Source organism: Chiloscyllium plagiosum, unplaced genomic scaffold, assembly GCF_037043375.1.
Source record: "Chiloscyllium plagiosum isolate Xiang-an unplaced genomic scaffold, Cpla_swu_hap1 HiC_scaffold_20, whole genome shotgun sequence".
NCBI classification, from domain to species: Eukaryota; Metazoa; Chordata; class Chondrichthyes; order Orectolobiformes; family Hemiscylliidae; genus Chiloscyllium; species Chiloscyllium plagiosum.
This window is the reverse complement of record NW_028270158.1, coordinates 53,465,331-53,609,509: the sequence shown is the minus strand read 5'-3', so window position 1 is coordinate 53,609,509 and position 144,179 is coordinate 53,465,331. Positions and strand designations below refer to the sequence as shown.

Sequence of the window (144,179 nt, the reverse complement as noted above, 5' to 3'; positions counted from 1 at the left end):
CCCTCAGGATTCCCTCCAACAACTTGCCCAACAGCGACATCAGGCTCACTGGTCTATAGTTCCCTGGCTTGAACAGTGGGACCACGTTAGTGAACCTCCAGTCTTACAGCACCTCACCTGTGACTATCAATTATACAACTATCTTAGCAAGAGGCCCAGCAATCATTTCCCTCGTTTTCCACAGAGTTCTAGGGTACACCTGATCAGGTCCTGAGGATTTATCCACTTTCAGAGATGTTATTACACACCTCTGGAGCAGGTGGGACTTGAACCCAGGCCTCCTGGTCCAGGAATAGGGACACTATACTGCGTCACACCAAGGCTATAAAAATAATTGTGGTTGGGGTTTTCCTCGTCAGAGATCCTTGTGCAATGACCTATAGACCAAATAGGCAACTGCCAGGCAGACCAGCAGCCCTGTTCTAAACCTGATAGTAAGGGCTCTCCTCAGCATTCAAACTAAACAGAAGAAATCCAACTACGGAAGCAGTAGATTTGAAATGAACAGCAAAGGAGAAGTGGAGGAACTCAGCACTCAGCCATCTGAGGAAAGGCAAATTTTGTTAACATTTCTGAATTCAATACGACTCTTCTTTGGGAGAGTTTCAGTGGGTGTCTGGAGAGTCATAATAGATTCAAAATTCTGATGTTTTCAGCAGCTGAGCTCGACTTTATATATGTCTTTCGGGGGCTGAGCAGATCCTGTGCTTAGAATTCAAGAATACTAGCATAACATAGTGTTCAAATCTACCTTCTAATGTTCGAAGCATTCGAAACTATACTAGAATCTGTGGGATTGAATACCATCTTAATGTTTAATGTTTGTTGTAGAGTTCACAGTTCCACTTGTGTCTGTTACCGAAATAAAGATGAAATTTAGCAAGAAAAGTGTATTAGATATAGTGGCATTACTCTTTCCAATATCTTCCTCTTGAATTTGTTGAAACATTTGCATGATATTATAAACCAGAAAAGAAAACAAAGAACCGTGGATGCTGAAGATCTGAAACAAAAACAGTGCTGGAGAAAGTCAACAGGTCTGCAAGGATCCCCAGACTGGAACTGTGTCTTTCTCCGCAGATACTGCCAGACCTGTAGAAAACAGCGCGCTCTGTTTTTGTTACATAGTGTTGTAGTGTCTTCAAATGATTCAGTCAGACTTACACAACTGTAGTGTGTGGTGTGATATTACAGAGAACAAATCTATACTCTAGAAGAAGGGTTTACACAGTGACCTCCATCACCGTTGATGATGTTCAATTTTAAAGTAGAGTCATAGAGATGTACAACACAAAAACAGACCCTTCTGTCCAACTCGTCCATGCTGACCAGATATCCCAACCTAATCTAGCCCCACTTGCCAGCACTTGACCCATATCCCTCCAAACCCTTCCTATTCATATGCCCATCCAAATGCCTCTTAAATGTTGCAATTGTACCAGCCTCCACCACTTCCTCTGGCAGCTCATTCCAGACACACAACACCCTCTGCGTGAAAAAGGTGCTTCTTAGGTCTCTTTTATATCTTTCGCCCCTCACCCTAAACCTATGCCCTCTAGTTCTGGACTCCTCCATCCCAGGGAAAAGTCTTTGTCTATTTACCCTCTCCATGTCCCTCATGATTTTGTAAACCTCTATAGGTCACCCCTCAGCCTCCGATGCTCCAGGGCGAACAGCTCAGCTTATTTAACCTCTTATATAGCTCAAATCCTCGAACCCTGCAGCATCCTTGTAAATGTTTTCTGAATCCTTTCAAGTTTCACAACATTCTTCCAATAGGGAGGAGACCAGAATTGCATGTAATATTCCACTCCTCAGCCTATTGGCCCATCTGATCAAGTTCCTGTTGTACTCTGAGGTAAAATTCTTCACTGTCCACTATGCCTCCAATTTTGGGGTCATCTACAAATTTACTAACTATACCTCCTACATTCATATTCAAATCATTTATGTAAATAACGAAAGGTAGTGGACCCAGCACGGATTCTTGTGGCACTCCACTGGTCACAGGCCTGCAGTCTGAAAAACAACCCTCCACCACCACCATCTGTCTTCTACCTTTGAGCCAATTCTGTATCCAAATAATTAGTTCTCCCTGTATTCCATGAGATCTAACCTTGCTAACCAGTCTCCCTTGGGGAACCTTGTCGAACGTCTTACTGAAGTCCATATAGATCATGTCCACCACTCTGCCTTCATCAATCCTCTTTGTTACTTCTTCAAAAAACCTCAATCAAGTTGATGAGATATGATTTCCCATGCACAAAGCCATGCTGACTATCCCTAATCAATCCTTTCCTTTACATGTAAATCCTATCCCTCAGGATTCCCTCCAACAACTTGCTACCAATAGACAATAGACAATAGGTGCAGGAGTAGACCATTCAGCCCTTTGAGCTAGCACCAGCATTCATTATGATCATGGCTGATCATCCACAATCAGTATCCTGTTTCTGCCTTATCCCCATAACCCTTGATTCCACTATGTTTAAGAGCTCTATTCATTTCTTTCTTGAAAGTATCAAGAGACTTGGCCTCCACTGGCTTCTGGGGCAGAGCATTCCACATATCCACCACTCTCTGGGTGAAAAAGTTTCTCCTCAAATCTGTTCTAAATGGCCTACGCCTTATTTTTAAACTGTGCCCTCTGGTTCTGGACTCACCCATCAGCGGAAACGTGTTTCCTGCCTCCAAAGTGTCCAATCCTTTAATAATCTTATACATCTCAACTAGATCCCCTCTCATCCTTCTAAACTCAACTGTGTACAAGCCCAGTCGCTCCAATGATAGTCCCGTCATTCTGGGAATTGAACCTACGCTGCATTCCGTCAATAGTCAGAATATCCTTCCTCAAATTTGGAGACCAAAACTGCACACAATACTCCACGTACGGTCTCACCAGGGCCCTGTACAGCTGCAGAAGGACCTCTTTGCTCCTATATTCAATTCCTCTTGTGAAGGCTAGCATGCCATTAGCTTTCTTTACTGCCTGCTGTACCTGCATGCTTGCTTTCATTGACTGATGTACAAGAACACCTAGATATCGTTGTACTTCTCCTTTACCTAACCTGGCTCCATTTATATAGTAAACTGCCTTCCTGTTCTTGCCACCAAAGTGTTTAACCACACATTTTTCCACATTAAACTGCATCTGCCATGCATCCATCCACTCACCTAGCCTGACCAAGTCACTCTGTATTCTCATAACATCATTCTCTCATTTCACCCCACCACCCAGCTTTGTGTCATCAGCAAATTTGCTAATATTACTTTTAATACCTTTATCTATATCATTAATATATATTGTAAACAGCTGCGGTCCCTGCACCGAACCTTGGGTACCGCATTGGTCACCGCCTTCCAATTCCAAAAGGACCTGATTAACACTACTCTTTGCTTCCTGTCAGCCAGCCAATTTTCAATCCAAATCAGTATTTTGTCCCCAATACCATGTGCCCTAACTTTGCTCACTAATCTCCTATGCGAGACTTTATCAAAGGCTTTCTGAAAGTCGAGGTACACTATGTCCACTGGCTCTCCCTTGTCTATCTTCAGAGTTACATCTTCAAAACATTCCAGAAGATTAGTCAAGCATGATTTCCCCTTTGTAAATCCATGCTGACTCTGACCTATCCTGTTATTGCTACCCAAATGAGTCATAATTTCATCTTTTATAATTGACTCTAGCATCTTTCCCACCATTGACATCAGGATAACCGGTCTATAATTCCATGTTTTCTCTCTCCCTCTTTTCTTGAAAAATGGGACAACATTAGCCACCCTCCAATCCACAAGAACTGATCCTGAATCTATAGAACATTGGAAAATGATTACCTCTGCGTCCATGATTTCTAGAGACACCCCCTTAAGTACCCTGGAATGTAGACCATCAGGTCCCGGGGACTTATCAGCCTTCAGACCTAACAGGCTATCCAACACTATTTCCTGCCTAATATAAATTCCCTTCAGTTCATCCATTACCCTAGGTCCTTCAGCCATTATTACATCTGGGAGATTGTCTGTGTCTTCCCCAGTGAAAACAGATCCAAAGTACCTATTCAACTCTTCTGCCATTTCCTTGTTCCCCATAATAAATTCACCTAAGAAATTCATATAATAAATGGCTTTTCCTTACCACCTTTCTTAAATAGTGGTACCACGTTAGCAAACCTCCACTCTTCCAGCACCCCACCTGTACTTGTGTAATCAGCTGTATTATCTCAAGGAAAGATCTTTCGATGTCCCTTATAACCATGCTTTCTACAAGTTGTTAAGATGTATGCTTAAGTACCAAGATATGAGTTGTATATATTTTAGTCAGCAGTTAATTTGTGGAACTTACCTTTCAACACTTCAGTCTGAAATTTTCTTTCAGGTTTCCTTCTGACCATTTGGAATGCTGAGTCGGTGAGAGAAATTTAATATCTTCCCCTCCATGTCTTGGGTAAATCGTTGAACATATAATTTAGCAGTAATTTCAAAATCAGGCTGATTCAATTTACTGCACAATAATCAATGGAAAATTTAATAAGTGCAATGGAAGGCAAAGAAAGAATGTGAAGACATTGGTCTCTGTGTTCTGGTGCGTGTATATATAATGACACAGTGGTTATAAAAACAACAAAACTCATTTAGTAGCATCAAGTTGACATTATGGTTTACATTTGCTGACAGTGTATTACTTTTTAAATAATGTTAATATAGTGGAAAAAAAACACTATTGAATTAATTGTTCAGTTAAATAGTATCACATAAGGAATCGTAACAATTTGAATATTATATTCCATTCTACAGGCTCTTGGTGACAAAGAATCAAAAACCCTCAGGCACCTATTTCAAAAACGAATGAAACGTGCCACTAGTAAGTAAGGAGCAAAGTATTTATTGATTTAGACTTTCGTCTTTGTGCATTGTCCGATTCCACACTTGCCTTAACTCATCTGCTGACAAAACCTCACCCATGCTTGTGTTACCTCTAGGCTTGACTATGGCAGTGTCGTCCTCACCAGACTCTCACATTCACCTTCCACAAAATTATGCACATCCAAGTTGTACACATCCTAATTTGTACCACCTCCTGTTCACCCGTCAGCTCCTTCTTCACTGATGTAGATTGGCTATTTGTTGCATAATGCCTCAAATTAACAATACTCAACTTTGTTTTCCAATCTCTTTCGGGCATGTTTCTTTGTAGTCACCTCTAGCCTACAACTTCTGTAGATATTTGCACCTCTCTAATTCTGATTTTTTGTAGGTCCCCAATTTTTATCACTCCATAATTAGCAGTCATGCCTTCAGCTTCCTTCCCTAAATCTCTGTCTCTCTACCTCTCTTTCCTCCTTTGATATTATTTAATTATGACATATTTAACAAAACATTTGATCATTTACCTCCACATCATTATCTGTTGTTCAGCATCATATTTCATTTCTTAATGCTCTGTTGAAATGCCTTGTGGTGAATTGCTACAATAAGAGTGTGATATAATTGCAAGTTGTTTTATGGACCAGTTTGACTGTGTATGTTAAGCTCCTTTAACTGTTTGAATATCATAAGCCATCTCTTGAGCTGTCCACTAGGCAGTTCTAAAAGTTCAGATCTCCTCTGTTTTACATCAGTTTCTTTCTATATTCTTTAAAAAAAATGCCTGCAAAGATTCTTACACAGCAAATATATTTTATATTCACAGATTGTGACAGAGAATTCATTATAAAAGAAATGACCAGCAATACTATGTTGCCTGTGCTTTATACTGCTGCCCAGTTAGATACATGTTTGAACAATAGTGTGTTGATGACAAACCTCACTGAACTGGGACATATAGCTTTTAACAGCAATCAGCTGCTTATTCTAAAAAAGAAATTGGGAGAGGTAAGTCTTCAAGATTTTACAAGCTAGTATTGCTTACAGTACCCTCATGCAACTCTGAGGGTGCAGCTTGGATGTGCATAACTTTGTGGAAGGTGAATGTGAGAGTCTAGTCATAACTAGGAGACATCCATACATTACTGACAGCTCATTGTATAAAGCTTAATGGTACCAAAGTAAAAACTGTCTTGAAAGTCTTGGTGCATTTTGAGAAAATTAGACTGCAGCTTTAGTAGTATCTTAATGGCTGCATTCAATTTCACACCAAGCTGCTGTTTTAGTTGTTTTTCCATTGGTAGACATGGTGGCATCTGCCAGATTCTCTGCTTTTGAGACATTCAAACAAGAATCAATGAGAGACAATGAAGGGTTTGAATAGAGTGAAAGGAGCCAATAACTCATCATCTGTAAGGCTCCCTTTGGTAATGTGCAACCTTGAGCAGTTCCACCGCTAAGTTTTGTTCTGGATATGACAAAAGAAAGAGAAATCTCACAGCTATTTAAGAGGACCGGAAATTGCAAGGAATTGTTGAAAATATAGTTTTGGCAATTTGTGCACTTCTTAAGCCGTCTGAACATCCATTTTTTAATATTTTGGCATAGATATTTGGACGTTCCCCGTGTGACCTCCGGGGGTGGGTGGGGGACAATTGGCCTTGCGGTGAGCCCGGGAAGGAGAAGAAGGTGGAGGAGGGGAGGACATCCTCCATTTCCCCTCCCTCCGTCTCTCACCGACTCCGAGGAAATTATATTTTTAGGGCAAGAGTTATAGCTGGGGTCAGGGAAATTATGATGCGGTGAGGCATGACTTAGGATGTGTGGCTTGGAAAAGTAGACTCCAAGGCAAGAGTGTAAATGATATGTGGAGCTTGTTCAAGGAGCAACTATTGAGTGTCCTTGATAATTATGTACCTGTCAGGCAGGGAGGAAAGGGTCGTGCGAGGGAGCCGTGGTTTAATAAGGAATTGGAATCCCTTGTTAAATGGAAGAGGGCGGCCTATCTCAAGATGAGACGTGAAGGTTCAATTGGGGCGATTGAGAGTTATAGGGTAGCCAGGAAGGACCTGAAGAGAGAGCTAAGAGCAGCAAGGAGGGGACATGAAAGGTCCTTAGTCGGTAGGATTAGGGAAAACCCTAAGGCTTTCTATAGGTATGTTAGGAATAAAAGAATGACTAGGGTAGGAATAGGGCCTGAAGAAGGGCCTGTGCCCGAAACGTCGAATCTCCTGTTCCCTGGATGCTGCCTGACCTGCTGTGCTGTTCCAGCAATAAAGTTTCAACTTTGATCTCCAGCATCTGCAGACCTCACTTTCTCCCCTAGGAATAGGTCCAGTCAAGGATAGTAGTGGGAAGTTGCGTGTGGAGGCGGAAGAGATTGGGGAGACACTGAATGAATACTTTTCTTCAGTATTTACTCAGGAACAGGGCATTGTCGTCGATGTGAATACTGAGTCACAAATAAGTAGAATGGATGGCTTTGAGGTATGTAGAGAAGAGGTGTTGGAAATCCTGGAAAAGGTGAAAATAGATAAGTCCCCTGGGCCTGATGGCATTTATCCTAGGATTCTCTGGGAAGCAAAGGGGGAGATTGCAGAGCCATTGGCCTTGATTTTTATGTCCTCTTTGTCTACAGGAGTAGTGCCAGAAGACTGGAGGATAGCAAATGTGGTTCCCTTGTTCAAAAAGGGGAGTAGGGATAACCCTAGTAACTATAGGCCGGTGAGTCTCACTTCTGTTGTGGGCAAAGTCTTAGAGAGAATTGTAAGGGATAGGATTTATGCACATCTGGATAGGAATAATGTGATCAAGGATAGTCAGCATGGTTTTGTGAAGGGCAGGTCGTGCCTCACAAACCTTATTGAATTCTTTGAAAAGGTGACGAAGGAGGTTGATGAGGGGAAAGCGGTAGATGTGGTATATATGGATTTTAGTAAGGCATTTGATAAGGTTCCCCATGGTAGGCTACTGCAGAAAATACTGAGATATGGCATTGAGGGTGAGTTGGAGGTTTGGATTAGGAATTGGCTGGATGGAAGAAGACAGAGGGTAGTAGTTGATGGCAAAGTTTCTTCATGGAGTGCCGTCACTAGCGGTGTTCCGCAAGGATCTGTTTTGGGACCATTGCTGTTTGTCATTTTTATAAATGACCTGGAAGAGGGGTTAGAAGGTTGGGTGAGCAAGTTTGCGGATGATACGAAAGTCGGAGGAGTTGTTGACAGTGAGGAAGGATGTGGCAGGTTACAGCAGGATATAGAGAAGCTGCAGAGCTGGGCAGAAAGGTGGCAAATGGAATTCAATGTAGCTAAATGTGAGGTGATTCACTTTGGGAAGAATAACAAAAAGATGGGGTACTGGGCTAATGGTCGGATACTTGGTAGTGTGGATGAGCAGAGGGATCTTGGTGTCCATGTACACAGATCTCTGAAAGTTGCCACCCAGGTAAATAGTGCGGTGAGGAAGGCATATGGCGTACTGGCTTTTATTGGTAGAGGAATTGAGTTCCGGAGTCCTGAGGTCATGATGCAGTTGTATAAAACTCTGGTGCGGCCGCATCTGGAATATTGTGTGCAGTTTTGGTCGCCATACTATAGGAAGGATGTGGAGGCACTGGAACGGGTGCAGAGGAGGTTTACCAGGATGTTGCCTGGTATGGAAGGAAGATCGTATGAGGATAGACTGAGACACTTGGGGCTGTTTTCATTAGAGAAAAGAAGGTTTAGGGGTGACTTGATTGAGGTGTACAAGATGATTAGGGGGTTAGATAGGGTTGACAGTGTGAACCTTTTCCCGCGTATGGAGTCGGGTATTACAAGGGGGCATAGCTTTAAATTAAGGGGGGGTAGATATAGGACTGAAGTTAGGGGTAGGTTCTTCACTCAGCGAGTCGTAAGTTCATGGAATGCCCTGCCAGCAGCAGTGGTGGACTCTCCCTCTTTATGGGCATTTAAGCGGGCATTGGATAGGTATATGGAGGATAGTGGGTTAGTATAGGTTAGGTGGGCTTGGATCGGCGCAACATCGAGGGCCAAAGGGCCTGTACTGCGCTGTATTCTTCTATGTTCTATATACACAAGTGGACTGCCAGAGGAACGGATACGACAGCTGGGATTCATTATTACTGTGTACGGCCCCGACGAGATCAGCATGTGGAACATAACGAATGTGGACACCCTTGCATTTGTACTAAGGAATAGCCCAAATCTGGACACGGTATGGATTAGTGGCAAGTTTCTGACTGTATGACCCTCTTAAACAGTTTGACTGAATTCCTAATTTTAATTTTTGTTTGCGCTATGTTGCCTGATGTCAAGAGCTACAAATGTAATAAACTCTATTTCTTCCAAAGTACTTGGTAAAATATTCATATTCAGATACTTTAACATCTTTGAATGCTGTCACAGCAAGATTGGTCACAGGGCTGAGATAGAATCACAGAGTTATAGAGATGTACAGCACGGAAACAGATCCTTCAGTCTAACTCATCCATGCTGATCAGATATCCTAAATTAATCTAGTCCCATTTGCCAGCACTTGGCCCACATCCCTCGAAACCCTTCCTATTCATATACCCATCCAGATGCCTTTTAAATGTTGTTTTGTACCACCCTCTACCACTTCCGCTGGTGGCTCATTCCATGCGCACACTACCCTTTGTATGAAAAAGTAACCCCTTAGGTCCCTTTTAAATCTTTCCCCTCTCATCATAAACTTATGCCCTCTCGTTCTGGACTCCACCATCCCAGGGAGTCTGTTTACCCTATCCATGCCCCTCATGATTTTATAAACTTCGAAAAGAATCATAGAATCCCTACAGTGTGGAAACTGGCCATTTGGCCCAACAAATCTGCACCAACCCTCCGAAGAGTATCCTATCCAGACTCATTCCCCTACCCAATTACTCTACATTTCCCTTGACCAATTCACCTAAAGCACACATCCCTGAATGCTATGGATAATTTAGCATGGCCAATCCACCTTTCCTGCACATCTTTGGACTGTGGGAGGAAACCAGAGCACCCAGTGGAAACCCATGTAGACACAGGGCAAATGTGCAAACTCCACACACAGAGTTGCCCGAGGCTGGAATCAAAACCGGATCCCTGGCATTGTGAGGCAGCAGTGATAACTACTGAGCCACAGGATCTTGGTCAGATGAGCCAATGGGCCAAGCAGTGACAGATGCAGTTTAGATAAATGTTAGATGCTGCATTTTTGAAGGCAAATCAGGCACTTATTGGTAAGGTCCTGGGGAGTGTTCCTGAACAAAGAGACCTTGGAGTGCAGGTTCGTAGTTTCTTGAAAGTGGAGTTTCAGGATAGTGAAGAAGGCATTTGGGAAAATAGTCCCAGCCTATTCAGCTCCACCCTAGAGCTCAAACCCTCCAACCCTGGCAACATCCTTGTAAATCTTTTCTGAACCCTTTCAAGTTCCACAACATCCTTCTGATAGGAGGAAGATCAGAGTTGCACACAATATTCCAAAAGTGACCTAACCAAAGTACTGTACAGCCAGAATGTGACCTCTCAACTTCTATATTCAATGTTTTGACCAATAAAGGAAAGCATACTAAATGCCTTCTTCACTATCCTATCTACCTGAGACTCCATTTTCAAGGAACTATGAACCTGCACTCCAAGGTCTCTTTGTTCAGCAACACTCCCCAGGACCTTACCATTAAATGTATAAGCCCTGCCCTGATTTGCCATTCCAAAATGCAGCACCTCACATTTATCTAAACAGCACCTGCCACTCCTTGGCCCACTGGCCCATCTGATCAAGATCCTATGGTACTCTGTGGTAACCTTCTTTGCTTGTCCATTACAGTTCCAATTTTGGTATCATCTGCACACTTACTAACTATACCTCCTATGTTCACATCCAAATTAGATGATAGAAGGTTTTTACATAGTTGAAATTCAATTCCATCAAAGACCTGATTCTGACAAAAGAATTTTGCTGATAGTGACAAGGTAAAATACAGAGCAGCTCAATTAATGTTTGAAGAAATTTACATCCAGCTATGATCCTTTCCAGACTTTATTTTTAGTAAGTTCACTTCATCATGTTGTAATTTCTACTATTCCAGCAGTTAGGCCTTCATATATATTTATCAGTGCAAACATTTGAATGGAACAAATAGTAATTGGAAAAAAATGTGTTTATACTATGCAGGGAATGAACAAAATGAACTGTATTTTCATTATTTCTTTTCATTTCAGACCAAAGTAGTTGTTCGAAATTATGTGCAGGGATCTGGGCCGCTAAATGCTGTTGCATTGGATGCGATTGGTGGTCCATTATTGTGCACTCTGCATGAAAAGAACCTCATGACCATTCAACCCACTGAACTGAAGTGAGTGGCAGATTTCCTGACGCTGTTGTTCCTCAGCAGTGAACCTGTAAAAATCCCAAGGAACATTTCATTTTCTGTTTAAATGAAGCAAAGTTAAATGTTGAAATAAAGGCAGAAAATGGTTTAATTACACAGCAGATATGGAACTAGATGTGGAGAGAGAACTGAGTACATAAGATCATAAGACATAGGAGCAGAAATTAGGCCATTTGGCCCATTGAATCTGCTGCCACCTTCCATAACCTTTGATCCCCTTGGCAATCAAGAACTTATCTATCTCTGTTTTAAACATACTCAATGACCTGGCCTCCACAGCATTCTGTGGCAATGAATCCACAGATCTACCACTCTCTGACTAAAGACGCTTCTTCTTATCTCTGTTCTAAGGGTCTTCCCTTTTCTCTAAGGCTGTGCCCTTGGTTCCTTGTCTCTCCTGCTAATAGAAACATCTTGCCAAAGTCCACTCTGTCCAGGCCATTCAGTATTCTGTAAGTTTCAATCAGATCCCCCCTCAACCTTCTAAACTCCATCAAGTATAGTCCCAAGTCCTCAAATGTCCTTTATATGTTAAGCCTTTCATTCCTGGGTTAATTCTCGTTAACTTCCTCTGGACCCGCTCCAGGGCCAATATATCCATCGAGAGGTTTGGGGTCCAAAATTGCTCACAATACTCTAAATGTGGTCTGACCAGAGCCTTATAGAAGTACATCCTGCTTTTACATTCTAGTCCTCTCGAGATGAATGCCAACATTGTATTTGCCTTCCTAACTACAAACTCAATCTGCTAGTTTACTTTAAGAGAAACCTGGACTAGGAGTCCCCAGTCTCTTTGCACTTCAGATTTCTGAATTTTCTCACCATTTAGAAAGTAGTCCATGCCTCTATTCTTCCTGCCAAAGTGCATGACCTCATACTTTCTCATGTTGTATTTCATCTGCCGCTCTTTTTCCCACTCTCCTGACCTGTCTGCAGCCTCCCTGCCTCTTCAATACTACCTGCCCATCATCTTTTCAGCTTGATGGTCATCGACTTGGAGTGTTTATTCTATTTTTTTGCTCCACAGATGCTGTTACATCTGCAGAGTCCATTATTTTCTGTTTTAATTTTGGATTTCCAACATTGTACATAGAATATAGAACATAAAACATAGAACATTACAGCGCAGTACTGGCCCTTCAGCCCTCAATGTTGCACCAACCTGTCATACCAATCTGAAGCCCATCTAACCTACACTATTCCATGTACGTCCATATGCTTGTCCAATGACAACTTAAATGTACTTAAAGTTGGCGAATCTACTACTGTTGTAGGCAAAGTATCCCATACCCTTACTACTCTCTGAGTAAAGAAGCTACCTCTGACATCTGTCCTATATCTATCACCCCTCAATTTAAAGCTATGCCCCCTCGTGCTTGGCGTCACCATACTTGGAAAAAGGCTCTCCCTGTCCACCCTATCTAACCCTCTGATTATCTTATATGTCTCTATTAAGTCACCTCTCAACCTTCTCTCTAACGAAAACAGCCTCAAGTCCCTTAGCCTTTCCTCATAAGACCTTCCCTCCATACCAGGCAACATCCTAGTAAATCTCCTCTACACCCTTTCCAAAGCTTCCACATCCTTCTTATAATACAGTGACCAGAACTGTACACAATACTCTAGATTTTTGTACAGCTGCACCATAACCTCAGGTTCCAGAACTCGATCCCTCTATTAATAAAAGCTAAAACACTGTATGCCTTCTTTACAGCACTGTCAACCTGGGTGGCAACTTTCAAGGATCTGTGTACATGGACACCAAGATCTCTCTGCTCATCTACACGACCAAGAATCTTACCATTAGCCCAGTACTTTGCATTCCAGTTACTCCAACCAAAGTGAATCACCTTACACTTGTCCGCATTAAACTCCATTTGCCATCTCTCAGCCCAGCTCTGCAGTTTATCAATGTCTGTCTGTAACCTACAACATCCTTCGTCACTATCCACAACTCCACTGACCTTAGTGTCATCTGCAAATTTACTAACCCACCCTTCTACGCCCTCATCCAGATCGTTTATAAAAATGACGAACCGCAGTGGACCCAACACCGACCCTTGCAGTACACCAATAGTAACTGGACTCCAGGATGAACATTTCCCATCAACCACCACCCTCTGTCTTCTTTCAGCAAACCAATTACTGATCCAAACTGCTATATCTTCCACAATCCCATTCCTCTGCATTTTGTACAATAGCCTACTGTGGGGAACCTTATTGAACGCCTTGCTGAAATCCATATACACCACATCAACCAGTTTACTCTCATCTACCTGTTTGGTCACCTTCTCAAAGAACTCAATAAGGTTTGTGAGGCACAACCTACCCTTCACAAAACCGTGCTGACTATCTCTAATCAAATTATCATTTTCTAGATGATTATAAATCCTATCTCTTACAACCTTTTCTAACACTTTACCAACAACTGAAGTAAGGCTCACTGGTCTGTAATTACCAGGGTTGTCTCTATTCCCCTTCTTGAACAGGGGAACCACATTTGCTATCCTCCAATCTTCTGGCACTATTCCTATAGACAATGACGATTTAAAGATCAATGCCAAAGGCTTGGCAATCTCCTCCCTGGCTTCCCAGAGGATCCTAGGATAAATCCCATCCGGCCCAGGGGACCTATCTATTTTCCCACTCTGCAGGATTTCCAATACCTCTTCCTTGTGAACCTCAATCCCACCTAGTCCAGTAGCCTGTATCTCAGTATTCTCCTTGGCAATATTGTTGTTTTCTAGAGTGAATACTGTCGAAAAATATTCATTCAGTGCTTCCCCTATCTCCTCTGACTCCACACAAAACTTCCCACCACTATCCTTGATTGGCCCTAATCTTACTCTTGTCATTCTTTTATTCCTTAAATACCGAAAGAAAGCCTTAGGGTTTACCCTGATCGTATCCGCCAACCACTTCTCATGTCTCCTCCTGGCTCTTCTGAACTCTCTCTTTAGGTCTTTCCTGGCTACCTTGTAACCTTCAAGTGCCCTGACTGAGCCTTCACATCTCATCCTAACATAAGCCTTCTTCTTCCTCTTGACCAGAGATTCCACTTCCTTTGTAAACCACAGCTCCCGCGCTCTACAGCTTCCTCCCTGCCTGACAGGTACATACTTACCTAGGATACACAGGAGCTTTTCCTTGAATAAGCTCCACATTTCTAATGTGCCCATCCCCTGCAGTTTCCTTCCCCATCATATGCTTCCAAAATCTTGTCTAATTGCATGATAATTGCCTTTCCCCCAGCTGTAACTCTTGCCCAGTGGTATACACCTATCCCTTTCTATCACTATCTACTGTAGTCTTCTCCCCTTCAAAAAGTGAACTGACGAGCCTCTCAATGATCACACACCTCTAAATTCCTCAAAGTGTTCATGTTAACCAAAATATAACAGCATTACCATTTTGTTGCAGGAAAGCCAGGCCACTGAATATTTTCACATGTACCCAGGCGAAGAAAGACATACTCTTCGGGATCGCTAAAGTTGCATTCCAGGATTTTGCTGGTGATCTCAAAGCCTATTTTAACCAACTCAAGCCATATATTGGTAAGCTACATTACAATCTGCTTTGATGATAATTTGAAGAATTACACAAATCAATTAATTTGCAGTTCTTTGCAATTTACACTTGTAAAGTTTACCAAGTAAATACAAATCTTCCATTTTACTCTATTTTATGAAGAGTTCATGTTCATAATTATAAAGCTGACAGTTCTTTCTGTTCTCTAAAAGGTGGTGCATGAGCTTCTGATTTATAAAGATTAGCTCCTGGCGATATCAACATGGACTTCCAGACATTCAGCAGGCTCAATCCAGTGGAAGTGGAAGTAGGTATCATTGGGGCCTGCAACAACATCCAGCTCTTTAACACATCACACAAGAACCAGAGCTTAGACACAGTGCCCATCAACAGGAATTCATTCACTCCATCCCATGTTCATCACCACAGGCCACCTCCTTGCTGCACAATTGCTATAGTTATGAGATCTTGCCTAAACTAGAAACAACAACTGAATATCATGATCTCAGCTGTGAAGAAAAGGGAACCAGGAAGTTCATTACATTTCAACCAGATTTAAAATGGGACTGGGCTATACTCAGGCTGGGTTGTACTCTGATTGCCTGACCATTTTTAAGCAAAGAGTGTCATAATAAACATTTCAGTTGTCAGTCATTTTCATATGAAAATGAAATGAAAACCATAGACAGCTCGTTCACCAGTTGAATCATAGAATCCCTACAGTGTGGAAACAGGCCATTTGGCCCAACAAGTCCACACCAACCCTCTGAAGAGTATCCCACCAGACCCATTTCCCTATCCTATTACTCTACATTTCCCCTAACTAATTCCCCTAACCTACACATCCCTGAACACTATGGGCAATTTAGCATGACCAATTCACCTGACCTGCACATCTTTGGACTGTGGGAGGAAACGAGAGCACCCGGAGGAAACCCATGCAGACACAGGGAGAATGTGCAATCTCGACATAGACAGTTGCCCAAGGCTGGAATCAAACCCAGGTCCCTGTTGCTGTGAGCTTCCGTGCTGCACACAATTTTAGTTTTGAAGAACAATTCCACTCCAGATGTCTAAGATTAAAGAGACAATTTATAGCACCACTCGGTTAGAGCTACACAATCAGGTCGCTTTGAGTGAGTCATATCAGGAGTGGATTTAAATCCATCAGAACAGTATGATTGGCAGATATGAAAGAATGAAATGGTTAGGACAAAGTCTATGCTAACATTGAAAATCAGAGTGGATAGGTAGGTGAAGGCGATGGGAACAGGCTGGTAAATATGTGAGTTGAGAGTGTGATGATGGAAAACACAACAGGTCAGACAGCATCCGAGGAGCAGGAGAATCGACGTTTTGGGCATTAGTCCTTCATCAGGAATGATGAAGGGCTTATGCCCGAAAAATCGATTCTACTGCTTCTCGGATGCTGCCTGACCTGCTGTGTTTTCCAGCACCACACTCCTGACTCTGATCTCCAGCATCTGCAGTCCTCACTTTCTCCTGGTAAATCTATGATTAAGATTTATTCACTTACATCGATTGTAAAGAATAACATGAGCATGTGGGATTTTTTTTTTCATTCATAGGATGTCTAGGCCAGCATTTATTTTCCAGCATCAGCCACACTGCTGTGGATCTCTGAATTAACAGATCAGCAATTATAACACTATGCAGTTACTTCCCAAGTTAAACACCTTGTTTCTATATTGTTTCTGTGTCTTTCAACATACATTATTGTTTCAATGTCAACTTCCTCCTTCTGACATTATTGAAATACTACATGAAAATACACTGTTGTAACGTTATGACCAATTTATCTTTCAGAAACTCACTGCCCAGAACATTCAAGATCTTCTTGTCACTAACCTGAATTCCCTCAAAGTAAATGAAGATCATGAAATAGTGCAGCGCTGGGTTAATTCACACAAAGTGACTGAGGTGATGAATCTGGGAATTGGCCTAAGAGGTGGAATATCACCAGCTGGACTTGGAAACTTTTCCTTCCGGGAATGTAAGTGGTATTTGATATTGTTACTATTCACACTGACTAGAGCTTTGGCTATAATATAGGATTGATCAATGTCATCATGGGAGCAAATTAGGAAGTTGTGCAGTTCTTGAATATACAGATACTTGTTTATATAAAGACTCAAAACTAACAAGGCAGTTAATCTACACAAAGTCACTATCATTTCATCCATAAATGATCACTAGAATGGTTTATAGAACCTGTGACATATGTCATTGTGCACAACTAAAATCATTTAACAAAATCCAAAAAAACGTGAACATCCTGTTCTTCAATGTGAAATTATATTTGTGGTAGGTACAATTTTACACATATTCCAGCAAAAAGGGGGCATAAAGAATGGTGTAGAGAATAATTATTCACAATATTTCTTTATTTCATGTTATTTTCTAGTGATGACTGGTTCTGCTTCGCTTAAGAGCTGCAGTCACCTGCTTTCCTTCGGCATTACTGTGATTGGAATCACACTGCAATCTTCCTTATAAATTAGGATTCATTCTGCTATAATATGTAGAAAGAGTCAGAGGTTCCATTATCAAATAGAAGTGATGGATCTTAAAGAATGTTTAACAATTTCAGCATGTGCAGACTGAAATCAACTTACGAAAAACCACTTTGGATTGACATTAAGTTCATGAAGTGTTGAACATAATAATTTAGAATCAACATTGCACTGTCCTCTGAATGTTGCCACCCAGCAGCTGTCAGTAAATTATTCTTTTTTTGCTCCACAACTTAATTTTTATTTCACCGACTTGCTTTGGAATGAAGATGTGAATAGAATCTAATTTCTTTTCATAGACACTATTTGCAACTTAACTGTTGTTATAACAGGAGTCTGGTAATGATATTGATTTGGATACCATTGACTGAGTAAAATTCACATCCATAAGCTAAAGGAAGGAGAGGGTCATGATTTCTGTCCCTGATTTTGGTCAAGAATTGAGCACTGGACATTTTAAAAATCACAGTTGGACTTATCAATTTTGTTCCCTACTTCTGGTCCATCAGTTGACACCTTTTTGCAGAGATGATGCTTATCTCTTTCAAGTGAGAATCTTATTTGCAATAAGCATATGAGGATCCTCCTCCAGTTTCAGAAACCCAATCTAATTTTGTTTTGCCAATGTTTGGAGTGTGTATTGCCTTTGCAATTATCAAATGAAAAGTTGGCCATTTTGTGTGTACTATGTTGTGGAATACAAAGGAAATATAGATAATTCTGCACAGTCTAAATAGAAGATTTAACTCCTAATAAATATAAACTGTCCTATAATAGTTTGCTTTTTGAAAGGTTATGGGTTTTATACATACATATGAATCTTACAAAATTGCAGATTATTGGTAAATGTTGTGCTTCCCTTGGGGTCATTATAAGGGCCTTAGACTTCAAAGCAGTTAACAGTACTGACTTGAATGTCAATGTTAACTTTGCTCAACTCAGCGGAACCGAAGTGATGGTGCAACAGTGTATTTCAGATTTAAATATTCCCGTTACTTATATATTCACAATGTTTAACATTATTCAGTGCCGTTATTATATTAGATGGTTACATAATTTACGATATTATCTTTAAGTTTATGAATGTATTTATTTTATGATATATCTATTGGTTGATCTTCTCTTTGCCTTACTGTGTTTTCAAATATTATATTTATATTTTCAATAAAAAAACAAATGAATTGTTCCTGAGTTTATTAATCCTGACATTTGGAAGTACACACTCTGGAACAAGTCAGCTTTGAGATGCGAATGCTAAATTCTATTCTCTATTTTGTGACTATGATAAACAAGAATAATTCATAATTCTCAGAAGTGCATTTCTTTCAGGATGTACAGTAAATAGTATTGTCTAGACTACATTTCTTATTCAAGAAGGTTGTGAACTTTTAAGTAGAAACTATTCATAAATCTGACCACTTCAGAGGCATCCATACATTTTGATAGTCTCACAGTCACTGTGTAAGGTTGATAAGTTTCCATTTTTAAAGGATTTTGACAAACTAGAAGGCTTTACATGGCCATAGTTTTTTTTTCTGATCACAACTTAGCAAATTCATTGATTCATTAAATTCATTTATTCAACTTGCTTTTTAGCATTGAATTCTGTGCTATGATTTCAGAACCAAAAACTTGATATGACTATATCCTTCAATATATGATTTTGCAAGAACTTGAACAATTGAGAAAGATGTTTATTCCAGTTTGTTGCAACAATAAAGTTAATTTCCAATCAAATTGAAAAATATGCATATTATTGACAAATTAATTAGGCAAGAAAAATAAAACGCTTGGTTAATAAGATTCTAAAATGAAGCGATGGAACAGTGGATGTTGGAAGTGCAAATATATGAGTCACTGACGACATGAGTGCATAAGTGAATAAGGTAATTACAGAAAACATACCTGGAACTAGGATTTATTTCTAGAGGGATAGAATCATTAACAAACATTTTTTATTAGACCAAACTTGGAGTAATATGTACAGTCACTATTTTATATTTTAAAAAATAGAGGCATAATTGGAGAGGATGTAAATTTGATGTAGAGAGTGATACCAGTAATATAAGGTTGTGTCTATCTAGAATGGAAGAATTGCTTGGGTTTCCCTCCTGAAAATAGAAGGCTGTCAGGTGAACCAGTAGGGGTTTTTAAAATTGTGAAAGCTTTTATTAGTTCAGACATAGCCAAGGTTTTTGTGTGGTCGAAATCTAGTTGCACTACGTTGAAATCAGGCCCAAGGAAAAGAGCAAAACTAGGGACCATCAAGATCCAATAGTCACCATAAAGCAAGCAGCACTTTGGAAACAAAAGTTGGGGGGGGATGTGAAATTCACCATTGTGGAGAGGGTGAGGTGAATAGTGTAGATAGGTTTAAGGGAAAGTTATGTAGCCAAATATTAGATTTATATTTTTAATAAAAAAAGCAAATGAATTGTTCCTGAGTTTATTAGAATCATAGAGATGTACAGCAAATCCTGATATTAGGAAGTATACAATCTGGAACAAGTCAGCTTTGAGATGAGAATGCTAAATTCTATTCTCTGTTATGTGTCTATGATAAATAAGAATAATTCATACTTCTCAGAAATACATTTTGGGATGCAGGGGAATTGGATGTTATTTTGATAGAGTTAGATGGGAAAGAGCTGAAAGGAGGTGGAATATTCATAAAGGCAAGAACTGATTAAACTGGATGATCTATTTCTATGCTGTGTATTCTACATAAAGTTCCATAAAAACAACTTTGCTTTGTGGTACTTATCACTAATTGGCTACTGAGATTCCCTGGCATTAGGCTGTAGGAATAGCATAAGATAAACTTAATGATATTTCCCGCATTGCATGATTTTTTTTTCCAAATTCCCAACTACAAAAGAATGCTCCTTGCATACAGAAAGTATTTACATCCATGTATGGAGCATAAATATCAGTGAGACTGTACTGGAAGGAAATACCAGAGCAAATGAGATACCAGAGCAAATCTTTTGTAACAAAGATCTAATTAAGATCTTCTTCATAGGTGAGATAATACAAGTTGGAGCTATTTCAATGCTTAATTGCCATAAACATGATGTAGACCTTCTTTATTAAGACACCTCATTTTATTTTGTACAAACAATATGTTGAGTGTACTACAGCAATCCAGTGTCCAAGATTCATCTATATGATCTGACGGGGCAAAAAACACATAAATATGGGACTTAATATTGTCATTCACAATTACTGTGATGGCAGGATGGTAGGGGGGCATGTTAGTTAGTTCATGACCTGATACATTAATCCTCACAATAGTTATTTCTGTATTAGAATGGCTTATAGAGCACCACATGTACTGTAATCTCTGGTGTTGAAGGTTCTGAATTAAAATTCCAAGGAAGTTACCCCAGTGTTGGATTTACTGAATAAAATCCCAATATAGTAAAATCTAGTATGTGGGTTTTAGCTTTAATGCCCCAAACAAGAATCCCGAAATCAAATTAGCATAGGTTAACACAATTATATTACGTTTTAGCATAAATTAATTAAATCCCCCCTCAAATTATGCGATCCTTGCCTTTAGAAAATAAATAATTGGGTGGAACTCTGTCGGGGTTTTTAAGACAATGGAAGAGATTCCATTGGTGTTATTGTGTGCCAAGGGACATGTAGAGCATAGATGTTGACATGACAACTTGTTAGAATGGCATGTTTTTGTGCTGTTAATTCAATGTGTCTGAATATTATAGAAGTAAAGTAAATCAGTTGAGGACCTGACAAGTGTTTTCAGAAGTGTTCTTGTTTACCTTTTGAAGAATTAGCTGCTGAACCTGATTCCGAAAGAGGAGAGCAGCTATCAAAGAAAAGGTGACTATGGAGTACAGAATGTGGAGAATGTATGCTTGCATTCTTTGAATTGATTTGATGTATCCCAATGTTAGACATGAAATATAACAAACAGCCTCAAAACATGAACCAGCCCTTTAGATGACAATGTACGCATCACTGGTGTGTCTGAGTGCTTTCAAACACATGTGATGGATTACAGTGTCAGCCCTTCTTGGAATCATCCTAATCAGGTGATCACCCTCAATTTAACATTAGGAAAGACAAATCCTGAAGAAACTGAATGAATCAAAAGGACTGATCTAACTTTACTCCAGGTAGTCTTTTCCACAAACTTCAGACAGGTTATAAAAACCTTCATATTACCAGAGTCTGAGTCATTCTACTCAATTGAGCATTCAGACGTCTGTTCATGAGCTGGTGATGCAAATGTTTTTGAGCCTAGTCCACAGCTGTTTCCTTTGTTCTTTCACAAAATTCTCTCACTGTAAACAAAAACTATTATCTCCAGGAAGTTTTCCTCTTGAAGAAATCTCCATGGTTACAAGTTAATCAATAAGTCCCTTCATTGCACAGAAAACCACGAGTCCAAATTCAAAAATCCAAACATGTTTTTAAAATATGTGTAAATCACACATCTTACAGCACATTGCATTGGTGATAATGGGGGAGCAGTGCAGCACAGAACAGCACAGCACAATGAATCTTACTGCTTTGGTTGGCCAGTGTGGTCTGTTCATCTCTACATGAGCAATCACACTGTTCTCTGGCCGAATGCACAATCTCATCCTCGAATGTTGTAAGGAACCTGCTGTCTGTCATTGGTCATGAATCTCTTGGCTTAGTTATGGGCTAACCTTTCCTATAAGGTGAAAAAGGGAGAGATTGAAATTGGTGGAAGGGGATGTATGAGCAGGAGAGGTAGTAAGGTGTCCCCAGTGTGTCAAAACCTCAGAGAGCTGCCAGGGTTAGTAATGTGGGAAGGTGAGGTTGGTTGGAAATGGATATGATGAATGCAATACTGAATGTTGTAGCATGGACAGGCTAAACAAAGCAGTAAATTTCATGAACCTTGGGGAAGGGTGTGTGCAGTGTCAGAGTTAAAGTGAGCAGTAGGTCTGTGAGGTAGCGGAGAGAAGATGATAGTGCTTATCGTTGCGAAACGTGGAAGACCTTCTTCCTGCACGGTGGGACATCTTGTTTCACCTGTGACATAGCACTGACCCCGGCTGCTGTCTGTGTTCGGAATGGTTGGACCTGGTGGCTATGCCTTCTGTGAGGACTGTTTGGAAAAGGGACTTCCCTCTTTTCCACCATTTCATCCATCAGTAACTCCACGTCCCTGCCTGTGATTAGCAGGGGAGGGAGATTTCCTTCACCTCAGAGTCTGAGGTGCAGAGTCTGAGGTGCAAGTCTAGTTGGGCTTCAATTAGGGGCCCAGAGGAATGAAAGTCCTGGCATTGGGAAGCACTTCTGCCTCTCCAGCCATGAGAAAAGTGTCAAAGGTCGCCATGAGGTGAAAAACAGAAGACTGCATGTGAAAGGTCACTCTGAATCCTGGTGGGCTAAGCGCCTTGAAGATCACGTTACAAAACACTTGAACTGAAATCAGGAAAATTTTGGCTGAAGTTATGAATATATTACCATTTCCAGAGGTTGTGGCATAGGAGATACCCTTATGGATTTAAAATGTGGTAAGGCATTCCACACAGAGGCCCAGCACCATTCAGTAACAGAGATAGGAAAAAAAAATACTTTGTTAACCTTTTATAAAATGATTCTCTTTCAATTTCTAACTCACCATTTAAAGGATAAAAAGCTCCTTCAAACTTACACACCCATATTTTTCGTGAATTTGTTCACATGCCAATTACATGAATGATCTTTTATTCTTCTGTGGAATGTGGGTGTTGTTGGTGAGGCCACTGCTGCTGCCCATCCCTAACTGGAAAGGCGGTGGTGAGCCATCTTGTGGAACTGCTGAGATCTGTCTGGTGCCTGTACTCTCACAGAACAGCAGGGGGAAGAACAGTCAGGAGGTTGATCCCCTAGTAACCAGAGAAGGAAGGAAAAAGACCAAGGTTCACATCTGGACTTTGATTTCACAACTGAGTAGTGATCAAAAGAAAAAATCTGCTCCTCAGTCAGGGAACCGTTAACATTTGTGATTAATAATGGCAAGTGCAGCAAAGCCCTGATAACAGTTACTCGCAAGGTTTTATTTTGCTCATTATCAGCAACTTCAAACATGAAATGAAGAATAATTTATTGAAAACAAATCCTAGCAGGATTTGTGTATTTTGAGTCAAATGTTGCTGTATATGGCATTTGCAGCTTTATAATGTATTTAATTTACAATGGATTCATACAGTCATAGAGTCATACAGCACAGAAATAGACCCTTTGCCAAACATAATCTCAAATTAAACTAGTCCCACCTGCCTGCTCCTGGCCCATATCTCTCCAAACCTATCCTAATTATGTACTTATTTAAGTGTTTTGTAAACATTGTAATTGTACCCACGTCCTCAGGAAATTCATTCCACATGCGAACCCACCCTCTGTGTAAAATATCTGTCCCTCATATATTTTTTAAATCTCTCTCCTCTCACCTTAAAAAATATGCCCTAGTCTTGAAATCCTCCATCCTAGGAAAATGACACCTACCATATTTTGTTCTGTTTGCCCTCTTGTGTTGTAAAAGGTATAGGTCGGAATCCTGTAGCTATCTGAGCGCCATGGATATGGTGAGCTGTGTCACAGAATCAGATGAGAAGTCTGGTGAAGCCCATCTTGACATCAGAAGCATTGCGTAGTTTGCTTTTCACAAGTGGCAAGGCAGGTTTCTCTCGAGGCGGCAGCAAGACACCACTTGAGGAGGATTATATCACGTGTTAAACATCGTGTTAAACAGCCCAACTCACCTCATTAATATTCCACTTCCCACCTCAGTAAACAAGCTAGACGTCATGGAAACCCAAAATGGAGTGGGTCTCTGGTGAAGAAGGGCCTGTGCCCGAAACGTCGAATCTCCTGTTCCTGGATGCTGCCTGACCTGCTGTGCTGTTCCAGCAATAAAGTTTCAACTCTGGTGAATTCAGCTCACACCTTGCTCTGAATGACCTCCATCCTGGACACTGGGGCCACAAACATCTTGGGGCATTCTCCATGGGCACCAGCCACAAGCGAATGTAGGTGACATAGTCATTACTGTAGGTGCAAGTGGAGAGGTGTCCCAAGTGAGTAAGTAGGTGGTACTACAGGGCAGCTATTTGACTAGTGATACCCAGAGTGGGACATGAAGGGTCAGAGGTTACAAGCATAAAATAACAGCAGTACGCTGGGTCAAAGCAGGAAAAAAATTATTAAAAGGAAGGTTACACTGTCATTGGAGGCAGTTCAGATAAGGATCTCTTGGTTGATCCCAGGTAGGAAGAACTGCCTTTTGACAGGGGCCTTTGGACAGGGTAGATGAGGAAAGATTGTTTCCCCTTGTAGGAGAGGCTAGGACCAGAGGGCATATCCTCAGAAAAGGGGGTCACATTTAGGACAGAAATGAGGAGGTTTTTTTTCTCTGAGAATTAGTGATATTCTTTACCACAGAGGGCTGCAGAGATCATTAAGTACACTCAAGTTTGAAACAGACAGATTTTGAATCAGTAAGGAAAACAGGGAATATGGAGGAAGACCAGAAATGTGGACGTGAGGATTATCAGATTAACCATGTTCTAAATGAATAGGCTGAATGTACGTCATGGTTTTATGGTCTTGTGGTTAAGTAGTATATCACCCATGACTATGATCCACAGTGGTGGGGTTTGCACATTACTGCTAAGAAAGATTTAAAGAATATGGGGCCTTCTCCTTAGAAACTTGATAGAAGTCTCCAAAATGGGGTCAATGGTCTGGGTGAAGGCACACTTCAGCAGAAATGTCAGAAAAGGCCTCCTGATCCAAACGGACTGTTTCTGTGTTGTCAACTCAATATAACCTACTGTACATGGAGAAGCTTGAGTAAGTGATGAGTACTTTCTGGTGTGTTCTGGTAGAAAGCCACTGATACCTAGGCATGAGGTGTGAGTTTATCGTCATGGGAAATAGAGAGGAGAACAAAATAATGACAGCAGAGAATAGAATGTAGAGAATGCCTGTTTGCGTTAACCAAATTAAGTTATTCGTTGTTCTGTGGACACTCAAATCATCAAAATAGCTTCAATGCATGAACCACCCCTTCAAATGTCATTGTTTGCATCATTGATGTACGTGAACACTTTAGAAAGCAGGTAATGTTCTTTAAAGACGTCAGGACCCCACCCAGATTTTCATACGAAGAATAGCTATAAGAGGATGGCTTTGGATATAGGATCCCAGAGGCTTGCTCAATCATTCAGTACAGTGCTCAGCAGTTTTCACAGAAGGCAGGAGACACATTTTCAAGGTTTGATATAGCCTTTATTTAAGATGGATAATTTTGAATGTGAAGGATGAGAATTTACTTTAAGAAAATATTTTAAGATAAATTGAAAGATTTATATTGTATATTGATGTTTTGCAGTGCAGTATTATTTTAGTTTAATGCAAGCGTTACTATGACTGTAGTTCTGTACTATGGGTGAGTGAAATTGGTCTGTGCCAACAGAATATAATAGATTTGTAAAGAATCAGCAACTAAGATATTGTTGCAACGGTTTTTTTTGTTTTCCATTGATTTGGAAAAGAATGCCAAGGATATTTGATTTTAATCTATGTTAAACCAATGAGAAGAAAAGGAAATGAAACTCTAAAAAGAGTTTGAATGATTGTTTTCTGAATTTCAGTGAAATAACTGTGAAAAATCATTTTTTGATTCATTTCAAGCCTGTTTTGATATGTTGGCATTGACTTTATTCATACCCTGAAACTTTTTAGCTGGTCTAAATGCACACTAATTCGACCTTGTCTGACTACAGTGTGACTATTGTACATGATGGACATCAGGCGTTTTTTTTTGGCAGAATGCAGAGAGAATAATCTGCCAGGGAGCTGGACATTAGCCTTTCTTTCTGGCACTTAGTTCAGCCAGAGCTCAATGTATAAAACAAGAAAGACATCTTTAAAACTTGCTTATTCTCTTGAGATGGGATGTTGGGGTCATCAGCAAAGACTATATTTGTTGCCCATCAGTGATTGCCCTGGGTCTGAGTGGATTACTGGGTCATTTCCCAGAGCAGCTAAGGGTCAGCACATTGATGTGGATCTGGAGACACATTCAGATTAGACCGGGCAAAGATTCCTTCTCTAAAGGTCATCGTGCTTTTACCGGCTTTTAATGATAGTTGTCTCGGTCACCATCACGGAAACCAAATTTACATTCCAGATTTATTGATTGAATATGAATTCCACCAGCTGCTGTGGTGGGATTTGAACCCATTGTCTCCAGAAGATTGGCTTCTCTGTGACATTGAAACTGTTTCCACGGCAAAGAACGTCTTTGTTCTTTATGGGATTGTCCATCCCGAATTTCCCTGGAGGAGGTGATGGCTCACTGCTTTCTTTGAACTGCCACAAACTTTGTAGTATAAATACACTGTCAAGGAAGGAATTCCAGGATTTTGATCCCTTTCCAGTGGAGACAGAGTGATTGAACTCCAAGGTGGGAGGGTGTGTGGCTAGGAGGGGAGTTTGTAGTTTGCACACAGCTGCTGTCCTTGTCCTACCAGGCAGTACAGTTTGTGGGTTTGGAAGGTGCTCTCGCAGGAGACTTGGTGAGTTTACTCCCAGGGTGTTTATCCTTTTTTCAACATCAAAGGTTCATTCAAAAAAGATCATTTTAAGATCACCTCCTCTCAGATGTTGACTGCCCTATTCTGTGGTTCATGTAGTGTTGTAAATTTTCCTCTCGCGTTTGCAGGTTTCTTCTTGTTGAACAACAATGTTGAATTAAAGGTCAACTGATTTGTTCAGGTGTTAAAAATTAGCCTCACCCTGTAAGTGAGGTTGAAATAGAAGAATCTTTTTGCTTATTCATTAGGTGTGGGCATCACTGGCCAGGCCGGTGTTTATTGCCCATCCCTAATTGACCAGAGGGTTTTAGGGGTTGACCACATTGATGTGGGTGTGGAGTCATACGTAGGTGACTCCTAATTGCTCCTTGGATGTTGCCTGACCTGCTATGCCTTTCCAGCAAAGCATGTTTTAACTCTGATCTCAAGTCCTCACTTTCTCCTAGTCACATGTGGGTCAGGCCATAGAATATCACAGAATCCCCACAGTGTGGAAACAGGCCCTTTGGCCCAACAAGTCCACACTGACCCTCCAAAGAGTATCCCATCTAGACCCATCCTGTACCCTATTATTCTACAATTAACCTTGACTAATGCACCTAACCGATACATCCCTGAACACTATGGGCAATTTAGCATGGCCAGTTCAACTAACCTGTACATCTTTGGACTGTGCGAGGAAACCGGTGCACCCGGAGGAAACCCACGCAGACATGGGGAGAATGTGTAAACTCGACACAGACAGTCACCCGAGGCTGGAATCGAACCCAAGTTCCTGGCACTGTGAGGCAGCAGTGCTAACCATTGAGCTCCATGAAGGAGGTTGTGTCCTTGCGCTGAACTGGGTGGCATTTTCCTGACAGATGTTCATGGTCATCAGTAAACTCTGAATTCCAGAGTGCACCTTTTCTCAACATAGTGTGGGAGCTCAGCACTGACAGTACCTTTTGTCAATGTAGTGTGGGAGCTCAGCACTGACAGTACCTTTTGTCAATGTAGTGTGGGAGCTCAGCACTGACTGCACCTTGTCTCAATATAGTGCGGGAGCTCAGCACTGACTGCACCTTGTCTCAATATAGTGCGGGAGCTCAGCACTGACTGCACCTTGTCTTAATGTAATGCGGGAGCTCAGCACTGACTGCACCTTGTCTTAATGTAGTGTGGGAGCTCAGCACTGACTGCACCTTGTCTCAATATAGTGCGGGAGCTCAGCACTGACTGCACCTTGTCTTAATGTAATGCGGGAGCTCAGCACTGACTGCACCTTGTCTTAATGTAGTCTGGGAGCTCAGCACTGACTGCACCTTGTCTTAATATAGTGCGGGAGCTCAGCACTGACTGCACCTTGTCTTAATATAGTGCGGGAGCTCAGCACTGACTGCACCTTGTCTCAATATAGTGTGGGAGCTCAGCACTGACTGCACCTTGTCTCAATGTAGTGTGGGAGCTCAGCACTGACTGCACCTTGTCTCAATATAGTGTGGGAGCTCAGCACTGACTGCACCTTTGATAACTCAACGGCCCCATTTAAAGGAAACAGGAAGTATAGCAAACATTCAAGCTCGGGGTGCACTTGCTTCGTGAAAAATGTGGCCACTGCTACTTGCCCTGTGTATGCTAATCATGACTTTATTCCCTTTTTACAGGAAAATCCAACTGGTTTCTGGTTCTAAAAAGTGTTACATTTGACCAGATATGATGGCAAATACACCAGTGTCCAATTGCCTCCTTCCAATGAAGCTCATAACTCTCATTGTCATTGGTAGGTTAATGCCTTTAATTGCTATTTTTCAATTTTGGGATCTATCTGTGGCCTAATACAGGCCACAATTGTGACATGCCAGGGAAATGAAAGCAATGCATCTTTGACCTGTTCTGGCTTTACAGAGCAGGGATCCTGAACTGTACAGTCAGCTGCAGATGAAATGCCCTGTTACTCGAAATGATTGAACTATATTTTGTGTTCAGCTGACTGAAGTCTTGAACTTTGGATTTGGTATCACGAACAAAAGCCTATAATCAGAATTCAAGTCTATCTTCAGAACAATTTAATTTGTGGAACTCTATACCACAGAGTTCCTGAATATATTGGAGTGCAGGATTCTTTCATTAATCTCTTAATGCCTCACAGTGGAAAATTTGTTAAATAAAAAGTAGCACTATGCATCTAGTTGTTTCGGAGGTTATTGAAGCATTCTGTTCCTTTGTAATATCCTCACTTTGTAATGATTCATTTTGGATATTACAATGGTACTGCTCCATACAGTAGCAGGTATATTTTAATTTAATTTAGTTTCATTTATTATTTTCACACATACTGTGATAAGATTTGCTTTGCATATTAACCAGAGAAATCATACCTTATAAAAATACTCTCCTTGAGTAAGCAGTTGATCCACACAGTGACCTTCTCCATCAAATCAGTGATAATTATTATTCAATTGCTCATGTCTTGAGTTAGGGGATCTGAAACAGTTTCTCTTGTTCTTTGATTTGTTCATTCATGAGCTGTGAGATGTTGCACTGAGGTATGAAGTGTGTACGTTTTGATGAACAAATGATTTGCGGAACTCTCCTTTAACAGATTATTCTGATATTTCCTTTCAGGTTTCTTTCTGACCATTTTGAATGCTCAGTCGGTAAGAGGAATTTGATATCATCTCTTGCATATCATTGAAAATTTAATTAGAGAGCGCACAATCATTCCAAGATCAGTCTGATGTAAAATATTGTATAATAATTAAGGCAAAGTTTGAGAAGTGCAGATTTGATAAGGGCAGTGAGTCAATGTGAGAAGTTGACCTGTGCTCTGTTATATTAATATTTAAAAAATAGCAGTAACCAATCAATAAGAGCAAAGGTACTTCAAGTGACACATTCCTCGTTGTGGAACATAGTCATGGAATCTCTACAGTGTGGAAGCAGGCCAGTTGGCCCATTGAGTCCACACCAACCCTCCAGACCCAACCCCATCCCTGTAACCCTGTATTTCCCATGGCCAATCCTCCTAAACTGGACATCTTTGGACTGTGGGAGAAAACTGGAGCATCTGGAGGAAACGTGCGGACACGGGGAGAATGTGCAAACTCCACATAGACCGTCATTTAGAATGGAACCAAACTTAGGTCCCTGGTGCTGTGAGGCAGCAATGCTAACCACTGTGCCACCCATTAGTCAATCAGTCTTTAAAACAAGCTATATGGCTATTGAGTTAATTATGTGTTTAAAATGTATGATATAAATGAATACAAGAGTGAGTAGCTTGTTTGACCCTCTGCAGGCTGTTGGTGAGAAAGGATCACAACGACTCAGACCGATCTTGTTTAGAAGACGTGTGAAACGTGCCACTGGTAAGTAATGAGCAATGAGGCAAACTGTTTATTGATGTAGGCCTATGTGACATCATCTAGCTCCGACCCACCCCAGCTCATTGGCCGCTGAAATCCTCATCCATGCCTTTACTTTCTCCTGCCTTCATTACTGCAATGCACTGCTGGTCAGCTTCCCATTTTCCACTCACTGTTAACTTCTGCCTATCCAAAACTCTGCTATCTGCATCCAAATTGGCAGCATGTCCTGTTTATGCATTGACCTCGTACTCATTGCCCAAACACATTTTTGAGGTGGGAGCCACCTCTGTTTCTTTATTTAAACACCTCCCCATTGTCTTACACCTCCTTATCGTTATAGCCACTTCTAGACCACAAGCCCATCTATGTGTTTCCAATGCCGATCTCTTCAGCTTTTCCGATTTTAATCACTTGACCATAGGCAACCATGTTATCAAGGCTCCAAAATCTGGACTCGCCTTCTTAAACATTTCTGCCCGTGTACTTTTCTGTCCTTTTAAGATAGTCTTTACAACCCTATTCTATGACCAAACCTTTGGTCATCATTTTTAATGTCACCTCATGTGGCTCAGTGTCAGAGTATCTTGTGAACCTGTAGCATGATTAGGTCCTACACTTCAGGCTCCATTCCCAGCCAAGTCTGGCTGTATGTTACGTGTCTATATACTGACATCTGCATGTGTCGAATGCAAATGTGTTTGTGTGCTTGCAGATTGTACCAATGGCTTCATTGCAAAAGATATGACCAGCAATACATTATTGCCTGCACTGTATCCTACTGAACAGTTAGACGCTTGCTTGAACAACAGTGTGCTCCTTGCAAATCTCACCGAACTGGGACATATCGCTTTTAGTAGAAATCAGCTTCTTGTTCTAAAAAGGAAACTGGGAGAGGTAAGGTTGCATCATTTGGAAATATATTCTTCCCTTGATGTATACTTCTAGTATCCAACATAGTTAATCCCTAAGAACCATCCATGCATAGGGTGGCATAGAAACTGGATACAAACAGGCCAGTTAGCCCCATCAGACCACCCTGTTGTTTATGCTCCATTCAAGCCTTTCTTGCATTTTTCCTCATCTAAATCCGTCATTGCCACCCTCTAATGTGTTCTGCCACATATGTTTGTTCAACTTCCCGTCATAGTACTTGCTTCAACATGTAGCTCATTTTGTAAAGTCTTAGGATGCCCAAATAAATGCATCTTGGTGACCCTCAAGAAAGATCAGATTGTAGTTTTAGTGAAGTGTGAACTGCATGATTCAACTACACACCCAGGCTGCAGAGATAGGTGGCTGGATTTCAAGTGAATTTAACCTGTGAGATTCCCAACCTTGAGACACTCATGGAAGAATGTGTAACAGGAGTTGAAGGGTATGAACTGAGCAATTGGACAAGACATCGGGACACCAATATAAAACTGACTCGAAGAGTGTGACCCACTGCAAGGGCCCCATTGGTGTTGCACAGTCCCATCATTTGCTTTCCATTGCTGTGTAGCCATGAGAAAGAAAGAGATAGCCATGACCACTACGCAATCTATAAGAGAACTAAAGTTTACAAGTGTAGTTTTGACATCTTGCGCACTTTAATCTGGCTGAATGTACACTTTTTGATATTTTGGAACAGATATTCACAAGTGGACTGCCAGAAGAACGGATACGACAGCTGGGATTCATTATTACTGTGTACGGCCCTGAAGAGATCAGCATGTGGAACATAACAAGTGCAGATACCCTTGCACTTGTTCTAAACAACAGCCCAAATCTGAACACGGTATGGATTAGCACCGAGCTTCTGATTGTATGACCCTGATAAAAAGCACGCGTTATGCCCAGAATTCAAATGTTGTTTGGGCTGCAATGAGTGATGAGAAAAACTAAGGCAAAAATGGAACCTTATTGCTACCTGTGATGTGCTAATACATTAGTCATCAGCTAGTTTAGAAATGTTCTTTGAGCTAAAACAAACCTATGGTGCATGAAGAGAATTCGATCTATACAGACCTGATTCTGACAAAAAAAAACTTTGGTAGCGACATTACTGAATGCTGCAAGTATAGAGCGACTCAATCAATACAGAAAGGCACTTTGCTTGTTAGTTTCTGTTACATTTCAGTGAGAAACATAGAATAAGAGAATTATCACAGTGCAGAAGGAGACCATTTGACCCATTGTGTCAGTGTCAGGGCCTCTGCAGGAGCAAATCAGCTAGTCTCACTCATCACCATTAGGCTGTAGTTGCAAATTCTTTCTCTTCTGATGACACATCCATTCTGTTTTGAAAGCTTTAGTTGATTCTGTTTCCACTGCATTCTCAGACAGTGAATTCTTGATCCCTAAATAAAATGATGAACTGCGGATGCTGGAAATCTGAAACAAAAACTGAAATTGCTGGCGAAACTCAGTAGGTCTGGCAGCATCTGTGAGGAGAAAGCAGAGTTAATGTTTCCTGGCTGGTGACTCTTCAGCAGAACTGTTTTGCCAGCAATTTCTGCTTTTGAATTCTTGATTCGCTTATTTTGTAGAATATTTTTCCCTGTGCTGCCTTTCGGTTTTTTTAACTGGTCAATCACTTTAACTTGATGTCACTTGGTTCTTGACCATTCCACCACAGGAAGCAGTTCCTCCCTAGCTGCTCTATCCAGACTTTGAACACCTCAGTCTAATCAGCCTTCGATCTTTTCTAAGGAGATTTGTTCTGGCTTCAGCAACCTGCCCATGGAACTAAAATTCCTCATTGCTGTGACCTCCTCATAAATCTTTCCTCTGCCTCTCTAACCATGTTGTTAATACTGATGTGGATACCTACTATTTTCCCCATACTGATATGGATTTCTACTATTTTCCCCTATATTGATATGAATTCCTAATATTTTCCCCTGTACAAATGGATAAGCTCTCACATATTTTACAAAGTAGTGCAAAGAAGTGAAAAGGACGAATGCGTAATCCAACAATATTCTGGGTTTATAGAATGTATGGGGCACAAAGATAATAAACTGAGCTTTTCTCTTTCATTTCAGAGCAAGGTAATTATTGGAAATTACCTGCAGAGATCTGGGCAACTAAACGCTGTTGCTTTGGATGCGATTGGTGGTCCACTACTGTGTACTCTGAGCGAAGAGAACCTTAGGACCATCCTTCCCAGTGAACTGAAGTAAGTGTCAGATTCTCTAAAGCTACTCTGCAAATCTGCTCTCTGACTCTCTATTTGACTGAGCTGTGACAAAACAAACCTGCAGAAGTCCAAAGGAGCATTTTGTGAATAACTGAGGGCAAACGTCAATGAATGCAGACTACCTAAGTTGCTTAAGTGTCAATGATTACAAAATGCATTACTCTTTTGTTGCAGAAAAGCCAGGCCACTGAATATTTTCACATGTACCCAAGCGAAGAAAGACATACTCTTCGGGATCGCTAAAGTTGCATTCCAGGATCTTGCTGGTGATCCCAAAGCCTATTTTAACCAACTCAAGCCATATATTGGTAAGCTACATTACAATCTGCTTTGATGATAATTTGAAGAGTTATACAAATTTTTTTGAGAAGATTTGTAGCTCAGGTTGAGGTTCTGGATGTAGATTTGCTTGCTGGACCTTCCAGCTCAGCGAGCAAACCTATACCCAGTTATACAAATCAATTAATTTGCAGTTCATTGCAAGCTTTAACCAGGAAAGCTTGTTATTAATACCAAATGAATTAAATCTTCCATTTTTCTCTATTTTTATGAAGAGTTCATGTTCATAATTATAAAGCTGACAGTTCCTTCTGTTCTCTAAAAGGTGGTGCACGAGCTTCTGATTTACAAAGATTAGCTCCTGGCAACATCAGCATGGACTTCCAGACATTCAGCAGCCTCAATCCAGTGGAAGTGGAAGTAGGTATCATTGAGGCCTGCAACAACATCCAGCTCTTTAACACATCACACAAGAACCAGATCTTAGACACAGTGCCCATCAACAGGAATTCATTCACTCCATCCCATGTTCATCACCACAGGCCACCTCCTTGCTGCACAACTGCTATAGTTATGAGATCTTGCCTAAACTAGAAACAACAACTGAATATCATGATCTCAGCTGTGAAGAAAAGGGAACCAGGAAGTTCATTACATTTCAACCAGATTTAAAGTGGGACTGGGCTGTACTCAGGCTGGGGTGTACTCAGACTGGGGATTACTCAGAATGGGGTGTACTCAGACCGGTGTGTACTCAGACCAATGTGTACTCAGACCAGGCTGTACTCACACCGAGTAAACTCTGATTGCTTGACCATTATTAAGTAAACTATGTAACAATAAATATGTCAGTTGTCAATAGTGATGGAAGTGGAGTGTTATAAGATCAATCACCAACAAGTGCGTCATTACCGCCCAGATGTGTTAGTTCTGAAGAGCAATTTCACCCCCAATGTCTCAAATTAAAAAGACAATTCATGGAACCATTCAGTTAAAGCTGCACAGTTCAGAATGTTTGGAGGGAATCATTTCAGAAGTGGAATTAAATCCATCAGAACAGTACGATTGGCAGACATGAAAGAATGAAGACATTGAGATAGGCACCATGCTAGGGCTGAGGATCAGATTAAATAGGTAGATGAGATTGAAGGGGAACAGGGTTGGTAAATATATGATTAAGATTTTATACTTATCTAGATTGTAAATGATAACGTGATCATGTCGGGTTAAACACCCTGTTTGCATATTGTTTCCTTCAATGTACATTGTTATTTTAATTGCGCCTTCCACCTTCTGATGTCATTAAAGAACAACATGAAGTCAGGAATGAGAATATCCTGTTGTAACATTATGACCAATTTATCTTTCAGAAACTCACTGCCCAGAACGTTCGAGATCTGCTTGGAATTAACCTGAATTCCCTTAAAGAGAATGAAAACCATGAAATAGTGCGGCGTTGGGTTAACACACATTCAGTGGCTGAGGTGATGAGTCTGGGAATTGGCCTTACAGGTGGAATATCACCGGCTGGACTTGGGAATCTTTCCATTCTGCCATGTAAGTGGCAATTTATTTATTAAGCACTGACAAGAGCATTGGCTATGATAAGAAACATCATCATGGGAACAAATTGGAAATCTTTTGTTTGACAGCTGTGCTGCCCTTGAGAGCACTGTGTGTGCTTAGGCATTTAATCTACACAGAGTCACTACGAATTCCATAATGGTATCCCCAAACCAGTTAACTGCGTGTGTTATTGAGTTTAACAGGAAGAATTTCTAACTGTGGTGTTAAAGAAAATGCCAATTTGAAAAGAATAACTGCAGCCTCTTTGCATGAAGTAATATTTGTGAAAGATGTCCACTTGTGAAAGGCTAAGGAATATTTTATAGGATAATTATTAACAGTATATTTCTTATCGTTTCATTTTATTTTCCAGTGCCTGGTTCTGCTTCAGTCAACAGCTACAGTCTCCTGCTCTCCATCTGCGTTGCTGTGTTGGGAATCACTTTGCAATGCCTTTCATAAATAGTGTTTCATCCCATTATGCTACCTACTGTGTTAAATGGAAAGAATCATGAAGGATATTGAAGAAGGTTTAAAAAGCTCAGCACAAGTAGATTGAACTCTGTTTATAACGTTGAAATGACTGTAAACTAGCTTTCTAGGCATTGTGCTGATCAATTGTAAAACAAATAATTTAGGGCAACTCTGGGCTGTCATTAGAATGATGACAATCCAAAAGCATTCAATAAAGGTTTATCTTATTACTGCCTACCAAATCTCATACAGAAATATTTATGAATTTTCTTATCATGGACTCTTTGTAGAGTGAAAGGTGGTAGAAGTTTGGAATTCTCTTCGGCAAACAGCATTGAATGCCATATCAATAGTTCATTTTATAGCAGATGTTAAGAGCTAAGGGACAAAGGCAGGAATATGGAGTTATATTGCAGATTGAATAGAACCTCATTCAACGACTGACCAGACTCCCAAGTGTTTACTCCGATACTCCTGATGAAGTTGCTGCTTAAAATTCAAATTATCTTTCTAATTTAATACATGTTTTCATAACGAAGCCCCTGTATTGGTTGGCTTGATTATAATGTAGCCAATAGCTAAGCAAAAGTCACATTATATGGGTAAAAGCCAACGAGGGCTTGGGAATGGGCAGAGGTGAGAGGTATGGTTTCTGTCTGTTTTTGGGTGAGAACCGAACGTGAAGACTCTCAGGCTCAAGTCGCCATTGTCTCCCAGTTCGAATCCACCAGTTGACACCTTCTTTGGAACTGGGACATGTGCAGAGCTGACACTGCCTTGTTTCAGCTGATTGCCTTACCTTTTTGAGATTCTGCCTCCGTTCTAGATTGCCAGCTTGTTTTTGAGGAATCAGTGGGTGGAGTACGCACTGTCCGCCCAGTATCCGGTTATTTATATAAGGGCCACAGCTCATCTTTCAGTAACACTGCAACCCCCTTCCCTAGCCCCGGGCTCTGGAACTGATAACAGAATGGCAAGCAGAGAAAAGTGCCGACAGACGTTCTTGCCTGTGTTGCATTTAACTCTAAGTCAGCAAGAACTAAGGTAATAAATTTGGGAAAGAGCAGGTTGGAAACTGCCATATGACTTTTGTCTTCTATGTTAAACAATAGTTACTGCCTTCATATGTTAAACGATAGTTACTGCCTTAACCATTACATATTTATATAAATTGCTGTTTAACCCAGTATGTATGTAATACACATTTGTTCTTTTAGTCTTAATATATTTGGAAATTAACTTTTGTATGTATTTTCAATAAAAAAAATTGAATTGTATATGGGGTTTTGTCAATTCTGTTATATAAGTTGACTAGCTGGAAATGGTCAGCACTGAGAACAAAGACCATGAATTTTCTTTTGTAATTATAGAAAACAGCAACACACTTTTTCTTGGGAGGTAACGTGTGCTGACATTGTGTTCTTTATTATCTCGAGGTTGGTGAGCTTTGACATAGCAATATTTTGCACAGCTCACCACTTCAGGGCATTAGAAGATATCCAGGTTGAGTTAACTCAGAGACACTGTAGTGCAGAGTGTAAAGGGACCTTAAGCTTCTCCAACAGAGGATGCTGGATCAGCTGATAATTTTAAAGCTGAGAAGGTAAATGTTTGTTAAGCAAAGGTTTGAATGGATGTGGCTGTAGTGGTTGGAATCTGGTGAGATCCTTTATTGGGCTTGTTGACCTGGGCCAATCAGGGAGCCCTGGCTGACTGATATAGAGTCATAAATCTGGCTTTGCTGCTCCTCTCCCTTGTAAATTGCTGTTTCTTTGTATACAGCTATTAATGTCAATTGTTTTATAAACTGTATTATTTAATAAAATTTTTAAAAAGTCATAGATTAGCTTTGTTGCCCTTTCCCCCTGTAAATTGCTGTTTCTTGTGAACGGCTGATCATATTAACATTGTTAGTAACTTGTATTGTTTAATGAAATAAAAAAAGAGTCATTGAGTCATAGAGAGGTACAGCACAGAAACACCCTCACCCTCACCCTCACCTATCACCCTCACCTATCACCCTCACCTTAACCTTCTTCCACCTATCGCATTTCCAATGTCCCTCCCCCATGTCCCTCCTCCCTACCTTTTATCTTAGCCTGCTTGGCACACTTTCCTCATTCCTGAAGAAGGGCTCATGCCCGAAACGTCGATTCTCCTGCTCCTTGGATGCTGCCTGACCTGCTGCGCTTTTCCAGCAACACATTCACAGCACAGAAACAGACCATTTGGTCCAACTCATCCATGTCGACCAGATATCCTAACCTAATCTAGTCCCATTTGCCAACAGTTGGCCCATATCCAAAAAGCCCTTCCTTTTCATATACCCACCTAGAGGCTTTTTAAAAATGCTGTCATTGTACCAGCCTCCACCGCTTCCTCTGGCAGCTCATTCCATACATGCACCACCCGCTGTGTGAAAAAGTTGCCCCTTAGGACCTTCTTAAATTTTTACCCTCTCACCCTCTGGTGCTGGACTTCCCTACCACAGGGAAAGACCTTGTCTATTTACCCTATTCACACCCCTCATGATTTGAAAACCTTTATAAGGTCACCCCTCAGCCTCCGACACTCCAGGGAAAACAGCCCCAGCCTACTCAGCCTCTTTCTGTAGCTCAAATCCTCCAACCCTGGCAACACCCTTTTCTGAAATCTTTTCAAGTTTCACAACATCCTTCCGATAGGTGCGAGAGCAGAATTGCCCACAATATTTCAAAAGTGGCCTAATCATTGCCCTGTACAGACATAGCATGACCTCCCAACTCCTATACTCAATGCTCTGACCAATAAAGGAAAGCATACTGAACGCTTTCTTCACTATCCTACCTACCTGAGACTCCACTTTCAAGGAACCAGAAACCTACACTCCAAGATCTCTTTGCTCCGCAACACACCCCAGGACCTTATCATTAAATGTATAAGTCCTGCTCCGATTTGCCTTTCCAAAATGCAGCACCTCACATTAAACTCCATCAGCCCATTGGCCCATCTGATCAAGACCCTGTTGTAATCTAAGGTAACCTTCTTCGCTGTCCACTACTCCTCCAATTTTGGTGTCATTTGCAAACTTGTTAACTATACCTCCTATGTTCACATCCAAATCATTTATATAAATGACAAAAAGCAGTGGACCCAGCACTGATCCTTGTGGCACACCAGTGGTCACAGGCCTTCAGTCTGAAAGGCAACCTTCCACCACTACCTTCTGTCTTCTACTTTTGAGCCAGTTCTGTATCCAAATGGCTAGTTTTCCCTGTACTCTATGAGATCTAACCTTGCTAACCAGTCTACCATGGGAACCTTGTTGAATGCCTTACTGAAGTCCATATAGATCACGTCTACCACTCTGGCCTCATCAACCCTTTTTGTTGCTTCTTCAAAAAGCTCAATCAAGTTTGTGAGACATGGTCTCCCTCACATAAAGCCATGTTGACTATCCCTAATCAGTCCTTGCCTTTCCAAATACATGTACACCCTGTCCCTCAGGATTCCCTCCAACACCTTGCACACTACCAATGTCAGGCTCACTGGTCTGGAGTTCCCTGGCTTGTCCTTACCACCTTTCTTAAACAGTGACACCACATTAGTCAACCTCCAGTCTTCGGGCACTTCACCTATGGCTATCAATGAAACAAAAACCTCAGCAACGGGCCCAGCAATCACTACCCTAGCTTCCCACAGAGTTCTAGGTTACACCTGATTAAGTCCTCAGGATTTATCCACTTTTTGCATTTCAAGACATCCAGCACCTCCTCCTCTGTAACTTGGCGTGGGCGGCACGGTGGCACAGTGGTTAGCACTGTTGCCTCGCAGCGCCAGAGACCCGGGTTCAATTCCCGCCTCAGGTGACTGACTGTGTGGAGTTTGCACGTTCTCCCCGTGTCTGCGTGGGTTTCCTCCGGGTGCTCCGGTTTCCTCCCACCGTCACAAAGATGTGCAGGGTCAGCTAAATTGGCCATACTAAATTGCCCATAGTGTTAGGTAAGGGGTAAATGTAGGGGTAGGGGTATGGGTGGGTTCGCTTCGGCGGGTCGGTGTGGACTTGTTGGGCCGAAGGGCCTGTTTCCACACTGCAATGTAATCTAATCTAATCTAAACCTGGACATTTTTCAAATTGTCACCATCTATTTCCCCACATTCTATATCTTCCATGTCCTTTTCCACAGTCAATACTGATGTAAACTACTCATTTAGTATTTCCTCCATCTCCTGCAGCTCCACATATAAGCTGCCTTGCTGATCTTTGAGTGGCCCCATTCTCTCCCTAGTTGCCCTTTTGTCCTTAATGTATTCATCAAATACCTTTGCATTCTCCTTAAACCTATTTGCCAAAGGTATCTCATGTCCCCTTTTCCCCCTCCTGATTATGCTCTGAAGTATCCTCCTACTGACTTTATACTCTTCTAAGGATTCACTCAATCTCTGCTGTCTATACCTGATATATGCATCCTTCTTTTTCTTGACCAAAACCTCAATTTCTCTACTTACCCAGCATTCCCTACACCTCCAGCCTTGCAGTTCACCCTAACAGGAACATACTGTCTCTGGACTCACGTTATCTCATTTTTGAAGGCTTCCCATTTTCCAGCCGTCCCTTTACCATCTGCCCTCAACCAACTTTTGAAAGTTCTTGCCTCATACCATCAAAATTGGCCTTCCTTCAATTTAGAACTTTTAGATCCTTTTCCATCACTACTTTAAACCTAATAGAATTATGGCTGCTGGCCCCAAAGTGCCCCCCCACTGACACCTCAGTCACCTACCCTACCTTATTTCCCAAGAGTAGATCAAGGTTTGCACTTTCTCTCATAGGAATATCCACATACTGAATTAGAAACTTTTCTTTGCACGCTTAATAAATTCCTCTCCGTCTAAACTCTTAACACTATGGCAGTGTAAAATGTCCTACCATAACCGCCCTATTATTCTTACAGATAACTGATATCTCCTTACAAATTTGTTTCTGAATTTCCCTCTGACTATTAGGGGGTTTATAATAGAATCCCAATAAGATGATCATTCTTTTCGTATTTCTCAGTTCCACCCGAATAACTTTCCTGGATGTATTCCCAGGAATATCCTCTCTAAGTACAACAGTAATGCTGTCCCTTATCAGAAAACGCCACTCCCCCTCCTCTCTTACACCCTTTCTATCCTTCCTGTAGCATTTGTATCCTTGAACATTAAGCTGCCAGTCCTGTCCATCCTTGAACCATGTCTTTGGGATTGCTATGATATCCCAGTCCCATGTTCTTCACGATGCCCTGAGTTCATCTGCCTTCCCTGTTAGGCCTCTTGCATTGAAATGAATGCAGTTTAATTTATCTGTCCTACTTTGTTTTTTGCTTTGTTCCTGCCTGCCCTGCCTGTTTGATTCGCTCCTTTTCCCAACTGCACCAGTCTCAGATTGATCTCTTTCCTTACTATTTCCCTGGATCCCACCACCCCCACCCCCCCACTCCCCCCCACCTTACTAGTTTATTCCAGTGCAGCTCTAGCAAATCTCCCTGCCAGAATATTAGTCACCTTGGCATTTCTGGCATCGTGCCATTATTTGGGAAGCTTGACTCGTTTGATCCTGCCATCTAAGACTGGGCCCAGTATGTGGAGAAAATGCAAAATTTATCCAGATAAGTCACATTGTGGGAGACGAAAAGCAATGAGTAATCCTTTTGATGGCTTTTGGATCCGTAGCATTTTCGGTTATAAGTGGCTTGACTTTCAAGAGATACTAGACACTAAAGCCTTCTAAGAGTTCATGGAGTTAGTTACGGATATTACAGCCCCAAACCTCCTCTAATTCTGAGAGATTATCAGCTTCAGCCGGCCGTTCGAGGACCAGGGGAATCTATATTGGGATTTTTGACAAGACTAAGATAACTGGCAGAGGCATAGGATTTCGGTTTAACCCTAAGTGAGATGCTGAGAGGCTGTTAAGTGTGTGGGCTTTATGATAAAACAATGCAGAAGCACCTACTAGCTGAAACCCAACTCACCATCAAACAGGCACTTCAACTGGCATAGTCATTAGAAATTCTGAAAAGTGGAGCATAGGAACTACAGGGCATCCCAATGGTAATGGAAACCCTCACTTGTCTGACTGAGCTTTGGGAACACCACTTAGGTGTAGGCATGGTGTAGGGAGGATGAGGCAACCGTGGATGACCAGGGAAGTCAGGGACAGCATAAACCCTCAGGAGAAAGCATATAATGTGGCAAAGGACAATGGAAAACCAGAGGATTGGGAAGCTTACAAAGACCAACAGAGGGCAACCAAAAAATAAATAAAGAGGGAGAAGATTTAATATGAGGGTAAGCTAGCCAGTAATATAAAGAATGACTGTAAGAGTTTCTTCAGATACATAATAGGCAAAAGAGAGGCAAAAGTGGACAATAGACTGCTTGAAAATGACACTGGGGAGATAGTAATGGGGAACAAGGAAACGGCTGAGGAACTGAATAATTACTTTGTGTCAGTCCTTGTGGTAGAAGACACGAGTAATTTCCCAAGAATTCAAGACAGTGAGGGCGCAGATCTGTGTATGGTGGCCATCACCAAGGAGAAGGTGCAAGAAAAACTGAATGGCCTGAAGGTGGATAAGTCACCTGGACCAGAAGGACTACACACCAGAGTTCTAAGGGAGATAGCTGAAGAAATAGCAGAGGTGTTAGTGGTGATGTTCTAGGAATGGCTACAATCAGGGAGGGTCCCAGGGGACTGGAAAGTCACTAATATAACACCCTTGTTTAAAATGAGAGCAAGGCAAAAGATGGCAAATTACAGACCGATTCGCCTAAATTCGGTCATGTGTAAGGTCCTGGAATCCATTGTGAAGGATGAGATTTCTGAATATTTGGAAGTGTATGGTAAAAGAGGGCAAAGTTAACATGGTTTCATCAAGGGGAGGTCATGCCTGACAAATCTACTAGAATTCTTTGAGGAAGTAACAAGCAGATTAGACCAAACAGAATCATTGGATGTTATCTATCTGGACTCCAAGAAGGCCTTTGACAAAATATTGCACTGGAGGCTACTGAGTAAGGTAAGGGCCCATGGTGTTAGAGGCAAGGTGCTAGCTTGGATAGAAGCTTGGCTGTCTGGCAGAAAGCATATGATGGGGATTAGAGGGTCTTTCACAGGATGGCAGCCAGTGACAAGTGGTGTTCCACAAGGCTCAGTGTTGGGGCCACAACTTTTCACTTTATACATTAACGATCTGGATGAAGGAACTGAGGGCATTCTGGCTACGCTTGCAGACAGTACAAAGATAGGTAGAGGGACAGGTAGCATTGAGGAGGCAGGGAGGGTGTGGAAGGATTTAGACAGGTTAGGAAAATGGGCAAAGAAATGGCAGATGGAGTACAATGTGGAAAATGTGTGAGGTCATGCATTTTGGTAGGAAGAGTAGAGGCATGGACTATTTTCTAAATGGGGAGAAAATTCAGAAATCTAAAGTGCAAAGGGACTTGGGAGTTGTTGTCCATGATTGTCTCAAGGTAAACTTGCAGGTTGAGTCAATGGTTAGGAAGGCAGATGCAATGATGGCATTTATTTTGACAGGACTTGAATATAAAAGCAGGGATGTACTTCTGAGACTCTATAAGGCTCTGGTCAGACCATATTTGCAGTATTATGCATATAGTTTTGGGCCCCATATCTTAGGAAGAATGTACTGGTCCTGGAGCATGTTCAGAGGAGGTTCGTGAGAATGCTCCCGGGAGTGCAAAGCTTAACATATGAGGAATGTTTGAGGACTCTGCATGGAGCTTATGAGGATGAGGGGGGATCTAATTGAAACATACAAAATACTGAATAGCCTGAACAAAGTAGATGTTGGGAAGATGTTTCTATTGGTAGGAGAGACTAGGACCCGAGGGCACAGCCTTAGAGTAAAGGGAAGACCTTTTAGAACAGAGATAAGGAGAAACTTCTTCAGCCAGAGAGTGGTGAATCTATGGAATTCATTGCTACAGGGGGCTTAGATGCCAGGTCATTGAGTGCATTTAAGACTGGGTTGGATAGTTCTTGATTGTCAAGGGGAACAAGGGTTACGGGGAGAAAGTGGGAGAATGGGGTTGAGAAACGTATCAGCCATGATTGAATGGTGGAGCAGACCCGATGGGCTGAATGGCCTAACTTCTGCTCCTATGTCTTATGTTCTAATTGCAGAGCTTAAGGTAGGACATATCCTGAGCAGAGGGACCCTAGACCAATATATAGTGAAACCCCACAACAAAGTTGAGCTTTGGCCAAATGGCAAAAATGTTCATCAGGATCTGGGCCAGCAAAGGAGTCCTACAAGGCCTGACCTGACTAAGAAAACTTGTAGGCTAGTATCCAGGAGAATGCACACCCTGGAAATGACATGTGGGTTGGCACACCGTCCTGAAGGCCAAATGGCTAATGCAGGTGCCTTGACCTGCCTCCCACTGGCAGATGCTTCACCAGTGGTGCTTGCCCTGGAAGAGTCCATTCTGGTTTTAAACTTTCTGGACACCCTTCCAGTCACCGCTGAAAATATCTGACTGTGGACACAGAAAAAATCCCGTCTTGGCAAAACTAAAACAGTTGGTAGTAATGGGGGAGACAGAAGGGCCATCACAACCAGGACTGAAACCTTTCTGGACCAGGCCAGACCAGATCACTGTAGAAGACAGCATACCACGATGGGGAGCAAGAGTGATTGTCCCAAGTAAAGGTCATAGCCAGTTACTTACTGAACTCCACCAGAGTCATCCAAAGGTTTCCAAAATGAAGATTGGTGAAGAAAAGGTTAGTGAGAAGTTATGCCTGGTGGCCAGGATTGGATGTTGACATAGCTGCATTGATGCCTTGAGTGCCAACAAGGACATGAATTGTTGCCCACAGTGCCCCACATTCATGGGAATGGATGGGTAAACCCTGCACTCGGCTGCATGTTGACTATGCATGTCATTCCAGGGCTCAATGTTCCTGCTCATTGTGGACGCCCACTCAAAGTGGTTGGATGTACATAAAGGTCATTTAGCAAACTCAGGGATGCCAACTGAGAAGAGGCAAGTATCCATCATCCAATGGTGTGATGGAAAGAGCATTCCAAATGTTGAAGGCTGGCTTAAAAAAGCAGCCAACAGCTTCACTCTATACTGAACTGTCCTGGTTCCTGATCGATTATGGGACCACCCCTCATACAACTACATGGATAGCTCCAGCAGAGATGTTGATGGCGAGATATCTCTGCACCTGGTTAAACCTGATATTCCCACACCTGTCGGAGAGGGTGAAACAGCAGTAGGAATGCCAATAGCCACATGCTTCCTCCAAGGGATTCAGGGGACAAACTTTGATGCTGGAATCACGGGGAATGGTCCTGCTTGGGTACGAGGCAAGCTTGACACGAGGTCAGGTCCTGTGTGACCTACAAAGTTCGGGTAGGTGAGGTGGTCCTGAACAAACATGTGGATCGCCTGAAAGCTGTTACCTTGCAAACGGGGCAGGCACAAAACATACCTGCTCCCCTTCCCTGCCAGAACAGCCAGAAGGCCTGTCAGAAACTTTAGGTTCTCCCCCTCCATCTAGCACTGAGGAAACCTCAGAGTCCAAGATGGATGCAGCCTCAATAATGTTACTGCCAGAAGAAGAGGAGAAACTCACCCGAAATGAAAGAGATGGGCTATAGTCCTGTAAATGCCACCTGTACGCAGGTCTGAGTCAGAGGAGCCAGACCTGGGGTGAAGATGTAGGTGAGGCTACCAGAGAAAGACCATCCCCAGACTTAGGGGGATAAGGGATCTAGTGATTGGAAGCTGGAGGATCTTGAGAACCTGTGAGATCCTTTACTGGGGCTGTCAATCTGGGCCAATCAGAGAGCCCTGGCTGACAGGTATAAACAGGCGATTCCGAGAGTCTCTTGACTTCGGGGACTGACTCTGAGCTGGCTGGTCACAGCCAGTGCACTGTGCATGTATAAATAAAGGGGACTTGGTGACAGGGTACCAGCCTCATGGACCAAAAGAGGCCACAGATGAGGCATGATTTCATAGAATGTCAGGACAGGCTCAAGAGGCTGAATGGCCTCCTCTGGTTCCAATGTTTCCTATGTTGCCACAATGCCTGAGAAATTATTTTTTAGAGCCATTTATCAAAACATCACTTCACAAATTTGCAGATGCATTGAACTCCGTTTTACAGCCCTTTCTCCTGAATCCTGGGAAATGATTCTACGATCATAACCTAAACACTACTTTAGGCTTCTATGCATGACTTTAGGCTGAACACTGGGGAAGGTTATTCTCTCTTTATTGTAGGTATACACATTGACTGGGCATTTACAGTGTTCCCGGATGGAGAATTCCAGCCCTCCAAATAAAGCAAGTTCTACTGATCTCCTCCTAAATATCTGATTCCATATCCTGAGGTTATGATCTTGAATTCTAGACTCTCCAAACATGGGAAACAAGCTTTGAAACTTGGTCAAGTTCTCTAAGAATTTTATACATTTCAATTATATCACCTTTTCTTCCTTTAAACTTTTGAGAATCTAGGCCCATTCTAATCATTCTGTCCTCATAGGATATCTGTCTCTTATCTCAGGAATCAATCTGGTGAACTTTGTTGCATCTCATCTATAGGAAGCTTAGGTAAGTGCGCCAGCTCTATTTATTTCTTTAAATATTTCCTTACATTGGAAATGTAAGGAATTTTTTTTCCATAAACACACCCCCTGGGCAAAAAGGCAAATTCAGAAATCAGGTTTTCTCACATGCAATGCCCCACAGTAGGAAGAGAACCCCTACCTTATTTTCCAAATCCCTTGTAAGACAAACATCATTTCGGCCTATTAGTTCATTGTGTACCTTTGCACTTTGCAAATTCATATTAAAGGACCCCCAAAACTGTTGGATTACCATCATTTTTGAAAACATCTGCGCCAATTAACTGGTCAACATCAGACAAATGTAAAACACTGCAGATGCCAGAAGTCTGAAACAAACTCAGAGTGCTAGAGAAACTCAGCAACGTCTGTGGAGAGAGGGACAGAATTAACGTTTTGAGTCTGGTATGACTCTACTTTCAAATCCATTACTTTGCAGTCTCTTAGCGTCCTCATCAGCTTCTCACTCGCTTTTGTGTCAGCAGCTTTGTTGGATATATACACTCAGTCCCCTCATCTAAACCATTGGCATTGATTAGAAAATGGATTCTTGCAATATCCCAAACACGTCTCCCATCTTGTCATTGTTATGGACTAGACCAGATCCCCTCAAGATATTTTAAGAGGGTAGCCTATACCCTAACTTTTACTTATTTTAAAGGCAAACATAATGTACTGTGTTTCAGATGCAAATCAATTAGTCTAACTATTCTACATGAAACAAAATACAATTTACTTATAACACTGTAGTTAAAATACAACCAAAGAATGAGGAACTTTAGAATAACTTAACACTATTGGAACACATAACAGAAAAATTATTACTAGTTAACTGCTCCAATATAGTAACATCCCATAACCACACCCCCAGGGCAAAAAGTCAAATTCAGAAATCAGATTTTCTCATATGCAATGCCCTGGAATAAGAAGAGAAACCTCAGTTTCTGGCTGTAACTGAGAGAAAGGAAGAATAGCTTCTACTTCTCCAAAGCTCCAGTTGCTTCTGCTAAACCTAAATGCTAAAAAAATCCTAAAAGTCCTGGTCTATGAGACCTGGCCACACCCATCCAGGCTGCTTCTATTGTTCCAACTTTAAAAAAAAATGCCAAGGCCTCAGAAGCTGTATATGTTATCACAGCGGTGGGCTCTAATACTCAGTGCATATAATTACAAGTTGGAACACTGTCTGGGCGGCCATGTAGCAAATACGGATGCATTGAGTCACCTCCCACTGGGGGATACACCCACCACTGGAAGGGTGCTTAATGGTTTTAAATCCTCTGGGCACGTGTCCTGACAAATCTGACAATATCAGACTTTGGACACGGAAAGATCCGATCCTGACAAAATTGAAACAGCTGGTGTTGATGGGGGGAAACCAAAGGGCCCTTACAACCCAAACTGAAACCTTTCTGGACTTGGAGAAACCGGGTCACTGTAGAGGATGGCATATTATTACAGGGATTGTCTTGAGCTAAAGTCACCACCGGATATTGGCTGGACTCCACCAGGGCCATCCAAGGGTTTCCAAAATGAAGATGTTGACGAGAGGTTATGTCTGATGGCCAGGACCGGATGCAGACATAGCAGCATTAATGGGGCAGTGCCCAGAGTACCAACAAGGACAACAATTATCATCAGCAGTGCCCATACATTTGTGGGAGTGACTGGATAAACCCTGAACTTGGGTACACATCGACCATGTAGGTCACTTCATGGGCTCAATGTTCTTAGTGATTGTGGACACCTACTCAAAGTGGTTGGAAGTTGCATAGAGTTCTTTTATCAAACAGCCAGGTGGACCTCATAGGAAAGCTGCACACATTTTTTGCTCCTGGAAGTGTTGGCCACAAATAATGGGCCATCATTGAGTATTTCCTAAAGTTGAGTGGTATCCATCATCTAAACACAGCTCCATACCACCCATCATCCAATGGTCTGGCAGAAAGAGGAGTCCAAACTTTGAAGGCCGACTTAAAGAAACAGCTTCACTTGATACCAAACTGCCCCAGTTCCTATTTGATTATGGGACCAACCCTCATGCAACTACAGGGATAGCTCCAGCAGAGTTGCTAATGGGGGGTAAGAGTCTGTACCAGGTTAAATCTGATCTTCCTGGATCTGGGGGAAGGAGGGGTGCGAAACGGCAGTGGGAACGCCAGTGCCAGATATAGGACTCCACCAGACAAGAGAGGCAGGAGAAGATGTTTGGTGTAGGAACCACAGGAATGGCCCTGCATGTGTTGATGTGAGGTCGGGTCCCGTGGCGAGCAGGTGAGACGGTCCTGAAAAAGCACATGGGCCATATGGAAGCTGCAAACTTGCAAACGGTGCAGGAACAAACCATGCCCTGCTGCTCAGAACAGTCAGAAAGGCTGGCGGAGCCCGTAGGTTCTCTCTGTCCATCCAGCGTTGAAGAGATTTTAGCATCTGAGAAGGACACAGTCCTTCGCCTCACCTTGATGCCTTTAGAACATAGAACATAGAATATTGCAGTGCAGTATAGGTCCTTCAGCCCTCAATGTTGCACCAACCTGTGAAACCAATCTGAAGCCCATCTATCCTACACTATTCCATTATCATCCATATGTTTATCCAATGAACATTTAAATGCCCTTAAACTTGGCAAGTCTACTACTGTTGCAGGCAGGTCAGTCCACACCCTACAACTGTTAGTAAAGAAACTACCTCTGACATCTGCCCTATATCTATTACCCCTCAATTTAAAGCTATGTCCCCTCGTGCTAGCCATCACCATCTGAGGAAAAAGAGTCTCGCTGTCCACCCTATCTAACCTTCTGATTATCTTATATGTCTCTAAGTCAACTCTCAACCTTCTTCTCTCTAATGAAAACAACCTCAAGTCTCTCAGTCTTTCCTCAGTAGATCTTCTCTCCATACCAGGCAACATCCTAGTAAATCTCCTCTGAACCCTTTCCAAAGCTTCAACATCTTTCCTATAATGCGGTGACCAGAACTGTATGTGATACTCCAAGTGCGGCCGCACCAGAGTTTTGTATAGTTGTAGCACAACCTTCTGTCTCTGAAACTCAATCCCTCTACCAATAAAAGCTAACACACCGAATGCCTTCTTAACAACCTTTGCTGCCTGAAGGGGACAATGAATTTCTTCCAAGGAGCTCCGGCCTCAGGCGGCGGGTTACTGTGGGTTACACACTGTAACCTGAACCCAGGAGGAGCTCATGCCCTCAGATTCAGAGGAGGGAAGGATGTTGTGACTGTAATGGGATCAGCAAGGGGACCTCATAGAATAGGAGTTCCCTGACTGCGGCTGTTAACCTGGTCCAATCATGGAGCCTTGGCTGACAGATATAAACAGGAGTGTCAGGGGTTTTGCTCACTCTGAGAGCTGGCTCTGTGGGAACTGGATCAGTGCCAAGGACTCTCCGTGTGTAAATAAAGGGGATCTGATGACGAGATGCCGGCCTCTGTGGTGTTACTTCAGTCAGCAATGACATTAACATGTACAGCACACACAAGGAGTATTAAGTTTGTCACGGATTAGGGAGCCCAAAGGGCTGTGTGCTGTACAATGCAAGGGATGGTATGAAATGTTCTTGCCCTCTAAAAGGGCCTCAAATTGGTAGGTCTTGCAGATCCCTGCCTTCACAGCTCAAGACATATAGCCCGCCCACTCTGGATGTGGTCACAGCTGGTTTCTTTGCCATTGTGTGGTTTTGATTTCCAGAATGATGAAAGATGACAGAGAGCTGTCATCAGGAAGAAGTTTCCAGCCTTGTCCTTTATGTGAAGGTGAGACCCTGAATTCTGAGCCCGTAGGCTCCACATCTCACAGATGCCCACATAATCCATCTATATGAGCCAACACCTTATGCCCCCAGCCACTGGCATCCGAGCTGCCAACTCTAGGTCACGCATTGTTCCCGATGACCCCACAAGCCAGGGAACATGGTCGATACCCCTCTTGCATTTCCCCATTCCCATCCATCTTTTATTGTACAAAAGCGAAATACTACAGAGCTTGGAAATCAGAAACAAACAGGGAATGCTGGAGAAACTCAGCAGGTCTGGCAGCAGCTGTGGAGAGAGAAGCTGAGTTAACATTTTGACTCTGGTGTGCTTAGAAAAGGACAGACCAGGTCTAAAAGTTAAAGTTCTAAATTGGAGAAAGGCCGATTTTGACGCTATTAGGCAAGAACGTTCGAAAGCTGATTGGAGGCAGATGTTCGCAGGTAAAGCGAAGGTTGGAAAATGGGAAACCTTCAGAAATGAGATAACAAGAATCCAGAGAAAGTGTATTCCAGTCAGGGTGAAAGGGAATGCTAGTAGGTAGAGGGAATGCTGGTTGACTAAAGAAATTGAGGGTTTGGTTGCGAAAAAGAAGGAAGCATGTGTCAGGTATAGACAGGATAGATCGAGTGAATCCTTAGAAGAGTATAAAGAAAGTAGGAGTATACTTAAGAGGGAAATCAGGAGGGCAAAATGGGGACATGAGATAGCTTTGGCAAAGAGAATTAAGGAGAATCCAAAAGGTTTTTACAAATATATTAAGGGCAAAAGGGTAACTAGGGAGAGAATAGGGCCCCTCAAAGATCAGCAAGGCGGCCTTTGTGTGGAGCCACAGAAAATGGGGGAGATACTAAATGAATATTTTGCATTAGTATTTACTGAGGAAAAGGATATGGAAGATATAGACTGTAGGGAAATACATGGTGACAACTTGCAAAATGTCCAGATTACAGAGGAGGAAGTGCTGGAAGTCCTGAAACGCATGAAGGTGGATAAATCCCCAGGGCCTGATCAGGTGTACCCTAGAACTCTGTGGGAAGCTAGAGAAGTGATTACTGGGCCTCTTGCAGAGATATGTTGTCATCGATAGTCACAGGTGAGGTGCCGGAAGACTGGAGGTTGGCTAACTTGGTCCCACTGTTCAAGAAGGGTGGTAAGGATAAGCCAGGGAACTATAGACCAGTGAGCCTGATGTCGGTGGTGAGCAAGTTGTCGGAGTGAATCCTGAGGGACAGGATGTACATGTATTTGGAAAGGCAAGGACTGATTAGGGATAGTCAACATGGCTTTGTGCGTGGGAAACCATGTCTCACAAACTTGATTGAGTTTTTTGAAGAAGTAACAAAGAGGATTGATGAGGGCACAGTGGTAGACGTGATCTATATGGACTTCAATAAGGGGTTCGACAAGGTTCCCCATGGGAGACTGGTTAGCAAGGTTATATCTCATGGAATACAGGGAGAACTAGCCATTTGGATACAGAACTGGCTCAAAGGTAGAAGACAGAGGGTGGTGGTGGAGCGTTGTTTTTCAGATTGGAGGCCTGTGACCAGTGGACCACAAGGATTGGTGCTGTGCCCTCTACTTTTTGTCATTTACATAAATGATTTGGATGCGAGCATAAGAGGTACAGTTAGTAAATTTGCAGATGACATTAAAATTGGAGGTGTAGTGGACAGTGAAGAAGATTACCTCGGAATACTACAGGATCTTGATCAGATGGGCTGAGAAGTGGCAGATGGAGTTTAATTCAGATAAATGTGAGGTGCTGCATTTTGGGAAAGCAAATCTTAGCAGGACTTATACACTTAATGGTAAGGTCCTAGGGAGTGTTGCTGAACAGAGACCTTGGAGTACAGGTTCATAGCTCCTTGTAAGTGGAGTCTCAGGTAGATAAGATAGTGAAGAAGGAATTTAGTATGCTTTCCTTTATTGGTCAGAGTATTGAGTACAGGAGTTGGGAGGTCATGTTGCGGCTGTACAGGACATTGGTTAGGCCACTGTTGGAATATTGCCTGCAATTCTGGTCTCCTATTTATCGGAAAGATTTTGTGAAACGTGAAAGGGTTCAGAAAAGATTTACAAGGATGTTGCCAGGATTGGAGAATTTATCTATAGGGAGAGGCTGAACAGGCAGGGGCTGTTTTCCCTGGATGTTGGCGGCTGAGGGGTGACCTTATAGAGGTTTACAAAATTATGAGGGGCATGGATAGGATAAATAGACAAAGTCTTTTCCCTGGGGTGGGGGAGTCCAGAACTAGAGGACATAGAGGTTTAGGGTGAGAAGGGAAAGATATAAAAGAGACCTTCGGTTCAACTTTTTCACACAGAGGGTGGTACGTGTATGGAATGAGCTGCCAGAAGAAATGCTGGAGGCTGGTATAATTACAACATTTAAGAGGCATTTGGATGGGTATATGAATAGGAAGGGTTTGGAGGGATTATGGGCCGGGTGCTGGCAGGTGGGACTAGATTGGATTGGGATATCTGGTCGGCATGGACGGCTTAGACTGAAGGGTCTGTTTTCGTGCTGTACATCTCTATGACTCTTCTTCAGAACAGAACAGTCCCAGATGAGGGCTCTTTTGGTGGAGTGGTAGTGTCTGTACCTCTGCACTGGGCAGCCTGGGTTCAAGTTCTACCTGCTCTGGGAAGTGGTGGTGTGCGTCCTAACAACTCTGAACAGATTGATTAAAACTACAGAAAACCCTAGGTGAGATTGACCCAGACCCCTTATTGATGTCTTTCTATCTCCCTAACTGCAAAAGTTCCTAAACCCTCAACCCCAGACAGACCATTATGGTGCCACAGGACTGAGCATGCTCCACTCCCTGGACTGCAATCGCCCTGACCTCCTAACTGAGGCCTCGCTGCCCAAATATCTAACCATGGCCAATCCCGTGGACTGGGAAGGGAGGCTGCCCTTGACCCACTGGGCCAGGACCCCTCGTGAATGGCTGTCTCGATGGAAACTACTCTCCTATAGCTTTAGGACATGTCTTCCTGCTTTTTGCTGCACGAGCAGTGTTGCTTGCTGGGAAAGATGCTGGTGCACTGCTATTTGGGGAGGACTTGCTGACCAGCAAGGCCAACTTCCTGGCTGTATGACTGCAAGGCATGGTAACGCAGGGATGCTGTGAACATGTTGGGGGGGGGGAGATGGTGGTAGGTGCAGTAAGTAGCAAGTGAACAGGTCTGAGTTGCACCCTAGCAAAATAAGGGTGGCACGGTGACTCAGTGGTTAGCATCTCTGCCTCACAGTGCCAGAGACCTGGGTTCAATTCCAGCCTCGGGTGACACTATGGAGTTTGCACATTTGTCCCATATCTGCGTGAGCTTCCTCCAGTTTTTTCCCACAGTCCAAAGATGGCTAGTTGGGTTAGCCATGAGAAATGCAAGGGATAGGATTGGGTTGGGGGGTTGGTTGATATGGGTAGGCTGCTCTTCAGAGGGGTGGCCTGGTCTCAATGGGCTGAATGGCCTGCTTCCACATTGCAGGGATTCTATTAAAATCCATAGGCTTGGGGCCAGTCCTTGCAGCAACGAATCAATGTGAGTTGCTGGTGCACCCTCAACTTTCTAATTATCCTGCAAGTGCCATGAGGATCATGAGGCGACTGGCAACTACCAGATGCAAATGTCTGTGGATGAAGTGGGTGTGCAGCAAGTGCCAGTGGGCTGTGCCCTGAAATGCTGTTTGGTACTGTGCAACATGGAGACCCTTTGAGGCAAGTGACGAGCTGAAGTGGCGAGGAACCCACCCTCGTGGCCATGTTGTGAACTCATGTGTCCGGTTTGCACATAGAGGGTGGCAGGATAGAAAGCTGCATATTAATGGGGCAAGATGTGCAGTTAAAAAGGTTGTTACAAGAAATAATCCCTGTTAAGAAGCATCTTTGCACTGCCTAGTGAGATTCTGTCTTCCATGCTTGGAATTGAGTTAACAGAAGCAGTGAATTGTTCCTGAAGTCAAGATGTGTCTCGCTGGATGGTTCTCTCCACATCTTTCAAGCCTTTCTAAGATTCTGACTGTGGAACGTGGAGCATAATCACTGATGTAGGTCATTAGGGCTGAATGGCCAGTTTCTGTGCCTCAGCGTTTGATGCAATCAGTGCAATGAGGTAACGGATACTTGAAAAACTGAAGGGAGTGTTTTCAGAGGTGTTGCAAGAACAGCCATTAGTTGTGTCCTTGGAGCTGTTCATGTTTGTTGTCACGGGAACTGGAATCGAGGGAAATTAACAAAGAAAGACTGACAACAGACAATAAAATGTGACATTTATTTACTTTGAAGGAAAACTATTAGACCTGCAATTTTCTGATTGCCAAAAAATGACAAATATCCTGGGAGGATGGACCAGCCCTTAAGATGTGAAGGTGAGTTACATTGGTATCTCTGCTCTGAAGTGTGGATTACGTTCATGAAGACGCATGAGCCACACCTGAATTGCAGTACAAAGAGAACTTGTAAGAGGTTAGCTACAGTGACACTCTGCGCTGTGCTCAGTAGGCTGCCCACAAGGCAAGTGGTAAGTTATCAAGATTGGGTTTTCCTTCTACTTATTTAAAATGAACAATTTTATATTAAAATGGCAAGTTTGGAATTTTCTTTAGGATTAATGGGATTATTTTCACATGGTACTGATGTCAGCTGCAGTATTACTTAAGCATGCTTTTGATATATTCTGTGGAACTGGACTTTCAGGCAGTGGAGAAACATCTCAGTGTAATTAATGCAAATCTACTTTCTCCAACATTGTGGACACAATCTTCCCTTGTCAGGTTGCACCTCTCCAAAGATAGTTAGTCGTAGGAAACTAATCCTCAGAAAGTAACTGCAGAGGAACCTTTACTATTTTTCATGCACTCAGTGAAATATGTTCAGCATGGCTAGTGGAAAATATTACAGTGTGGGTTAACTGTTTAAGTCAGAGCTACAATTGTCCTGTGCAGTGATCTGTAGCACAGGTCTATTATTTGATATGCACGCTATGATGCAGAGTGATGCTGACAACATGGGTTCAATTCCCACACCAGCTGAGGTTACCATGAAGGACTCTCCTTCCCAACCTCTCTTCTCTTGCTTGTGGGTGTGGTAACCCTCAGGTTAAACCACCACCAGTCGTTTCTCTCTCTCTCTCTCTCTCTCTAATGAGAGAGCAGCCCTTTGGTTTGTTAAGACTATGATGACTTTACCTACATTGGGGAGTGATTTTTGGGCATTAACTGAGCACAGAATCAGAAGCGTGATGGGGGAGGTTTGTATGCATTTTATAAAACTGTCTGAATTTAATTCTCATTTATTATAACTGAAGGAACTCTGCATGGTAGGATGCTTAATGTATAAGTGTTAAATAAATTTCTACTTAAGGAGGTTATTGTAGCTTCAACATATTTATAGCTCCTCACTGTTAAAAATATTTTTCTTTTAAAAAGAGTGTGTAATGGTTATCAATGTTCACTTTTAATAACTGTTTGAAGTATTTAAATAAATGATAATTCCAGACAAAGAAAACAATTTCAATTTGGAAGTAAAGGCTTTGAGATCAGATGGAAGATGATTTACTGTTATTTATTAAAACCTCGCCCATTTACCAGGTTTTGGAATGTAGTGTAAAATGCTAGTTTGCCCTTTCTCATTGTGAGTGACAGTGCAGTTGTGTAAGTACATGATGACTTTATCTCAGATTCACAAGGGTTTTATTCTCTTTGTGTGGACAATAGGCTGATCTATCTGGGTCATGTTCTTTCTTCAGTTCCAGTCACTGTTTTGAGCCAAATTGTCATGAACCTCGCATATTGAAAGGGTACCCAGTGTACAGTGACAGAACTGGCTCAGTATCAAATTAACCTGACCTTGTGAGTCCAAAAAACCCAGCGGTGGGACAGGAAGTTATAGCCAATTGATTGCAATACAACTGTTAAATAAGGAAAGGATCTTCATCTAAGATTATTCTATAAAGAAAACCAGAATTTCTTTGAAAAAACTGGAAGTGGTGGGCAGAACAATGGCTTGATAATGCTTTTTCCCAACATTGTGTAGCACTGGAATTCTTCTATTTCACATTTTGCTAGACCAGCATTTATTACCCATCCCTAACTGTTTTTGAGGAGGTGGTGATGAGCTGTTGACCAGCTACAGTCTTTGGGGTTTAGGAACACCTTCAGTGCATTTACGTGTACTTTCAGGATTTGGGCCCCAATGACAGTGATATATTTCCAGGCAAATAGCTTGGAAGGGAATGTGCAGGTGGTGGTGCTCCCACATGCATCCATTCTCCTGGTCCTTCCAGGTGGTAGGGGACATGTTTGAGGATGGTGCTGTTGAAGGAGCCTGGGTGAGTCGCTACAGGGCGCCTGTAGATGCTACACATTGCTTCAGATAATCACAGTCAGAGGAAACAGAAACACAAACACATGCAGTTGGAGTCCATTCGCGCCTTGGCCACCATTTTCTAACAACGAAAATCAATGCTTTTGCATTTCACTCATCTGTATGATAATTAAGACCCTTGCTCCTTTTTGCAGAAACGTCTGAAGTTGTTTCTGTTTTTGAAAAGTGACCAACAATAATGGGGAATACATCGATGTTTAATTGGATTTTTTCAGTGAAGCTGATAATTGTTATCATTGGTAAGTCAATTCTTTGGATGTTTAAATATCAGAAATTGTCTGTAACCCACAGGAAGTTGCAAGTGTGAAAAAAAAACAAGGCATTTTAAATTGTAGAAGTTCCCTTGCTTTCAAATGCAGTCCCCTACAGGCCAAATATAAAACTGTCTGGCAGACCAAAAACCATGCGGAAAATCTGATAGAAAAGAGACTTCTCAGTGGCCAGATCCGATGAGTCCCAGTAGTTTTTAAACTCTATGTTGCAACTGGCTAAATAAATCCTACACTTAGAACTCAATACCACAAGCAGCAATTAAAACAACATCAGAATTCAAATCGATCATCAAAGCAATTGAAGTTGTGGAATTCTACACCTCAGAGTTCTTGAGAGTTCCCTGGTCAAAGATTCTTCCATTTTGGTTACAAAAAGTTTTAGTAGGAAGTTTGGCAGAAATAAAACTAAAATAATCAATGGCCCAAAAACTCCAAATCGCTGGAAAAGCTAAGCAGGTCTAAGATCACAGGACCTGAAACGTCCTCAGCAGGTTTGGCAGCATCCGCAGAGAGAAATCAGAGTTAACGTTTCAGGTCCTGCTTTTCCAGCAATGTCTCTTTTTGTTTCCAATTTACAGCATCATCAGTTCTTTCGGTTTTTATTTACCAACGGTGACTTTTGATTTGATTACACTTGAAATAGTTGAAGCATTTTATGGTACTCAGTACCTTTAGTAAGAGGATATTTTACAGCAAGACCTTCTCCATCAAATTGCTGATGCTCAGTATTGAGTCAAGAGATTAGAATCCTTCTGTATTCCTATTTGAAACACAGTGAACGCTAGAGAAACTCTGGCAGCGTCTGTGGAGAGACAGAAATGGAGTTAATGTTTCAAATCTGGTACAAATCTTCTTCTGAAGTCATATCAGAAACAAAACATTAACTCTGTTTCTCTCTCCACAGAAGCTGCCAGATCTGCAGAGTTTCTCCAGCATTCTCTGTTCTGGTTCAGCTTTCCAATATCCACAGTGTTTTATTTTTATTCTTTTCCTTGTTATCTCATGATCTATTAGATGCAGTCCTCAGATATGAAAGGTTTATGTTATGATGAACAAATGATTTATGGGGATTTCATTTAACGTATGGTTTTGATGTTCCCTTTTAGCTTCATTTTGGACCCTTTTGAGTGCTCAGCCGGTAAGTGAAAAAAAATTATGGACTACGTTTACGCAAAATATTTCCAAACATACAGGCAAAACTGAGCCCTCATGCAATCCCTGTCTTCCATGTAGACAGTGCTCCACACAGTGCTGGCCAGCGACTGCAGGATACTTGGGGAAGACTTTACGGGGGGAGGCTGCAGATGACCTTTCAGGTTGAGCTGGAGCTGTTCTTGGTCCGAGGATGCATCTTCAGTCTACTCCAGTTTGACAGGACTGGGGTTGGCTGACTGACAGTCAATCAGCAAAGGCTCTGACAGAGCGGCAATGGTGGGAGCACAAGTACTATCATCCTGGCAGAGGACAGCTGGTCTGCAGGACACTGCCATCTTCCCTCCGAGGATGGCCGCCTGTATGTGATGGAGAGGATTGCGTGTTTAGATGATCCCTTGAGCAATGCATTTGGGGGCTTGCTCCTGGTAGGGCCATCTGTGGCAGTATGGTTATGGTGGTGTGCCGCAGGCATCAGTCCCAAGGCCACAACTATTTAGAATATATATTAATGAATTGGATGAGGAAAGTGAATGTACTATAGACAAGGATGACGTAAAAATAGATGGGAAGGCAAGTGGTGAAGAGGATACAGAGAGTCCGCAGGGGGACATAGCCAGCTTAGGTGAGTGGCAAAGTCTTGGTAGATGGAATATGATGTAGGGAATATGTGAAGTTACACACTTTGGCAGGAAGAATACAAGAGCTGGAGATCATTTAAATGGAGAAAGATTTCAGAAAGCTCCATTGGAGAGGGATTTAGGAATCTGTATCCATAATTCACAAAATGCCAACTTCCAAATTCATTTGGTAATTGGGAAGGCAAATGGAATGTTGGTCTTTACTTCAAAGGGAATGAAATATAAAAATAGAGTGATCTTGCCAAAATTATACAATAACATTAGCCAGACCACAGTTGGAATCCTGTGAACAGTTTTGGTCTATCTATCTAAGGAAAGATATTCTGGCACTGGAGACAGTCCAGAGAAGGTTCACTAGGTTGAGAGAAACAATCCTGTCAGGAAAGGTGGAGTAGATTGGGCCTGTACTCATTGGAGTTTAGAAAACTTTGAGGAGATCTTTTTGAAATATTCAAGATTTTTAGAGGACTTAACAGGGTAGATGGTAGAGAGGTTGTTTCCCCTTGTGGGAGAGTCTAGGACCAGAGGGCATCATCTCAGAGTAAGGAGTCACTCATTTAAGACAGAGCTGAGGAGAAATTTCTTCTCTCAAAAGGCAGTGAGGCTGTGGAATTCTTTACCCTGGAGAGCTGTGGAGGCCAGGTCACAAAATAATTTCAAGGATGTGATCGACTGACTTTTGATCAGTAGGGAGATCAGGGTTTTTTGGGGAAAAGCAGTAAAGTGGAGTTGAGGATTATCAGGTCAACAACGACCTCATTGACTGGCAGAATAGGCTTGATGACTGTAGTCTGCTCCCATGCCTTAAGGTCAGTGCAAAGGTGAGGGGCAAAGTGCAGTTCAAAACATCCTCAGTGACAGAGTGAGTGAAGGATGATCAGCTGCAGTGACGAGGGAAACTCTAGTGAACCCGATAGTATGTCAAAGTTGATGAAGTGAGGGTCAGTGTGTGGGGTGGGGATGGGGCGAGGGGGATTATGATGGGTAGGGATTTATTTCGTGCAGTCCAGCAAAAGTACAAAATTCTCACAAGCAGCAAGAAGGTTGCTATTGGCCTGTGTGGGTGTCATTTCAATAATGTTACCCAGACCTTTGACATTTGAGGTAATAATGGGCACCACAACTTTGTGTCTGTCACATGATTGGCCAAGGCCCTTGAGTTCTTGTATCTAATTGGTTGGCAACTGTTGATTGTGCATGTGCAGCCCCCTGTCTCCTGGTGGGAGCGCCATATGCTTCTGTTCCCTGATGATCCCTTCTGATTTTTTTCCAGCCCCTTCTGGCCATTAGAACCTTTGCCAGGCGAAGCCAATTCCACCCACAGTGTTGTTCCCACACTTCATCCTGATGCTGCACTGGCCAACTACACAGCGGTTGCTGGGGGGGGGGGGGGGGGGGGTGTCTAAAAGTTGAAAGGCATCATGGAGTTGGGGAAAGGATGGGATTGATGGATGTGTGAGCTGGGATGGTGGGAAAGATGTTCAGATCAGCTGTGGCTTGCACATCATGGCAGAATACAGGGTGAGTATGATGAGGGATTTGGAAAAGTACATGAGGCAGAAATATTGTGTCATCATCAATATTTGTTGTGAGGTTGAGTTCAATGGAAATTGGGGGCAGAAGCAGGTCATTTGACCTTTTGAGCCTGTGCCACCATTCAATATGAGCATGGGGCTCATTCTCTTAACTCAATGCTATATTCCTATATTGCTTGATGCCTTCAAAATCTATCACAGTGTGGAGGAAGGGAGACAGAATGGGAAAGGACATTGAGGAAAAGAGCAAGACAAGGTTGGAAAGGAGGCAAAGAGAGAAAGGAGGGTGGGGGAGTGAGAAACAGAGAGTCATGGGAAGGTCTGTGCTACTCATGGCTTGTATTCACTTTAAACATGAGCCAGAGACAGAGTGAAAGGGTTAGGGTTTCAGATATGCTATGGGTCATGTACAGGCGCTGCTGAAGTCCATACATCACAGAGCCTGGTTGGTGTTATCCAATAGAGATAGCATTAATGTTCAGTGAAGGATTTAGCAAGCTATTTCAGCTGGGAATGCACATGGATAGCAACATCTACTGTCAATAAGCAGGCGTGCTTCGATGGGACCGGGGGTGGGTTAATTGCATGTTATTATCCCTGTAAATTATATTAGACTTAATACAATTATTTTCCTGTGTGCTTATCAAAGCAGCAGCCTCCATCGAATAGCAATGAAGGCAGTCTATTCCACATGCTGACTCGTGGTGTGTAACACATGTGATAAATGTTTACCATTTGCTAGTTCATTGTTCATTAAAGCTGTATCACATAAACAAATTGGGAATGAGATTATTACTTCCCACTCTGCAGAGTCTTGGAGAGAATACGTCACAAAGCTCCAGCCAGATGTTATTTAAAAGGAGAATGAGACGCGCCACTGGTGAGTACCAGACAATAGCATGTGTACACCTGACTGAGGCAATCCCACAACCTGCCCTTGAGCTTTACCTCTTTATTGCATGATTTCTGCTCCACATTTCTGTGGTGCTGTACAGAATCTATGATCCTACCATAGTGAGACCCTTCATCCCCGCTCCCTGTGCTATTGGAGACACTGGATAATTGAGGGCCAACTTTAGGAAGGGTTTGCCAATGTTTTCTTCCTTAATAAGGTTAAAACAATTACATGACATTTGATGGTGGAGTTGATCCAATGATGTGTAGCAGTCTCATTGTCCCTATTGTGTGTGACGTTATTATTGATATAAAAACACCGTAGAGTCACACATATATAAACTAAATTCCCATTTGAGACTAGCATTAATTGAGTTCCATGGATCACTGGCTGCATTGTCCTGTCTATTCCATGTATGTCATTAACAACAGCCTATATTTCATATCGATTGATTACAGCTGAAGTACTGAATTAACCCAGGATAACATGCCAATCACACAGTTTAGAAGTGAAGACATTATGAAGCACCCAGCATTCCTTTCTCTAGAGAGTATTTTCCCAAGCAGCCTGTTCAGAGATGTTATGACACACCTCTGGAGCAGGTAGGACTTGAGTCCTGGCCTCCCGGCTCAGAGGTAGGGACACTACCACTGCACCACAAGAGCCCTTTCCTTTCTCTAGATCAACGCTTCCCAAACTTATTTCAGCTGTGACTGTATTTCCATGCTTGAACTGTGGCACAATGATGAAATGATAATTGCTAGGGGAGTGTTGGGGGAGGAGGAATATTGTTTAGCGTGGGTTGGGGATTTAAACAGTAGGGACAGCTATCATTTCATGGGATGCGTTGGTGTCTGTAGTTGGTCGTCTGGCCTCAGTGCTCATTGGATTAGGGCATGCCCAAAGTCTGAAAGAACTGTGCAGATTGACAGCCTAACTCAGTATTTACACTTCTCACTACCTCGGGAAAGCAGCTAACATTATCTAAGGCCTCTCTCACCCTGGTTATACTCTCTTTCATCAGGCAGAAGGTACAAAAGTTTGGAACCATGTACTAAAAGATTCAGGAACAGCTTCTTTCCAGCAGTTATCAGACTTATGAACAGACCTCCAGCGTTGATCTGTCTTTGCACCTTCTCTGTAGCTGCAACACTATATTCTGCATTTTGTTCTATTACCCTGATGTCCTTCTGTAAAGTATGATTTGTCTGGATCGCACGCAAAACAATACTTTTCCCCGTATCTCGGTACATGTAACAACAATGGTTTAAATCAAACATCAGATTCTCAGCTCCACAGATGGGGTTGTCGCTCAGAGTTAAGGAATAGCTGCTCCAGGTGCCTTAAGAAAGCTGTACAGAATTCTGAAAAGCAAATAGTGAGAATTAACTGAAGAACCAGCTCTGAAAGTGGCATTATAACAAAAACTGAATTTTAAAGAAAACCTAGGAAAACCAAATAAAAATGTCTTTTTTGGGAAGACTCCCTGAAAGGGCTGGAGTAAAACTGAGCAAAAAGTTACTGCGTTCCAGACATTCTCATTAGCATGATCAGGCAGCATCCGAGGAGCAGGAGAATCGACGTTTCGGGCATAAGCCCTTCATCAGGCTTATCTGATCCTGATGAAGGGCTTATGCCTGAAATGTAAATTCTCCTTGGATGCTACCTGACCTGCTGTGCTTTCCCAGCAACACTCTTGACTCTGATCTCCAGCATCTGCAGACCTCGCTTTCTCCTATTCTCACAAACATGCTTATCACAGGATAATGTTAACTAGGCTTCACATGGGGTGAGGGTGTGGGTCTGAATGACCTTTTCCCATTATGGATTTTCCTCCGTCTTCATGTTCTGAACAAAGTGCTGATTATCTGGTAATCAATGCAAAATAAAACATAATCCAAATGTTGCATTTCCCAATTCACACTGGTAGAGAGCAGAAGGTCTCTGACTTTCCCTTTACAATGCTGGGCAATGGCTGAGACTGCACTGAACCCACTGACAACCTCAGAGCAGGCTGGCATGGTTGCTGTGATTGACTCTCCTGCTGGCCCTGGGAGTGGAAGGCATCCTGTGCCTGCAGCAACCTGTCCCCAGGAACCTCCCAAAAAAGCAGGTCTCACTCATTGCCCTGTCTGCCGTGTCTGGGCCAAATGCCAGGAACCGTGCAGGGCAGTTCCTGACCGACAGAGGGCTTTTAATAACAGTGAGGGTAGTGCTGAATTCTGGCCTATCCCAGCAGTGGTGAGCTATTCCAGGAACAATGCATGGTAAAATGGAATAGAGTCAGATCTGAGGGACACCGTAGGACTGGAGTCAATCGTAAATGAGGTGAGTTTAGTAAGATATGGCGAGAAAACACAATATGCCTCATGGTGGAACCCCCCCCAAATAACCCAATAGAACTCACAGTTAGTACACTAAGAATCATAAGATTTCACCCTGAATGTTTGATCAGATCCATTCTACGTTTTATCTTAAGTTGACATCTGTATGGCCCTAACACAAGAAACATGTTTATTTTCACAGATTGCACAATGGGCTTCATCAGTGGAGAAATGACCAGTAATTCATTGCGTCTTGCATCTTATTCAGCCAGCCAGTTAGATGCTTGTTTGAACAATAATGTGTTGTTGGCAAATCTCACTCAACTGGGACAAATAGCTTTTAGCAGAGATCAGCTTCTTGTTCTCAAAGAGAAACTGGGTGAGGTAAGGCTGTATCATTTAAAAATACGGTTTTGTCCTGCTAAATGCTTACAGTAACTTGAACAACCCATCACCAGGGACCATCGGCTGTTCATTTTGACAGTTAATTTTGTAAAGCCTAATGACTGATGGACTCCAAGCTGTCTGAAAATCCTGGGACACCTCATATTGCAGAGTTTCGACACTCAGTTAACTTAGTTACTCTGTTAATTTAGGGTGAAATCTTCTATTATGACATCTGGGTTGAGTGACAAATGTGGAAGGGTGTGTCACCTCTACTCAGAGACAACTCAATTTGATTTATTATTGTCGCATATACCTAGGTACAGTGAAAAGTTTTGTAAGCAGTACAGGCAGATCATGCCATACAAATTAGGATAATGGAACAGAGTGAGAAATACAATGATATAGCTGCAGAGGCAGTGTACATGGAGTGACATCAACATTAAATTGAAAATTTGAGAGGTCCATTCTGCAGTGTAATAACAGCAGGGAAGAAGCTGTTCTCAAATCTGTTGGTATATGTGTTTAAGCTGTGGTTTCGTCTGCCTGAGGGAAGAGATTGGAAGAGATTATAAATGGGGTGGGAGGGGTCTTTGATGATGATGGCTGCCTGCCTGAGGCAGCAAGAACTGTAGATAGAGTCCATGGATGGGAGGTTGGCTTTCTTGATGGTCTGGGCTGTGTTCACACTTCTCTGTAGTTGTTTAAAGTCCTGGGCAGAGCAGTTGCCGTACCAAGCTGTGATGCATCTGGATAGAAGTTTAGCTTTTCCTATGTGTTTACTTGGGTCTCAGCTCACTTAATACGAGGGGCCAGTGTTGAGGCAGCTAGGAAGTTGACACCTTTCCTATAACTTAGTGACTTGAAAGTCCAGGCACCCTGACAAGCGTTCACTCCTTGGAATCACCTGAGCTGTCGGTGTAGACATCAGCTAAATATATTAGCTTTTCTGCTCTTCCCTAATGAGCCTCCTTGACCAATATCAATTACACTCCAGCCTTCCACCCTCAGTCATCCTCAAAAGCCATTCATCCCAGTTGAGCAACTTGGACTTTGGTCACCCAATCCCAACCGTGACCTAGTCACACTCTTCCCAAAGAGTGGAGGAAAATGAGTAAATCCTTCTCTCCAATGAACAATAAATAGATCATCAGTGTGCCTCCTGATGGAGGGGACACACAGGAATCTAGAACCAAATCTGCAAGGTTCCAGGAATGCTCTCTCTGACCCACTTGCATATATAGTGTAAATAGTTAATAAATGTTCCCATTTAGCAGTATGAGGACAGGCTTGCCTCTATGCGACCTCAGAATTATCTCCCAACCAAGGGGACAGAGTGGCTACTCTCCGCAGAGTGCAGGAAGATGAAGATCTCCTCTGCTGCCCAGTTCAGCTGGGAATTGGGACATACATTTTGCTTACCCATGGAGAACGTATTTGGGAAGATGCACTTCATTCCGGTGAGTTGGCCTTCCAATGAGAATGCATGCCATGCAAATGCAGATGCAGATGGCGTTCCAGTCACCGGCTGTCAAGATGTTTGTCCCAACTTTCAGCCTCCAGGAACTGAATTGCAAGCTTTCACCCTGAAATTAGACTGATATTTGGTCTTTCCCCCAATTAGGAGAAAGTGAGGACTGCAGATGCTGGAGATAAGAGTCGAGAGTGTGGTGCTGGAAAAGCGCAGCAGGTCAGACAGCATCAGAGGAGCAGGAGAATCAACGTTTCAGGCATAAGCTTTTCATCAGGAATGAGGCTTGTGGGTCGGGGCTGAGAGATAAATGAGAGGGGGTGGGGTTTGGGGTAAGGTCGCTGAGAAAGTGATACATGGGTGAAGGTGAGGGAGAAGGTGATAGGTCAGAGGGGAAAGTGATGGAGAGGTCCGGAGGGCGGTGTTGAGTTGGAGGCTTGGGACTGGGATAATGTGGGAGGAAGAGAAATGAGGAAGCTGTTGAAATTCACATTTATCCTGTGTGGTTGCAGGGTCCCAAGGCAGAATATGAGGCGTTCCTCCTCCAGGCATCGGGTGGTAATGGTTTGGCGGTGGAGGAGGCCCAGGACCTACATGTCCTTGACGGAGTGGAAGGGGAGTTGAAATGTTCAGCCACGGGGTGATGGGTTGGTGGGTGTTGGTGTCCCAGAGATGTGGACCTGACAAGGGAGTCGCAGAAGGAATGGTCTTTTTGGAATACTGATAGGACTTGGAAGGGAAATATATTTCTGATATTGGTGTCCGTTTGGAGGTGGCAGAAGTGGCGGAGGATGATGCGATATATGCAGAGGTTGGTGGGGTGGAAGGTGAGGACCAGGGGAGTTCTGTCCTTGTTGCGTAGGGATGGGTGGGGTTCAAGGACGGTGGTGCGTGAAGTGGAGGAGATGTGTTGGAGGGCATCGTCAACCACGTGGGATGGGAAGTTGTGATCGTGGAAGAAGGAGGCCATCTGGCTCTTCCTGAGGTGGAATTGTGTGGAATAAGGAGGCCATCTGTGAACATCTCTGGGGCACCTGCACCCACCAACCCCCACCGGCCTGTGACTGAACATTTCAACTCGCCCTCCCACTCCATCAAGGACATGTAAGTCCTAGGCCTCCTCCACCACCAAACCTAGAGGAAGATCACCTCATATTCTGCCTTGGGACCCTGCAACCACACAGGATAAATGTGGATTTCAACAGCTTCCTCAATTTCCCTCCCCCTACATTATCCCAGTCTTAAGCCTCCAACTCGGCACTGCCCTCCAGACCGGTCCATCACTCTCCCCTCTGACCTATCACATTCTCCCTCACCTTCATCGACCTATTGCTTTCTCAGCTACCTTCCCCCCAACCCCAACCCCCTCCTGTTTATCTCTCAGTTCCGACCCACAAGCCTCATTCCTGATGAAGAGCTTATGCCTGAAGCGTTGATTCTCCTGCTCCTTGGGTGCTGCCTGACCTGCTGTGCTTTTCCAGCACTATCACTTCCTGATGAAGGGCTTATGCCCGAAATGTCGATTCTCCTGCTCCTCGGATGCTCTTTCCCCCAATTAAATGGACTCCCATTACTGTACACTCCAGGGTGCAGCCCACACTGACACCTCTACGCTTCTTCGTTGTATAGTGAGTGTTTGGGATTGGAGTGTCTTTAACCCATCAGATTTGATGACCTTGAGATACTCCAGAAAGAACCAACAAAGGTTTTGTAAGGAGTGAATGGAAAAGACATGGGATCATCAACATTAAAATTATCACTGAAAGAGTGACCCACTGCTAGCCCGCATTTGCCAGTGTGCAATTTGGAAAAATCTACCATTGGGTTCTATTGTAATGGTGCCAAAAGAAAGAAATCTCACAGCTGCAATTCCCAGATACTGGCTGAGATGCCCAGTTTGCTGCAGGATAGTTCCAGACAAAAATATTGCAGATTCTGGAATCCAAGGTAGACAAGCAGGAGGCTGGAAGAACACAGCAGGCCAGGCAGCACCAGGTGGTGGAGAAGTCAACATTTGGGGGCAACTCTTCTTGAGGGTCTTGAAGAAGGGTTAAACCTGAAACGTTGTCTTCTCCACCTCTTGATGCTGCCTGGCTTGCTGTGTTTGTCTAGCAGGATAATTCCAGGCAGGATGCATTAATCTCCTGGCTAGGGATTATTCACCCAACCATTTGGTTGGTTGCAACCGGGATAATTTAAGGGAAATTAAAAAAAAGCTGCAGATACTGGAAATCTGAAACAAAAACCAAAATTTCTGGAGAAACTCAGCAGTTCTGGCAGCATCTGTGGTGAGAGAAAGTCATCTTGAGTTCAGTGACCCCTCTTTAGAAAAGGTGGTATACATGCTAAAGATACAGGGTGGCAGGCCAATGGGTGAGCAGATAAACAGAGACGGAACCTAACGAGAGAGAGAAAAACATAGTTAGGCAGACAGAAAGGATGGTATTGGTAAACCAGGCAGAATGAAAAGCTGTTAATGGGAAACATGAGTAGGTTAAGATGGATTGGTTGCATTGCAAGCCAATGGCATGATAAAGCCAGTAGTGTGGGGTTGGGTAAAGAACTTGGAAGAAGGTGTTCAGACTCGATATTGAGTCCTAAAGGCTCAGGGTCCCTGCTGTTCTTTCAGCTTGCACTGAGCCTCACTGGAGCACTACTATAGGCCTGAATCAGAGATGTTGGCCAGGAATTAACTTAAGAATGAATCCCTCCCTTGCGAAATTCCATGGGCGTTTCTCTCTGCCTGTCTCTGTCTCTGTCTGTCTGTCTGTCTGTCTCTCTCTCTCCCTCTGTCTCTCTCTCACTCTCTCTCTGTCTCTCTCTCGCCCTCTGTCTCTCCCTCTGTTTCTCCCCTTCTCTCTGTCTCTGTCTCTCTCTCTTGCTCACTCTATCCGGTTACCCATTTAAATTATATCCACAATCGTTCTTTGTCTGGCAGGTCTCTTACAAGCTTTGAAATTACAAGCTAAAAATATCCAACGTATTTCATAGTTCTGACCTATGACACAGCCATTACACAGCATAGGCTAATGTTGAAACTGTGGGTTGGCATCTTCCCAACCCTTGAATGATTTGACCACTGGTGAGTCAGTTGGTAAAATATGATGAAATCGGCAAACACTAGATTCTCAAAGTCTCCAAGCAAGTTCTGAACAGTAAGGTGAGAATGAATGGTGAGAGGCCTATAGTATTAATTTTAGTGCCTCAGTATTGCCATGGGAACCTCATTTTACCTCACTGATACTTGGTTTCCCATTCTCCAACCTACCAGAAAGAAACTGGATGGTAATGATTCCCGACATGAAAAGTAACTCGTTGCTTGCTCCTCCAGCCCTCCATCTCAGGGACCTGGCTAACATCTCACTGCATGCTCTGTGGGGCACTGATCATTAGTTCCCGAAACCCAGGTCCATGAACATTGAAGTCGGGCATGTACCAGCCTCACTGCATTCCCATGACACATCTCTGATTCACATATAACACAGACCACCATGTCAGTGCTATATTCTGAATGGCGTTTTTATTGTAATGCTGCTGCCAGAACATTGTGCACAAGAACAGGTCCCTACTTCAAGGATTTGATCAGGCTGCATCTCAAAGCTGGGGGGTTTGCTCACTCTCTTACAGAGCATTCTATTTGGACGCTGACTACAAGGTCTTACCTTGCCTTCCTTTTCAGAGCAGACACAAAGCCAGGCAGTGGTTGCCAGCGGTGATCTGTCTAGGGGGTGGACATGTTGCTGCATGGGACTATTCCATAGCAATGTCATAATGCACCATCTGCCAGCAGCTCATGCGACACAAACACACTGCACATTTGGCAATCAAATGGCCATGTCTCAAAGACTCAGGGGAGTCGTCCTCAGCCACACCAAGTCAGGGCAACTCCTGTCTGGCAGTGCTTGGCTGGGAGAATGGCCTGATGGATCAGGTACCTTGCAAGATACCTGGCAATGGGGAGCACTTCTGCCTCTGGCAAGAGGGAAGGAAGTGCAAAGACCCGGCTTTGCAGATACTAAGGCAAGTTTTGGAGAATCGTGTGAGAAACCTCACCAGGGCTCATGGACAAAATTCCCTCCATGAAGCTCGCCACAATTGACACTGAGTCAATGGCTGGTAAAATTCATCCTGCAGTTTTGACATTTTGTGTGCTTGAATCTGGCTGAACATACATTTTGTGATATTTTGTCACAGATATACACAGGCGGACTGCCAGAGGAACGGATACGACAGCTGGGATTCATTATTACTGTGTACGGCCCTGAAGAGATCAGTATGTGGAACATAACGAATGCGGATACTCTTGCACTTGTTCTAAACAACAGCCCAAATCTGAACACGGTATGGATGAGCAGCAAGCTTCTGATTGTGTTACGCTCTTGAAGATCACGCATTGTACCTGCTATTCAAATGCTGTTTGGGCTGTGACAGATCATGACAAGAGCTGGGGATAAAATGGAAAATTTTGCCTCTGAAGACACGATAAAAACATTCTCCATTCAATATTCAATTAAGCAGAATTATCCCCTCCCTGGTATAGAATGAGCAATGGCAAGAAAAGTGTGCAAATACTGTTGGGATAAAAAATATTCTTAATGTTGAGAATTTCTTTTCATGATATTTCTGTCTAGGCTTAATGGCAACTTGCCATTGAGTGGCAATGACTTTTATTTCAATTTATTTGCATCTCATTTAATCCCAACTCGCCTTATTTATACTTTACTTTTAAAGCACCTCCCCTTCCAACAAGAAAATAGACATGCAAATTCCTAATGTGGTAATCAGAGCGGGTACCTGGTGGCTATACCTCACTAGGTGCTTATTGTAGTCACCATGTAATAGGTTGGCTCGATGGTTACTATCTTCCTCACCCACTGAGTCCAGGGATCTGTGTCCTGGCAGTCCCAGAATCAGACCACAGTCAGTCCCACAAGTCAAGTGTAACCAGATCAAGGAATTACAAGTGGGTCATTCAGGGCGGTGTTGAGACATCAGCTAGAGTTGTGGGCAAGTTTATTCTGCTGTGAGACAAAGGGAGGGATTGAGTACAATGGAAGTGGATGCAAGAGGAGTTTGTGTTGATGTGGGAGCAGGAGACCCCAGTTAAGTGAGTGAACAGAAAGGATTTGGGAGGATGTGAAGTGGAGAGGATGCATTTAACATTGAGAGTTGTCATCACTGAACACTTGCAGTGTCAGAGTTAGTGTGAGGTAGCAGAGAGAAGGTGGTGTGAAAATGTCCACTTTGGCAGGAAGAAAAGAAAGAATTATATTACGTAAATGATGAGGGATTGCAGTTGAATCTGGCTGTGATAATGCATGAATCACAAAATGCTTTATGCAGGTACAGTAAGTAACTGGGATAGCTAATAGAATGTTATTGTTTATTGCAAGGGGAGTTCAATACAAATGTAAGTAGGTTATGGTTTCAGTTCTATAGGACACTGGTTAGACCACATTGGGACACTGTCCACAACATTGATCTCCTCTATAAGAAAGGCTGTATATGTGTTCTAAGCAGTTCTGAGATTTACTGGATTAATATTTGGAATGGGCAGGCTGTCTTTTGAGATACATTGGATGAGCTAAGCTTGCATCTGCTGGAGGTTAGGACAGTAAGACATAACTTGGTATAAAGATTAGTGAGGACTTAACAAGCTGCGTATGGAAAGGATATTTCCTCTTGTGGGAGAATCTAAAACTGGAAGTCACGAAGTGATCATCCACTGAAGACAGAGAAAAGGAGGATATGGCATGGATCTTGGTAAGCAAGGAGGTGATCATTGTTAGGTGGGAATGTGGATTTGAGGTTACAATCAGATCAGTGATCTTATTAAATGGTAAAGCAGGATTGAGGGGCTGAATGACCTACTGTTGCTCCGATTGTATATTTGTGTGTTATGTCAGGAGGCATTGCTGTGACTCAGGAGAAGTTATTTGGTCCCTCAAACCTGCTCTGCCATCCAATAGGATCATGGCTGCTCCAATGTTCTTCACATCCACTTTCACTGTAATCCTTCATTCCCTGACTGACCAAAAATCTATCTCAGTCTCTCTGCCCTCCAGCCCTCTTGTGGCAGGAGTTCTCAATCCTCAGAGAAGAAATATCTCCTTATCTCCATCTTAACCTGGTGGCCCTTTGTTCTGAGACCTAGATTGTCCCATGAGGGGACACATCCTCTCAGCATTTAGCGTGTCAAGCCCCCTAAGGATCCAATGTGTTTCAATGATATCACCCCCCATTCTTCTAAACACTAGTGAGGAGAGTCCCAACTTGTTTAACCTTTGCTCATAAGACAATCCCTCCATACCAGGGATCATCCTAATGAATCTTCTCTGAAATGCCTCCAGTCAAATGATAAATTTCCTTGGATAAGAGGACCAAAATTGCTCTTAGTACCTCCAGAGGTGATTTCACCAGCACCTTGTAGAGTTGCAGTAAGACTTCCCTGCTCTTATACTCCAACCCCCTAGAAATAAGGACCAACATTCCATCAGCTTTCCTGATGACCTGCTGCATCTGGGTGCTAGCTTTCTATGTTTTATGCATCAGTGCCTCAAAGTTCCTTAGTGTTGCCATTTTTTGCAGCTTTTCTCCTTTCAAATAATTCTCTGCTCCTTTGCTTTCCCTTCCAAATCGACACAGCACTGACTCAGGCTGCAGTCTGTGTTCAAACTGGTCGGACCTGGTGGCTAGGCCTCCTGTGAGGATTAGGAGGACTGCAGATGCTAGAGATCAGTCAAAACGTGTGGTGCTGGGAAAGCACAGCAGATCAGGCAGCATCCGAGGAGCAGTAGAATCAATGTTTTGGGCGTAAGCCCTTCATCAGGTATTTTTCCAGTGCCACACTTTTTGACTCCTGTGAGGACTGTTTGGAAAAGGGACTGCCTTTTTTCTCCACCACATGATCCATGTCCCTGTCTGTGATGAGCAGGGGAAGGAGCTTTCCTGCACTGTGTGAGGGACAGCTCCTGGCTTGCAGAATCTGAGGTGAGAAGGGCTTTATATACAACACGATGGTGTGAATGCCAGAGGGCCCGAGCAGCAGCACCTCCCCAGGTGTGTGTTTCCCTTAGAAAGGAGTCCAAGAGGCCATTTAAATCATTAACATGGTGAAGAGTGTAAAAGCATGCCCTACGTCATGGTGGGCCCAGTCCCAACAAAATACTTCAACTACAAATGAGAAAATTTCGGGTAATGCCTCTGATGTTTTCTCTTCCCACAGCAGGCGAAACTCCCTCAGAATCAGCTGCATTCAGAATTTCCATGTGGTTCCAACACCCACCTGCAGCTTACATTGTTGGAAAGGCCATTCAAATTATCTAGGCTGTCATGATTAATTAAGGGGAGGTGATGGGCCAGTGGTATTATCACTGGACTCTACATCCCAAGACCAAGGTAATGTTCTGGGGACCTGGGCTCAAATCCTACCATTTCAGATGATGGGATTTGAGTTCAGGAACACAACCTGGAATCCAGAGTCTAACGATGACTATGAAGCTGTTGTTGATTGTCAGGAAAGCCCCATCTGGTTTACTTAACTTCTTATCTGGGCTGGCGTACAAGTGACTGCAGACCCACAATGCTTTTAACGGCCTCTGGGCACTTAGGGATGGCCAATAAGTGCTGGCATGGCCAGTGATCAACATATCCTGTGAATGAATGAAACATGGGGTATCACATTGATTTGCTAAATAAGGAGCATTAAGACTGCAATGAAGGAAATTTTTTATTAGGTCTTGATGGATTTGATTTCTACAAAAGTCATTTTGGTAACAACCACAACAGAGATTTCTCTAAATATACAGCCACTAAATCAACATCTGAAAGAATACGTCTTCCGTTTTGACCCTTTGTCATCTTTATTTCAATTCCAGATTTCCAGCAAGCCCACATTGTCATATTATAAGTTTTCCTATTTCAAAAGTTAGGTACTCTCATGTTATACATAGCAGTGCAGAAATGAATAAGTAATTCGGAACTATTGTGAATTTATATCGTGTATGGAGCAAAAGTTAATAAAGCAAACTTTCACTGTTCCCTTTCTTTTTAGAGCAAAGCAATCATTTCAAATTATCTGCAGAGATCTGGGCCACTAGATGCTGTTGCTTTGGATGCGATTGGCGGTCCATTACTGTGTACTCTCAGTGAAGAGAACCTCAGGACCATACTTCCCAGTGAACTGAAGTGAGTGGCAGGCTCTCTAAAGCTACATTAACAGATCAATATTTGATGCTTCACCCACTCGTGTCAAAAATCAATGCTGCCTACAGTAAAGTGACGTATATTTTAGCATGCGATCCAAATGCAGGCAATTGAAGAGGGAAACAAGGGAACAGTTTGAGATTTTCACTTGCTGTCAAACAGCAAACTGAAGTGTTTTATGCAGCATGCCCTGATGCATGCTTGAGCTCCTAATGCACAAATATATTGGAAAGGCAATACTGAAAGGAAAAATAAACAACTTGATGCCTCCATTTTTAGTAGAGCCTAGAAAGTGTTCAAACTCGCAGGTAAACTGCCTTCACAGCGACCCAGAAAACGTCTAAGAGTCCGGGATCACTTTGTAAATCGACAATTTCTGTTTAAATAAAGCAAAGTGGAATGACAATCCCATCAGAGAACTCAGACCAACAAAGTCCTCAAAGTATTCACGTTAATAAAAAAACATAACCATTCTGTTGCAGGAAAGCCAAGCCACTGAATATTTCCATGTGTACCCAGGCGAAGAAAGACATACTCTTCGGGATCGCTAAAGTTGCATTCCAGGATCTTGCTGGTGATCCCAAGGCCTATTTTAACCAGCTCAAGCCGTATATTGGTAAGCTACATTACAATCTGCTTTGATGATAATTTGAAGAGTTGTACAAATGAATTAATTTGCAGTTCATTGCAAGCTTGAGTACACCAAGGAATTATCCAAGAATGTTTCTTATTAATTCCAAATGAATTAAATCTTCCATTTTACTTTATTTTTATGAAGAGCTTATGTTTATAAATATCGAGCTGACAGTTCTTTCTGTTCTCTGAAAGGTGGTGCACGAGCTTCTGATTTACAAAGATTAGCTCCTGGCAACATCAGCATGGACTTCCAGACATTCAGCAGCCTCAATCCAGTGGAAGTGGAAGTAGGTATCATTGAGGCCTGCAACAACATCCAGCTCTTTAACACATCACACAGGAACCAGAGCTTAGACACAGTGCCCATCAACAGGAATTCATTCACTCCATCCCATGCTCACCACCACAGGCCACCTCCTTGCTGCACAACTGTTATAGTTATGAGATCCTGCCTGAACTAGAAACCACAACTGTGTACTCAGACTGGGGTGTCCTCAGACTGGGTGTACTCAGATTATTTGACCGTTGTTAACTGAAGAATGCCATAATAAACATTTCAGTTGTCATTCATTTCTATGTCTGTAATGGAAGTGAAGTGATGCAGGGTCAACCACAGATGACTGGTTCACTTCTGCCCAGTTGTGTTAGTTTTGAAGAGCAATTCCATCCCAGATGTCTCAAATTAAGGAGACAATTCATAGCACCACTCGGTTAGAGTGATTGGGGAGAGTTACATCAAGAGTGGAATTAAATACATCAGGACAATATTATTAGCAGATATGAAAGACTTAAAGTTGAAGCAGAAACTATGTTAACCACTTATTATTAGATTGGATAAGTGGCTGAAGGGCTCTGGAAACATTTGGGATAAATGTTTACGCATTGGTAACAGGAAATAGATAGGCACAATATTCTGTTTCTGCATTGCTTATGTAAATGATTCTTTCTGAAATAATTCAATAACAATGTGGAACCAAGAGTGAGGATAATGGTGGCACTGAATTGCGACCAATCCATGTCTTTCAGAAACTCACTGTCCAGAACATTCGAGATCTGCTTGGAATTAACCTGAATTCCCTTAAAGAGAATGAAGACCATGAAATAGTGCGGCGTTGGGTTAACTCACACACAGTGGATGAGGTCACGAGTCTGGGAATTGGCCTCAGAGGTGGAATATCACCGGCTGGACTTGGAAACTTTTCATTTCAGGAACGTAAGTGGCATTTTCTATCAGTTGTTCTGACATGAACATTGTAGCAAGGATTGGTTGGTTCCATCATGGGACAATGTTTAAAAAAAACTGCATCACCTTGAGGTTTCTACATGTATTCAAACATGCAGATTCAAAATGAAGAAAGCATTTAATCTATAGAGTATAAAGACTGTATCTTTTTATTTAGGTGCTATTGATTATGGACTGAAATGGGAAAAGGAGAGGTTTAAAAGCCAAGAATTGTTGAAGAATTGATGCACTTTTTAAAAGCAAGTTACCTGACGCCATTGCAAGTGCTGCTAACATATTGCTTGATCAAGGAGTGGGAAAAGTCTAATTGCAGATGGGCTGGAGTTAGGTGGTTGTATATAAATGGACATTCAGCTGGCAACATGCAATTAACTGGTCTGTGAAACTTTGACCAGTTAACAATGACAAAGTTCTTCTGCCTGCCAACAAATTTGTGATGGGCTCCCAGGCAGCTGAAGAGCTGAGAGCTGTGAAATTTTAGGTCAGGAGGCATCAGATTAAGGGATGGGAAGCAACTGGTTTTGTCCTGCAGTAAAAAGCATCTCAAATTTGAAAATAGCCAGTTTATGTCCCCTTTCCAATTGTTGCAAGCTGCAACATTTAATCAGTAAGTTTATAAATCACCCTGGGCTTCCTGTAAGGAAGTGAAAATATTTGGAGAAGGAAGATCAAGAAGCTGCAGTCTATATCTTCAAGGTCTCATCATCTTCATCCCAGAGGGCTTAAGGAACTGGCCTTAGAAATAACCGATGCATTGGTGGTCATCTATCAAGATTCTATAGGCTCTGGAACAGATCCTATGGATTGGAGGGTAGCTAATATGAACCTCACTGTTTAAAAAAGGAGGTAGAGAAAAAACAAGGTATAATAAATCAGTTAGCCTGCCATCAGCATTAGAGAAATGCTAGAATCCATTATCAAAGCTTTAATAGCAGAGCACTTGGAAAACAGTGATAGGATTAGGCAGAGTCTGCCTGGATTTATGCAAAGTAAAGGATGTAATGAAGGGACTTGATAAGGGGGAGCCAGTGGGTGCGGTTTATTTGGACTTGCAAAAAAACTTGAGATAAAATCCCACATAAAAGATTAGCATGTGTAAAATTAAAGTGCATGGGATTGGTCATAGTGCACTGACACGGATACAGAATTGGAAGCAGGCAGTAAGCAAAGAGCAGGAATGAATGGGTCTTTTTCTGAATGGCAGGCAGCAATTAGTGTGGGGTACTGCAGGGATCACCCCAGCTATTCATTTAATAAATGATTGAGATGAGGGAACTCTCTGCAAAATCCCCAAATTTGCAGACAACACAAAGCTGGGTGGGAGAGTGAATTGTGAGGAAGACAGAGTGATGCTTCAGGGTGATTTGGACAAGTTGAGTGAGAAGGTTGGCAGGACTGATGTATGGAGAGAGACTGGATCTGTTAGGACTATATTCATTGGAGTTTAGAAGAAAGAGAGGGACTCACAGCAACCCATAAAATTCTAACAGGACTGGTCAGAATAAATGCAGGAAGGGGTTGCAGTCTAAGGATATGGTGTTGGTCATTTCATACTGAGAAGAGGAGAATATTTCTTCACCAGGGTGTGATAAGCCAGTGGAATTCTGTACCACTGAAAGTGGCTGAGCGTAAACATTGAATATTTTCAAAGAGTTAGATACAGTTCTTCTGGCTAAAAGGATTAAAGGATACAGGATGGAAGTGGAAATGGGGGACTGAGTTAGACAATCAGCCCTTTTCCTGCTTCCATTTCCTATGTTTCTATGATCAGCTAAAGGGTCATCTCAGCCAAACCTGATCAACAGGGATCATTGAACTGTTTCTCGTCTTTCCTTCCATTCAGAACATCCAGGGTATTTTTTGTATCTGTTTATATAGATTACTTACAGTGTGGAAACAGGCCCTTTGGCCCAACATGTCCACACCGACCCGCCGAAGCGCAACCCACCCAGACCCATTCCCCTACATTTACCCCTTCACCTAACACTATGGGCAATTTAGCATGGCCAATTCACCTAACCTGCACATTTTTGGATTGTGGGAGGAAACCAGAGCACCCAGAGGAAACCCACGCAGACACGGGGAGAATGTGCAGGAGAATGTGCAAACTCCACACAGTCAGTCGCCTGAGGCGGGAATTGAAGCTGGGTCTCTGGCGCTGTGAGGCAGCAGTGCTAACCACTGTGCCACCGTGCCGCCCCATATATGTGCATAGAGGGGGAGTTTCATAAATGGTTAGAGTTTTAACCAGTACAATTATATGTTGATGGTTCACAATTGTTTATCTGAAGTTGGAATCTATATATTTGTAATAAATAGTCATTCTTGTGAATTCAGAAACCGAACACATGTTTTCTGTCAACCTGGGTGTAAAAGTAAATTGGGGAATCCTATGTACTTTCTAAAAGCTCTAGCGTTTGTGATGATTCTAGTAATAGCTTGGCTGTATATCCAGCTGCCCCAGTGAGGTATTACAACAGATTCACAATTACTTCCAATCACCCTTATAATACTGTACAGAACCAGTGACAAACTGAGTTTATTGTGTGCAACTGGAAGAACAGAGGAAGAGGGTATAATTACAACACATGATGATACCAGATGACTCTTTGAGAGTTCTCTACACTTATTCTCATATTTCTTATAATTGTTCAGCATTTTTTAGATTAGATTCTTTTTTAGATTAGATTAGATTCCCTACAGTGTGGAAACAGGCCCTTTGGCCCAGCAAGTCCACACCGAAGAGCAACCCACCCTGACTAATGCACCTAACACTACGGGCAATTTAGCATGGCCAATTCACCTAACCTGTACATCTTTGGACTGTGGGAGGAAACCGGAGCAACTAGAGGAAACCCACGCAGACACGGGGAGAATGTGCAAGCTCCACACAGACAGCAGCCCAAGGCAAGGATTGCACCCAGGTCCCTGGCGCAGTGAGGCAGCAGTGCTAACCACTGAGCCACCATGCCGCCCTAAATTTTAAACCTAAATTCTAAGTCTGTTTGACCTTACTAATGATGACCTTGCTTTGAGCACCTCTTGTGCAGTTGTAACCCTGTATACCTCGCCCTATGATCCATATGTCCCTGTTTGCTATGATCTGCCTGTACTGCTCGCAAAATACTTAGGTACATGTGACTACAATAGATCAAATCAAATCAGATCATTTAAAAGGCATCTGGATGGGTATATGAATAGGAAAGGTTTAGAGGGATAAGGGCTAAATGCTGGCAAATGGGACTAGATTAATAAAGGATCTGTTTCCGTGTTGTACAGCTAAAAAAAATTGAGACGTGCTGTTTGCAGTGAAGTGATTCTGTGAAAGCTGTAAATAAAAATTAACTAACACTGGCTCAAATGGTTAAAGGTTACCATGGAGAAAATTGTTGACCTTCATTTTTGCTTCATTTTGCAGTGCCTGGTTCTGCTTCAGTCAACAGCTACAATCTCCTGCTCTCCATCTGCATCACTGTGATGGGAATCACATTGCAACACCTTTCATAAACTGCAAATCAGCCTATTGTGCTATCAACGGAAAGGATCAGAGCTCTTTGACTGATGTCAAAGAAAGTTTAACAAACTGAGTAACTGAAGTGAAATCTGCTTATAATGATCCATTTTTAAGTAACCTTAAGCCAAGCTAAGCTACACAATGTTCTGATTATGTATGAAATATAATATTTTAAGGACTGATTTGGATCACAACCAGAATGACAATCCACCAGCAATGGGTGAAGTATTAGTGATTATCAAATCTTGCATTCTAATCTTTCTTAATTTTTGTATTTATAGGATCGTCATGGAGTGAATAAAATTCCAATTTGATTGTATTTACTTGAAACTAGTAATCTGAGGTCATTTTCAACATGTGCTGGTTATTAAGAGAGGAATAAATCTTGAATTCTTGACAGTTGTCTGTATAGTTGCCCTGTCAAGTGATAGTGCCAAAAGTCTCCATCGGTGCAGGCTGTGGCTCTTAAAGGAGTTTTCATTTCGAGCCTGAATGCCTGAGCTAACTTAGCTTATCTCTGTGGGACAACATTTCAGGTGTAAAAGTTTATTTTAGTGATGAGGGATAGAAACCACATTTAAAGTTCCTGCCACTGATCTTTACCTCATTACCCATTTTGGAAGTACACCTTCCTGTCTTCAATCTGTGGTTGAGCTGTGATCCTTTGCAATTCAACAGAATCTTTGTCTGTAGTCCCCTCACTCATAGAACTGATAACTTTCATGATAAAGAACAGCCAACAGAAAAGGCTGCAGGCAAATGTTCAACAGTTATCAGGTCTAACAGTGAAAAAGGGGACCTTTGCTGATAAAATGATATTAGATTAAGCAACCACTGTACTTGTATATTTTCTATATTGAAAAGTATTTTGTGCAATTATTATTATATGTTTATACCGTTCAATGACTTATCATGCAATGTTCTTGCATTGTATATTTATTAAAATTAATGCATGATGAACCAATTGATCAATTTACTTTGCTCTGTTGTGTAAGAAAAGGATATTTGCATTGACAATGTAAGTGCAAACATCATGGATCGCTTGTGGCACTGGTAGTGCCCACACCTCTGAGCCAGAAGATCCAGATTCAAGTCTCACCTGCTGTAGAGGTGTGCCATAACATCTCTGAATACTAAATACAAGCATCAGTCAGGTCATCCACCCAGATATGATCTCGAAATACTTGGACATTGTTGAGGAGAGGACTTCCTTTCTTCCAAATATGACCATGAAAATAGGAATCCTTAATTTTGTTTCTAAATGCTCTCAGGTAATGCTATCAAGGCATCAATTATGTAGGTGTTATGGGACCTGTTCAACAAAGGAAGAATATCATTCAGGAAGAGGTAGTTGGGACATTGGATGAGCTCAACATTGATAAAAAGGTCTTGTTGGGCAATTAATGTTTCATCAGGATCACATGAGATGCAGCAAGTATCCTGAAAGGAGTAAGGGTGGAAATTGCAGAACTTCAGCCATAATCTTCCCTGTATAGATACAGACATGTGCCAGTGGATTGGAGAAATGCAATCAGAATAGTTTCAAGGAAATGTATTCTACTAAACTAAAGCTACACACTGAACAATGACGAAATGTGGATGAGCAAGAAAAGGGCAAAAGTGGATTTGGAGCAAAAGGTACATAGTAGATAGATAAAAGGAAAAGAATCACTATAAGATGAACCATTTAGGATAGATGTTAAAAAAAAAACTTAGGAATATAAAGATGTTAGGAAAGATGTGAAAAACAATAAGGGAAACGAAAAGGAACTCGGACTATGACAAGAGCTAGTTAAGTATTCTGCAGACACATTAATAACAAATGAAGAGGACACTCATTAAAGCATATATCTCACACTAATTCAACATTAGTACAATGTCACAGCTCCTCCTTTTTTTAAAATATTGATATTCTATAACTACAAAGCTAGGAATTTTTCTTAACTGAAAGCATACATCTCACTAAGGGTGAATTCAGGCCAATCCACATTGCAATGCACACTTGCCCTCTCGGATCTCAGAATTTCCTCCCAGGGAAACAGAAAACAATGGCTTCCAAAAAGAGAAGTCATTTAGGATGTGGGCTACTCTGGCCAGGGCATTTATTGTCTGTCCTTAACTGACCTTCAGAAGGTGGTGCTGAGCTACCACCTTCAATTGCTACACTCTGTGTGCACGTCCGCACCCCTATTAGTGAGGGGAAATTCTAAGCCTTTGACCTGTATCAGTCAAGACTTACAGGTGATGATGCTCCTATGCATCTGCTGCCCTTGTCCTTCCAGGTGGTTGAAGTTGGGGAGAGATTCCCTTGATTCCTATTGACTTCAATTTTACTAGGGCTCTGAATTTTTGATAATTCATTTGTAGACATAAGCACCATTGGCAAGGTTACCCTTTATTGCCGAGCCCTAACCGCCCTTGAGAAGGTGGTGGTCAGCTGCCTTCCCGAATTGCTCCAGTCCTTGTGGTGTAGGGATACAAACAGTGATACGAGGAAGTGTTTTACAGGTTTTTGTCCAAGTCACAGTACAGGAACAGAAATATAATTCCAAGATTTCTCCCTGACTGCCACTGACTGTGGTTTTGCGATGGTTCCTTGACATTGCACTTTCTTGATGTCAAGTGCAGTCACTCTCAATGTACCTCTGGTATTCAACTATTTTATCCACGTTTGGACAGAGGCTATTTTGTAGACAAGTCCAATTTTCCACATTACCGAGTAGATTATAGAGACTGGGGAAGGGGAGTAATGGAGGCTGGGATGTTGGAGAGTGATCATCAGAAACATATACTGAATTATACAGCATACGTGTCAACTGCTGAGCCTTGCCAATGCTTAGAGGCTTTATGTAATTAGAGCTTGCCACAGTTGAAGAGGAAATTGTCTTGGTTAAAGCTATTAGCACAGTGGTTTTGGCAATATATTATTTTGTTAATGCCAACTGAGGTTACCGGTCAGGAGAAACATGAAAAATAAAGAGGGATACAAGGAGCTTTTGTGGTGCAATGATAGTGTCCTTGCCTCTGAGCCAAGAAACCTGGGTTCACTGCTCCTGATGTGTGTTGTCACATGTCTGAATAGATTAATTAAAAATATCTATGGAGTGATAAGTAATAGTATTCTGTTATTTTGACCAGGAAAAGAAGATGGATGGTTTTTCTGTGAAAACCTTCGCTCAAAGAATTCCATCTTTTCCTTGTTAGAATTTGCTCTTCCCCATGTTAAGAATAAATAGCTGTTCTGTCACCATCTGTGCTGGCCTCCCATTGAAAAGGACAGATACGCCTTGTTTGTTACATAGTCTATAAGTTCATAAGTCTCAACATAGCCAAAGGCTGAAGTCTAATTAGGGACTCGTTGAACAACAACACTGCAGCTTTGTGCTTGAATGCAGTGTATTAACCACACCTGTATGGCACCGTTTCACAGGCTGGAAAGTGCAGAGGCTGGGACCTCGCCTTTCATTGTATTGTAACTTGTTAAGTTGAAGACTGGGAGATGTAATAATACTGTGGGATAAATAACCACACCCCGCAAGGACACAAGAAAGCTGTTTTTGGAGTAGCAAAAGAAACTGGAAAGGATTAGTCATACAGACTCAATGAATTTTGAAGACTGGCATTGCCAACGTATCTTTTGGCGTTCTTCTGGCATCCAAATGACCGCTGCCTTTTGAACATATTCCTAACTGCCCTTAAGGGCATTTCCAACAGTGTAGAATAGAAGTGGATATTCTGAATGTTGCCAGTTCTGAAATTCCCAATCTCTCAATAACTGAAAGGATCATTGTCAGCTGATGTTTCAGATGAAACCAAGAATACTGAGCTGCTGCTGGGGCCAACTGGCTGTCGTGTGGCCTGGGTCCTGATGATCAGACATCTTTCCATAGACCTCTGGCTCGTTTCCTTATCCTTTACAAAGGAGGTGAAGGGAAATCTGCTCCTTCTTTCTAAGAGCTATGGCATATGGTGGTCACATCACTGAACTTGTAATTCAGAGGCCCAAACCAGATGTTACTAGCCCTTTCAAGGTGGAATGGGAGGGTAGGGTTGTAAACTGGCAGAGGAAGGCATTTGGACATGAGCCCAATATTCTGAATAACTGTCAAGATTAGAGTGAGCACTGGAAAAACACAGCAAGTCAGGCAGCTTCCGAGGAGCAGGAAAATTGACATTTTGGGCAAAAGCCTTTCATCAGCAATTCCTGATGAAGGGCTTTTGCCTGAATAGTCAATTTTCCTGCTCTCCGGATTCTGCCTGACTTACTGTGATCTTTCAGCACCCACTCTAATCCTTTCTGAATAACTGGACAATGCCACCCACTGACCAGAAATGGGCAATCAGTTAAGTTACTTAAGGCTAATTAAGGGACTTTAAGATGGTTAATTAACATATTGCCAGAATCTAACATGAAGGTACCATAAAGATAGGGTACTAATTAATATGGCAGGATGGAAAAACGTTTCACTAGGAGTGAGCAACCTTCCATAAAACTTAATGTAGCTCAGATATAGCCAAAAAAACCCCCAAAAGATTCAGTGACTGGGAGTTATTGTATTGTTATTAAATAAAATCTGGTTCACTGAATCCTTTGGAGAAGGAAAGCTGACAACTTACCTAGTATGACCTATGTGTAACTCCAGATCCACCACAGTTTGGTTGAATCTTAATTACACTCATAATTGGCCTATTGCACTTAATAATATAGCTCATAGCCCAGGTGTCTCTGGAAAAGGAGCACGCGGTGTCCACCGACACTCTGGAGTTGTTCAGGGAGAGGTGGGCGCCGCAGGGAGTGGAGTGCATTATTTCTCCCTCCAACTCTATTTTGATTTAATTCCTGCCCTCCCCTTCACTGTTTGATCACACAGCATTGCCCTTTGAGGTGAAGGGCACTGCTTGTCATTGGCCACTCGGGTGTTTCCTTTCTTCCTGGTGGTGGGAAATGAATAAAGATTCTTGCATCTTGTGTCTTTCACTGTGTCTTACACCTGCACACACACAACATGGGTGCTGGGGAAAAAAAGAAAAAAGAAAGAAAGAATAATATAGCTCATCACCACTTGCCCAAGGGCAGTTAGGGCACTGGTAATGAACACCAGTAATTAACCCATCCCAAGAATGAATTTAAGAGATATCTGTTAATTCCTAGACCCACCAAATGGCATCAAGTTTGCAGCTTCCTTTAAGTGGGTGGTGCCCTAGAAATAATCTTGGGTGTGGCAATTATTTCTTTTATCATGCAAATACTTGTTTGGGACACCATAAATACTGGACAAGGCACTGGGAAAACTCATCCATTAGGACATCGGTTTAGTGTCTCGTTCAAATGAAAGACATGCGAGGGAGATCAGCATTTCTGCATTCTGAGTGTCAGCCCAGATTCTGAGCGGAGATCGCTCCCATCGACTCACAGATGAATGGTTACATTTCTCCAGAATTCTCTCAATCAGTGTCCTACAACCAGGCACTCCCTGACTAAGAATTCAACATGGTTTTGGCATGAAGTAAAAGCTATGAAAGCGAAAAGCAAAACAAATCCAACTAATTTCAAATTTTGCATGTCAGTTCAAATAAGACCATTGCACAACTATTCATGCACCACACCTGGACTTTCCTATGAAGCGATGTTATAGATGAAATGCCTTAGTGCAGCCCTGACTCCCAGAAACATGATCAGAAATTTACTTCACAGGCACTAAAGTAATTTAAAAAGTAAGCTACTGGGAGATGTACATTCTATTAGTCAACATTAAACTGTTGTTAATCTAGTACTGTGCAGTGCAACGGTGAGTAAAACTTACTTCAGATTTTAAATGGATATTCAAATTATAATGTTTATATTGTTGCAAGAAAGAGTGAGTTAGAGTTAAAAATTGCTTTGTGATTGAGGCAAAATTATGTTAATTTGCTCTTTGTCAAAATGGGATGCGCAAGTTAAACACTTGACAGAAACAAACACTTCCTTTTTATTTATCTATAGATAGAATTTCATGTTGATAACAGGGGTCTTGCCTGTCTCCTAGGAAACTACTGGAAGCTCTATGTTGCCTCTGTTATGGAAAGCCTGCAGAAGTTAAGAGACCACTAGGCATTTAACTTGTCAATTGGGTGTTTCCCAGAACTTAGGACCTTGGGATGGAAATTCTCGTTGTCTAAGAGCAGTTCCTCATTGACCAATGGCATTGGTTATCTGCACAAGTTGCAGAGCAATGCTTCCTGCACGACAACAGTGACCACCCTTCAAAAGTTTATAAATGGATGTGAAGCATGTAGAACACACTCAGATCACAGAAGGTGCAGCTCTTTCATCTTTCTATTTTTGTTGGTGGAAACTGAGAGAAACTAACACTCAGCCCTTTTCTCTGAATTCAACATGCAGCTGTCCTCCCTATACCATGCTCTGAATATGCCATACACACATGCCAACACGTTTGCTCTAATCACTTTCTCTACGCCCATGATGTTGACTTAAGACACGCCTTGTTTTGTTACATCTATGTCTAACCACTCCTTCTATGATGAGATACCAACAGAATGTGTAATGACGGTAATGGAATAATGGTGTTAGTGTTACCATGTTGGTGTAGAGAGAACTGAAAGGGAGAGAATGTGTGTCTCCATGAAGCTGTGAATAAAGAATGCTCACAGAAAATAACTTGGACCCAAGAAGCATAGCTTGACAGATTAAAGTTAGACACTGTACACATGATAAAACACCACCACCCTCCTCCCGCTATCCACTCCCCCTCCCCCCGGCACCGACAGGACATTTCTTTTCCAAGTCACTTTGGCCATTCATTTGCCTCAACCAATCCTCATCTTTAGCTTGTTAAGCTTTTGTCTAAACTATTTCTTTCAGTTTGGCTATCCCTGTTGGTAGCTCAATTCTGCTAACCAGGCACTCCTTGAGAGGCATGGTTTTGGCAAGACGTAAAATTATTATTGAGTTACTTCAGTGCACTAGGTACATATTGGTTTAGCAGTAGATCAGTAGGCCTGACTGGATCCTATAAAGTGGTTCCTTCTTCTCTGTCAAAACTACCCACTAGGACCATCCTGAAGAACAAAAATATTTTTGGCTTTTTTCCTCCATTGTCAACACTCTTGAACTCCTCTTTTCTACCCTCTGTTCCAACAATAAGTGTGAGGAGCCATGAATATGTCACTAAAATTGACACTATGCATTTGTCTGTTTCAGCTCTTTCTCCTTCTTCCTCAAGAACCAAAACTACCCTTATGACCATCCATCCCACCCAAACCAGCTCCCCCAACCTTCAATTTACATTATTTTTTCTATAGTTTCTCTCACAACATGTCTTTGGGCCTCATTTTGACCATGACGCTTACTGTCTGCCCTCTTGAATGATCCCATTCTCAACCAATTGCCAACCACCCAACTTTCCTTTCTGATCCTTAAATTGTAAATTATTCTGTCATCAATTCTGATCAACCCAGCCCAATCATCTTTTCAACACTGCTAGTGGCATTACCCTTTCTCATGCTCAACCCTTTAAGTCCTTGAAAACTATCATCTCATCTACAATCTCTCTTTTTTCTCCAAACATACGTTGTGCTGCAAATCCATTTCCAGCCTTTTTTTGCCACGTTATGCTTGAATCTCTTCCATCAGGTTTCACTCCCTCACTTATTAATGTATCAGCTCTAGCTATACATCTGAATGATATCTTCTGTGACTCTGTGCACTTGCCCTCCTGGGCATCTTCCTCCTGTCTCTTGTCTATTGTCCAACTCAATAAGAGTGTCATTGCCTCCCCACTGCAGTCCTCTGACCCTGTCTCCTTGCCTCTCCCCCTTTATCTCCTGCATCACGGTCTTCAGCTGCCTGCACTCCATCATCTCCCCTTCCTTTTAAATCTATGCCTTTGGTTATTCTCTTGCCACTTCTTCAAAGCCTGACTTCTATAGCTCTGCAGCCATTTTCCACATCTCTCAACATCAGAAGCATTATAAGCGTTTAGTAGTGACATTGAAACGTTTTTGTGAATCTATCAGTGATATGTCAGAGTGTCTGTATTGTGACTAATGGATGTCAGACCAATCACAGCAAAGGTGACCATTGGCCCATTATATAAGTGCTACTTTAATCCCATTCTCTTGCCCAGCTACTGTATCATTTGATAGACTTCCTTTACGCGTGTTTATCATGAAACTTATCACCGAGAGGTAAATTTTCTGATCGACTGTCCCACCTAAACATTAGTTGGGGTTATGTTTTAGCCTGAATGTTGACATGCTGTTGCTATATGATTGACTTAGGTTCAGTGACATAATGAGAGTGAGCTCATGCCCAGATTGAACCTCATGTTGGGAGCTCAACTGAACTATAGAATGATAGAAAGAGGCCATTCAGCACACTGTTCCTCCAATGCTTCAATCATCTGGTGCTAGTTAATGTCATTTCCCCCATATCCCTGCCTTCTATTTCTATCCAAATAATTATCTAATATCCTTGTGAATGTCTCAATTGAACCTGTCTCCACCACATGGCCAGGTAGTGCATTCCGTACACTAATTGACCTGTACTCTCACACCTCGCTGTCTGAAAAATGTTTTTCTTACATCACCCTTGCTTTGTTTGCATGTTGCTTTAAATCTAAGCTTCTCATTCTTTAGTTTGACAAGTGGGAACAGCTTCTCCCTATGCTACTGTATCCAGCCTGCTCATGCTTCTGAAAACCCCTGTCAAACCTCCTCCCAACCTTCGTCTCTCCAAGGAGAACAATCCCATCTTCTTCAGTCTGCTGTCACAACTGGAATCTTTCTTCAAACTGCTCCTGCATTCTCCCATGCATTCACATCTTCCCTATCATGCAGCACCCACACCGCACGCAGTACTGGGGCTCAGTTAGCTCAGTTGACTGGACAGCTGATTTGTGATATTTAATGATAGACTAAACTTAGAATCCCATTGGATTTTACTATATACTTTTAAAAGTCTGCACCCCATTATTCTTCTGTTCTTACATTTTTAGAATCTGGTTTGCAGGATATGTCACATGGACATTTTTTGATCTCAAATATTCTTTGCATTCTCTGCATTGTACTGCTAACCATGTATTTCCTCCAGCGATGTTTCCCACAGTTTTATTGATATAAATGCAAAGCAAACTTTGGCCTTGATCTTTTAAGATGAATCATGGCATTGTAGCTGGGTAGATTTTTGCTAATATAAAAACCAAACAAAAGAAGAAACCTTGATTTATACTGCTGACACAAAGTAAGTGTGATTTTGTTTCTCCTTTGTTAACTCATCTAACTCAAGTGCAACTCTTTGGTTAAAAGTCTCTGTTTTAAGATTACTCTGTTTATGTTACCCATTTCATTCACTTAAGAGGACAAGCATAGCTTGTGAAATGTTAATTTCCAATAGCAAGGTGGAATGCTCTTGTTTCACAACAACACTGTATAAAACTTGTCCTGTCATGCTATTCAATTAAGGAGCATCAGGGCCTGAGGAATTAAGGTGTGAATAGTACATCGACTGTGTTTGTTATCTTTGACAACTTGGAGATCACTGAGCACGTGAGGGTGAGAAATGTTTAATTTTAAAGTGCAACTCTCATTGTAATCAAAATTCATTTTATAAACCAGTCATACAGTATGGAAACAGACCCTTCGGTCCAACCAGTTCCTGCTGACCATAATCCCAAACTAAACTAGCCCCACCTGCCTACACTTGGCCCTTATCTCTCCAAACACTTTTTATTCATGTACCTATCAAAATATCTTTTAAATGTTGTAACTGTATCCACATCCACCACTTAAAGTTCATTCCATACATGGACCACTCTCTATGTAAATAAGTCACCCCTCATGTCTTTTTTAAATCTGTCTCCTCTCATGTCAAAAATATGCTCCCTAGTCTTGAAATCTCTCACCCTAGGGAAAAGACACTTGCCATTCACTTTATCTATACCCCTCATGATATTATAAACCTCTTTCAAGTCACCCCTCAACCTCTTACACTAAATGAGAAAAGACCCAGTCTATCGAGCCTCTCCTAATAACTTAAACTCTTAATTCCCATGCAACATCCTGGTTAAATCTCTTCTGAACCCTCTCCAGCTTAATAATATCCTTCGTATAACAGGTAGACCAGAATTGGACATAATACTCCAGAAAAGGCATCACCAATGTCCTCAAAAGGCCGTCCCAACCTCTATACTCAAAGGTCTGAGCATTGAAGACAAGCATACTGAATGCCTTCTTAAACACCCTATCTATATGTAATGCAAACATCAAAGAATTATGTACCTGAGCCCCCAGGTCTCTCTGTTCTACAACACTGCCCAAGGTTCTACTTTTAATTGTAGATGTCTTGCCTTTCTTTGTTCTACCGAAATGCAATATCTCATATTTATCCAAATTAAGCTCCGTTTGCTACTCTTCAGCCCATTGACCCAGTTGATCAAGATCTCTTTATAATCTTAGATAACTTTGTTATTCACTATACCACCAAAAGCTGTCGAGGCATTCCCTGTAAGACAACCTGCCCCATCTGGAATTAGTGTGCTAAGCTAAACCTTTCTGTAAACCATCCCATAAAAGCTATGATAAAGCCAATTGAAATCATCAAAATGTGGCAGCTTTTATGCACAGAAAGTCATATGCCATATTATTAATTTGTGTTATAGTCAGAATGTTTCTTTGGCTTGACAGAAGAATCCTATTAGCGCTGAACACTGCTTGTTGTGACATGCATAGCAGGAGAGTGAAACAGCTAGCTTAACCTGTTGCTCTAACATTTAACATACCATACCCTTTCAGAGTAATCTTCAAAAGACTGTGCACTTTACAGGAACAAAAATAATGCTATAAGCTTGGTAAAGATAATAAACATTTAATTCCTTCTTACTGTGAGGACAGTATTTTTGTAAATCAAAATATTTTTAACAAGAATTTGGCAGACTTTTGTTAAACAAGATTATTAACTACTAGGTGTGGTTAATAAATAGCAAAGTTCTATGATCTATTTGATCACACTGATCTATTTGAAGCAGAACACGAGGGACTGAATGACCTATTAGAGATTTCTAGTAGTGTAACATCATAAGATATTGATAAAGTCTGACCAATTTAACAAAGTCAAAGATTATTGCTTCCTTTTGCAGAGAACTATTTGGACTTCTAACCATGATGTAGAAGAGAATGTTGTCCAATTTGACCATTTCCCTGAAGACCATGTTGATGAAAATTGCCTTTGGTGAGTCAATCCTGCCAGATAGTGTGTTCCTGAAATCTAACTGCGTATCATTAAAATAAAACAAAGAACTGTGGATGCTGAAAATCTGAAACAAAAACAGAAATTACTGGAGAAACTTAACAGTTCTGAAGAAGGGCCACTGGACCCAGGTTTAAATCTACTTTCTGCCCACAGATGCTGCTAGAACTGCTGAGTTTCTCTAGCAACTTCTGGTTTTGTGTTCAATATCATTAAGATTGGGGTGTCAAGCATGCAGTCTGTGACAATCCAGCTTTTGAACCTCAGTTCCATTTGACCCTGTATCTATTTTATTTATGGGTTTATTCTGCTTCAATGTCCTGAGCTAGGAAGTTTGTAAAGGGCTGCTTTATTGACACCACCTCCTTAAGGGTGAATAAACTGTCAAATCAAAATTAATCCATCCCATTAACCTTAGGCATGCTAATTAGTAGCAGCAAGGATAGCAATTTTTTTTGTGGCTACCAACGGTCCTCTGTTTACATACCTTAGATACATAGAAACACCTCTGAAGAAAAAAAATCCTTTAACAGCTATTTTCTATGCTAACTTTACGAGGGGAAATTATAAACAGATCAGTAACGTTAGTTAAGCTTCGATGTGTCTTAGCCAGAATAATGTTGCAGACAATTAAGCTGAAATGTTGGGGGTTTTTGCAATGCAAACTGAACTAGCAAACAAAGGCAAGTTTTATGTTGGACAAATTATTGAAAGATGTAACACAAAATTGTACCATTAGCCATTCTGTGTGACTAAAGGGTAGTCAAAATCTTCCCCCTTCAGCAGGGGATGGAATTGTCCAGCCCCCATTGCCAGAGTGAACCATACAGAAGCAGTTCATTGTTGAAGAGGTAATCCATTGCCATTTGATATCATGTAATTTCACGAGACACCGACATAATTCCGAAATCTGGCTGGGACCTGAGTGTCTCAGAGTTCTCAAACACAGGAACACGAATATGTTTCTTTTCATAAATGAGTTGTAAACCAGATAGATTATAGTTAAAACATGTTCTTCGTGTTTTACTCTAGGCTTCTTTGTGGCCATTTCTAGTACTCACCAGGTAAGAAAGATTTAATGCATGATACACTTCAAGTATTGCAGGTCCAAGTCACTAGTGAATTGGAGAGATTACAATAATCTCATGTCTCAGCATTAGTTTTTCTAAAATGGTAGAGCAATAGACATTAGAATTGTTACCACGTTGGGCTGGCAAATCAACATTGTTTATATTGGTCAAGTGTAAAGTAACACCAAACCCCAGCACAGAGCAGACAATCGGGGTGTGCAGTAAAGAAGTCCAATCATGAAAGCTCTATGATTAGTTTGTGATCCACATTACCTGCAGATCTGTCTCTGCAGCCGACTGTTTCTTTACACCTCGGCAGCAGAAACCAAAATCTGTTGCACAGCACCCACGGTACACACATTGGTTGTCAAGTTCAATCATTTCACAAATGTTGTTACAATAGTTCCTACTTCATATAATTGCTACTATAACAACTTTTGGAGAAAGTGAGGACTGCAGAAGCTGGAGATCAGAGTCAAAAAATGTGGCGCTGGAAAATCACAGTAGGTCAGGCAGCATCCAAGGAGCAGGAGAATGGACGCTTCCTGATGAAAGGATTATGCCTGAAATGTTGATTCTCCTGCTCCTCGGATGCTGCCTGACCTGCTGTGCTTTTCCAGCACCACAGGTTTCGATCGTAACAACATTTGCCAAACTCAACTCTATTGCGGAAAATGCAAAGCTATTCATCTTACCATCATAAACATCCACTCTCTCAACTGTGGCTGCCAGTTGTACTGTATGCAGAATGTACTGTGCTGTCTGATCAAAGGTCCTTTGATAAAATCTTCAAAACTAGCAAAGTCCACTACCTAGAAGGACAAGGAGAGCAGACATATGGGAAAACCACAACTTCTACTGCAAGTCTAATCTGGGCATATATTGCCTCTATCCCTTAGACAAAATCCTAGAAGTTTCTACCTGACAGCAATGTGAGAGTGTCTTCAGTGCAGGGACTGCTGTAGTTCCAGAAAGAGGTTCAGAACCACTTTCTCAAGGGAAACTAGTAATAGGCCATACACACTGCACTTAATAGCAACATCCGAAACCTAAAGCCAACGAAAAACAGGAAAATAAAATAATTATACTGGCGTTGGCATGGTGGCTAAGTGGTTAGTGCTGCTGCCTCACAGGATCCGGGTTCGATTCTATCCTGAGGCGACATCTCTGTGGACTGTGCACATTGTCTGTGTGGATTTCTGCCTACAGTCCAAAGATGTGCAGGTTAGATGGACTGACTGTGCTAAATTGCCCCATGATGTCCAGGGTTGTGCAGGCTAGATGGACTAGCCAAAGGAAATGCTGGGGTGCAGAGATGAGGTGGATCTGGTTAGGCTGCTCTTCAGAGGGTCAGTGTGGATTCAATAGGCCGAATGGCCTGTTCCCACACTGTAGGAATTCTAAACAGATAATAAATTTCATTATATATTCATACTGTACAAATTAAATAACTATAACCATGTTCTCCACTCTGCAGACTTTTACTGAAAAAGTCCATGATGGATCTTTGAATAAACAGTTGGAAAAATGCCCCCCAATGCTGGTAAAAGAAAGAGTACAACGTGCTGCAGGTATTTAACCAGCAATTAAGTTAGATATTTCTTGATGTTGAACTGGATGGTAATGTAAATGCAGTCCTCCATCTGAAGAAGAATGCAAACTTTCCCCTGAGCTTTCTTTTTAAAATGAAACTCGATTAAACAATCAAAATTCACATGCATAGCGCTGACAAGCTGCATAAGAAATAAAGTGGAACAAATTAAATGAGAAGCAATGAACTTTCTGCTGCAAACCTCATTTTAAAAAGCTGCAGATTTTACAATGTTTGGGAGTTCCAAAATTTAAGGTCCTGGAACAAAAAGTGAGTTTGAGAAAGAAAGTGTGTGGGGAGCTTTGATTTCAACTTAAAGACTAAAGGAAGGCCACTGCAGAGGAAGGCAGAAAATGGTACCTGAAATAATATGTTCTAGCATCATAGAGTCATGGAGTCAGAAAACATGAAAACAGACCCTTCAGTCCAACTAGTCCATGCTGACCATGTGCCCAAACTAAACTAGTCCCATCTGCCCGCACTTGGCCCATATTCTTCCAAGCATTTCTTATTCACGATCTTACTTAGATGTATTTTAAACGTTGTAACTGTATCCACATCTTGATGTTGACCTGGATGATAATGTAAATGCAGTCCTCCACCTGTAGAAAAATTCACATTTCCAGCCTCATTCCTGATGAAGGGCTTCAGCCTGAAATGTCGATTTTCCTGCTCCTCGGATGCTGCCTGACCTGCTGTGCTTTTCCAGCACCACTCTAATCTTGACTCTTATCTCCAGCATCTGCAGTTTTCACTTTCGTCTGTATCCACATCTACTCATTTAAAATTCATTTCACACATGAACCATTCTCTACGTAAAAAAAATTGCCCTTCATGTCTTTTTTAAATCTCTCTCTCACTTTAAATAACATTTCATATTCACGTACTTACATAAATGTCTTTTAAACATTTTAACTGTACCTGTATCCACCAATTCCTCTGGAAGTTCATTCTAAACATGAACCACACTTTGTGGAAAAAAAATTGCCCCTCATGTCTGTTTTAAATCTTTCTCGACTTACCTTAAAAGTACACTCCCTAATCTTAAGTGCCCCACCCTAGGAAAAAGACATCTGTCTTTAATCTTATCAATGCCCCTCATGATTTTATAACCATCTATAAGATCACCCCTCAACCTCCTACACTCCAATGAATTAAGTCCCAGCCTCTCCTTATTACTCAAACTCTCCATTCCTGTTAAATCCTGGTAAATCTTTTCTGAATCTTCTCCAACTTAATGATAAAGTAATATTCTCTGACAATTGAAAATTTTCTAAATGCTCTATGGCCCTGTCTCTCCTAAGAAATAACAATTTCACAACAACATAATTGGGAGCATTGGTTCCTTAGCTTCTCCCCCATCACCTTTCTTAAATAGCGGAGCTATAATATTCCATTGAAGGGAACCATTCTCCAACTGAGTGAATTTTGGAAGATTATAGTATTTTTTAGATTAGATTACTTACAGTGTGGAAATAGGCCCTTCAACCCAACAAGTCCACACTGACCCACTGAAGCGTAACCCACCCAGACCCATTCCCCTACATTTACCCCTTCACCTAACACTAGGGCAATTTAGCATGGCCAATTCACCTGACCATTTTTGGACTGTGGGAGGAAACCAGAGCACCCGGTGGAAACTCCACACAGTCAGTCGCCTGAGGTGGGAATTGAACCTGGGTCTCTGGCACTGTGAGGCAGCAGTGCTAACCACCGTGCCACCGTGCCACCCACAGTAGTTAGGGTATCTTCAATGTTCTCACCTTCTCCCTTTAAAACATTGATAATGGAAACCATCTGGTCTGTATATTTCTTTAATTTCTCCATTAACAAAACTTACTTTTTGCTGAGTTCTTGTCCCTGATTCTTTATGCTTCCCAGCTTGTTTCTACAGTAAGTACTTACTTAGCAAACTACCATTTCTGTATTTTCACCAACGTTACTGTGTCAGTTGTCAAGGGACCCCCAATTGCTTCTGATCCGTACCTAACCCGTAATGTAACGTTAAATACTTTTTGTGTTGATTTTGATATTCACTGCAGGTTTCTTTTCATATTCTGTCTGTTGTAACACTTATTATCTGCTTTGTCAATCTTTGTTGCTTTGCTGAACCTCTTGCATTTGCCATGATCTGGGTTTTGTTTCCATTTTTCTATTGTTTCTCTTTAGTCTGTTACTGAGGAATGATGCTACACAGGATTATAAAATCACAAGGGGCATGGATAGGGTAAATAGCCAAGGTCTTTTTCCCATGGTAGAGGAGTCCAAAATTAGAAGGCATGGGTTTAAGGTGAGAGGGGAAAGATTTAAAAGGGACGTAACGGGTGACCTTTTCACACAGAGGATGGTGCATGTTTGGACAAGTTGGGTTGCCAGAAGCAGTGTTTAGATTAGATTATCTACAGTGAGGAAACAGGCCATTTGGCCCAACAAGTCCACACCGACCCTCTGAAGAGTAACCCACACAGTCCCATTCCCCTATATTTACCCCTGACTAATGCAGCCAACACTATAGGCAATTTAGCATGGCCAATTCACCTGATCTGTATATCTTTGGGCTGTGGGAGGAAACCAGAGCACCCAGAGGAAACCCACACAGACATGGGGAGAATGTGCAAACTCCAGACAGACAGTCACCCGTGGCGGGAGTCAAACTTGGGTCCCTGGCACTGTGAGGTAGCAGCGCCAACCACTGAGCCACCGTGCTCCCCCATGGTGGAGGCTGGAACAATTACAACATTTAAAAGGCATCTGGATGGGTATATGAATGGCAAATGTTTAGAGGGATATGGGCCAAATGCTGGCAAATGGGACTAGGTCCGTTTAGGGTATCTAATCGATGTAGACGAGTTGGACCGAAGGGTCTGTTTCCGTGCTGTATAACTCTGACTCTGGTCTGTGTTGTTAATGGTTTTTGGCAACTACAACTGTTGCCATTAGGGCCTGAACTTGGTTTTGTCTGACTTTTAATCCTTCAGCTGCTCTTCAGTTGTTTTTCCCACGAACCGATTTGCTAAGTTTGCTGCAAACAGTCCCTATCGTGTCCCATTGAAATCGTTCCTCATCTAAATTTAAAATCTTTGGGAGCTGTTTCATGTTTCTTCCTTTTTGAGCATTAAATTGAACTTAACTCAGATTGTGTACTTTTAAATAAATATTCATACACTATTAGGTTGTTAATTCAATCTGACTCACTGCTCGTTATTGGGTCCCAGGATTAGGTTGAATGTTCCTGATTTATTTTTGGTTCAGGAGTCTGATTGCAGGAGCTGTGTGCGTTCCAGCTTCCCCAGAACAAACCAATTAAGAGTCTGCCTTTGAGTTGCTGACCATTTAGGGAGGGCAGGCAGGGTGGCTCAGGCATTCTTGCTGGAGGAACAATTTATGTCTAAAGAAATCAGTGCATGTTGCATAGGTGTTCATGAAGACTTGGATCTGTGAGGCTGCAGTAAAGCCCACAGAGACCTGGGAGCCTGGGTCCTAGCACTCGTCAACAGTGACGTGATTTCATTTTCAACCACTAAGGCCATTTTTTTTCTGGGCTGTAAATTTGGAAACTGGTGTATTAATTTACAATCCTGACTGCCTTGCAGCCATGCTTCAATAATTGGCTACCATCTCATGATCTCCAAGTACAATGGACATTAGCAATTTATTCAGTTTGTTCCTAACACTCTGTGTTTTTGTCGAAAAATTGCTTATTTGGTCCACGCATCCAAAGTTGTCTTTCTGCTCTAATATTTTACCCACATATTTCCATTTCTCTCTCCCAGTTTAATTACTGCTCATTTTTTTTTAGTTTAATAACAGAAGCTAAAACCTCATTTCTGATTAAAAGCAAAACACTATGGATGCTGGAAATTGGAAACAAAACCAGAGAATGCTGGAGACACTCACCAGGTTTGGTAGCATTGTGGAGAGAGAAACAGAGCTAATGTTTTGAGTCTGCTTTGACTCTTCTTCAGACTCTCCATCTTTCCTGATTGTTCCTCTACTGTCTTGCTTTTAGTTTCAGATGTCCCTCGCCTGGCACCAGACATGAAAGGTGTTATCTGTCCATTGATTACTGAATCTCTATAACGACAGTGTTATCCACTTCTATACATGGGACAGCCTTCTGTTCTGATATCTATACTCTGACTATCTTCTGACTATTGGGTAGAACTGGTCTCTGTGGTCCCTTTCTCTACCTAACCTGTGTTCCCTTTACTCAGTACGCCATCCTCACTCTGACCCTTTTGCCCTCTACAAGGTGTGAATGACATCTGATGCTCAGGTTCTAAACCCCCTCCCTCTATCTATCAGAGCGTCTTAATTCAGAAACAGGAGTTTCACTGTCCACAGCATTTCAGATTCACCAACACTCTGCAATGTCCTGGCTTAAATAGCTACTTTTTTTTCCTGCATTACATTACTAAGTACTTAAATCAAAAACAGATAACGCTTGGGAATATTCAACAATCTATGGAAAGATAAACAGAGCAAACGGAATACATTTAAAACATGGGTTTAAAGAAACCAGGGACTGATTAAATCCAGTAACAGTCATTTCTGCTATTTTCCTGACCAACCCTAACCCCTGTAATTATGTGAATGGTGGGGATGATATTAGACATCCTACTCACTAGTGGGCGAATTGATGTCCGTAAGTGGGTGGTTAAATTCAAGAATTAAAAGAATGGGAAGTAATTGTGTTCATTGGGAAACTAAGCTGCAGTTACCTTCCTCACCAGTTTCATTCCCTTTACATCCACAGGCTGTGACCTGATCTTCATAACACCAGACAGAACTGACCATTTTTTGCTGCCATCGACCTATACTGCGGCCAATCTGGATGCCTGTTTGAACAATAGTGTCCTGGCTGCAAACCTGACTGAACTGGGAAATTTAGCCTTTAACAAAGATCAGCTATTTGTTATTAAAAGAAAACTGGGAGAGGTAAGACTTTAAGGTGGAGACACTTCTTTTTACAGAAGAAAAACATCAGAACTCTGGAGAAGAATATCTACGTTCTCCTGTGTTTTTCTAGGTGTGTCCATTCCACTATAACGCACTCACACCACATTAATCTTGATTCTAAATGATCATCGTATGTTGAACAATTTTTGTTGTTGTTCCTTTCACAATATGAAGTTCCTATTAAGTTAATGACTTTCAATTAAATCCTAAAAGCGTCACATCCAAGGCATTTCTCTAGTATCAATATTGAAGGGAGTATGGGAAGGTGTGGCTGAACACAAAGATTGAAGGTCATGAGAGGGGAGAGGACAGATTTTCCGCCCATCATCATGACAAAGTAGATAGTTCACAGTAATGTCCAGATATGGCACATAAAAACCACAGGGATAAGGGATTTCCAAAGACCTCAGATTGCTAAAGGAAAAGATAATTTATCCTTCCAAATGATCTATACTTGGTTGAGAAGGTCACTTGGGCTACAAAACATAGCGCTTTTTATTCTGAAATGTTTAGCACTGCCTCAATTTTCTTTCCTCCTCTGAATCAACATTCTACTGCTTGTTCATTATAGAATTTGCCAATTTTCTTTTCATAGAATCCCTACAGTTTGGAAACAGGCCATTTGGCCCAACAAGTCCACATCGACGAGTATTCCACCCAGACCCAATCCCCTAACTCATGCACCTAGCCTACACATCCCTGAACACTAGGCAATTTAGCATGGCCACAACTTTGGACTGTGGGAGGAAACTGGAAGACCTGGAGGAAACCCACACAGATATAGGGAGAGTGCGCAAACTTCACGCAGACAGTGACCCGAGCCTGGGATTGAACCCGTGTCCCTGACACTATGAGGCAGCAGTGCTAACCATTGTGTCGCCCAGGCCCAGGCCTGCACTATGCAAGCACAACATGTTAACCATGAACATGTTCCAATTGGGGTGGGGTTGGGTATCCATTAGAAAACCAAAGATTTTGTTACCTCCCATTTATGACATTTCCAATAGTACAGAGCGGAATCTCCACTCTCACGCTTCATTCTCTCACTATTGACTCCATCCCTCTTCCTTGCAACAGAGAGTTGTTATAAACTGGTTTGGTCACAGATTTGGTGTCATAAAAGATCCAGAGTTAATCTTCCAACCACACATCTGAGTCATGACCAAGATGATCTATTTCCACCTCATTAACATAGAGTCATACAACATAGAAGAAGCTTATCAGGTCTGCCCTGACCTATCCACACTAATCCTACTTTTACAGTATTTCACTCACAGCCTTAGACATTATGACATTTCAAATGCTTATCCACGAATGTTTTAAAGACTGTGAGGTTTCCCACCTCAGCTACATGCCATTCCTTCCAATCCCTCCTTCCCAGCAGGCAGTGCATTCCAGATTCTCACCTGCCTTGAAATCTCTTGCTCTTCACCTTAAAGTTAACACTGCTCAACATTGACCCTTCATCTAAAGGGAGCTCTCCAAATGCCACTCGTACCTCTACTCTTCAGTGGGAGTGGTAATATCACTGGACTATTTATCCACAAACTCAACTAATGTTCTGGGGACACAGGTTCGAATCTCGCCATTGCAGAAGGTGGAATTTGAATTCAATTAAAAGAAATTTGGAATTAAGAATCTATTGATGACAATGAAACCATTGTCGATTGTTGGAGAAACTCATCTGGCTCACTAATGTTCTTCAGGGAACGAAATCTGCCATTCTAACTTGGTCTGGCCCACAGGTGACTCCAGGCCCACAGCAATGTGGTTGACTCTCGACTGCCCTCCAAAATGGCTCAGCAAGCCATTTAGTTGAATCAATCACTATGAAGTCTCAAAGAAATAAAACTGGATGGATCACCTGGCATTGACCTAGGCACCATTGGGCAGCATTGTGGCTCAGCAGTTAGCACTGCTGCCTCACAGTGCCAGGGACCCAGGTTCGATTCCAGCCTTGGGCAACTGTCTGTGTGGAGTTTGCACATTCTCCCCGTGTCTTCGTTGGTTTCCTCCCACAGTCCAAAGATGTGCAGGTCAGGCGAATTGGCCATGCTAAAGGGCCCATAGTGTTAGGTGCATTAGTCAGAGGGAAATGGGTGTAGGTGGGTTACTCTTTAAAGGGTTGGACTTGTTAGGCCAAAGGGCCTGTTTCCACACTGTCGGGGAATCTAATCTAATCTCAAAATGTCAACAGCAGAAACAGCCATGTTGACCATGAAAAGCCTCCTTACTAATATTCAGGGGCCAGTGCCAAAATTGGGAGAGCTGACTCACAGACTAGTCAAGCAATAGCAAAATCATCTCTTAGAGACAATGTCCCAGATACCCACCCATCACCATCCCTGAATATGTCCTGTCCCACAGACAGCACAGACCCAGCAGAGGTGGCGGCACAGTTGTGTATAGTTGGGAGGGGGTTGGTCTGGGAGCCATCAACATTGACAAGTTCGCAGATGACACTAAGATGGGTGGAGTAGCAGACAGTGAAGACAACTGTCAGAGAATGCAGCAGAATCTAGATAGATTGGAGAGTTGGGCAGAAGAAAAGCAGATGGAGTTCAATCTGAGCAAATGCGAGGTGATGTCTTTTGGAAGATCCAATTCAAGAGCGAACTATACAGTAAATGGAAAAGCCCTGGGGAAAATTGATGTACAGAGAGATTTGGGTGTTCAGGTCCATTGTATCCCGAAGGTCACAACAGAAGTCAATAGAGTGGTCAAGAAGGCATACGGCATGCTTTCCTTCATTGGACAGGGTATTGAGTACAACAGTTGGCAGATAATATCATAGTTGTATAAGACTTTGGTTCAGCCACATTTGGATTACTGCATACAGTTCTGGTCGCCACATTACCAAACGGAAGTGGATGCTTTGGAGAGGGTGCAGAGGAAGTTCACCAGGTATGGAGGGCGCTAGCTATGAAGAGAGGTTGAGTAGATTAAGATTATTTTCATTAGAAAGACAGAGCTTGAGGGGGGACCTGACTGAGATCTACAAAATCATGAGAGGTATAGACAGGGTGGACAGCAAGCAGCTTTTTCCCAGAGTGAGGGATTCAATTGCTAGGAGTCATGAGTTCAAGGTGAGAGGGGAAAAATTTAAGGGAGATATGCGTGGAAAGTTCTTTGCGCAGAGGGTGGTGGGTGCCTGGAATGTGTTGCCAGTGAACGTGGTAAGGTGCGCATGATAGTGTCACATAAGACGTATCTAGACAGATACATGAATGAGCAGGCAGCAGAGGGATACAGATTCTTAGAAAATTGGCAGGTTTAGATAAAGGATCTGGATCAGTGCAGGCTTGGTTGGCCGATGGCCCTGTTCCTGTGCTGTAATGTTCTTTGTTCTTTGTTCTCAGGAAGTCTCATGGTTTCAAGCTAAACATTAGCAAGGAAACCTCCTGCTGATTACCATTTTCCCTCAGTTGATTAATTTTGATCAACACTTGAAGGCAACACTGAGCATGGCAAAGGTTCAAAATGTACCCTATATGGGGGATTTCAATGTCCATCACCAAGAGTGGCTCAGTAGCAGAACCACTGAGCAAGCTGATCGGGTCCTGAAGGACATAGCTCCTAGACTGGGTCTGGGACAAGTGGTGAGGGAATCAACAAGAAGGAAAAACATAATTGACCTCATCCTGGCCAATCTGCCAGATGCAGATGCATCTGTCCATGACACTATCGGTAAGAGTGACCACTGTGCAGATGACGTCCTAGGGTGTAGGTTTTCTCGCTGAGCTGTTTGATATCCAGACGTTTCATTACCTGGCTAGGTAACATCATCAGTGGCGACCTCCAAGTGAAGCGAAGCTGTTGTCTCCTGTTTTCTATTTATATCTTTCTCCTGGATGGGGTTCCTGGGGTTTGTGGTGATGTCATTTTCTGTTCATTTTCTGAGGGGTTTATAGATGGCATCTAGATCTATGTGCTTGTTTATGGCGTTGTGGTTGGAGTGCCAGGCCTCTAGGAATTCTCTGGCATGTCTTTGCTTAGCCTGTCCCAGGATAGATGTGTTGTCCCAGTCGAAATGGTGTTTTTTTTCATCCGTGTGTAGGGCTATGAGGGAGAGGGTGGGCGTGTCTTTTTGTGGCTAGCTGGTGTTTGTGTATCCTGATGGCTAACTTTCTTCCTGTTTGTCCTACGTAGTGTTTGTGGCAGTCCTTGCATGGAATTTTATAGATGACGTTGGTTTTGTCCATGGGTTGTACTGGGTCTTTTAAGTTTGTTAGTTTTTGTTTGACAGTGTTGGTGGGTTTGTGTGCTACTAGGATTCCAATCATCAAAACAAAAATCTGGGTTCGCTATGTAGATGACACCTTTGTCATCACAAAACGAAACAAGATAGAAGAGACATTTAACATCATCAACAACACCCTCACAGGCATAAAGTTCACCAAGGAGGAAGAAATTGACAACAAACTCGCATTTCTGGACGTCACAGTCGAAAGAAAGGACAACGGAGAACTACAAACCTGCGTATACAGAAAACCGACAAACACTGACCAAATACTCAACTACACCAGCAACCATCCCAACACACACAAACAAAGCTGTATCAGAACACTATTCCAACGAGCCTCCACACACTGCAGCACAGACGAACTTCGGAAAACAGAGGAGAACCACCTATACGACGTATTCAAGAAGAACGGATACTCAAAAAACACAATGCGCAGATTCCTCAGGAACAAACCACGACAAGCAGACCAAACACAGCCAGAAACCCTAACCACCTTACCATATATCAAAGAAGTTTCAGAAATGACAGCCAGACTACTGAGACCCCTCGGAATTCTAGTAGCACACAAACCCACCAACACTCTCAAACAAAAACTAACAAACTTAAAACAACCCATGGACAAAACCAACGTCATCTATAAAATTCCATGCAAGGACTGCCACAAACACTACGTAGGACAAACAGGAAGAAAGTTAGCCACCAGGATACATGAACACCAGCTAGCCACAAAAAGACACGACCCCCTCTCCCTCATAGCCCTACACATGGATGAAAAAAATCACCATTTCGACTGGGACAACACATCTATCCTGGGACAGGCTAAGCAAAGACATGCCAGAGAATTCCTAGAGGCCTGGCACTCCAACCGCAACGCCATAAACAAACACATAGATCTAGATGCCTTCTATCAACCCCTCAGAAAACGAACAGGAAATGACATCACCACAAACCCCAGGAACCCCATCCAGGAGAAAGATATAAATAGAAAGCAGGAAACAACAGCTTCGCTTCACTTGGAGGTCACCACTGATGATGTTACCTAGCCAGGTAATGAAACGTCTGGATATCAAACCGACAGCTCAGCGAGCAAACCTACACCCTAAACCTCAACCTGAGCTACAAACCTTCACAAACCTTGCAGATGACGTCCTGCCTTCACATTGAGAATAACGTTCAAAGTTGTGTGGCATTATCACCGTGGCTAAATGGGACACACTTTGATCAGATCTAGCAACTCAAGACTGGGCAGCCATGATGCACTGTGGGCCATTAACAGCAGAATTTTTCTTCACAATGTGTAACCTCATGGCCCAGCATATCTCAATAGACAATAGACAATAGGTGCAGGAGTAGGCCATTCAGCCCTTCGAGCCTGCACCGCCATTCAACATGATCATGGTTGATCATTCCTAATCAGTATCCTGTTCCTGCCTTATCTCCGTAACCCTTGATTCCAGTATCTTTGAGAGCTCTATCCAACTCTTTCTTAAATGAATCCAGAGACTGGGCCTCCACTGCCCTCTGGGGCAGAGCATTCCACACAGCCACCACTCTCTGGGTGAAGACGTTTCTCCTCATCTCTGTCCTAAATGGTCTACCCTGTATTTTTAAGCTGTGTCCTCTGGTTCGGCACTCACCCATCAGCAGAAACATGTTTCCTGCTGCCAGAGTGTCCAATCCTTTCATAATCTTATACGTCTCAATCCGATCCCCTCTCAGTCTTCTAAACTCAAGGGTATACAAGCCCAGTCACTTCAGTCTTTCAGTGTAAGATAATCTCGCCATTCCAGGAATTGACCTCGTGAACCTACGCTGCACACCCTCAATAGCCAGAATGTCTTTCCTCAAATTTGGAGACCAGAACTGCACGCAGTGCTCCAGGTGTGGTCTCACCTGGGCCATGTACAGTTGCAGAAGCACCTCTTTGCTTCTATACTCAATTCCTCTTGTTATGAAGGTCAGCATGCTATTAGCCTTCTTCACTACCTGCTGTACCTGCATGCTTGCCTTCATTGACTGGTGTACAAGAACACCCAGATCTCTCTGTACTGCCCCTTTACCTAAATTGATTCCATTGAGGTAGTAATCTGCCTTCCTGTTCTTGCCACCAAAGTGGATAACCATACATTTATCCACATTAAACTGCATCTGCCATGCATCTGACCACTCACCTAACTTGTCCAGGTCACCCTGTAATCTCCTAACATCCTCATCACATTTCACCCTGCCACCCAGCTTTGTATCATCAGCAAATTTGCTAATGTTATTGCTGATACCATCTTTTATATCATTAACATATATTATAAAAAGCTGCAGTCCCAGCACGGATCCCTGCGGTACCCCACTGGTCACTGCCTGCCATTCCGAAATGGAGCCGTTTATCACTATCCTTTGTTTCCTATCAGCCAACCAATTTTCAATCCAATCTAGTACTTTGCCCCCAATACCATGCGCCCTAAGTTTACTCACTAACCTCCTGTGTGGGACTTTATCAAAAGCTTTCTGAAAGTCCAGGTACACTACATCTACTGGATCTCCCTTGTCCATCTTCAGAGTTACATCCTCAAAAAATTCAAGAAGATTAGTCAAGCATGATTTCCCCTTCATAAATCCATGCTGACTCTGTCCTATTCTGTAATTACTATCCAGATGTGCTGTAATTTCATCCTTTATAATAGACTCCAGCATCTTTCCCACCACTGAGGTCAGACTAACTGGTCTATAATTTCCTGCTTTCTCTCTCCCACCTTTCTTAAAAAGTGGTATAACATTAGCCACCCTCCAATCCTCAGGAACCGACCCCGAATCTATTGAACTCTGGAAAATAATCACCAACGCATCCACGATTTCCCGAGCCACCTCCTTCAGTACCCTGGGATGCAGACCATCAGGCCCCGGAGGCTTATCAACCTGAAGACCTAACAGTCTCTCCAACACCAAATCTTGGCAAATATTAATTCCCTTAAGTTCAGGTCCTTCAGCCGCTGTTACCTCAGGGAGATTGCTTGTGTCTTCCCCAGTGAACACAGATCTGAAGTACCCATTTAATTCCTCTGCCATTTCTTTGTTCCCCGTAATATATTCCCCTGTTTCTGTCTTCAAGAGCCCAATTTTAGTCCTAACCATTTTTTTGCCTTGCACATACCTAAAAAATGCTTTTACTATCCTCCTTTATATTATTGGCCCACTCAACCATTATCTCCCACTCAACCATTCCCATCAAGCTAGGGGATCAATCCTAGTTCAATGAAGAGTGCAGGATTATTCCCATCCTCAATGATGGAAGAGCCCAGCACATCAGTGCAAAAGATAAGGCTGAAGCTTTCACAGCAACCTTCAGCCAGAAGTGCTGAGTGGGTGATCCATCCAGTGGTCTCCAGCATCACAGGTACCAGTCTTCAGCCAATTTGATTCATGCCACATGCAATTAAGAAGCAATTGGAGACACTGGATACTGCAAAGGCTATGGGCCTCATCTTAGCATCTCTCCTGAAAGACGGCACTTTGAACAATGCAGCCCTCCCTCCAGTGCCTCAGACTTAACTTTTGCCCTCATGTTCTGGAATGGGAGTTGAGCCCAAAACCTTGTGACTCAGAGGGCAGGGTGCTGTCACAGATTGTCTAGTGTTTATATTTACAGATAACTAAAATTATAGATAGGATAGTGAAGAAGGCGTTTGGTATGCTTTCCTTTATTGGTCAGAGTACTGAGTACAGGAGTTGGGAGGTCATGTTGCAGCTGTACAGGACATTGGTTAGGCCACTGTTGGAATATTGCATGCAATTCTGGTCTCCTTCCTATCAGAAAGATGTTGTGAAACTTGAAAGGGTTCAAAAAAGATTTACAAGGATGTTGCCAAGGTTGGAGGATCTGAGCTACAGGGAGAGGCTGAACTGGCTGGGGCTGTTTTCCCTGGAGCGTCGGAGGCTGAGGGGTGACCTTATAGAGGTTTACAAAATTATGAGGGGCATGGATAGGATAAATAGACAAAGTCTTTTCCCTGGGGTTGGGGAGTCCAGAACTAGAGGGCATAGGTTTAGGGTGAGAGGGGAAAGATATAAAAGAGACCTAAGGGGCAACCTTTTCACGCAGAGGGTGGTACGTGTATGGAATGAGCTGCCAGAGGATGTGGAGGAGGCTGGTACAATTGCAACATTTAAGAGGCATTTGGATGGGTATATGAATAGGAAGGGTTTGGAGGGAGATGGACTGGGTACTGGCAGGTGGTACTAGATTGGGTTGGGATATCTGGTCGGCATGGATGGGTTGGACCGAAGGGTCTGTTTCCATGCTGTACATCTCTATGACTCTATTAACAAGGGAAAATTTTAAAATGTTAGTCTTAAGTAGAGGGCTAGTACACAAAAGGGAGCAAGTTTTGCTACAGATAAACAAGCCCCTATAAAACCATGTTTGATGTAATGTATTTGATTATGAGCAAAAACCTTGGAAAGGGATGTATTGACCTTGATTGGATTGCAGGGTAGATTCAAATCTCTCTGACAAAAAGCAATGTATGCTAACACAATTGAGATTGATAGAATTTTTACTAGTCTCAGATATTAAGGGGAAATGGGACTGAAGTGGATGATAGATTTAGTAACATATCAGTTATATTCTGACTGAATCGCAGAACAGGTTTGAAGCACTAAATGGCTTGTGCCTGTTCTTAAATATGATTTAGTTACACTGAAGCAATACGTAGCTATGCTGACATCTTTATAATGACAGCTTTTTACATGTTAAATCTCCAGTCATTCTCTTCATTAATATTGTATTGGGCATAAGGCAGCAATGTAAAATTATCCTCCAACATTGTCAAGTCAAACTCATCAACAAACAAAGCAAGTATAGAAAGAAAAAGGTCAAGGAGTGGTTGGAGGCATTGGATAGTGCAAAAACGAGGGCCCTGATAACATTCCAGCAATAGTACTGAAGACTTGAGCTCCAGAACTTGCCACTCCCATAGCCAAGAAGTTGCAGTACAGATAGACAACTAGCTTCCATCTGATAATGTGGAAAATTGCCCTGCACATAAAAAGCAGGATAAATCCAACTCGGCCAATTACCACCCCATCAGTCTACTCTTAATCATCAGTAAAGTGATGGAAGGTGTCATCAACAGGGCTATCAGGCAGCATCTGCTCAGCAATAACCTGCGCGGTGAGGCCCAATTTGGGTTCCACCAGGTCGACTTAGCTCCTGACCTCATTACAGCCATGGTTTAAACATATATAACAGAACTGAATTCCAGAGGTGAAGTGAGAGTGACAGCCCTTGACATCAAAGCCATATTTGACCAAGTGTGTCATGAAGGACCCCTTGCAAAACTGGAATCAACTGGTATCGGGGCAAATTCTCCAGTGTTTGGAGTCATACCTGGCATATAGGAAGATGGTTGTGATTGTTGGAGGTCAGTCATCTCAACTCCAGGACATCTCTACACGAGTTCCTCAGGATAGTGTCCTAGGCCCAACTTTTTTCAGCTGCCTCATCAATGACCATCCCTCCATCGTAAAATCAGAAGTGGGGGTGTTTGCTGATGATTGTACAATGTTCAACACCATTTGTGACTCCCCAGGCACGGAAGCAGTCCACGTCTAAATGCGACAAGATCTGGACAATATCCAGACTTTGCATTTGTGCCACACAAATGCCAGGTAATGAATCTCTCCAACAAGAGACAATCTAACCAACAGCTCTTGACATGCAGTAACATTACCATCGCTGAATCTGCTGCTAACAACATACTTGACGTTACCATTGACCAGAAACTCAACTCAACTTGCCACATAAACACAATGGCTACAAGAGCTGGTCAGAGGTTAGGGATACTGCGGCGAGTAGCTCACCTTCTGACTCCCAAAAGTCTGTCCACCATCCACAAGGCAACAGTCAGGTATGTGATGGAATACTCCTCACTTGTCTGGATGGATGCAGCTCCAACAACCTAAAAAAAGCTTGACATTATCCTGGACAAAACAGTCGGCTTGATTAGCACCACATCCACAAGCATCCACTTCCTGTACAACCACCAATGCTCAGTAGCAGCTGTGTGTACTGTCGGCAAGATGCACTGCAGAAATTCACCAAAGTTCCTTAGACAGCACCTTCCAAACCCAACACTTCCATCTAGAAGGACAAGGGCAGCAGAAACATGGGAACACCACCCCCTGCAAGTTCCCCTCCAAGCCACTCACCATCCTGACTTGGAAATATATCGCCGTTCCTTCAGTTTTGCTGGATCAAAAGTCCTGAAATTCTCTCCCTAAGGGCATTGTGGGTCTACCAACAGCACCTGGATCACGGAGGTTCAAGAAGGCAGCTCACCAAGCACCTTTTCATGAGCGACTAAGGATGGGCGATAAATGCTGGCCCATCCAGCAACACCCACATCCAATGAGTGAATAAAAAAACCTTCCTCCTTAGCTTCATGACCTGACTATTCCAGTGCATGTCTAGCTAGTCCCCACATGCTACCCTCCATAAACTTGAGGCTTTGAAATTCACTTCCATATCTCTCTGCCTCTCCATTTCCCTCTCTGCCTTTAAGATAGCTCTCAAAGAAAAACATCTTTCACCAATCTTCTGTCCATCTTCTCAAATATTGCAGTGCATGTCTAATTTTGTTTTATGGCTTTGTTTCTGTGACGTACTTTAAAACATTTTATTACATCCAAGGGGCTACATAAATATAAGTTTGAAGTTGTTGTTATGGGGAGGTGGTGGCATACTGGTAATATCAGTGGGTAATGGACTAATGTTCTGAGGACATTGATTCCAATCTTATCACAGCAGCTTGGATGAAAAAGCTGGCCTAATGGCACCTATATGACCACAGTCACTTGTTGTAATAATACGAATGTCTCTTCACTAATGTCTTTTCAGGAACGAAATCTGCCATCCTTAGCAGATCTACATGTGATTTCAAACATAATGCAATATTAATGACTCTTTACTGCCCACTGGGCAATTAGAAATGTACAAAAATATTGGTCTAGTCTGCAACACTTACATGCCATGAAGTATATTTTTAAGAAATCTCATACATTGTGCCAGCAATTATTCAGCTTTCCGTCACAGAGCAGAAGAAGAATCATATTGCACTCAAAATGCTAACTCTGCTTCTCTCTCCACCTGACCTGTTGGGTTTCCCTTTGTCTTGAAATGTGCCTTGCTATCAATTTATGCTTAAATTCCAACACAGATATACCCCAGAGGACTTCCTCAAGAAGAGATTAAGAAGTTGGGAATAATCCTTACCGTGTACACCAATGATGATATCAGCCAGTGGAACATAACAGATCCTGATGTACTTGCAGAAGCAGTACAGAACACTGGAAGTGCTGTAATGGTAAGGAGCTGCAGTGGGTTTACAAACTCTCACTTAAATGGTATAATAATTCCTGTGTCATAGGAATAGACCCTTCAGCCCCTTCAGCCAATTTAGTCATTCCGTTAGATCACAGCAGATCCATATAACTTTTGTTCATCAGGAATAAAATTCTACTATCCTAGAACTGTACAATTCAGCCCATTGAGACTGAGATTGTTTTATTTTGAAGTTGCTCTCCTCCCACCTCCTGCATACTCCTATCCTTAAATTCTTTCTCCTGTGAATATTGGTCTGAATCCCTGATGAAGATTGCTACTCAATCTGTAATCATTGCTGCAATGAGGCAGGATACTCCAAATCTCGACCGCTCGTTGTATGAGAAACATTGCCTCCCAATTGCCTCTGTTTCATTTGCAAATCGCTTTGAGTCTGAACCAATCTCTAATTTGAAATATCTTTCTGGTTTCAGACTATTGCATTGCAGTCACACTATCTGAAAGGACTTGGGGTATTAGATGCAACTGCATTAAATGTAATTGATGGCCCAATGCTGTGTACAGCCAGTGAAGAGAAACTAGAAACCATTTCTCGCACTGAGCTCAGGTGAGTGTTGCATTCTCTGAGATGTATCATTTTAGCACATCTCTGATGTAGGCTTTGCCTCCAACTAAGCTGGAGTCTGGCATCTTTACACCCTCAGGCACACGATCTGAGACAGTGAAGGTATATTGAGTATCTTTTAACAGTACACTGACATACCATCCTTGAGATGTGGCACTGAAGCCTGTATTCTTCAGGGTTAAGCATTAGCACTTTTCTTTGTAGCTCAGTTGGCTCGATGAGTGGAGTTTGGTGCAAAATAAAGCCAACTGCATGGGTTCAAACCCCTTACTGGTTGTGGTAGTTCAAGGGGTTCTGCCTCCTCCCCTTATCCCACACTTGTGGACTGGTTTCCCTTCAGCCAGACCTAACTGATTAACTCTCTTTAGTGGAGAGAGGTGTCTATGGTCCTTGATGGCTCCTCACCTTTCACTTCTTTGCCAGTTCAGCCTGTCCAGTAAAAATACACAAAAGCATCTGATAAAGAGCTGGAAGCATGCACAACAACAAATGTTGACTTTTACCACAACTTGACTTCGAGCCTGGGCAGCGTTAAACCTGAGGATTCCAGAAAGTGTCAGATAAAACATTACAGTCGCAACTATGATAGCAATTAACAGCTAAGGAGCATTTCATGTGAGCAGGTGGCTCCTTGTTCAGGGGGTCAAATTAAACACTTCCGTAATGGGTAGGATTATCATAAATGTTTCTAAGAAAAGCACTTACCTTTACAGAGCACAACCTCGGTATATCCTAAAGTGTTGATGCTATTGACAAATACAATAGGCAATTTCTGCACAGCAAGTTTCCACACAAAACAGAGAAAATCACCAGGTAATAAGCTTTAGTGATGTTGGTCAAGGAGCCAATATTGGCCAGGGAGAATGTCTCTGTTGTTCCTGGAATAGTGCTATGGAATTGTTTACAAAGAGTCATACAGCATGGAAATAGGCCAGTCAGTCCAACACATCCATGCTGACGAGATATCCCAAACTTAACTAGTGTCATTTACCTGCATTTGGTCCATATCCCTCTAAAACTTTCCTGCTCACATAACTGTCCAAATGTCTTCTAAATGTTGTAATTATACCCACCTCTACCAACTTCTCTGCCAGTTCATTCCATGCATGCTCTACCCTCTGTGTGAAAAGTTTGTCAGACAGGATCTTCATTTAACATCTCTTAAAGTTGGCACATCTGACAATACAGTCCTCCCTCAGTGCTGAACTGAAGTGTATTCAGTTCCCCCAGTGTAAGACTGACACCTATAACCTTGTGACGCAGAGACAAGTGTGCCCCTTGCCATTGCTGTGTGATGGTTTTGTTTCTAATCTCTTTTTATGGTCTGCACATTGTTGTCTCCAACTCATATGTAAGCAAATAATTGTTATTGAATCTGTTGCTACATATGTTCAAACTTGTATATCTTCTGCCTAATGGAAAAGGGTGGAAGAGAGTATAATCAGGGTGGGAGGGGTCTTTGATTATGTTCATTGCTTACCCAAGGCAGTGGGAAGTGTAGATGGTGTCAATGGATGGAAGGCTGGTTTGTGCGATGGACTGGACTGTATTTGCAACTCTCTGTATTTTCTTGCAGTCTTAGGAAGACTAGTTGCCAAACCACACTGTGAAGCATCCAGAGAGGATGCTTTTTATGGTGTATCTATAAAAATTGGCAAGAGTCCTTTCAGACATGCTGAATTTCCTAACCCTTCTGAGGAAGTAAAGCCATTGTTGTGCTTTCTTGACATGTTGTGTCGACATGGACCAGGACAGATTGTTGGTGATCACCACTCCCAGGAACGTGACGCTCTTGACCATCACCACCCCAGTACCATTGATACAGACAGAGGTGTGCCCTCCACTCCACTTCCTGAAGTCAGTGACCAGCTCCTTCGTTTTGATGATGGAGATTTGTAGTCTTTGTACCCGTCTTGGAAACGAACATCCCCCTCCATCACCTCATTAATAAGATACATATCAACATTTTAAACCAAAATGAGGGCGCCGACCCCATCTGGGGTCACGAGCTCCATGGTAACAATGGCTGCTGTGGGTGTCTGACCGAGTTCAGCTCTAAAAGGCAGCCATTCTCAGGACAATCCAGTGCCCCAGCTCTCACAGATCTCTATCCTGCACCCATTGGGGTCCTTCCATCTCCATTCTCACAGATCTGTACCAGCTCCCCACATTCACCATTCTCTCAAATCTCAATGAGTGGTCAGAACAGTTTTCAAGGCTCAAGAATGGGGCCATGGTTTGAAAATGTTTGGAAAACACTGTCGTAAACTCTAATTAACTTGCCTCTCGAATGGTGAGCCCTGGTTCCCCACTGTGCGCATTCGCTAACCATTGCGTTAAATGGTTAGTGAATCAAATCTGCAGTCGAAGCCATGTTTCTCTGGTTTCTTCAAAAGCACGGTGCCCCCTAGTGAAGTCTACATGGTGTGTTCAAGTAACCAGCTTAAAGGTTAGACTGTTACTACTGACCCAAGGCAAGGCATGGACTAATGAGGTTCTCTGTAAAATGAGAAGGAAATAGCTCCTCATTTTGAACTAAGGGAATATGACTGGTTTAGTCAACATACACAGTACCATCATTCTAAAAAAGGGTTTTAACAAAATGTCCTAACCATTCTGTCACAGGAAAGTGAAGCCAATTGATATTTCTGCATGTTCTCAGGCAAAGAAAGAAATAATTTTTGGGATTGCTAAACATGCATTCCAGCATCACACTGCTAACCGGCAAACCTATTATAACTTGATCAAACCGTACCTTGGTAAGTAATATTACAATCTGACAAATTTAGTGTCTAGATTAATTTTTGAGGATATTGTTAAAGTTGAAATATTTAACAACATTCACAATATTTAATAATTGCAATATTTCTGCTCTTCTTTCTGAATTTTTTTATAGTGGTTTTTAATTAACATGTATTCATGTTCAGACACTCACATTCACCTTCAGAGACACATGCTGCATGTGCTGACACACATTCACATACACATAGACTTTAACAGATATGTATGCAAACACACATTTATAGACACATTCACACACCATTCACATACACACACTCACATGTAAACATGCACACAAATATATTCCCATGCACACACTTACATTCACACATAGGCACCACACTTCCACACACGTGTACATGAGCAATCACACATACACACATTTCAGGCAAATGCACGCGCACACAATCACACACGCACACATTCTGACACATACTCACACATATTAACACAAATGCATAGACGCACATATACATGCTGAAGTAACAGTCTTTCTATTTTCCTGAAGACGGTGCTACAGCAGCTGACCTGCGGATTTTAGCTATCAGCAGGATCAACATGGACTATGAAACATTCGAGAGACTCAATCCAGCTGAAGTAGAAGTAGGTGCCAATGGAAAATTTGAATTTGTCCTGAGCTGTGGGTCTGCATTTTTATTTGAAGTACTTTTCTTATAGATTATTAAATGAGGCAAAATAATGAAACCTCCAGTCTAGTTTCCGAGAGTTGAAACCCAAATTCTTCTCTCAATGATTCGAGCTGATCTTTCCAGCTAAAATCTAAACCAAACTAGAAAAATCCTTGAACTGGGAGAGCTGGCCACTCCCCTTTCATTGTACAAGTATTTAAAAAAAATCCAAAGACAACATAATCTTGTTATAGGAGCAGCAGCATCACAACATCATGTTCAAATGAAAGGCTAGAGCATGCTGGCTACCACACCGGCACATGTCAGTTGCCATAGGAACCAAACCCAGGGTTTCAGATGTGGTACTGAAGGACCTGGGCAAGGAGGTCCTAATGGAGAAAGCTTGTTCTTTACCGGTAAGGGATCACAGTTATGCCTAGTGTTGTGCAGCACCACAAGCTGCTCTCCTTGGCCTCACCTACTGCCATTCCTCATATACAATACAGGCAGTAAGGTGCTGATGAACAGCCACTCCCTTGATATCTTCTGGTACCTGCCATAATGAAGCTGCAAGGTGGAGTATTACAGTGCTCCCCTTTATCGGGATGATGGCCTCAGAGAATTCCCAAAACACTTGTGGATAGTGTTGCTGACACCTTGAATAATTGGCCCAGAAAGTCTTCCTAACACGTTTCAAAATCCTGCTTTAAACTCTAGCAGTGATTGGAAAGTAAAAGGCGATTCAAAGCTTTAGCTAGTGCTTGAAATCCCCTTCAGTAAGAATAAGCTCTGTAGCTCTCTCTCTAAATCTGTCCACCTCTGCCATTAAGCAGCTCCTTAAGCAAGGCTTTTGGCAATCTGGCCTTCTCATCTCTGTTGGGCATTAGATCATAATTATAAGATCATTAGAAAAGAAACAGGAATTGGCCATTCAGTTCGTCAAATCTGCTCTGCTACTCAATAGAATCACAGCTGGCCTGAACTCCAGTTGCCTCCCAGTTCCATAACCCATAACTGTCTTGTAGATCACACCTTCAGTACTTGCAATCACTCTGCCTTCACTTTAGCTTTTGAAAGAGAATTCTAAAGGCGAACTGCCTCTCAGAGAAAGAATTCCTCCTCATCTCAATCTTAATTAGACACCCCTTATTTTTGAAACCTTTCCACCTAGTTCTCAATTCTCATGGGAAACAACTACTTTGTTGAAACCCCTCTGAATTGAAACGTTTCAGTAAGATCATCTCGTATTGTTTTAAACTCTGGTGAACGCAGGCCCAACCTTCTCAACCTTATCTCATACAACGCTTTGACTTAGGAATCAGCCTAGTGAACCCTCTGAACCACTTCCAATACTCCTAACGTAAGGAGCCCAAAACTGTACCCAGCGCTCACCAGTGCCCTGTACAGGAATGTTCCTACTTTTGCACTCCATCCCTCCAGTTGCCTTCCATTTAGTAGATGTGCTATCATGTTAACATTTGACATACAAGGATGCCAAGATCCTTCTGTCCCTTGTTATTATACTCCTGTGAATATTTGGATTTATTTTAACACATGAAAGGCCTTGTATAAATTATTGCAGTTGTTTATTCACAGCGAGCTGCTTGTTGCTCAGAGAGGATATTAGATCAGGTCTTCTGAAAGTCAAAGTGACAAAGACCCATCAATCCTCGGGGTGGTCATTCTAATTGCGCATTTCAAGCCCTTCAGCCAGTTGGCAGCTTGTGTTCAGTGCAACATTTCAGCATGAGGCCACGTCGAAGTTCCAGGGGAAAATCACTGTCTTATTTTAAGGCGGAAAGATCATAAGCCAAATTTTACACAATGGAACTGTATCATTAGCTTTCTCGTTATCCGTTCACGTTAATTTTCAATGCTTTGGAAAGTTCTTCATAAAGCAACTCAGTTAAGTTTAGTTTGGGATGTTCCTTCATATTGACCACACTTCCACAAAGAAACACCATCATTTCCTATCATGAGTGAGTTACAAGTGCTGATCATCCTTTTTAAATGCTAATCTTGCATTGCATTGCTAATTACTAGCTGTCCTAAGAAAGGAGGGGATGGACCTTTCCTTGTACTTCTTTGCCAGTGATTTAACATTGTTAAGTACAAATCACTTTGGAAGAGAGTTAGGAATCAACCACAAAGGAAATCAGGAAATGCTGGAACCAGGTCTGGCAGATCTATTCCGAGAGAAATAGAGGTAATGATTCTTCCATCAGGTCTGTGAATAGGAATTGGGTTCAGAAAAGAGTTACCAGGATGTTGCCAGGTATGGAAGGTTTGAGTTATAAGGACAAGCTAGATAGGCTGGGACTCTTTTCACTAGAGTGTAGGAGGTTGAGAGGCAACCTTACAGAGATTTATAAAATCATGAGGGGTCTAGATAGGGTGTCTTTTCTCTATGGTCAGGGATTTCAAGACCAGGGGCCCTGTTTTTAAGGTGAGAGGAGAGAGATTTATAAAAGACATGAGAGGCATTTTTTTTTACACAAAGGGAGGTTTGTGTGTGGAATGAAGTTCCAAAGAAAATGGTGAATGTGGGTAAAGTTACAATGTTGAAAAGACATTTGGATAAGTATATGAAGAAGAAATGTTTTGAAGAGATATGCATCAAGGGCAGGCAGATGGGGCTAGTTTAGTTTGGGAGTATGGTCAGCATGGGCTGCTTGGGCCGAAGGGTCTGTTTCCATGCTGTATGACTCAATGAGTAGGTTTTAAGCAAGTGAAGGGAGGGAGTGTTAGTAGGGGACGATCTGTGACCTGTGGAGGACAGGCCCCAATAATTAAAAAACAGTAGTGGGACAAGTAACAAAACTAAACACGTGCCTAGATGAGGTGTCGATGGCCGAACTATTGCTCTCCAACTGAAAGGTAAAGGGAATATGAAGAAAACAAGAAGAAATCAAACCAGGGAAAAAAAACATAAATCCAAATGGGGTCAGAGCTTATGATCTAAGTCTATCATCTAGAAGGCTATAAAGTGTCCAGTGTAGTGTGTGTGTGTGTGTGTGTGGAACTTGCTTTAAGCTTCCTCGGAATACTGTAGTAGGCCAAGGTGAGAAAATTAGGACAAGGCAGAGATGACAGGTGACAGGAAGCATTCCATGTTTGGTTTTCCCATTGTAAAGAGGATAACATCGGGAACATTGAAGGAGCTCAGTGATGTTACCAGAACTTCAAGGATCAGAATATAAGGGACTAACTTGCTTTTAAAGACTTGCTTTTACTCTGTTATATAAATGAAAGGGGTAATTGATTGGAATGATGGCAAGTTTTAATTGACAATTCAGGGAAAGTTTTCCACAGGTGGAGGAGCTTAGGATGAAGAACATCATCTGAAAATCAGAACCAGCTAATTCAGGACAGAATTTATGAAGTATTACTGCATGAAAGGAGTTGTTGAAGTTTGGAACCATCTCCCTCAAAATGTAGTAGATGCTGACTCAATTAATACTTTTAAATATCAGATTAGAAGATATTTTCAAGCCTGGGATTCAAAGGGATGTGGAGTCAAGAGAAATGAATAGAGTTAGAATAGATAGTAGCCACAATTTCACCGAATAGTGGAACAGACTCACGGGGCTGAATAGCCTACTCCTGTTCTTACATCCGATGTACACATTGGCTGTCGCCAGTGGATTCTTGGTGAACTTAAAATGATTATAACAAGAATACACAACACTTAAATAAATACTAATTAAATTTCCTTCTATGCCATCACGAGAGCAAGAGTTCTAGATCACAGACAGTTAAAAAAAAGCAATGTATTTTGGCTGAAACAAGCCTGAAGTTTGGACTGGTAAACCTAATATGAACTAGAAGAGCTTTGCAGTGTTTCACCGTGCAGCAGGCTGCTCAGGAAGTTGTTTTTACAGGTCTTCCTGGTGATTATCATCTCAAAGTAGATGAGAGAGTGAGACCTACTGAGCTTATGCTTAGAAGAACTCCAGCGGCCTTTAAACTCAGCCTTAAAACAAGATAGAGAAGCTGGAAAAGAAGAGAGAAATCAAGGAAGTGGTAATGTCTGCAGACTGGATTAGCAGCACGGTAACACAGATTAGAACAAGGAAAACTGAGAGCATGAGTTAATCCAGATGATTTCAATTGAAAATATTTCACCAGCCGATAACAAATATTGAAGATATTTTACCCCCAGTAAGCCAAGGTGTAGGTTTTATTGCCCTGAATAGAGAGGATGGATACTGGCAAATGAAACTGATGAAACCAGGACTTGTCTAACCAAAGTCTAGTTACCATTGGGGTGGCACAGATAATTAGATATGCCATTTGGTATTTTCCCTGCTCCAGAAGAATATTCATGTGGACCAGCCAATTATATTTCTAGAGTATACGGCAATTGTGAACACTGTGCCCGTCATTGAATGTGGACAAATGTACCTACCAAAGACATGGAAAGTAGACTAGTCCAGTGACTAATGTCATGTTGTAGACAAACTACCTCTCCCAGCGGTACAAAAAAAAGATAAGAATAGTCATAGTAGTGAGTCACAAAAATAAAGTGAAAGCCGAATTTACCTTTGACAAAGTTGCCAAATCATTGCCAGAATTATTGATCTGGTTAGAGTGAAAATATTCAACACTCTCAACAAAATTCAATTGACTGGGCAATTTGAGACTGGTGCAGAGATACTGTCACTTTGATCGTATACAGTGAAATGAGAATAAGCAGCTAAACTGACATCACCACAAACATCGTTATTTAACTAGAGAAGCTGCAATGTCTAATGGCTGATGAGAAAGGAATGATGTTACTAACTGCACAGGCTACAGAGTCTATCATCAGTAAATGGCTCAGCAGCAGCACCACTGCTGTAACACCTGCCACAGCAATGACATTTGCTGGCGAAGGAACACCACCTCAGGAATAAACTAAAACAGATGCACAAACAATGATAATTTGCACTTATACCATTAGAAGACTTGGATGCTTCAAAGATGACGCATGCAATGCATGACCAGAGATAGCCAAAGATATACAAAGATAGCCAAAGATGAACAAACAGCTTTTGTTCTGAAAACGAATAATGCTGGAAATCACAGCAGGTCAGGCAGCATCTGTAGTGAGAGAGAGCAAGCTAATGTTTCAAGTCTGGATGATTCTTCATCAGAGCAAAGAGCTTTGTTCGTGAGAGATCATTTTCTTTATAGATCATGGATTTTGGATAACTTGCAATTGCAAATGATAGTGCAGGCATTTTAGAATATTTTTTGAAAGAAGGTAGATACACTGTGACTTCAGATGTGGTTGGTCTCAGCTTAGAGGGTGTGGTATTAAAGTAAGCGCATGGGACACTGATCATATTACATGATTGCCGATCTCTTTCAGAAACTCTCTGCTCAGAGACTGCGTGGGCTTCTTGGTATAAACCTTAATTATCTGAAAGAAAATGAAAGCCAAGAAATAGTGCAGCGTTGGGTTGACTCACACACAGCGGCTGAGGTTATGAGTCTGGGCATTGGACTTCGAAAAGGAGAATCTTCAGCAGAACTGGGAACCTTTCCCTTTCAGGATTTGCTGATACCAGGTGAGGAGGGATGAACAGGACTTCTTCTGCTCCCACTCCTTGATTGACCACAATGAGTTTTGGAATATTTTAGAAAGAGTGCTGGTTTGCCAATTCTGTGTGTATTTGACTGCTTGTAGTAATTAAATTGGGCAGAAATTCTTGCGTTAAAATGTAAAGGGTTAGTTTTATTAATGAAACCCATTCGAGAGATATATTATAAACATATTAAAAATGTACTATTACACACCACCTCCCAACAAGGCAGAAACACACTTAGTCCCCATGCAAAATGGAAACACAATTTTGCAGAGTATCAGCTGTGAAATTTGGCCAAGTGAGAAATAATCATCATAAGTAGAATCATTAAAAGTTCATTCATTGGGTCCAGATGTTTCGGTTTTGTTGTAACCATTCATGAGATGTGGGCATCACTGCCCATGTCAGTACTTATTGCCCATCACTAACTTCCTTTACCTTGAACTGTTGTAGTCCATGGCATGTAGAGGCACCCACAGTGCTATCTGGGGGCAAGTTGCAGGATTTTGACACAGCGCCAGTGAGAATGAAAGACAATATCATTCAAAGTCAGGAAGGTGTACATCTTGGAGAGGAATTTGCAACTGGTGGTACTCCCAAGTGTCTCTGCTGCCCTTGTCTCCTTGGTAATAAATGTGACAGGTTTGGAAGCTGTGTCTGTTGATGCATCTTGGCATTGTGCATAAGAGGCAAAGGGAGCAAATTTAAAAGGTGGTGATTATTTGCCAGTCAAGTAGGCTGTTTTGTCCTGCATGGTGTTGAGTTTCTCACTCACCGTTCTAGAAAGTTTGACAGCTATTAGCAGAAAGTCTCTGTCCGCTGTAGACACTATACTCAGGAAAAGGGGGTGCAGAACGTAGATGAAATGTTGATGCGAGAGAGGGTCCAAAGTGGCTGCCCTACTGCAGAATCAACAGTTGAACTGTAAGCTGAAATCCAACCCACACATACCACAAAGCAGTGACAAACATGAACCACTCTCTGTCTTGGTCAACAGAAGTTCAAAACTGTGTGAATTCTGAAAGATTAATGTAAATCTGCAGTTTTTGTGTCTCACTAGGGTAGAATGTGAATTAACAGATGCTTCAAAAAGTGTCCATTATTTACTTATCATAAAGGTGTGCTCCTTTAAAAAGGTTTATGAGCAGCTCATGAAACCGCAAATGAACATTTCACATCTTTATAACAGAATGCAAGTTTTTTTTTACATAAGTCATTCTCCACACTGAGGAGAACAGTAGGTACAATCAGGTTTGATTGATACCATCATGGGAGCAGGATACAGATATTTTATCTGCCAACTGTGCTGTCCCTAAGGATACAAATATTTACTCCTTTCAATGCTCAGAACTACTAAGGTGGTGAGTATTGTCATAGTCACAAAAACTTCCATTTATAAATAATTACATTAAAATGTGCATAGAAAAAAATTAACAACCCATCATTTTACACAACTGGAATACAGAATGTAAAAGAAATTCAGTTTGAAAAGTGAACCCCCTGTTCTTCAGTGTCAAGTGATATTTTGGAAAGATGATATTTTATACTAAAAGAAAATCTTGAAAACAGTTGCACACCATAACTATTTACAATGTGCTTCTTTATTTCAGATTATGCACTAAATAATTTAGCTTCAGTCAAGAACAACAATCTTTTGTCTTCCACTTACATTGCTGTGATGGGAATCATATTGCAGTATGTATGATAACTGGGATTCAGCCTGCCTATGCTGTCTGGCATGTTAAATGGAAAATACCAGAACCTCTGGCATCAAGAATCTAGAGAGCGATATGCATACAAGGTGGATTCTGTTTGTAACAACCCACTCTGGGCTAGCTTTGATATTTTCTAGACAAATCCATGGCTGGGTACAAATACAGGTAACAGCTTTGGGTTGTCACTGGAAATATAGCGAACTTCCTTAGATGTGCTCCTGATCTGCAGCTATAATCTTACTGAAGTGGTGTGGGAACACCATTTTGGGATGAGCTCCAGGGAAATTCTCAGCTTGCATCTTATTTGTTTATATGGTCCGTCAGTAAAATTTCAAGCAAGGTCCAGCCAGGGCCTGAGGCCTACTCAGGCCTAACCCCTGTCACTGCCTTTCCCCCTACAATGTATTGCTGATCATTAAAACTTGGTCAGTATTTACGTAAGATCTCCTTTTCTCTCTTTAGAGTCGTGGGGTGGGATCTGGGCTTCTTTCCTTTGCATGGTGTTTGTAGTGAAAACACAAATGTGTATGTAAAAATAGCATAATCTCATTATAAACATTGAATAAAAGTGACTGAAGAACCAATTGTGACATATCTTGGTTTTTTACTTTGTCATTAAAATAACTCTAAACCATGTTTGTCATTCCTGTTTAATGGACTCCTTATGGAATGGATGCATAATAATATGCAAAATATTTTCCTTGACTCTTTACAGAACATTATAAATACCTTTGATTGTGAAGGGATGCTGTTGCTTAACCAGAGTACACGTAGCGCCACGTTCTGTGCAAAGCGCTGTGCCAGGTTAGAACCAGATTACTTCCTTGAAGGTGACAATAGGGCCACTGGCCATCCTGACTACACACCATGTATTTCTACATAAATGTCCATCACTCTTTCCCTATACTCCATCCTATTCAAGCTACCACCTAACCTGTTATAACAGTCTATGGGGGGAGCAAGAATCAACATAATGCCTTCTCCCTGGGCCTGACCTGAGCCCACTTGCTCCCAGTAACTCACTGTGTGCAGGTTCCACCTTGCCCGCTGCCCATCAAGATTTACAGAGTGAACATTTCTGAGGTGATAACTGCGCGTGCCAGACAGCATGATGCTCAGTCATTCTCTGTCCTCAGCCTCGGATACCACTGGCTGATCAAAAGGCAGTTTTTGAGTATTTTCAAGCATACATACAGCATGCATTCACTACTCTTGTCTGCTCTGGTGAAACCCCTGAGCTTCTTGTAGCACTGAATCCACTTGCTCCTTCTTCCTTCACAGTGTGTCCCTGCAGGGTTTCATTGCCCCATGAGGGAAGAGAATCTCTCTCTCCTCCTATCCACCTTCTGCAGGAAGACCTACAGCAAGGCAACCAAGAAATTGGTTCTCTGGTTTGCTTGTCATTTCAGACAATCCCTCAATATCTGCCACTTCCAATATTCTTGGCATTGTTCAACAAATGCACAATATTATTGAGACTGCAGAAGCAGAAGAAACTGCTTTATTGGAAAGCAGAGCTTTATTGGAACACGCCTTGCTGCTCTGTATGCTGTGATCTCCCACAAGGTTGTACAAGAGACTAAATCATATGATGTTGCATCCGTTTGTGTGATGATGTACACCGTATGCGATGAGCACGTTAAATGATTAAAGAATTAGCCCATTATCCAATATAACATAATAATAAGTACTGGGAATGCTGGAGATCTGAAATGCAAACCAGAAGTGCTGGAGAAACTCAGCAAGTCTGGCAGCATCTGTGGAGAGAGAAGCAGAGTTCATGCTTAGAGCACAGTATGACACTTCTTTGGAACTTTTCCACCAAAGCCAAGAGCATCTTACTTCTATGTTTGAACTGGTCCATCCCAGGGCATTCCCATGGTCATAATGGAAAGCCAGATAACATCAATAGTTCTTATACCTCCTGATGGGGAATACAGTAACTCCAAGAGACCTGCCTAACAAACAGAATATCCCTCCTCTGGAACAACATTCGGGATGCCCAAATGCAATTGGTGCAATTGCTGCTAAATGTCATCTTTTGTATTGACCACCCCATCATCTTGATGAGTAAACCATCAACCATGCTGAGGTAGTGTCAGCTTTGAAAATAGGATTGTGTGGCATAGTCTTCCTTTGATGCAGTACTCTCTTACCCGGGCACATTCTCAATCAGATCTCTATACAACTCGAAATTCATTCAGTCCTTGCACTGTTGCTGGCAGACCTGTAGGCATGGTCAATGCGAAGGCTTTGACCTCTTCACAGACCTTTTGTTCTGATCTTGCCACTGGGATACAAGTCAAAGCATCCACTGTATTTTGCTGCCTTTCTGGAACATATTCTGTCATAGCATCAAAGCTTATCATCTTCAGCCTGAATCATTGTTCACCTGCAGGCATTTTTGCCTACTCCTTAGAAGGTAAACATGTCACTAAGGGCTTGTGTTCTGGGTCCATGTTGAAGTGGCGACCAATTTCTTCACACAAGAAGCTAACTCTTCTTTCATGACCATTGTATATGTCTCTCCAGTCTCCCTGTGACTGCGATGCATAGTGAGCTGGTCTACACTTTCCATCAACCTGCACCTGAAAGAGTACATCTCCCATTCCTGTAGAAGATGCATTAGCAAAAATGGTAGATTGAGTGAGCTAAGATACCAGGTGATATCAGAAACTCTGAGATTTCCTCAAAAGATTTTCTGTTGTGTTTCCTCCTAGCACCTTTTGTTGTCATGACAGCTGGCATTGTGGCTGGTTTTAAGTAGCTCCTCACATGAGCTCAGGTCCATTGCATCACTTTGAATGAGCTCAGGGCAACTAGGCATTCGGATCCCTGCATCTGATTTTGAGATCTATTCAATGTAACTCAAATGTCAATCTTCATCTTTGACTGAAGATGTGAATAATCCAAGAGTGCTTCAAGTTATATTATTACAAGCCTCCCTCTTAAAGATCTATTTTCAAATAAAATGCTGCCTTCTTGAAATGTTTATTTCTGATATCACCATATGCAGAGAAAAGTTACAGTGCTAGGAACAGGGTCAGATTTTTCTATTTCAACCATGAATGGCCATTTATATGTGACTTCCCTCTTAATCAACTTTAAATGAAGTACATTACTCCTGCTCTGAAGAAATGGATATTGCTTCCAGAATCTCTCAAACCTGTGTCTGTCTCTGCCAAGAAGGACAAGGGAAACTAAAGCTTTGGGGAGCTCCATCATGTCTCAGTTCCCTCTCACACATACCCCATCCTGACTTGGACACATTGTAGGGAAGCATTCAGTTCAGTTCAGTTCAGTGCACAGAATGCAACAGTTCAAGACAAAAGCTCAATGTTATTGTTCCAGATGCAAGTAGAGATGGGCAATAAATGCTGACCCTGTCGGTCATGATAATGTCCCAGTGTTATTTTAAACCTGGAAGATGAGTAGCAGTGAAGGCAAAGGGTCCATTCCACCAATTTACACCAAACATCATTCACAGACTCCAGAAAGAAATTCTAAAATTGAACTTAACTGTATCAATTACACAAAAAGTAACCTCTTTATCTGGGCTGCAAGGAACCCTGCAGCATAAAGCATGTATGATTACTACCGTGGGAACAAATTGCTGCAAATCATTCTGACTATCATGTTAGTACAGATGATGTTCTCTAGTATCCATCAAAAAAGGTTTATTGGTGATTTATATTGTAAAACACATTAATTCACTACAATTTTTGGAACAATTTATCTCTGCAGTCTTACTTATTAACTGAGATGCTCTGATTGTATGACCTCAGATCAACAATCATATCCTTGAACTTCAGAGCACTGACTCTGCAAGAATGTTCAGCTCAGCCTCACTGTTCTAACACCAGAGAGTTCCTGCCATAGACAACACTCCGTGATTGAGATCCTGGTGGTCTGGGGTGGGGGGGGGGGGGTGGAGGGGAGCTGGCTTTGGCTGTATTGGGAATGGCAATTTCAAGAATGTGAAGGTGTCAGTATTTAGTGGAGGAAGGTAAGAAAATGAATGCCTTTCCTGGAGGTGGGGTGGAGCTCTCAGAATTCTCCAAGATCATCAGATAAAGAAGGGTTCCTCTCTTTAATGAGCAGCATCACAGAGACCTGAGAGGAGCAGACCAGGAATATCAGTGAGCAATGATCAATATCAAACAGTAAGCTGTACAGAAAACAATGGCACAAGATGTTTTTAACCTTCCCAGGTGAGTGGAGATAAGGAAGCATGTTGCTGTCTTCCCTTAATTCAGTGTACTACGTACAGTTACGGCGTGTTTGCCTTTATAAACACACATTACTCATATGCAAAAGTAGCCCTTCATTCTATAACTGCTACATTATGCCCAAAGCTTCCCCAGACTGACCCTTCAGCTCTCTCGCTCTCTCTCTCTCTCTCTCTCTCTCTCTCTCTAGTGTTTTGGTATTTACATCCCTTTCTTCTCTAGAAGGCAACACAGAGAAGCTTTTATAAAACCAGCATTTCGAAATGTAATGCACAAACTTTTCAAGAGAATTGTTGCCATGAAATGTGAGACACGCTCTAATAGAATCATAGGGGCAAGTGCAGGTCATTTAGATCCTCGACTCCGCACTGCCATTTAATAAGATCATGGCTGATCTGGCTGTGGTCTCAATTCTACCTCCCTAACAAACTGCCCATTATTCCTTTCTCTCTCCCTCCATTACCCCAACTCCCTTGTCTTTCGAAAATCTATCTTTGAATAAATTCAATGACTTAAGACCCAACTGTTTTCTGGGGAAGAGTATTCCACAGACTATTGAAGAAAAGAAAATCTCCTTGTATCTGTCTGAAAAGCAAGACCTTTGATTCTTAGATGGCATCTGCTCGTTCTAGTCTCTCCTACAGGGTAACCATCCTGTCAGCATTCACTCTGTCAAGTCCCCTAAGGATCGTATATGTCTCAGTACTATTTGCCTCGCTTTCTCCTGAACTCGATCTGTGTTCTGGTCAAACTTTCTTCATAAGGCAAACACTTCATTCGTAAGCACTGTTTCATCCTCCTTATTGGTAATGCTACCATCTGCTCAGAAACCATTAAAAGCTATATTGTGCTGGTGTCCTTGTGAAAAACCTTGCAAAACTATTGTACCTTCAATACAACACAGAAGGGTAGTATTCATCCTGTCTTGCCAGGTTCCCTGCAAGAGCTGAGAGAAAGTGAGGACTGCAGATGTTGGAGAATCAGAGTCAAAAAGTGTGGTGCTGGAAAAGCACAGCAGGTCAGGCAGCATCCGAGGAGCAGGGAGTCGACGTTTGAGCATAAACCCTTCATTACTCCTAATGAACGGCTTATGCCTGAAACGTTGACTCTCCTGCTCCTCAGATGTTGTCTGCCCTGCTGTGTTTTTCCACACTTTCTGATTCTCCCTGCAAGAGCCATCAAGTTATTCCCAGGCCTTTACTCATTGTTCTACTTTGTTCATGAGCTGTAAGCCCCACAGGCTGGGGCAGCATTTGTTGCCCATCGCTCATTGCTCTGGAGAAAGCGGTGGTGAGCTTCCTTCTTGAGTTACTGTAGTCCATGGGTGTAAGGACACCCACAGTGTTGTAGGACGGGGATCCCAGGATACTGACCCAGCTGACATTAAGGGAATGATGATGTATTTCCAAATCAGGATGGTGAGTGACTTGGAGGGGAACTTGCAGGAGATAGTGTTAGCATAACCCTGCAATTTCTTTGCCTTTGTTTATATATTCAATTCCCTTTTGAAAGTTATTACTGAATAGTAACAAATGGTGAAAGACTATGATGGCAATGTCAAGTCTGCATTGTTGGTTCGGATTAATGAGGATTGAATAGAGATCATTGTTTCTCACTTAGATTTGGTCAACTTTGCATACTAATCTTGTTGCTTTGAATAAGGAGGTTAGTTAATTTTTGCTTTACCATTGCAAATGATTTGCATCACTATTTTACTTGGAGTCATGGAACTGATAACACTTTGATTGTAAAATTGCGTTGGGAAAATGTTGTTGAAAGATCATTCTCTATCGCGAGGTGAAATGTAAGGCAGAGTTTGACAGCATTGCCTTGAGACATTGCTACCAGGATAAACCACACAACTGAGCAACTTATTCTCACCAGTTGGAGAACTGAGAGCTGGTCATTCTGCTGTGATTCAATGTTAGCGTTCCACAAATTCCTGAAGTTTGGAACTCTGGGTTTGAGAGTTATTATCTTAAATAAATCTGGAACCCATCTGCTGCAAGAATCTTATCGAACAGAAGGCCCATAGATTTGGTCCATTCAATTGTTAAAAGCAGGGAGCAAACGTTGACTATTACTGAGATACAAAAAACAATTTGCAGTTTAATTACTGTTTAATTACAGCTCTGAATACTATTAATTATTTGTACATACGCTGGGATTTATTCTTTCCCTACATTCCAGCAATAACAGCAGTTCAACAGTACTTCATTGACTGTAAAGCACATTACAGTTCTGTACTGCTGCTGTGTAAGGTACTTTGTCAATGCAGATCTTTATTTCTTTATAGAATCACTACAGTGTGGATATAGGTTCTTCGGCCCAGCAAGTCCACACTGACCCTCCAAAGGATAACCCACCCAAGCCCATTCTCCTCCCGTATTACCCCTGATTATTGCACCTCACCTACACATCCCTGAATACTATGGGCAATTTAGCATGGCCAACTTACCTAACCTGCAAGGAGAAAGTGAGTCTGCAGATGCTGGAGATCAAAGTTGAAACTTTATTGCTGGAACAGCACAGCAGGTCAGGCAGCATCCAGGGAACAGGAGATTCGACGTTTCGGGCACAGGCCCTTCTTCAGGAATGAGCAGAGAGTGTTCAGCAGGAGAAGATAAAAGGTAGGGAGGAGGGACTTGGAGGAGGGGAGTTGGAAATGTGATAGGTGGAAAGAGGTCAAGGTGAGGGTGATAGGTCGGAGTAGGGTGGAGGCGGAGAGGTCAAGAAGAAGACTGCAGGTCAGGAAGGCGGTGCCGGGCTGGAAGGATCCGGCTGAGACAAGGTGGGGGGAGGGGGGATGAAGAAACTGGTGAAGTCCAAGTTCATCCCCTGCGGTTGGAGGGTTCCCAGTCGGAAGATAAGACGCTCCTCCTCCGACCGTCGGGTTGTTGTGGTTTGGCGGTGGATGAGTCCAATGACCTGCATATCCTCGGTGGAGTGGGAGGGGGAGTTGAAATGCTGTGCCACAGGTTGGTTGGGTTGGTTCGTCCGGGTGGCCCAGAGGTGCTCCCTGAATCGCTCCGCAAGTAGGCGGCCTGTCTCCCCAATATAGAGGAGGCCACACCGGCTGCAGCGGATGCAGTAGATGATGTGGGTGGAGGTGCAGGTGAATCTGTGGCGGATATGGAAGTTTCCCTTGGGGCCTTGGAGAGAAGTGAGGGGGGAGGTGTGGGCGCAAGTGTTGCACCTCCTGCGGTTGCAAGGGAAGGTGCCGGGAGTGGTGGTTGGGTCGGTGGGGGGTGTGGATCTGACAAGGGAGTCGCGGAGGGAGTGGTCTCTACGGAAAGCTGATAGGGGAGGGGAGGGAAATATATCCTTGGTGCTGGGGTCTGTTTGGAGGTGGCGGAAGTGACGGCGGATGATGCGCTGTACATGGAGATTGGTGGGGTGGTAGGTGAGGACCAGTGGGGTTCTGTCCTGGTGGCGGTTGGAGGGGCGGGGCTCAAGGGCGGAGGAGCGGGAAGTGGAGGAGATGCGGTGGAGGGCACCGTCGACCACGTCGGGGGGGAAATTGCGGTCGCAATTTCCCCCCCGACGTGGTCGACGGTGCCCTCCACCGCATCTCCTCCACTTCCCGCTCCTCCGCCCTTGAGCCCCGCCCCTCCAACCGCCACCAGGACAGAACCCCACTGGTCCTCACCTACCACCCCACCAATCTCCATGTACAGCGCATCATCCGCCGTCACTTCCGCCACCTCCAAACAGACCCCAGCACCAAGGATATATTTCCCTCCCCTCCCCTATCAGCTTTCCGTAGAGACCACTCCCTCCGCGACTCCCTTGTCAGATCCACACCCCCCACCGACCCAACCACCACTCCCGGCACCTTCCCTTGCAACCGCAGGAGGTGCAACACTTGCGCCCACACCTCCCCCCTCACTTCTCTCCAAGGCCCCAAGGGAAACTTCCATATCCGCCACAGATTCACCTGCACCTCCACCCACATCATCTACTGCATCCGCTGCAGCCGGTGTGGCCTCCTCTATATTGGGGAGACAGGCCGCCTACTTGCGGAGCGATTCAGGGAGCACCTCTGGGCCACCCGGACGAACCAACCCAACCAACCTGTGGCACAGCATTTCAACTCCCCCTCCCACTCCACCGAGGATATGCAGGTCATTGGACTCATCCACCGCCAAACCACAACAACCCGACGGTCGGAGGAGGAGCGTCTTATCTTCCGACTGGGAACCCTCCAACCGCAGGGGATGAACTTGGACTTCACCAGTTTCTTCATCCCCCCTCCCCCCACCTTGTCTCAGCCGGATCCTTCCAGCCCGGCACCGCCTTCCTGACCTGCAGTCTTCTTCTTGACCTCTCCGCCTCCACCCTACTCCGACCTATCACCCTCACCTTGACCTCTTTCCACCTATCACATTTCCAACTCCCCTCCTCCAAGTCCCTCCTCCCTACCTTTTATCTTCTCCTGCTGAACACTCTCTGCTCATTCCTGAAGAAGGGCCTGTGCCCGAAACGTCGAATCTCCTGTTCCCTGGATGCTGCCTGACCTGCTGTGCTGTTCCAGCAATAAAGTTTCAACTTACCTAACCTGCACACTTTCTTTTCTAATACTGGATGGTTATTAACCCCTTCAGCTACCAAGTAAATTATCCTCACTTATTCTTTTGTGTGTAACTATTAGTTTGGTTTGGTATTTGGGGAGTTAATCTTAATGAAAGATTCTTACACTCCTCATGAAACATTTGGGTCATACAATCTTCGTTTTAAGATTGTGAAATCTTCTGGCAATGTTTTGATGTTGCATTCAGCGTGTTTTATTTGACCTCTGCTAGAATGTGTTAAACATTTATTTCCCATGGAGAGTGTTATAAGGGCTGGAGTGAATTCACACTTAAATATTATGTTACTGTGCTTGTTCCAACACGCCAATTTCATTTGATTTCAGAAACACCACTGCCTGAAGGAAAAAAGCAGAGTGTTGAAATAAAAACAGGATACTCTGGATATCTACAGCAGATGAAGCAGTGTTTGTGAAGGGTTCCTGGCCTTCAGATTAACTACAGGCTGAAAGATAAGAAAGCATTTCTGTCAATTTGGGACACAGGAAGAAAATAGGGAGAGGGTGATCTTTTTGACTCGCAAATAGGACATTGCCCTGTAATATAAAATACCATCGATAAGGTTTGCATTCCAATAGTGTGTATTGCAATATTACTCGGTGATTCACAAGAACATTAGCAGGCAGGACTTACGTAAAAATGCTATATACTTACTGAACAATAATGCTCACTAATTAGAGAGAGAACACTGGCAATGGTTTAACCTGAGGGTCACCTTGGCTCAGGTGAGGAAAGAGGTTGAGAAGGAGAGTCCTTCATGATAATCCCAGCCAGTGCAGCAATTGAACGTGTGCTGTTGGTGTATACTCTATATCATAATCCAGCTGCCCAGCTGACTGAACTAAATCGACCCCTAATGATTACACAAGAGCACATGAATGCAGAGCAGGAGGGAGCCACACAGTCTGAGTTTGCTCTGCCGTTCAATAAGGTTATGGCTGATCTGTTCACCACACGTTCACACTGACCCCCAATAATCAACCCCTTGTTCATCAAGAATCTACCTACCTCTGCCTTAAACATATTGAGACTCTGCTTCCTCTACCTTTTAAGAAAAAGTCCCAAAGATCCATGACCCTCTGAGAGAAAACAAATTGTCTTAATTGTCTTCAATGTATGACCCCTTATTTTTAAACACTGACCACTCATCCTAGATTGTCCTCCAAGAAGAAACCTCCTTTCCACATCCAGATGATCTTTTAGGTTTCAATCAAATTCCCTCTTACTTTTTAAATCTCAAGTGGGGAAGAGCCTAGTCTGATCAACCTTTCCTCACAATACAACTCCAGGGATTAGTCTGGTAAACGTTCTCTGAAATACTTCCAACATTTTTACATCTTTCATTAAATAAGGTGATTAACACTTTACACAGTACTCCAGATGCAGTCACCGGTGCCCCATATAAAGGTACAGCCCTACTGTATCAGAGGGCTGCTCTCTCATTAGAAAGTGGTGGTTTGACCTAAGGGTCACCACTCCTCAGGCAAGGGGAGAGGCTGAGAAGGAGAGCCCTTCATTATCACCTCAGCTGGTGCAGGTATTGAACCCATAGCAGTGGCATCATTCTACATTGCCACCCTGCTGTCCAGCCAACTGAGTTAGCCAAAGCTAAGCTATGTGAGGAGATATTTGGAGTAGTCAAAGAGAATAGACCTAAAGAGCATCTAGGACAGAGGGGCAAAGAGACAAATACACTTGGACAGTGAATGCCAGCATTAAAGGGCAAACAGCTGAAAGTCCTCCCATTCCCCTTACCCCACCATGCTGAGCTGAAAACCAAAAATGCCCAGAAATGCAGGTGATCTGAAAGGAAAATGGAAAATACTAGCAGCATAAAAACTTGATGGTTTCACCAGTACCATGGTGGCAAAGTGTAAATCAATGTCCCTCCAACCCCATAGCACTGCCATAGCATAATGTCTCATCATTGGCCTAATTCCTATCCCCCATCTCCTGGACCCAACCTCACACCATCCTCAACCTGGTGTTGTGTGATTTTTAACTTTGTACACCCCAGTCCAACACTGGAACCTCCAAACCATCATAAGAACCCAGAGAGAATGACGGGGAAATCTTCCTTATATGACATCAATCAGACTCACTGATTGTTATCATGCAGAGGAAGCTAGGTACTTTGAACAAAAACGTAGAGCTATATCAGTGGGGCAGATAACCAGCAAGTGTTGAGATTTTCATTAGAGAAAAAAAGAAAAATCGCTTCGATATATGCTCTGGCTCCCTCCCAGAACAATTTCCCAATAATGAAAACCCCATTCCCTGGTTATAATTATTGCCTTGAATGGTTTTTCCTGTGAGCCAACTGTTTGAAATGCTTTGTAATTTTGATACTAGTCTCTGTGACTATTGTCTTGGGGTCAGAGCATATAACAAGGATGAGTTTAGGCCAAGTACAATGATTGAAATTCAAACCTTACAGTGCTGGCACCATCTGAATGCCTTGATGTTATGAGATACAAATTCACAGCTTAATTACACTTTAGTTGGATGACTAAGAAGTGGGAACAGAATCAAATAATTCTCACCATTTCTATTAAAGGACCCAACTATATCAATGAGGCTAGGATCATAACTGTTGGGAAATTACAGAATTCGTATGGACTGAATACAATGGAAGATAATGTTATATATAAGTAAATAGAAGAGAAAATTCAAAAATATATAAACAAAAAACTGGCTTGAGAAATATTCAGAATTAGACCTGACTGGAATACGTTTTCTCACTCATAACCAATTATGGTCAGAAGTGAAATGAAAAAAAGGGCATAGGGGTAATTGGCAAAATGGTTATGTACTTATAAGGTTGAATAGAAATAGTACTCAGTTGAAGGAGAGTGTAATGATTGGAACCATGGCCTGGTGTATCTCATTGGCTATGAGATCCCTGATTGGGGTTGTTAATCTGGATCAATCAGGGAGTCCTGGCTGACGGATAGAAACAGGAGATTCAGAGATGCTCCTCATTCTAGGGACTGGCTTTGAGCTGGCTAGTCAAGGGTGACTTGGGGACAGGATGCCAGCCTCTATGCAGTCATTTCAGAGAAAAAGCAGAAAGTGGAAGAAAGAGTAAAGAAAACTGGAAATAAAGGGCAAATCTACAGAAGCCATTTTAAAAGCCATTGTCAAAAGAGGCAGGACATGATTTTCAGGGAAAGATAGAACAGAAAGACATGTGGTTAATAAAAACCACAACCTGAAAAGTTACTAAAAATAGCTGTGGGAAGGAGGCCAAGAAAAGAAATTGTAATTTTTTTTTATCAGGAATCTCAGGTCACGTAAAAGCAGTTTGAACAAGGTAACAAATCATAAATTGCTAAAGGGACACAGCCAGTGGAACAAAGAAATGAAAACCAAGGGCCAAATCTCCATTATACAGTTGGCTCAAGTCAGGAAATCTTCGGTCTCGGCAAACTCTCCTCAGTTTAAAGGATCTTGTTGTACTCTCTTCAAATCAGACAGACATCAGTATTTTCAATAGCAAAACCTGCAAAGTGAATTCACTTCTCAGTGCTGTTGATTGATGTGTGTTATCCTTGAAACCCAACATTGGTGCCTTCAATCTATGTCAGTGGCTCCGATCTGGAGAAGCTATGAGGAAATTAGCTGTTTTTGGACCTGGAATTGTTGCAGACCAATTAGAAATTCTTGAAGAGTTATGCTTCTGCCTTGTCTATTGTTTGGGAATACATCCACCTTAAAAACAACTATGTAAAGGAAGCGGAAGGATATGGAAGGATTTGGACAATTTCTGGGTTCAAGAGGGCTTAACATGTTACCTCTTGGAGATCCAAGATGGCGGCGACCCAGCAAGTCTGAGTCTGTAGTGCTCTGCCCAAGACTCAGGCAAAGCGGGCTGCCCGCCTTTACCACACCTGCCAAACCATTCAAAATAACTTTTATTTAATACAGCTAGTCATTTTGCCCCAAACTTGAGTTGTTTGTGCTCTGTTAAAATGACTAAGGGAAAGAATGCCCGCAGCTCGCAGCAGGCGGGAACCCCTCTCCAACCGCTCCCCCCCCCCCCCCCCAACAGCTGCAGCAGAGGAGTCCGCAGCCGTCCCGGGGACTTACCTATGGTGGCGAGCCTTACTGCAGTGATTTCCAAGCTTGAAGAGAAGATCGACACCTTTATAGGAGAGTCCAGGAGCAGATGGGAATCGTTGTCGGCCACGCTGTAAAAGCACGACCGAGACATAGAAAAAATCGAACATCGAGTCGGAGGGGGGAAGCTAAAGGCCGCAACCTCCAAGGCTACTGCAGAATCGGTCGTGGGTCGGGTCCGGACTCTCGAACAGCGAGTCCAGGCCTTAGAAAATCACATCGTTTGCTGGGCCTTCCCGAATAGGAAGAGGAAGGCCAGCTTGCAGTACTTCTGGAGCAATGGCTCCCTCAGATGCTGAAGCTGGAGGCTGGATCACGCCAGGTAAGGGTAGAATGAACCCACCGGGTTGCAATACGCAGACCCAGGTTGGACCAGTGCCCCCGCCCAGTCCTCTTCCAGCTGCAGTGCTACAGAGAGAAGCAAATGCTCCTGGAAGCCTCCAGAAATCTTGGGAAAGATTCCCAAGCCATGCCTTACAAAGGATCCAAGATTATGCTGTCTCAGGACATTTCCCCAGCTTTAGTCCGCAAGAGGAGGGCATTTGATGAAATGAAGAAACGTTTAAGGGATTTAAACATTCAATACTCCCTGCGCTACCCAGCAACACTACATTTTAGCCATGAAGGGTCCGTCTATAACTTCGGATCCCCGGAGAAGGCCAAGGAACTTTTGGACTCTCTTAAATAAATTGTAAGAGTTAATTCGAGTGGTGAATGATGCTGTTCTGCTCCCCCCCACCTTCCCCGGTTTACCGTATTTTTTCTCTTATTACCTTTATCGCTTAATATTATCTCTGGGGGGTAGGGAGGGGGGCTTATTTGTTCTCCACTTTGCGATTTTCCTTTTTTTATATATATATATAGGCTGGGTGGTCTAGTTGATTCAGGTGAGGAGGGGTGTCTGCCTTGTCCTACCTTATCTCTTTCTTTTCGAGCGGGGTTGTTTCCCCCGATTATTTTGGGTTACTATACTTAATTATTATCTGCTGAGACTGTAGTTTTATATGTTCTTACATGGTATGAACATTACCAAATATATTCAAGTTTTGGTGTGGATGGTGGGGGGAGGTAGGGTACTCACTGTTAACTTTAGCTTTATAGTACACTTGAATTTTCTTTATTTTATTATGGGTGCCTGGTTCGAGGGTGGGGCACTGGTTGGGAGAGGATATGATGGGTTTTCGGAAAGGAAGTGTTGCCCCCGGAAACAATGGGGAAAATCTCCGTTTAAATATGTGGTTTTTTTTCTATTTAGAAATAGTTTTTTATTATATTAGTGTGAGTGTATTAAAGAATCTCTATTTTTGTGAATTTTCTATGGTCTATGCCGGAGGGTTTTGGATGGGGTTTCTCCTCCTGGGGGGTCTCGAACTTGCCTGGACGAGTATGGTTAGTCATTCGATTAAATGGTGCACCTGGAATGTCAAGGGGAGTAATTCACCAGTCAAAAGGAAGAAAATACTATCAAACCTCAAAAAAAAGGGTTGATATAGCTCTCCTACAGGAGACACATTTACTGGATAAAGAACATTTGAAATTATGACAGGGTGGATTTGATCAGGCCTTCTTTTCTTCTTTCAGCTCAAAAAGTAGGGGAGTAGTCATTCTTATTCAGAAGAATCTCCCTTTCAAAATCCTAAGTCAGATAAAAGATGAATCTGGATGATATATACTGATTATAACCCTTATAAATGGAGAAGAATATAGAATTTTAAATCTGTATTGTCCCCCGCCACATCCTTTCAAATTTATAAAGGAAGCCTTCTCCAAACTGATGGCTCTCGGGGCTCGTCATACAATTATAGGGGGAGACTTTAATTGCATTATGGACCCGGAGATAGGCAGGATACCCAAGAGTACTGCGGGTCTATCCCCCATATCCAGGCAATTGGTGGATTTGAATAAAGAGTTAGGATTAGTAGATGTGTGGATGTGCCTCCCCCTGCAAGGCAGAGATTTTCTTTTTATTCTAATCCACATAAATGTCACACTAGAATTGATATGGTTTTTTTGCCCCCTTGACCTTTTTGAATTCCATATCATTCTGCAAAATAGGTAATATAATAATTTCTGATCGAGCTGCTGTGTATATGGAAATCAAGGCTAGGAACAATGAGGCACTCCCCCCGACATTGGCGTATGGATTCCTTCTTAATGAAGGATAGTAAATTTGTAAAATATTTTTCTCAAGAGTTTAACACTTTTTTGGAAATTAACTCCGGTACGGCTAGTAACCCGTCGGTGATGTGGGAGACCATTCAGGCTTATGCGCGGGGTCTGATCATTTCATACTCGGTGACCCAAAAAAAAATAAAGGGAGAACAATAGCGTCTACTTGAGGCTCGCTTAAAAGCAGCTGAAACAGTGTACGTTGATAAACCTTCTATTGCTAAATTACAAAGGATTTCGGCCCTTAGGACAGCCCTGAATACCGCGCTTACTCAAACGGCAAAGAGGGAAATATTATTTGCAAAGCAAAGATTATATGAATTTGGTGATAAACCTGGTAGATACTTAGCATTTCTTGCAAGGCAAAATAAAGGCTCCTCAAGCTATCACGCCCATCAGGGAAAGAGCTGGTACTCTGACTCACGATCACAAAAGAATCAACACAACCTTCAGAAAGTTTTATTCTGATTTGTATAAATCACGGGATTGTGAAGATAGAGCCAGGAGGATGCAGTCCTTTTTTAAAAGTCTGGCCTTTCCGGACTTAACCCCCGAACAGGTATTGGTCCTGAATGCTCCCCTAACAACCCAGGAAATACTTGACGTAATCAGGCAGCTTCAGAGTGGTAAGGAACCTGGCCCAGATGGATTTCAGGTTGAATTCTACAAAGAATTTACAGAAGTATTAGTTGGTCCACTTATGGACATGTACAACTACTCATATAGTCAGGGCTGCCTCCCGCCTTCGCTGAAAGAGGTGAATATCTCCTTTATTCTCAAAAAAGGATAGGACCCAGAGGATTGCGCATCATATAGACCAATATCCTTGCTATTTGTAGATTTTGAAATTCTTTCTAAAACATTAGCATTGAGGCTGAAGAGGGTATTGCCATATATCATAAAAGAGGATCAAACGGGGTTTATCAATGGCTGTAGATCATCTAATAATATTAGAAGGGTTTTGAATGTGATTCAAATCTGTCATCAGGAAAAACTATCGGGAATAGTAGTCTCATTGGACGCGGAGAAGACATTCGACAGGGTTGAATGGTCATACCTGTTCTATACATTGGAAAGGTTTGGCGTTGGAAAGGTATTTGCTAAATGGGTCTCAACATTGTATAATGATCCCAAAGCAGTTCTGATCACCAATGGATTAGGCTTGGATAGCTTCAGTGTGGGTGGAGGCTGCCGTGAGGGATGTCCTCTTTCACCGTTGCTATTCACGCTAATAATTGAGCCACTAGCAGAAGCTATAAGGGCTGACTCTAATGTAATGGCCCCGAGGGTTGGTTTAGGTAAACATAAAATTACCCTTTATGCAGATGATGTTCTCCTTTTTCTTAGTAATCCTCTGATGTCTGTGCCCCACCTGATCCAAGTTATTAATATATTTAGTGCATTCTCAGGTTACAAAATTAATTTCTCAAAATCGGAGGCCATGCCGATGGGTGGCCGTGCTAGTATGTCCCATTTATTGGATGGATCTTACTTTCCCTTTTGGTGGTCTCTAGAGGGTTTCTTATATTTAGGTATTCTTATCACCCCAATATTTGGCCAGCTATACAATGTCAATTTTGTGCATTTACTAGAAAGGATAAGGCAGGACCTTCAATGTTGGGAGGAATCTTCCAATTTCCTGGCTAGGTAGAATAGGTCTAATTAAAATGAATGTCTTGCCCCGTCTCTTATACCCTATGAGAATGTTCCCGGTGATGCTGCCGAGGCCGGCATTGTGCAAATTGTATGGCTGGTTGCGTTCTTTCATCTGGAATCATAGATGGCCCCTCATTAAGTTAAGAAAGCTACAGATTCCACAAGCAAGGGGAGGGCTGGATTTTCTAGACTTTAGGAAGTATCAGCTGAGTTCCCTGTTCAGCTACATAGACGATTGGGTCTCGTCTGACCCGCAATCAATCTGGCTGGACATCGAGGCTTCTCAAGTAAAGTGCTCTCTTACTAACCTCTTATTTTTAGATAAGATGAAAATCATTATGGATGGAAATGTGTTGCTGGAAAAGCGCAGCAGGTCAGGCAGCATCTAGGGAACAGGAGAATCGATGTTTCGGGCATTAGCCCTTCTTCAGGAATGAGGAAAGTTGGTCCAGCAGGCTAAGATAAAAGATAGGGAGGAGGGACTTGGGGGAGGGGCGTCGGAATTGTGATAGGTGGAAAGAGGTCAAGGTGAGGGTGATAGGTCAGACTGGGGTGGGGGCGGAGAGGTCAGGAAGAAGATTGCAGGTTAGGAAGGCGGTGCTGAATTTGATGGATTTGACTGAGACAGGCTGGGGGGAGGGGAAATGAGGAAACTGGTGAAATCCGAGTTCATCCCTTGTGGTTGGAGGGTTCCTAGCCGGAAGATGAGGCGTTCTTCCTCCAACCGTCGTTTTGCTGTGGTCTGACGATGGAGGAGTCCAAAGACCTGCATATCCTTGGTGGAGTGGGAGGGGGAATTGAAATGTTGAGCTACAGGGTGGTTGGGTTGGCTGGTCCGGGTGTCCCAGAGGTGTTCCCTGAAACGCTCCGCAAGTAGGCGGCCCGTCTCCCCAATATAGAGGAGGCCACATCGGGTGCAAAGGATGCAATAGATGATATGTGTGGAGGTACAGGTGAATCTGTGGCGGATATGGAAGTTTCCTTTGGGGTCTTGGAGGGAAGTGAGGGGGGAGGTGTGGGCGCAAGTCTTGCACCTCCTGCGGTTGCAGGGGAAGGTGCCGGGAGTGGAGGTTGGGTTGGTGGGGGGTGTGGATCTGACAAGGGAGTCACGGAGGGAGTGGTCTTTACGGAATGCTGATAGGGGAGGGGAGGGAAATATATCCTTGGTGGTGGGGTCCGTTTGGAGGTGGCGAAATGGCGGCGGATGATGCGCTGTACATGGAGGTTAGTGGGGTGGTAGGTGAGGACCAGTGGGGTTCTGTCCTGGTGGCGGTTGGAGGGGCGGGGTTCAAGGGCGGAGGATCGGGAAGTGGAAGAGATGCGGTGGAGGGCACCGTCGACCACGTCGGGGGGGAAATTGCGGTCCTTGAAGAAGGAGGCCATCTGGGATGTGCGTTTTTGGAACTGGTCCTCCTGGGAGCAGATGCAGCGGAGTCGAAGGAATTGGGAGAATGGGATGGCGTTTTTACAGGGGGCAGGATGGGAGGAGGTGTAGTCCAGGTAGCTGTGGGAGTCGGTTGGTTTGTAGTAGATACAGGGGGCAGGATGGGAGGAGGTGTAGTCCTACAGGGGGCAGGATGGGAGGAGGTGTAGTCCAGCAACACATTTCCATCTCTGATCTCCAGCATCTGCAGACCTCACTTTCTCCTTGAAAATCATTATGGACCACTGTAAAAACCCTACAGTATTAAACACAATTAAAGCCTGGAATATAATGCGGCAAAACGAGGGTAATTCACATAAAATATCCCCCTATACTCCTATAGTGGGGGCATGGGGTTTTCAACCGGGGCTCACAGATGCCACATTCAAATCCTGGAGGTCCAGGGGTATCTCCTGTTTAGGGAATCTGTTTGAGGAGGGGGTCCTGATGTCTTTTGAACAGCTGCATCAGAAATTTGACCTACCTAATGGAGACCTCTCTCGATACTTCCAAATTCAAGATTACATACAGAAGGAGACTACACTATTAGATAGCCTTTATAAATCAGATAGAGAACGTAGAGTGTTGTGGCCTCTGGGTGTACCCTCGGTCAGCACTTGTTATAATTTATTACATAATGAAGTGTCAGAAGACAGGGACTGTCTGCTTAGAACATGGGAACAGGAATTGGGGCTGGAAATTTCTACAGAAATGTAGGATGACATCTGGGAAAATGCCAGAAAAATCTCCATTTGTAACAGAACCCAGGACATTCAGTTAAAGATACTCCATCGGGCTCATATAGCACCAGACCAATTGGCAAAATTTAGGGCAGGTGCATCTCCAATGTGTCTCAAATGTAAAACAGAGGTGGGCACACTCACACACTGCAAATACTGGACTAAAGTAGCAAATGCCTTGACAGAAATCTTGCGAATGGAAATTAGAGTCGATCCAGTATCTCTTCTTCTGGGCTTCTCGAGCTTACCTTCTCTGGATGTGCACGGGAGGAAATTATTTTCCATTCTCTCCTTTTATGCAAGGAAAAATATCTTAGTAAACTGGGTGGCTGAGGGCACCCCAGGACTTCCGAATTGGCACAGATTAATCATGGAATGCATTCCCCTTGACTTCCTTACAAATATGGTGAATTATTCTATAAACTATGGCAGCCCTTCCTGATACAGATATTTCGGCCATTTTGTCAAGGGCTTTCATCTAGTTGAGGTAACAGTTCTGGCTGGTCTGGGGCCCCTTGGGGGAGGAATCCCGCATGAATACAGGTTTTATTGCGATTTCATTCCGAGCACGTAATTCACTATTTAATTACTATGTTATCCTTTTTTTATGTGTAAGCTTGTAAAAACATGTTAAATTTTCAATAAAAATATCTATTAAAAAAAAGTGACCTCTTGGAAGTGAAGTCAAAAAGTTGAAAGGTTTTCAGTTTGCACACAGTCAGATGACTTTGTGGAGAGAAGGCAATCAAATGTTTAAGAGAGATAAAGGGTGAGGACTTTTATTGCTTGACAAATTGATTTGGGAGAGATGGAGCCCAAGTTCTGATGTTTGCTGAGCAACATCCTTCTGCAGTTTTGCTGTTTCTCCAATATTTCCAGGGTTGGGTTAAAGCTCTCTGTAAGTGAGACTCTGTCTCTTGAAGAGAGAACAAGCCTCAAGGCAGGAGAGATCTTACTTGGGTCTGATTATTGTAAATGAGTTAACTTGTTGAATCTTCAAGGAAATCAATCATAAATAGTTTATCATTAATTCAGTTGTGAATATATTAGAAAATCTCATCACACTGTCATGCCATTATCCCCTGCTCTTCTGGTCTCTCTCTCTCTCTCTCTCTCTCACACACACACCCCGATCTGATCTCTCCCTTTCTCTTCCATCACCTTTTCCTCTCTGTCCATCGCTTCTCTGACCACACCCCTTCTCCAACCTGTTTGGACAAGGGGGGGCATGGAAAATGATGGAAGAGGAATGAGAGAATGATAGGAAATGGGGAGAGGGAGACTGAGATGCCCGAGTCCAGACTATCAGCAGTCATATTGCAAACACAATAGGGAATCAGTATGATGGATTACAAGATTAACAGTCGGAGGAAGTCAGGTCCAAGATGACTTGAAAATTTAACAACAAGGGGAGTCATAAGATTCTGGAACCAAAATAGTAATTCACTTTCTTTGATGACTTTTATTGAAAGATTAAATTGCTGAGTCATATTACAAACACAATTTCAAACAAAGGATTAAAATCATCAGTCAGAAAGGTTTATAATCATCACTTTGGGAACAGACACAAGGGTTTCATTTTCAAGTTCTGGTCTAATTATCTGTTGCCTCAGAATATCTCATATCATCAAGTTGTTAAAAAGAATCTCTTTTACAGCAGTCTTTGTACAAGAGCAATCATGGTGTCTCTGTCCTTTTGAATAATGTGAAACCACATTAAATTTGCACCATGGTAACAAGGCATTTATCCAACTGGTCTATGTTCTGTGGAAGGGTCACTCAGATCTCCAGCAATTCCTGTTTTTGTTTCTGATTTACAGTATCCGCTGTTATTTCGGTCCTTATGGTCAATGTTAATGTTCGTACTCTAAATTGGTCTTGTCCAATTCTATATATATTTGTAATCAAACTGTTCAGAAATACAAGTGGGGCAGGGAAATCTTGAACCCAGACTCCTGGCTCAAAGGTAGTGACACTACCATTGCACCACATAAGTCTTCCTTGTCCCTTTCTATTTTTCATTTATATCCACAAGTACTCTTAGACACTGAACACTTCTTCCTCCAACACAAAATCACCCGTGGTATCTTTCATCAATTAACTAACACCAGTAAATCACCCATGTTTCCAATTGAGTAACTTACATGCAAAGTTCATTAAGTGCAATGCAGACCAGCAAAGGTGAGGGACCGCATGGCACACTACTACATCTAACCTTAGCATCTTCCAGGGGCTTATCTTGCTTTCCCTTCAATACATCCACACTATTCACATCAACCACTTTATGAGTCAACCATTTCCATAGACTCACTATGATAAGAAGAAGTTTCTCCTGCATTACTTACTGGATTTATTGATGACTAACTTACATTTATGTTGCCTAGTTTTAGACTCCCCACAATTGGAAACATCTTCTCTATGTTTACCCTATCAATCTCTTTATATGTTGAAAGACTTGATTTAAGCCAGCGTTCACATTTCTCCATTCAGTCTTTACTGATAGTTGTACACTCAGTTTTTGTATTATTCTGAGAATTTGTTTTCACCGCAAGGGTTGGATATTCTTTTGACATGTCAAATGTAATTACCAATTTTCCCTTTTCCAGCCCCTCAGAAACAGATCCTAGAATCCCTAAAGTGTGGAAGCAGGCCATTCAGCCCATCAAGTCCACACCACCTCTCTGAAGAGCAAGTCACTTAGACCCACCCCCTATCCTATCCATGTAATCCTGCATTAACCATGACTAATTCACCTAGCCTGCAAATCTCTGGACACAATGGGCAATTTAGCAAGGCCAATCCACCTAACCTGTATATCTTTGGACTGTGGGAGGAAACCAGAGCAGGCTCACACAGACATAGGGAGAATATGCAAATTCCACACAGTTGCCCAATTGGTCCCAGGTCCCTGGCGCTGTGAGGCAGCAGTGCTAACCACTAAGCATCCATGCTGCTATCTATTTAAACAATGCTTAACAGTTCCAAAACAATTGTCCTAATTACATGCACACACATTATCCAAATTTATGTTACTTTAGGGCAGCACAGTAGCTCAGTGGTCAGCACTGCTGCCTCACAGCGCCAGGGATCCGGGTTCGATTCCAGCCTTGGGTGACTGACTGTGTGGAGTTTGCACATTCTCCCCGTGTCTGCGTGGGTTTCCTCCGGGTGCTCTGGTTTCCTCCCACAATCCAAAGATGTGCAAGTAGGTGAATTGGTCATGCTAAATTGCCCATAGTGTTAGGTGCATTAGTCAGAGGGAAATGGGTCTGAGTGGGTTACTCATCGGAGAATTGTTGTGGGTTTGTTGGGCCGAAAGGTCTATTTCCACACTGTAGGGAATCAACTCTAAAAATATACATTTTGATTCTTGGCATTAAGTTAGTTGTTCAGATTTTGACATTAACTCTTGGAAGCAGACTGCCTACCAGAGATATTAAGAATGACATTCCCTAGCCTTGAACAAACCACAGCAGAACCCAAAAAAGTCCTGAAACCTACAGGAAAGAGCTTTAGAAGGACCTGTAAGAACAACACACAAAAGTTGTCGTCACTTTTGTAGCAACTTTAGCATGGAGAAATATCTCAACGCACCTAGTAATAAAGCTCAAAAAAAGATTGCTGATCGAAAAAAGGATTCAGTAGTATGGGCCATCAAACAATTGGTAAATGAGATACATTTTAAGAAAGTGGTGAGGGATTTATTGAGTTGGAGGGCTGTGGAAAGAGAATTCTAGAATGTAGGAGCTAGGTGGCTGAAGGTCACAAGAAGTCAGGATGAAATAATCTAGTGTGCTTGATAAATAAAATCAGAAAATATTGGAAATACCCACCAGGTCAGGCAGCATCTGTGGAGATAGAAATAGAGTTAGTCTTTTGGATTGATGATCTTCATGAGGTCTCTAATCCCTGAAAAATACAGTGATTGTTTTTGTCCTCGACTGCAAAGTTTCCTCTTGGAATAGTAAAAACATGGAGCAAGACTAAGCACATATCCAGTGCAATATGTGGATACAAATGTCCAAAGAATGTCAAGATGCCATTTTTGAACATGGATGTATTTAAATTACTTGGCAGGGTGTATTATGCAGTGCGCATTCTGGGGAAACAATGTCTGTTCCTGCCAGACAAACATGCAAGACAAGTTCAGGCAGAGAGATGGAGTGAGGAACTGTAACAATTCCAGGGACAATGCTGTAATAATCTCACCGTTTAGCCATTTAACAATAACATTATTACTGTGTTGCTATCAGTATTGAATTATGATGGTTGCATCAGTTTAGGATCTGAACAGGCAAAAAGGTCTGCAACTTGTGAAATTTTTTGAAGTGAAAATGTGTTTTAAAAGCATTTTAATTTTTTACAACTTCTGTCCTCTGAAGATAAATCTAAAAGTGTGCTTATGTTGCAGTGAAAGGGCGGTTGAGGTAAAATGGGTGGAGATTCCTGTGGGATTCAAACACCCTTGTTAAACTTGTTACGTTGGATTGACTATTTCAACGCTGTATATCTTTATGTAACGCCTTACTATTCAATGCCGATGGGGTACAGGATGGACCATCAAATATAGCTGCAGCAAGTCACATTTCTGAACATACCCTTTCAACTCCCTTCTCTCCATTAATTCAATGGAACTTCCCTGGAAATATGTTAAATGAATGTAAG

At 42.5% G+C, this 144,179-nt stretch overlaps 4 protein-coding genes and 1 long non-coding RNA gene across 9 annotated transcripts in view; 4 read left to right on the top strand and 1 right to left on the bottom strand.

Moving 5' to 3' along the window:
* LOC122560383 (mesothelin-like protein) overlaps positions 1-19,050 on the top strand; it is a 20,965-nt gene extending 1,915 nt beyond the window's left edge. Inside the window, 9 exon segments of the mRNA XM_043711018.2 lie at positions 4,376-4,407; positions 4,795-4,861; positions 5,690-5,871; positions 8,932-9,078; positions 11,088-11,221; positions 14,678-14,811; positions 14,998-15,092; positions 16,613-16,799; positions 17,211-19,050. Of these exon segments, the coding sequence (XP_043566953.2) occupies positions 4,376-4,407; positions 4,795-4,861; positions 5,690-5,871; positions 8,932-9,078; positions 11,088-11,221; positions 14,678-14,811; positions 14,998-15,092; positions 16,613-16,799; positions 17,211-17,302 (1,070 nt within the window). The 3' untranslated portion in view covers positions 17,303-19,050.
* LOC148146624 (uncharacterized) lies at positions 11,129-23,927 on the bottom strand. The gene is made up of 3 exons (XR_015760632.1): positions 23,812-23,927; positions 22,946-23,192; positions 11,129-11,265 (listed from the first exon to the last, which is right to left on the bottom strand). It is a non-coding gene; the product is annotated as an uncharacterized LOC148146624 (long non-coding RNA).
* Positions 23,928-25,496: 1,569 nt separating this feature from the next.
* On the top strand, positions 25,497-37,033 carry LOC122560532 (mesothelin-like protein). Its single transcript, XM_043711250.2, has 11 exons — positions 25,497-25,582; positions 28,553-28,668; positions 29,514-29,545; positions 30,187-30,256; positions 30,969-31,150; positions 31,887-32,033; positions 33,283-33,416; positions 33,612-33,745; positions 34,042-34,136; positions 35,087-35,273; positions 35,656-37,033. Exons 2-11 carry the CDS (start codon positions 28,602-28,604, stop codon positions 35,742-35,744), a joined length of 1,137 nt encoding a protein of 378 aa, XP_043567185.2. The 5' UTR covers positions 25,497-25,582; positions 28,553-28,601; the 3' UTR covers positions 35,745-37,033.
* Positions 37,034-54,417: 17,384 nt separating this feature from the next.
* Positions 54,418-79,788, top strand: LOC122560533 (mesothelin-like protein). Of its 2 annotated transcripts, none has more exons than XM_043711253.2 (11): positions 54,418-54,539; positions 56,691-56,795; positions 57,935-57,966; positions 60,967-61,036; positions 63,578-63,759; positions 69,425-69,571; positions 73,284-73,417; positions 73,918-74,051; positions 74,264-74,358; positions 75,098-75,284; positions 78,733-79,788. In XM_043711253.2, the coding sequence occupies exons 2-11, from the start codon at positions 56,735-56,737 to the stop codon at positions 78,819-78,821; spliced, it is 1,131 nt and encodes a 376-aa protein (XP_043567188.2). In that variant the 5' UTR covers positions 54,418-54,539; positions 56,691-56,734; the 3' UTR covers positions 78,822-79,788. The 2 variants fall into 2 exon arrangements, with proteins under 2 accessions (XP_043567188.2, XP_043567187.2); XM_043711252.2 differs by lacking the exon at positions 54,418-54,539 and adding an exon at positions 54,568-54,691.
* Positions 79,789-84,285: 4,497 nt separating this feature from the next.
* Positions 84,286-121,173, top strand: LOC122560384 (mesothelin-like protein). Of its 4 annotated transcripts, none has more exons than XM_043711019.2 (11): positions 84,286-84,617; positions 89,964-90,055; positions 91,106-91,137; positions 92,621-92,714; positions 97,491-97,672; positions 109,145-109,291; positions 109,743-109,876; positions 112,520-112,653; positions 113,184-113,278; positions 118,658-118,856; positions 120,485-121,173. In XM_043711019.2, exons 2-11 carry the CDS (start codon positions 90,001-90,003, stop codon positions 120,577-120,579), a joined length of 1,167 nt encoding a protein of 388 aa, XP_043566954.2. In that variant the 5' UTR covers positions 84,286-84,617; positions 89,964-90,000; the 3' UTR covers positions 120,580-121,173. The 4 variants fall into 4 exon arrangements, with proteins under 4 accessions (XP_043566954.2, XP_043566957.2, XP_043566955.2 ...); XM_043711020.2 differs by lacking the exon at positions 84,286-84,617 and adding an exon at positions 87,937-88,069; XM_043711021.2 differs by lacking the exon at positions 84,286-84,617 and adding an exon at positions 89,638-89,675.
* The last annotated feature ends 23,006 nt before the right edge of the window (positions 121,174-144,179 follow it).

What these genes read in the sequence shown, in the direction of transcription:
- LOC122560532 (XM_043711250.2), top strand. Translation starts at nt 28,602, where the DNA reads ATGATGGCAAATACACCAGTGTCCAATTGCCTCCTTCCAATGAAGCTC. An exon ending in CATAACTCTCATTGTCATTG is followed by an intron (nt 28,669 to 29,513) that starts GTAGGTTAATGC and finishes ATTTCCTTTCAG; the next exon opens with GTTTCTTTCTGACCATTTTG. An exon ending in ACGTGTGAAACGTGCCACTG is followed by an intron (nt 30,257 to 30,968) that starts GTAAGTAATGAG and finishes GTGTGCTTGCAG; the next exon opens with ATTGTACCAATGGCTTCATT.
- LOC122560533 (XM_043711253.2), top strand. Translation starts at nt 56,735, where the DNA reads ATGGGGAATACATCGATGTTTAATTGGATTTTTTCAGTGAAGCTGATA. An exon ending in GCTGATAATTGTTATCATTG is followed by an intron (nt 56,796 to 57,934) that starts GTAAGTCAATTC and finishes GTTCCCTTTTAG; the next exon opens with CTTCATTTTGGACCCTTTTG. An exon ending in TCAATCCAGTGGAAGTGGAA is followed by an intron (nt 74,359 to 75,097) that starts GTAGGTATCATT and finishes CATGTCTTTCAG; the next exon opens with AAACTCACTGTCCAGAACAT.
- LOC122560384 (XM_043711019.2), top strand. Translation starts at nt 90,001, where the DNA reads ATGTTGTCCAATTTGACCATTTCCCTGAAGACCATGTTGATGAAAATT. An exon ending in GTTGATGAAAATTGCCTTTG is followed by an intron (nt 90,056 to 91,105) that starts GTGAGTCAATCC and finishes GTTTTACTCTAG; the next exon opens with GCTTCTTTGTGGCCATTTCT. An exon ending in TCAGGATTTGCTGATACCAG is followed by an intron (nt 118,857 to 120,484) that starts GTGAGGAGGGAT and finishes TCTTTATTTCAG; the next exon opens with ATTATGCACTAAATAATTTA.